Genomic DNA, 144,179 nt, shown 5'->3' on the forward strand with positions numbered 1-144,179 from the left:
GCTAGCGTTCACACTTAGGGGGTTGGGGGCCCACTGGAACAAAAGAGGAAGGGAGAAAAACAGTCACTCAACAGGGGCAAAACACATGAGGTTTCATGTGGGTGCGCAGTAGAGACACACACGGCCTCAAGCCCCTCCTGGGAAGACACCTGAGCGGCCTTAGGCTGGAGCGCTAGCTAGCTTCGCACTTAGGGGTTGGAGGCCCACAGGGCTGGGGAGTCGGGAGTGGCATGCGCCGGCCCGTGCCTTGCCGTGAGCCCCTACTCCAAACTGCAAAGCCGCTGGGTGATGCGGGGGGGGTTGCGTGATTCATATTCAACAAAAAAAATTGCCTGAGCCTCGGACGTATACCGTCCCGCGGGCAATGAGTACATGAGGTTTCATGTGGGTGCGCAGTCTCGTGACACATGGGACCTCGATGGAGGAGCCTTTTGAACCTGACGGGCCTCTGACCCACACTTGGACAAGCTTATCCGGGGTGGGGTGGGCGGTGGCGGGGGCGCGGGGAGGAGTTTTGCGAGACGGGTGGGGGTAGGGAGGGAGGGGGGAGGATGAGGCCCGGATAGGGGGACAGGCACCACGGATACTCTAGGGGGTCGTTTACCTTCCACTAATATACACCCCGCTCTCTTCTCATCCTTTGTTTTCCCCTTGCGGCGCACCGCCTAGATTGACCACTAACATGACTGAACGAGAGGCAAAGACGGGGTTTTCGGCGCTGGTACGAGCCATGTTTGGCCTGCTGCGCTCCCACCACCACTTGGGTTTTGTGAATAGGGCCTCCAGAGCAGGAGCGGTCCCAGCTCATTTAGCTAGGATTAGGAATCTCCTGGCCACCACCCTGTTCCCCTCAGACCCCAACGCCACCACTACGTTAATGATTCAGGGCAATGCCGAAAACTGGCTTCACACTAGCCTGATCATCCTGGGGGACCATTATAACACGGCCATTCAGGACCACATGGCCAGGATTACACCACTGTGCCACCTGGACTGGCAGAGGGCGTGGGTGGTGGCCCGGAAATGGCTGACCAAGAAGGTTCGGCACCTGGACCCAGAGGTCATTCGGAGGACAGCGGAGGACCTGGCTCAGCTGGGGATCAAGGTCCACAGCCCGGGACTCAACAACAACCCCCGGGACCGGTCATCAGCGGCAGCAACCATCAGGGCCCGGTGCAACGGCCGCCCCAACGCCGGACCACAACAACCCACCAGGGCCCAGCGATCCAGGGACCATGGCGGAGGGGGCAGCCGGGGAGACACTGGCGTTAACACCACCCAGGATGGCCAGTGTAGCCACCGGGCACAAGACCCCGAACCAGGTGAAGGAGGGATCCTTGAGTTCCCCGGGCTCATCTAGGGTTTCCCTATCCCCAACTCCCCCGAGGAAAAACACACGCGGCACCACCGCAAGGGATTGGTCGGACGGGCCCAATAAAACAGCAGAATTAAGAAAAGGGACCAGCTGGGGCGACTATATGGACCAGCACTACCCCCTGGACCGGTCATCGGCGGCATCATCCACCTTGGACCGGGGACAGCAACTACCAGGGCCCGGTTCAACGGTCGCACCGACGCCGGACCACACCAGGCAACCGGGACCCGGGGAGCCAGGGACCACGGTGGAGACAACAGCGGAGGCAGGCCAGTCGGACACGGCGGTCGTGACGGAGGGTTCACCACAGCCAACTCACCCATACATTCAAAGTTTTGTACGGTTGCCTCAGGTAGGGGTTAGACGAGAACAGGAGGGTAGAGAAGAGAGAGGAGGGGGGAAGGGGACCACTACACAGGCACAAGCAACACTGAAGGAGGGGGTGGTTCTGACTAGGGAGGCAACCAAGGGGGTACTGGGGGTGTTTCCGGGGGAGGGTTCAACAACACAGAAAAGAAAAGCACCTATGACAGGCAGAGGAGCCACCAGACATAAGAACCCGAACCAGGATAAGGAAAAATCCGTCAAAACCCTGGGCTCATTCAGAGGGTTGCGGTCCCCAACTCCCCCGAGCAAGAACGCACGGGGCACCACCGCATTGACTTTGTCAGACGGGCCCCAGAGCACCCGGGCGGGGCAAGCACCACGGGAGATGGAGGTGGCAGGGAAAGCGGGGACAGGGGGAGGTAAAATTGGGGGCACACGGGGATCACCCGGGCTTGCGGTGTTGGGGGCACACATCACTCCTGGAGGTTAGCACCTCTGGCGACCCGTTTGGGGCCTCTGCGGCCATCACCAAAAGGCACCAGGGTCCAGAGGACCCCGGACCGGGGGGAGCCAGGGCCGTCGGAGGCAGTGAGATTGGCAGACTTCTTCCTTCCTCCATCCCCTCCTCCTCCTCCCCAAACGGCTAGGTTTCTCAGAGATCAGAGCAAGCGGTTGAGGACGACGGATTGGTCGTTGGACCCGACTAGAGCTATTTTGGTCCTAGGGGCTTCCAATTTGAGCAACCTGCCCTTGATTCGGGATGACAGGGTACAGGTGGATAGCTACCCGGGAGCCAGATTGGCGGACGCCACCCGCCTGTTGAAATATAAAACCAAAACTACCGCTACTGTCCGAAGGAGAGCAGGATAAGCCGGCCTTATTGACAGGGGTCAGCAGAACCCGGCCACTCTCAAGCTGGACCTGGAACTGATGTGGAACACCGCTAGGGACACTTTTCCCACGGCCGTCATCTTAATCCCAATGGTCAATTTTTCCACCCAGCTGGGGGACAGGGAGAGGGACAATCTGAACATCCTGAATGCTCTCATTAGGAGGCTCCCGAACTACATTCCTGCCCTGGACAAGCTCTCCTTCGTCACACTCGGGGATGGGATCCACTGGTCAAAGGACACGGCCGTCTGGATGTGGACCCACTGGAGCGCCTATTTGGACCGGCACTACCCCCTGGGCTAGCCCAAACAGGGCATGATGGGGCACTAGGGGCACGGGGGTAATATATGGAAAAATACAAAATAAGTAATAATAATTATTAAAAAAATATATGTTTAAAACTAAAAAACAAAGTGGTGTGAAAATAATGTTTCCTAATAAAATTCCTACGGGTTGGGAAGACAGATATGCGTATGACTCTTACTTCTTAAAACAGAGGGAACTGGGCAGAGCACGGAGCTTTTTCCCTATTTTGGCTCCACCTACTGGCCAGGAGAAGCATCACAGCCTTACCCCACGGGCAGTCTGGTTTGGCTCCATCTACTGGCTGAAGGAAACCTATACAGTCTGGCACCGCTTTTCCCAGAATGCTGGCTGACAAAAAAGCCAGTACCACGACCCAGGGAATGATCTCCAGGAGACACCTCCAGGGGTGGGGAGATCCACCAGGTTAGGCTTTTGTTGCGATTGTTTCGTTGGTGAGTACCTACAGCATGCTTGAACCTTTTGTGTACATGGGAAAAAGTTTTATTTTGTACAGCATATCCCTGGGGTCGTGCGTTGTATGGGGCACAGGGAATGCGAGGGGGGTACACAAGGGTAGGAGGCTTGTGTAGCTGGACTTTTGCGGAGACCTCTTTGCTCACTACCTGGGAGGACAGACAGGTTTTTAGGGTAGCATTTCCCTGGAGTCGTGCGTTGTATGGGGCACGGGGAATGTTACTAAGGTGGAAATAGGGCTAACGAGCTAACTAGGACCAGGCGGTCTGGTACTCTGGGAAAACGGACATTGGCTACCAGACGGTAATACACTTTGTAAGGTTGAAATATTTACTGGAGGAAGCAACACTGAACCTAAACTGCTCTGAGGTCAAAATTGTACTGCTATACATTACCACTAGACCCTAAACTTAACCACTAGGGGTGCTGGTACTGAAACTGTAAACTGGTTATGAGGTTAAAGTTTTAAAAAAACAGTTTCTATACTAAGAACACAAACTTAACATCTCTGAAGTCCAGGTTAAAAGCCTTACTTGACCACTAGGGGTGCTAGCATTGAAGCTAATTACTGGCAATAAAGTTAAAGTTTAAACAGTTTCTGTATTAGGAACACAACTTAACATCTCTCGAGTTAAGGTTGAACCCTTTACTTGACCACTAGGGTTGCTAGCACTGGAGCTAAAAACTGGCAATGAGGTTAAAGTTTAAACGGGTTCTGTACTAGGAACACAAGTCAAGGTTGAACCCTTTTACTTGACCACTGAACCCTAAACTTAACCACTAGGGGGGCTAGCATTGAAGCCAAAACTTGCGATAAAATTAAAGTTGAAACTGTTTTCTGTACTAGGAACACTAAACTTAACATCTCTGAAGTCAAGTTGAAACTCCCTGCTGGACCACAAACCTTAAAAAAGGCAATAAAGTTAAAGTTTAACGGTTTCTGTCCTAGGAACACTAAACTTAACACCTCCAAAAAGTCAAAGTTGAACTCCTGACTTGACCACTAAACCCTAAAAACTTTAACCCCTAGGGGGCCCGCGTTGAAGCTAGGGTTTAGGATCGGTTCTGAACTATTAAACACTAAAAAATCCCTAAACCCTAGGGTTAAAACCTGGTACTGGGCCACGAACCCTACTGCTAACCACTGGGGACTGCGTAAAACCACAAATACACAGGTTCACCTGGAAAAAGTTCTAAAAAAACGTTCATCAAACCGGAGCATTTTGGATTCTAGACCCACGCTGGGGAACTGATCATCCCTGGCGGGCCACCTCGGGGGAGAGCGTCTAGTGATAATGGGCCGAAACGTTCGATGATCCTGAGGACCACTACTGACGATGTGTCGACTAAAAAGTCCCTATGGACAAACTAATGGCTGCATGGAATTTGAAATAAAGTCTAAAAATGCCTGTAAAAAAACGATAGGATTAACGCCTCTAGGGGTCAATTTCCAGCCGCTCGTATGGCGGCAGCAATTTGCGATAAGGTCGAAAAATAAGGCCTATAAAAAACGCTAGGGAAAAGGCCTATAGGGTTCAATTTCCGGCCGCTCGTGGTGATAAATGGGCCCTTACGCTCAAATGATCCAGAGGACCATTTTTGACAATGTGTCGACTAAAAGTCCCTGTGGGAAAAATAAGGGCGGTGTAAATTTGCAGTACGGTCTATAAAATTCCTATAGAAAACACTAGGAAAAACGCCTATAGGGTTTAACTTTTGGCCGTTCGGGGTCACCGGCTGGGACCTGGGGTCTGCGACAAACTCGAGGGGCACAAACTCTGATGCATAGACTCTTGGGAATATACCACAGGTACCTCCTGCGCCTTTTTAGATTCTTTTGCACTGTTTATCTGGTCAGAGGCCTACAGGGCTGGGGAGCTTGGAGTGACATGCGCCGGCCCGTGCCTTGCCGTGAACCTCTACTCCAAACTGCAAAGCCGTTGGGTGATGCCGGGGGGTTTGCGTGAACACTTTTCTTACCCCAAACCAGCCTGAGCCTCGGACAAACTGTTCCCTCGGGCTCCTCATGAGGCTTCATGTGGGTGCGCAGTCTCGTGACACATGGGACCTCATGAATGAGCTTTGAACCTAACGGACCTCTGACCTGCTTGTAGTACCTGCTTTCACTTGATCATCAATTAGATCCTCCAAAAAGGAGCAGAACTTTCAACCACTGTAGGGGTTGATGTAGACCGACCAACGGGCCCCATAAGTTGGTGGTAACCTCTCTTTTCTCCTCTTGCCACCCTCTCCCTCTCAACTCCTCCTCGGCTTTCCCAGAGGGAGTTGGGAAGGGACGCAGCTGCGCTTAGACAAGCGGGGGAGGGAGTTGGTGTAGACACATCTCCCCTCCTTATAACTGCCGACCTGACCACTCCCGCCTTCATACCTCTCTTCTTACTGGCTTCCTTGCCACTTGGACACACACGCACAGCCAGCCAGACTCAGGGTTGTTAGAAAACAACAGATAGGGGGAGCCCCTCCGGGGAAACATGAGGACACCTCGGCTTTAGGCCAGGGTCCGAGCTAGCGTTCACACTTAGGGGGTTGGGGGCCCACTGGAACAAAAGAGGAAGGGAGAAAAACAGTCCCTCAACAGGGGCAAAACACATGAGGTTTCATGTGGGTGTGCAGTAGAGACACACACAGCCTCAAGCCCCTCCTGGGAAGACACCTGAGCGGCCTTAGGCTGGAGCGCTAGCTAGCTTCGCACTTAGGGGTTGGAGGCCCACAGGGCTGGGGAGCCGGGAGTGACATGCGCCGGCCCGTGCCTTGCCGTGAGCCCCTACTCCAAACTGCAAAGCCGTTGGGTGATGCGGGGGGGTTTGCGTATTTCATTCAACAAAAAAAATTGCCAGAGCCTCGGAAGTATACCGTCCCTCGGGCAATTAGTACATGAGGTTTCATGTGGGTGCGCACTCTCGTGACACATGGGACCTCATGGATGAGCCTTGAACCTGACGGGCCTCTGACCCACACTTGGGTGGGCGGTGGCGGGGGGGAGGAGTATCCTTGTGTGGTTCTGGGTGTATAGGTATGTATATACTGTATATATATATGTATGTATATATTTCAGGTGTTTCTCTCTTCTCCTTTCTGTCATCCTCTACATAGATTTCCGCTGCTAGGTTAAAGAGAGATACGTAATAGGATTTGAGTAATATGACTAACTTCCCTAGGCTCGCTCGAGCCATGTTCAGCATGCTAAAATCGCACTACCAGTTGGGTAACATGCTCAGGATTACGGAGGAGGGAATGACCACCAGGAACATCATCCAGATGAAGGAGTATCTGTCGGTGATGGTGGACGCCCCTGATCCGATGACCCAGACTAGGGGAATGACCCCCGCGGATGGGGCTCAGTGTTTCCAGACCGGTATTAAAGGTGTTGGAAACCCATTACAAGGACTCCATCCAGGAACAAGGCAGAATCATTGCAGCACTGTCTCCACCAGATCTCCAGGAGGGGCAATGGGCGTGGGATACGGCTTACAAGTGGCTCAGGAGGAGCGGCCATCCGGTCTATACCAACGATCTCCAGGGGGCGGCGACGGACTTGGCGCACCTGGGCATAAAAGTATCGATCACAGACCAGACGGACCAAGCTTCGGTTGCCTGGACTACCGACAGGGCGGTCTACAGCCCTACAGGAGGATCTCAGGGGGGGAAAGGTGCAACGGAGCCCTCTGACCTAACCCCCGATGGAGGGGCGACACTACGGGGGAGACCTGGGTCCCCGGATTCATCGTCTCGTCGGTCGGATCCTCCCAGACTGTCCGTTGCCATAGACTCTGCCCCATCTGTCTCTGTGGTTGCTAGCTCTCCCTTACAAACTCACCAGTACCTACGGCACCCGGTGAAGGGCCATAAGGGTCCCGCATGGTCCCTTCTCCCGACCAGATTGTCTCTGACTCTGGGAGACTCCAACGTAGATACTCTGCCACCAATTTCTGATATACGGGTGCAGGTTGAATGTTACCCAAAGGCCAAGTTGTCGGATGTGGCTTTCCTCCTCAGGAACTGCACCCCTAGGTCCCCTCTTGTTAACCTAGTGATCCTGGCATTTGGGATTGGGGATAGGCTTCAGGGCAACACTACCCTTTTGCACAGGTATCTGATAAATATGAGGAAAGCTGCGAGAACTACCTTCCCTAATGCAACCATATACATCACGGTACTCTACTTCTCCAACAAACTGTCCGAGCGTATCAAATCAAACCTGAGGGTACTCAATGGATTGATCAAGGCTCTCCCCAACTCCATCCCCCGCCTGGGGGGGGGGCCCTCCTTCAGACAGAAAGTGATCAGATCAGCTGGACAGGGGAGACAGCAAACAGGATGTGGGCACATTGGAGGGACCAATTAGGTTTAGGCCTGTCGACCCGCCGGGAAAGCCCCTTAACAGTCCCCATAGTGGTCAAACTATCTGCTATGATCCACCTAAAGGCGCAGCACTGGTCATTGCTTAATAAAGGACTCTCTTTTATCCCGTCACCAGCCACCTCCAGGGACCCCAGAGGGGCTCTGTCCTCCGATCTGTCAGATTACCACCGCAGACTTAAACTAGCTGCGCACTTTGGAGCAGAGGGGACAGGGGCACCACCACCCCCTTCCAACCACGGTCACTCTGGGAACCGGTTCCTTCTAGCTTACCCCCTGAACTTCTGGGGTTGATTAGGACCGACCAGGAAGCCATCCGGGTGCTCCGACCAGGGTCTGTCCCAGACAATCTAACGCCACTGGAACGCCAGGCACTGGCAGACCTGGGCAGGAACACTTCCATTATAATTAAAGAGGCAGACAAAGGGGGCTCGGTGGTACTGATGGACCGGAGTTGCTACGTTTTGGAGGCAAACCGGCAGCTGTACAACCCCCAACATTATCGCCAGCTGCCTGCCCCGATATACCAGGCAACAGCGGGCCTGCTTAAGGAAGTGCTTGTTAGGCTGCTACGAAAGAAAGCAATCACCACCAAACAATACTCCTACCTCCTGGCTCCGAATCCACACCGCAGAAGGCCGTTCTATCTCCTACCCAAAATCCACAAACCCCCAGAGTCATGGACAATTCCCCAGAGGATGCCTCCATGACAACCCATTGTCTCGGACTGTGGCAGTGAGAGTTATCAGGTAGCAGAATTTCTGGACTATCATCTTAAACCCCTGTCCAACCGCCATGCCAGCTACCTGAAAGACACGTGTGACTTCCTCCAGAAAGTCCGGGGCATCACCCAGCGGGGCACAGATCCTATTCTTTTTACAATGGACGTAGAGAGTCTATACACCAACATCGACACCACAAAGGGGATGGAAGCAGTGCGGAAAATACTTAGGAAATACCCGGACCTGGCCCGCCCGGACAAAGAAATCCTGGAACTAAGTCTGACAAGGAATAACTTTGAGTTCGACGGACGATTCTACCTACAAATCAAAGGAACAGCGATGGGGAAGAGGTTTGCCCCAGCCTATGCCATTTATATGGCCATATGGGAGGAGTCCGTGCTCCCTCTATGCTCCAAGATCCCAATTCAGTATATTCGGTACCTGGATGACATATGGGGGATTTGGCCGCACTCAAGAGAGGAGTTTGATGTCTTCCTCGATACACTCAACTCACATCACCCATCCTTCCATCAAGCTCACTGCCGTCACGGACCTGCTGGAGGTCAACTTCCTGGACGTCTGTACTTTTAAAGGGCCCAGTTTTGGGGTGGATGGGACCCTGGACACCAAAGTGTTCTGTAAACCCACGGACTCCCACGCACTGCTACACTACACCAGCTTTCACCCGAAACATAAGTTTTCTGGGATCGTCAAATCCCAGCTGCTAAGGTACAAACGGATCTGAAACGGACCCTCCTGAGGAAGATAAGGAGAGAGGTCAAGGACGCATCTCCGGCTGGGAACCTGCTCCGCCGCCCTCCCAGAAGGAGGGAGGGTTTGGTGGTTGCTTTCATCACCTCCTATAGTCCCCACACAGCACGAGTGGCCAGGGTGATTAGGAGGAACTTCGTCGACCTTTTGGGATCAACATCGCTGCTGCCTCCTTTGGACATTGTCACCGCGCACAGGAGAAACCCAAACCTACAGGATACGTTGGTCCACACCAAACTACCTCCTACGGGAACACAACCTCGCCCACAGGAATTGCGGATAAACGCTAGGAATCCGAGGACAAAGCGCACCTACACGCTCCCCAACAACATCTCCCTCAGACACACCAACTGCGTCTATTTAATTCGATGTAGGAGATGTGGAATCCAATATGTGGGGGAAACTGGAAACAGCCTCAGGGAACGGCTGACCAACCATCGATACAATGTCCAGACGGGGAGGAAAAGTTCGACCCACCTGGTGGCACACTTCTCCGACCACGGACTACAAAACCTCTTTCTCCGGGGGTTGGCCCACAACCCAAACTGGTCCATGACACAGAGAAGGAAGATGGAGCGTCGGTGGAGCTATAACTTGGGCTCAACACACCCCCATGGGTTGAACGGGGGCTATTACAATTAACCGGGCGGTTAGGGGAGGACCCCGATAATGCCTGAACCACTTCAAAACATTGCTCCCGCTTTTGTGGTCCTGGGGCCTCTTATGGATATAGGGTTGTTGTTATTATTATTATCTTTATTACGTTTGTTTATTAATTTCTGATTTTGATATATATTAGATATATGTATGTAGTTTGTTTATACAGTATATACATATATATGTATGGGTGGATTTCTTGGTTGTGGTTGGTTTTCATTGGACTTATGTTTATTATTGATTTATTTGGAGTACTTTTCTTGTTTGTACTTACGTCTGTACGTATGGATTCCTATGGACGGGTTTCCATGCTAGCCCTACCTGGTCGCCCCACACCACCTGACAAAGGAACCAATAAAGTTTCCTCCGAAGAGAGGGCAAGGCCAATACTGACTCTTTCTTGTGGCCACGTATACGCACAAGGACGTTCCTCTTCCTAGGGTACACCGACATCCTATGCCTGTTATACACCCTAGGGTTAAAACCTGGTACTGGGCCACGAACCCTACTGCTAACCACTGGGGACTGCGTAAAACCACAAATAAACGGGTTCTACTGGAAAAAGTTGTAAAAAAACGTTCATCAAACCGGAGCATTTTGGATTCTAGACACACGCTGGGGAACTGATCATCCCTGGCGGGCCACCTCGGGGGAGAACGTCTAGTGATAATGGGCCGAAACGTTCGATGATCCTGAGGACCACTACTGACGATGTGTCAACTAAAAGTCCCTGTGGGAAAATTAAGGGCTGTGTAAATTTGCAATACGGTCTAAAAAATGCCTATAAAAAAACACTAGGAAAAACGCCTAAAGGGTTTAACTTTCGGCCTTTCGGGGTCACCAACTGGGACCTGGGGTCTGCGACAAACTCTGATGCATAGACTCTTGGGAATAAACCACAGGTACCTTCTGCGCCTTTTTAGATTCTTTGCACTGTTTATCTGGTCAGAGGCCTACAGGGCTGGGGAGCTTTGAGTGACATGCGCCGGCCCGTGCCTTGCAGTGAGCCTCTACTCCAAACTGCAAAGCCGTTGGGTGATGTAGGGGGGTTTGCGTGATTCATTCAACAAAAAAAATTGCCAGAGCCTCGGATGTACACCGTCCCTCGGGCAATTAGTACATGAGTACTACTTAGTAGTACAACACATTAGTACCTAGGTGTGTTGTACTACTTAGTACCTATGTTTTACCAGATTTTACTTTGTTTAAGTGTGTTTTTCTGCCTCTGTGACACTCTGAGATCTGTGGATGAAGAGTGCGTTTTAATTAAAATGTATTGTTATTATTACTTGTATATCTCTTCATGGTTGTGTGTAATTGTGTGTAGATCCTGAAGAAGCAGCACCAAGCTATGTGTTTCCTGTGCTGTCGGCTGGTCTGGTTTCTGGAGTTTTACTGATTATTCTCCTGCTGCTGTTTCTGTGTTGCTACAGAATGTCAGATGGTGAGATCTTTTCCTCCTGATATGAGACCGATTTCACTCAAATGAGTCACAGATATTATTACACACACTACTTAATGATCAATGTGAAACCTTTTTCTGCAGCTTCAAGCCTCAGCAGGTTCGTACAAGCCTCTCTTCTCTCACTCTGAACATGACAGCAGGACTTTACATGTTCCTCATTAATTCCTCTGTATTTACTTCATGTTTTGAACCCACAAGGTCTCAGAGAACCAATCGGAGCCCAGCTACAAACCACACGATCAACCTGGGTGAAACTCAAGACGGACATTACGCTTTTATTCTTCATGGTCAGCTTTAATCCCCATTTATTTAATAATGTTTTCTGAATGTTGATGTTAACATCTCCATTTCTGGTTATCTGTTTGAGAAGATTATATAATTCATACAAAGTGGTTCAAATGATTGATGTGACCTCGTCTTTATCCTCACTGCTCTGCAGGTGATTCTTGTCTCTATGAAACACTCGGAGGCTCTGAAGAACCTGAACATGGTGCAGTACATCCTGTGTGTTCATCACACAGCTGTTAAATACTAGAATCACATGATCAAGTGACTGGTTGACCATCCTTTGAATTAAAGACTATGTGTATCGATGTCACAGATTCTGTGTTTGAGCTAAAAGAAATTAGCTAATGTGAACACTTCTATAAGTGAACAACCTGCAGTAGTTGAGATGCTTTTGGAGGCCAGCAGAGCTTTAATAAAGGAGAATAAAGTGTCTCTTCATGCATTCATCTGATCCTTCTAACAGGGACGAATGATGAACCAGAGGAGAACATTTACCAAAATGTGAGGATGGAACCAGCTGCAGGTACTTCAAGTACAACAGACTATGTAGTACAATGAGTGTACTTATGTATTACTACCAGCAGTCAGCAAAGGTCAAACACAACACTTACACCTGTTACTCTTAAATAACCTTTAACATCTAAAAAAGGACAGAAAAACACATCTTGGTCTTTTTGAGTAATTATTGAGTAAACTTTCATGAGACCGTATTTTGTAGTTAACCCATGAACAGAGCATTTAAAGGAAATACATATTTCTTTAAAAGTTTTATTTGTTGAGTCATTACTGTAGATATCATTTTATCTCCTGTCACTTTGTCTTAAGCTTTTGTCGAAAATTTTGAATGGAGGCTTGTTTGAAAAGTTGTTTGACGTCTTTGAGCTTCAGTACGTTTGTGATAATTTTCAATATGAAGCCATCTTGTTTATTATTTCAGTTTAAAAAAAGAACTTTTACAAAAGCATTTATTACAAATTTGATCAGTTGTTGGACAACATATTTCTTTGTCTTTTTAAAAGTTTAAAAAATGTTTAATCTTTTTATGCATCAATAAACAGCTCCAAGTGTCAAATGGCTGGTGCAGGTAGAGGCAGGACTCGAGACGCAAAGTTCCCAAAACAAGGCAATAATTTAAAAAAAAAGGCAAAAAAAAAACCACCAACAGGGACCAGGGACATTCACCAATGCCATATTGCAAACAATGACGCGACTAGGGACACAAGATACGCAGGGCTTAAATACAGGGGACAAGGGAGGTGCAGGTGATTGGACACAGGTGGAAACAATTATGGAGACTGCAGACAATCACAGGGGAAGACAGGACAAGGCAGGAAGTGAAGTTACCCCAGGGAGACAAGAGACTACAAAATAAAGACATGAACCCAAACTGTGACACTAAGCAGTGTTTCCTACAGTCAATTCTTTAATTAAATAAATGTTGAGATTACAGGGAACGTATGTCCACATTCTCCTCCTGCATCACATTAGTAACATTCATTTAGAAACAAATTAAAAGTAGTCACTTCAGTGTCTTTTACTTTCCACATATTGTCTTTGATAAAAACAAAAATTGTGATTTATTTGACCTTTTCATGTTTTTATCCAATTAAGCAGGAATAGATCAAAGCAATGTAAATACAATATTACTTCCTTTTTAAAATGAAATTCAACTCGTTTTTCAAATTTCTTTTCTTTTTCCTAGTTTATTAATTTACTTTCATGTGGTATAGTGGTGGGTTTACGTTTGTTTTGGGGAAGTTTGTTTTGTTTATGGGGTGTTTTTCCTGTTGGTATCTTGCCGGTAAATGGAGAAAATCTGTCCCACCTCACGCGAAAGCACTGTATTAAAATCAGCGCCGGCTTACCGTGCAGCGTGGTGGACATCAGGCTAGCTGTGGGGGAAGTACTCGGACACAGCAGCGTTAAATCGGCCGCTTGGATGAACAGGGCCGTGGTCGTTTTCTTGGAATGGGTGGAGGGGGTGAACCGGGTTGTCATGGCGGGCCTCGCGGTAAAAGGAGCCTTTCTGCAGGTGTTGCCGCTAAGGGAACTCTGGCTGGAGGCATGGACTGGGAGATGGCAGAGGGAAGTGAGTCAGGCGAGATGGAATTAGTTGGCGGGAAAGATAGAGAGTGGGAGACCGTGCTGACAGAGAAGAAGCGATGAATACAAGGTAATCGTTAAATTGACGCAAGAAGGGGCTTCTTTTGGTGAGTGGAATCCAATCTGGCTCACTAGATCTATACTTAAGGAAATTGGAGAGATAAAGAGTGCTGAGAAATGGATCATTGCTGATAATGTGCAGGGATGGAGGACAACAAGGCAGAGCATTTAGGATGAATACAATAAATAGCAAGAAAGTGTAATGTTCCATGGCTGGTGACAAAAAACTAGTCAGGGGAGTCATCTCAGGAATCCCAGTCAATGTATCCGAGGACGATGTTAAAACAAACGCAACTAATGCGAAATTAATTAAGGTCAAAGGGATTAAATCGAACAGAAATGGGATTAAAAGTGAGAGCCTTTCAGTCTTGATCACTTTTGGGGAGGGGAAACTACCGGAAAAAATCTGAATTTGATACTTGTGTTATGAGGTCAGGCCGTACATCCCCCCTCCACTCAAATGTTACGACCCTCAGGTGGAGCTAATTGTCTTCATTACTCATCAGAGACTCCGCCCTCCCGTTATCTCCTACAGCTGGTTCCTGTTTTCCCATCCTCCAATCGCATCGTCCCATCAGCTGTATTTATGTGTTCCTGGATGTTCAGTCGAGGGCCCTTTCTCAATATGCGTTCTTGTGTGGACTTTTGTTCTCGTGGACTCGTGAAACGTCGTCAGTCGCAGCCCTGAGTACTGTTCCAATTCTAAAGTCCGCATCTGGCCGAGAACGGTCATAATACCCGGATGTGACTCGCCCCGCCCATTTTACCGGGCATGCATCGGAGCAGGCTCGTCTGTTCTTGTGAGAGCCAAATATCCCAGAATGCATTTAACCTCAGCAACAGGCAACAATGACAGAGGAAAATAAACACAACTTTATGTCGAAGTTTATAAATACTACTTTATTTAAGTAACGTTTGACTGAAGTTACACAAGTATACATGAGATTTATAACTATCTATAACGAGTCTTCATAAGTTTTAATGTGGTGTCAGAGACTGATGTTGTTCACCGGTTACGTCTGTTTGAGGACAGAGTTTAGATTCATAACGTCATGTTTAAATGTAACTTTAACGTAGTGTGCAGCTTGTTTATTGTCCATCATTGTGCATTAAAACTAAGGATGTTTTAATTAAAGGACATGAGGAGACCGTCATCGAGACTCTAAATCGGCAGCAGAACTTCAGCTTCAAAGAAACTCTGAATTATAATAATAATAATAAATAAAATAATTCCACACATGAATTATTGTATAGTTCTCTGTAAGATCTTTGTGTGGTCAGCAGCTTGCTGTACGAGGACCACTACACTGATTATCAGCCTCTTGATGTTTGAGTAACAAGACAAACGGTGTGTGTGCATTCAAATATTTTAGTATAATTTATTTTTTGTTACTGTATCCAACCTCCTCCTCCCAAAATGATAAAGCTAATTATTTTATGACTGATTATATATATATATATATATATTGTTCAATATTATATATACCATTTCTAATTTTAAATGAAAATGAGACAAAAGCTTTTTAATAGTAAAATATTTAAGTCAAAAACTAAATTAAAACGTATTAGCAAGACCATCTGACGTGGTGACGTCATCAAGTCAGCTGCTGTTCAAATTGCGGACATGACCGTTCTCCGTTCTCCCGAACCTGCGAGTTAGGACTCCCGAGTCTATTCTCGCGGGAACGCAAGTTCTCGCCGTCTTAGGTATTGAGAAAGGGCCGTAATCTGTTCCTTACCAACGAGTTCCTCAGCAGAGAAAGAGCTCTCCAGACACGGAAAGGTGGCGTCACCGATCAAAAAGATCTTGTCTGGATGCAGGTCTCAGTTGCTGAATCACTTAGCGTCTCACTGCTGGCACCTCTTTATAATCATTTTAATATCTGGAATGTGGAGCTCAACCTCCGCTTCCACGTTAAGACGATTACGAGTACATGATTTTTGCAACATTTTTATAACATTTTGGGTGGAGGTGGCTGCGGTGTCCGGGCGCCGTGTCGCAGTTGTGTCTGATTTACACAGGGTCAGTATGAGTGATGTGCATGGTGTGAGAACGGGGCTTTGGGTAAGGTACACTGTAAAAAAAAAATACTATTTCTACGGAAAATACATTTTAGGGTATTTTACTTTTTTCTTAAATTGCATTCAAATCATGTAAAGTAAAGGTCAAATGAAGCAGCGGCTGCCAAACGAAAACCGTAAAATTAAGGTAAAATAACCTAATTTGAATGAAGTGCGGGAACCATAAGTTTAAAGGAATTTTCCTTAACAGTTTTACAGAGAAACATTTCATAGATTTTTCCTGTGTCCCCGCTGTGTAAAATACACCTTTTTACGCCATGAAAAAAAGAGTAAACGCCTCCCCTCAAGAGATTTCAAGTTCAACATCGCAGTTTTGCTAGAAATCACATAATAATTCTTAATGTCTGCACCTCCATTTGCTATTTAAAAAAATAAACTACTTAACCCTCCTGTTACCTTCAAATTTACAATTTAAAACACCTTTTACTATTGGGGTCAATTTAACCCCAGCTATTTAAACACCCAGAAAATTATTATAATTATATTTTTTCCCCAGGTTTATGTATTAGGAAATTTGTGCTAGTTAGTGTGTTCTCAGCTCGGGAAGTTTATTCTGCAGGTATGTTTATAAAATTGTTAAGTCTGCTATCTTGCATGCTTATGAACTGGCACCTGAAGCATACCGCCAGAAATTTAGAAGTCACTATAGGGCTGAAAACTGTTCATATCTTGAGTTGGCTAGAGAGAAGGAGAATTTGTTTGACCGCTGGTGTTCCTCAGCAAAAGTGACCACCAAGGACCAGCTTCGAGACTTGATTCACTTAGAGGAATTCAAAAACTGTATTCCAAATGCTGTTGCGATGTGTAGAGACAATTTACCATCTTGTCACTAGTGAGAGGTGTTTGTAGGGCTATCTGACGCGTGGTTCCAAACAAATCCACTTCCAGTCCAATACTGCATTTATCTTCTTTATTTTGGCTCTGTTCCGATGCTCAAACACATTGCAATCAATAGTTATGGTCCACCATGATTCTTGATCCTCACGGTCAAAAACTGTTTGCTTCCCCATAACACCTGGCCTCCCTTGCTCTCTGATTATCTAAATACCTTAAACCCATACTCCACCCAGTGTTCTCCAGTGGAACTACAACAGCCATTTGAGAGCATAATGGCTCTTACACGATGTATCTCAATGAGTATAAAGTGAGCAAAATGTCAGAGGCTGCTCTGATGGCAGATGAATTTGTTCTTACACATCAACTTGCAGTTAATCATTTCGATAACTCCAGCAGATCAAAGTGGAGCAATACTAGTAAACCTAAAAGGATGGTTTCACAACCAAGTACTGTGTCAAATGCTCCCGATAATACCTCAGGTACGAAAGGGGTGATGGTCTGTTTTTACTGTAAGAAGCCAGGACATAAAATCTCAGATTGTATTACTCTCAAAAAGAAAAAGAAAGGTGTTAAACCTGTAGGTTTAATTTCTACATCGAAGATGAATCATACTCGAGTTAACGGAAAAAACGTACGGATACAGGAACACAGGTACTGGTCAGAGGACTTGAGATGGGGTTCATGGAAGTTCCTCTACACCGCATTCATCTTGATTCTAAACTCGAGAAAAAATATTCAGCCGCAAAAACACCAACATCCGGGACACTAAGGTAGAGCAATCGATTCTAGAAGAGTTAAAGCCCCGTTATTACTGGACATGGCTACAATCCGAAGGTGCTCGCTCCTTTAGCTTGACGCACGCTCCTGATCTTGAATCTAGAATCGATTGCTTTTCCTTAGTTTCCCGGTTGAATATTTTTTCAGTGTTTTAATGTTGAAAAACATTCATACATTGTCACGGTTTGGGTCCTCTTTGTGTCTTATTTTGTAGTTTTCATGTCTCTTGTGTCCCTGGGTAACTTCACTTCCTGCCTTGTCCTGTGATTGCCTGATTGTTTCCACCTGTGTCCAATCACCCGCACCTCCCTTGTGTATTTAAGCCCCGTGTGCCTGTTGTCCCTTGTCGCGTCATTGTCTAATGTCACTCGTTGTTGGAGCACGTCTCGAGTTCGTTTGGAAAACTCTGCGTTTGGGTCCTCCCTGCAGCCTGCACCAGCACCCGACCCCGACCCTGACATACATGACGTCATGAGCGATGCGAAAAATAATCACTTTGATTGATATAGCACCTTTCAAAACAAAATTACGAAGTGCTTAACAATACACACAGGAGTTTTACAAAATACAGGCTCTGTTGATTAGCCCGACTGCTGATGGAAGAAACTGTTAGTGTGGCTGGAGGGCTTAGTACTGATGGATCTCATCCTCCTGCCCGATGGAAGGAGCACAAACAGTTTATGTCTGGGGTGAGAGGGGTCCGCTACAATCTTACTAGCCCGTTAAGAGTCCTGGAGAGACGGCAGATTGCAGCCAATCACCCGCTCTGCAGAGCGGATGACACGCTGCAACCTGCCCTTGTCCTTGGCTGTGGCTGTGGCTGAAGCGTACCACACGGTGATAGACTCGGTGATGGCCTTGTACGAGTGTACCATCGTCTTTGGCAGGTTACATTTTTTCAGCTGCCTCTGGAAGAACAACCTCTGCTGAGCCTTTTTGGTGATGGAGCTGATGTTCAGCTCCCACTTGAGGTCCTGGGTGATGATGGAGCCCAGGAAACATTAAGGAGTCCACGGTGGTGATGGGGGAGTCACACAGGGTGAGGGGGGAAGGTGGGGCTGCGTACTTCCGGAAGTCCACAACCATCTCCACTGTCTTTAGCACGTTGAGCTCCATGTTGTTCTGGTTACACCACGTCACCAGATGGTCAGACTCCCACCTGTAGGCAGACTCATCCCCACAAGAGATAAGTCCAATGAGGGTGGTGTCTTCCGCAAACTTCAGGAGCTTGACGGACTGGTGACTGGAGGTGCAGATGTTGGTATACAGGGAGAAGAGAAAGAATGTAGCTGTCAGACAGGAAGTCAGTGATGCACTTGCAGCTGGAGCTTGTCCTGGAGCAGAGACGGGATGATAGTGTTGAAGGCAGAGCTGAAGTCCACAAACAGGATCCTGGCATAGGTTCCTGGGGAGTCCAGATGCTGGAGGATGAAGTGGAGGGCCATGTTGAAGCAGGCAGGAACGTGGCATGTCTCCAAGGAGGTGTTGAAGATGGCAGTGAACACAGGAGACAGCTGGTCAGCACAATGCTTCAGAGTGTGGGGCGATACTGAGTTCGGACCGGCTGCTTTGCGGGGATTGTGTCTTTTAAATATCCGGTTAACGTCTCTCTCCAGAACAGAGGGGGTGGGGGAGGGTAATACAGAGGTGTGAGGCAGGGATGGAGTAAGGACATTGACTTTCCAATCTGCAGTAGAACTCATTCAGCTTGTATGCCAGGCGGAGGTCATTCATGGAATGGGGTTTTTTCGGCTTGTAGTTTGTGAGGTGTTTAAAGCCTCTCCAAACCGAAGCAGAGTCATTAGCTGAGAACTGTTGAAGTTTCTCGGAGAGAAACAGTCGTTTCGCTTCTCTCACCGCCTTGCTCTGTATTTTGACTCTTTGACTCTGTGTACAAGTCTTTGTCCCCACTCATAAATGCCTGGTCCTTGTGCAATTGTAGTTTCTGTGAAGTCATCCAGATTTTCAGAAGCAGTCCAAACACGCCCAAAGATCCTATAGCGCCTCGCTGATCCACTTCTTGGATTCCCTCACCACAGGTCTGCAGAGCTTTAGTTCCTGTCTGTATGCAGGAATCAGGTGGACCATGACGTGGTCGGAGTGTCCCAGCGCAGCACGAGGGACAGCATGATAAGCCCTGCTTACTGTGGCGTAGTAGTGATCCAGCGGGTTCTCCTCTCTGGTTGGGCATTTAATAAACTATTTGAATTTAGGAACGTACGTTGCCCCCCCGGTGGCATGTAAACATCGACCAGGATGAATAAAGCGAACTCACGGGGGGAGCTGTGATCAAGAAGAATTAAAACAGAGTACAGGCCGGTGTCGGATGCAAGCAGCAGGCAGTGGCACGGCCACTCTGTACCTTGCAGGTGTTCAAATAAAAGTGTTAATGAATTTTTTAACCTGTGTATTGTTTGAGTAGCTTACATTGAATGCACAATAGCATTACTAGGCACTAGGCCCAGTAAAATATGAACACAATTTGTAGGGGGTATCACTACACACGAGACCATGCTTCGTACTGCCGGATTTTTTCCATCCATTTGTAAACGTTGGTATCCACCGTCGAACTAAAAAATGCGTGCCACATGTTGACCGGCTTTTAGCGGACATCATAAGAACATATCAAACACCTCACTGGCTGCACACATCCAAGAGGGAACGAGCAAACTATGAACCACCACCACTATGGGAGCTACATGAAAATGACAATCCTATTGCTGAGCTCCATCGCGACTGGCCTCACAGCTTTGTAACACCAAAACATGTCCCCCCCCGAAACCAACCAAACAAACAAATATACCTGTGCATCAATATACAATACAAATGACGTGAATTACATTCATGACAGCCAAAGATGCCTTGACTGATCCTAATCCTGTTCCATTGACTGGCCGCCATTAAGGAAGGTCAAAGCCGTCGCTTTACGACATCAGGGTTTTTACCTTACTTTCCTCAACACATGTCCCTCTTCGAAGGCTATAAAACTCCTGTTCTTCTTTTCTCTTAGTCAGATCTTCCCCTTTTCAGCTGAATTGAGTAATTGGGCTTGTGTTGATCATTTATGCATTCTAGTTAGTAATAAATACTTTAAGATACTTTTGATTCCCCACAAGGCTTCAATTCACAAATTTCTACCACACCAGCCTGCTTCAAGGCCTCTACCATCATCCCTGTTCCTAAGAAGCCCAGGATCACAGGACTTAATGACTACAGGCCCATCTCTTCTGACCTCTGTAGTTATGAAGACTTTTGAACGGCTATTCCTGTCACACCTGAAAACCCTCACCAAAACCTTCCTGCATTTTGGTTACAGAGCCAAGACGTCTGTAGGCGATGCTGTCAACACGCCCTTCACTTCATCCTCCAGCATTTGGACTCCCCAGGAACCTACGCCATGATCCTCTTTGTGAATTTCAGCTCTGCTTTCAACACAATCATGCCGTCTCTGTCACAGACACGTGAAGCTGGGAAAACATGTTTTAGGCTCTCAGACCATCGGCACCGATTCCCCCCAAGGCCGTGCTATTTCCCCTCTGCAAATTAAAATTCCTTGTCTGACTCCTGATTCCACAACAGATCAACCAGTCACCCCACCACAACAATCAAGCCCACCTACTACATCATTTGCAGACCTCTGTTATGGATAAGCAGGATGCTACTTTCCTCATCCAACTGACCGAACACAGAATATCCAATGTGACATTCAAAGAAGATTTTACATCCGCACATGCCCAGCGGGTTTGACCTTTAATCCGGCACTCAGGATCTGTACTTTTACAATTGTTGTCTTATAATTCAAGATCTATCTAAATCAGTCAGGTTTGTCTCTTGTTTTTCCACTGCCATAAATACTTATCATAGATTTTATATATAAACATGGTTCTTGCATACTACTTTACTATGTTTATCAAACATTGTATGGGTTTGTTCTTAATTAAATTTTTATTTAATGATTTAGCCACAAGATTAATCCACCATGATGAAACAGATGTTGGTTTAGTTAGTTACTCTTGTAACACACCTTTATACAACCAATGTCATTGAGTATAATATCAATGTTATTTTCTGTGGAAAAAAGTACATTGCTGCCATCAGACAATCAAGATTTTTTCATTTTTAGTACCTAATAATTGTTCATGCTACGGCTCACAACAATCACAGGAAAATACAATTTTACCCACATAGACTCTTGGCCATTATTGTTGATAAAAACAAGATCTGAGCTGAGAGGACTATAGCATGAAACCAGGATAAGGAAGTTATCCTGATTGAATTTAGCTTTGACTTGGTTGAGCAGGTTGAATTAATTCCAGCATGTAACAATGGCGATTTATTCTTTGCAGTTAGCTAGCTCCAGGGCAGGCTAACAGCTGCCGCTCTGATCCGAAACAAACATGTCACTCCGTTGTCTTCTGAATGTGTTCTGATTCAATTTTATTATTATGCTTTACTAGTCACTATTGCTGTCACGAGTTTGACAGATCAGACCCACAGCGCGAAGCCAAAGTCACACTAAGTCAAGCTGTGCCTTTTCAGTTATCCTGGGTTTCTATAATCTACTTTTGTGTAATGGCCCCCTGTGCAGAGGAAATCATCCATGTGTCAAACAGACTGGGGGTGAGTAGCCACTTAAAGCACAGCTATGCTAAGGTAGGCCGGTTATGCTATGCTACGGCTGGCCGGTGGATCACTTGCGAAACCCCCCCACTGCTGTTCTGTCTGGATTCGTTTTGTGAATTCATCTTTTCTTTTTTGTTTGTGTGTGTGGGCCCCGTGGCCGATTATTTTTTGTTTATTAATGGTTTTCTTTCTTTGTTTAAGGAACAGGAGCTGCTTGGGCCGCTGGTAAGAGTGGTTGGCTGAGCCTGGTGGTGGCGGCCGTCCCCTTCGTTCTCAGCAGTCATCTCTGCCAGCGAGCCCGTAGTCTTCTGTCCCCGCTTCCTGGTTTGATTTATTTCTTTTAACATGGATGACTTTTAAGCATATTTGGTTGTTTTGGTTTAATCGTGCATCAATTTATAGATCCTATCAATCATCGAGACTATTTATAATCACATCATTCTTAAAATACAAAGTGTAAATTTGTTTGAGGAATCACGTCTAGTGCCGGTGTTGTCCGAACCTGTGTCCTGTTGACCCTAAATAAGTGCTCCATGTTATTAATTCCTGGGGTGAAATTCCCACAGGTGGCGTTGCTAGCATATTAATATAGATTAGCTGGTCGTCCTCTTGACATTGCTACACTAAGAAATATAATTTTACCCAGATATCAATAGGAGAGGGGCAGGAAATACGTAGAATTTCCTCTAATGATGCTGATTTAGTTGCCTTCACGTATGTACTATGCTAGATGTTTGGTGGGTATTTTTGCCTTGGTTTTGGTAAGGTTTGTCTGAGAGAAATGGTTTATCCTGTTGTGCTTTTTTTCTCTTACCACAGTGCTTTGCTGAGAAATGTTGCACAGCCATGTGCAGATTTCTGGAGTAATTTGCAAACTTGTTACGAGTTGTGTAGTAAATTGTAGCCAAGACGAATGTTTCAAACAATGTGAAGCATTTGTATATTGTGATAATTCAACATGATAATGTCAGGGTTGTTATGAGGCAGAACCCCAACGCAGAACGAAAAGACAGGGCAGTCAGATAGTGAGCGAACAATGTCTGTTTTATTGAATGATACGATGCTAGATGAGGCAGGTGTGGGCGTGAGGAGTGCAGGTGAATCCCAGTTGGTGTACGGTGTCCAGTGACAATCCAACATGCAGGAACAGAGGAGGCAAAACGAGAAGTAACGGGACACTGACTGACATGAAACAAAACAACAAACTGCTCTCTGCTTGACTCGATGACGCTCCTCTGAGACTTGCCAACGACTGAGGGTGCCATCGGTAACGATCCGACGTCTGCTGGTTGTCAGGCTCTCCCTCTTATACCCTGGTGATTGTAGATCCGGTGCAGGTGTGTGATTACGGGAACAGAGACAGGTGCGTGCAAATGCCAACCTCTCCCAGATCCACCAGAGGGAGACCTAACCCAGCCTTTACCCGGATCATGAGGGGGGAACTCCAGATAATCCTGTTCTGGCTCAATTTGTACAATATACAGAGACCTTCAACTGCAAGGGAAAAAAGCTTTTAGACGTAAATCGAATACCTTAGAAAATATGATAAATTAGTATTTTAAAAGAATACATTACTATAAATGAACACTATGATTCTGTTCTGACTCTCTTCTGGCTCAGCCCTGTGAGGTGGGGACTTAAGTGAAATTTAACTTTTTAAATTCTATTTTAACTTAACACAAATTAAAGTAGATGACACGTGCACCTAATTAGGGGAATCTAGGTCTCCATAAAAACACCAGTTCCCTATCAGGGAACTCGAGCTGCGTAAAGACGCTGTGGGAACGCCCCTGCGTGACCGCGTCATGAAGCACGTGTGAAATTCAACCAATGGCGAGCTGGTACGTCATAGCGGGGACGCCGGACCAGGGCGCTAAAAAGGGACCCTTCATCTCTGTGCCTTCATCGAGTGCGTGTGAAGTTTCATACTTAGATAGAAATGGCTGAGCGGTTTGTCCAGTGTGTTCCCCCTTGCACCCGATTTATCACGGGCAGAGACTCACACGATCTGTGTGTTGTCTGCTTAGGCTTGGAGCACGCCCAGCTAGCCCTTGAGGAGGCTAGCTGTGCAGACTGTGAGCATTTGCCTTGGCAATCTCGCGTCGCTCGCCGAGCTCTCTTCAATGAGGACGGCTCGACGAAGCGTGCTCCCCGCGGCTCCGCTTCGGCTTGTGCCGAGGTGGAGCCCCGATTGCCTTCCTGGGGATCACAAATGGATCTCACGGAGGCTTCCGGGACAGCTGACGCCTTTTCCCGGCCCTTCACCGTGGGATCCAGGCGCTCGTTTCCGGAGGCGGAGGCACGCTCCGCGGCTTCCTCCACCCCGGACGAGACGCCGCTCTCACGTTTTTCCGGCTCCGAGGAGCTGGACGTGGACATGGCATGGCTACGGAAGGATGCTGGCTGCCGAGGGGGCCCTGGCGAGCCATGTTTCCCCCGCGGCCGTGTCGTTGAGGACACCGGTATTGCCCACGAGGACTACCTCGGTTCTGGTGGGCAGGGCTTACTCTGCGGCGGGGCAAGCGGCGTGCTGCCTGCACACGATGGCGCTTATCCAAGCGTATCAGGCAGAGCTGCTGGCCGACGTGGCCGAGGGGACGGAGCTAACGCACACGGCTGACCTCGCGTTACGAGCCACCAAAGAGACAGTGAAGTCTGTCGGCCGCTCCATGGCAGCTACGGAGCGGCACCGAGCGCCCAGCGGCCCAACACCGTGATGTTGTTCTCGCCCATATCAACCGTCTGGGGCTGAGACTCAACACCAGGAAAAGCGTGCTGTCCCAAGCACGTAGGACCACCTTCCTAGGTGTAATTTGGGATTCGACCACGATGCGGGCACACCTGTCTCCCGCTCGGGTAGTTTCGATCCTCTGCTGTTCAGCAGGCTAGACTAGGCCAGCCACTCACTGTGAAACAGTTTCAGAGACTGTTAGGTCTCCTGGCAGCGGCATCCAATGTGATCCCCCGAGGCCTGTTACACTTGAGACTGTTGCAGTGGTGGCGCAAGACCGAGGGATTCTCCCCAAGGGGGAACCAGCACCGCCTGATCAAGTCACTCGGCGCTGCCTGAGGGCCTTGGTCATATGGAGGCACCCTGGGCTTCTAGCCCAAGGGCCCGGTTTAGGGGCGATCTGTCGCCGGGTCATCCACACGACAGACGCTTCCCTCACGGGCTGGGGTGCGATCATGCAGACACCCTGTCGAGGCAAGGGACTGGAGACTCCACCCAGAGGCGGTGGAGTGCCTGTGTGGTCACTTCGGCCGCGCCGATGTGGACCTATTTGCTTCCGCAGAGACAACTCATTGTCCTCGGTGGTTCTCGCTCACGCACCCCGCCCCTTTCGGCTTGGATGCTTTGGGACAGGCATGGCCAAAAAAAGCATGCGCTTGTACGCTTTCCCCCCGGTTGCTCTGCTCCCAGGGGTTCTGGATGGGGTCCGTCAGGACGGAGTCAGCCTACTGTTAGTAGCCCCGTTCTGGCCGGCCCGAGTATGGTTTGCGGACCTAATATCGCTTCTCGCAGGCCCCCCGGTGGAGATCCCCATCAGGTCGGACCTGCTGTCTCAGGCGTCGGGGTCCATAGTTCACCCCCGCCCGGAGCTTTGGAAGCTATGGGCGTGGCCCTTAAGGGGGCCCACCCTTTAAGGTCCGGTCTCTCGACTGAGGTCGTAGAGACCACCTGCTACTCCAGAGCCCCGCCACTAGGAGGGCGTATGCCGTAGATTGTGCCACCTGCTGTAGAAACAACTGCGGACCCAGTTAACTGCCCGGGGGGTTCAGTACTGGAGGTCCTGCTATGTTTCCACAGGTCTTCCCGTCTGCCTTTGGGGCATCTCTCTTCCTTTGTTCCTGACGTCGGACCAGGCGTATAACAGAGCCGCAGCAAGTGAATGGTTATTGCCATGACACTTGCTTATGAATCGGCCGGTCAGCCCGCATCTTTGCTGTCCGGGCCCATTCTACTTGGGGTATGGCGGCTGCAGAAGCCCTCCTGTCGGGGACCTTACCCTCGCCTTATGCACAGGTGCTCTCGTCGAGTGTGCGTTTTGAAAACTTCACACACCGGTCACCCGCTCATATGGTGAGTGGGTATAAACGTTCCCACAGCGTCTTTACGCAGCTCGAGTTCCCTGATAGGGAACGAGACGCTGCGTAAAGCGTTCTGCCATACTCCCGGCCGGGGAGCGCCCTGGTCCGGCGTCCCCGCTCGCCATTGGTTGAATTTCACACGTGCTTCATGACGCGGTCACGCAGGGGCGTTCCCACAGCGTCTCGTTCCCTTCAGGAACGAGGTTACATACGTAACCGAGAGACGTTCTTTTAAGGGTTAGAGATGCAATGATCACAAGATATAATTTAGAGGGTAAACAATGGTTTTATTTGTAAGCTAAAACCCATAAAACAACTGCACTTATATTCAAATATGTGTGTGTATATATATAATATTTATAGAAAAATGTAAAATAATCAAACAAGTGAAAAGTCGAACACCACAAGGTTTAGTTGGTGTCCAGCTGTGTTCCTCTTGTCTGCAATGTACTTCAATGAGGTTAAAATAAGGTCCAACATAGGCCTGGTAAAAGTTATAAATATATATTTTTAAAAATGCTAAAAACAATGATTTACAGCAACAAAGGAATCTACACATCAAAATGTTCTAATCTCCTGTCTCTTACAGCAGAACTCTTCATGTTTCACCGAATGGCTTTCCTTTCCAAGAGCACTGATACTTCTTTTCTTGTTATTAAATAGCTGCAACATCCTAAAGCAGCTAAAAAATATATATATGTGGAAAGGGTGGCCAGCAGACGATACATTTTGTGCAACCTTCCTTGTCAAATTTCTGAGAAAAGGAACAGTAGCAAGGGAAGAGTGTCACAATGATCGGTGCTGGTGCGGGCGGAAGCAGGCAGGACTCAGATGCAGGGGTGCTCGATCAAGGTGCTCTTTATTCAAAAGACAAACCAATAACGTGCTCCAACGGCGAGGGACAGGAAACAGGAAACGTGAAACAGACTAGACTTGACTTGCATGAACACTGACATGTAGACAATGACGCGACAAAGGACAACTGGCACACAGGGCTTAAATACACAAGGGAGGTGCAGGTGATTGGACACAGGTGGAAACACTCAGGCAATCACGGGACAAGGCAGGAAGTGAAGTTACCCAGGAACACAAGAGACATGAAAACTACAAAATAAAACAGGAAGAGGACCCAAACCGTGACAAAGAGAGTATTTTTTTGGTTTAGTTTGAGCGCTATCATCATATTGTCATATCAGTAAATCAAGGAAAGAAAGTAACACAGTAACGAGGCTCACGCATTAAACCTTGCATTTAAGGAGTCTGCTGTCGTTTAATGCATCATGCTCTTACCAAAGAATAAAATACTGTATGTTTGACTACCGGTGTGTAAAAAAAGAAAGCTGATCAAAGGATTTGTAGCCATCATGTCATGGTGTGGATTTGTTTCGTACCTCTCGTGACCCTGGATTAAGTTCACTTCCTGCGCTGGTGTTCTCTCTGTTGGGTGATTGTTTGCCGTGTCTCGAATTGTTTCCGCCTGTGTCCAATGCACCTTCCCAGTGTATTTAAACTATGTGTGTCATTTCATTGAGTTTCCTGTGTCACTAGATAAAGTGTCTTTTGTGCTTAACGCATCTTAACTCTGCGTTTGGTATTCTGTGCAGACACTAGATTGCTAAAGTCATAGTACAAATGTATGTAATATCAATGCTGTCACACAAAAACGCCAAGACAACAATGATTGGGTCTAGCTTGATACTCTGAGGTGATTTGTTTTTGACTGTATTCTTTTCTTCCAGTTAATACTGACACAATCATGGCACTGGTTTTATATCTTTATTGTCACTAATGGCCGATAGGCAAAGAGTAATCAATACAGAACAACCAAACTTAAAACAAAACCCTTAACATGCCAATATGAATCATTTCTACACAGAACACACATATATGCCATAATGAGGGTTCAATCAATCCACCAATGGCTACACATAAACCAAAGAGAGCACCCCGTAGGATTAGATACACCGACAATGTAAAACTACCTCATACATGACAGCATTTAAGCGCTTAATATTAGATTACACCCCCAATAGATTTTCAAATGATCCGGAAGCTGATAGTTTATCAATAGTCGCAAGCCCTTATGGAATGTTTATACACCAGCTTTCCTGGGCATGATTGCAGGGTGCCTTTTCCCCAATCACAGTTGTAAAACGTATGTGGATCAGCAGGGTTGGGGAAAAGCCCATTTTTTCCGTAACAGTGGTTTATAGGGGCAATAGTACTGGTTTTTGTTGTTTCTGACGTGGTGGGAGGGTGGGTTGTAGTATGTACTCCATAAGGGAGGTTTTTATAGTCACACGCCTTAATGTAATCATTATACACCAGATTTCCTGGGCATGATTGGAGAGTGCCTTTTCCCCAATCACAGTTGTAAAACGTATGTGGATCAGCAGGGTTGGGGAAAAGCCCATTTTTTCCGTAACAGTGGTTTATAGGGGCAATAGTACTGGTTTTTGTTGTTTGTGACGTGGTGGGAGGGTGGGTTGTAGTATGTACTCCATAAGGGAGGTTTTTATAGTCACACGCCTTAATGTAATCATTATACACCAGATTTCCTGGGCATGATTGGAGAGTGCCTTTTCCCCAATCACAGTTGTAAAACGTATGTGGATCAGCAGGATTGGGGAAAAGCCCATTTTGTCCTCCACAGGGTGTTGATGCTTGGTAAGCTAGAAGATTTCTTGCAAGGCCAGGTACACCTAGAAGAATCATTGTCAGAAATGTATTAATTGCTGGTTAACCATTGAAAATTTCCACTTGAAATTACACCCATTTTAAAATGTAATCAAATGGGATTCCATTAAAGATGATGGCATTGAATCATATACATACTTAAAACTACTAATCAACTACTCAACTTAATTAAAGACATAATTGATTAAACAGCAAGTCTGTCGAATTTGTTTTTTAAATGTTGTAATCTTACCCAAGCTGGCAATGATCAAACAGAGAGCTGGAAAAAGACACTTGTTTAGTATTGGGTTCAAAAGAACATTAACAGAAGCTGTACCACAAAGCATTTCAACATACCCAGGGTATAAGTAACTACAATCTAATCAATTTATTTCGGTGTGAAATGGACTGGGAGCAAATCAAAAACAATTTCCTTTTATCTATTCTAATCACCTAGAGGGTACATAACAGTAACGTGATAAAAGAAACACACTGCATCCAACGTGTGGCTTTAAAACATGACTACAACATGCCCAACTAAAACACACGGTTTTAGAAGCTGAACTCCAAAAGTGAATATCTGATGAATATATGATGAGAGGATATCTATTTTGGTTTGCTTTCTACTCTGCTTGCGTTACAGCTGACAGAATAAGGCTACATGGGTCACACTTGCCTTAAGAATACAACCACAACATATCATTTTTACATTATTGACATAGAATTATAGTCAGATCTATTATGCCCTAGATGAAGCAGTAAATCAGTTCATTTACACTCGCCAAGTTCTGGGGTTTCTTTTATGCACATGTCTGTTTCAACTAGATTAATTTTAGCCTGACTTATGACTCTAACTTCTTCCTAATTGTATAATATATATACAATATATATATATATATATTAATTTACCATAGCAATATAAGCTTGGATTGGTCAGGATGCATTGAGTGGAGGTCTCTAATATAACTTGTTCTGATGTACGTAAGGTGTTCGGCATACGTAACCGTGGCAATCTATCCCGGTAAGAAGACAACTTCTGTCATATAACTGAAAGCTCAGAATGAACAATGAAGGGAACTTGCAAACCCCAAATTCTGCTTCATTCTACAGACCTTAGTCCAAGACTTGAAGAGCATATAATATAATTAGATTCTCACTTTTTTCTGGTCTGGTTTCTGTTTGTATTTGTGCAGGTTATTATAATATTACGGTCAGATTTCTAGTCACCAAGTTACATTGGAATTCAATGGGATTTTGTCTATGTCTAACATTAAGAAATAAATAGGGCCGGGACTTTAGCGCGTTAATTACGATTAATTAATTACACAGAAATTAACACCTTAAACATTTTTTACACCGCGGGACGTTTCTCACTGGATGAGTTTCGGGGGACCGATTATACTGGAGCACCAACTAGCGTTCATGACTTCAGACAACAACAAACCACAGTGAACATGAACGAAGAAGCTGACGAGACCGTGTCGAGTGGCCCTGTGAATGGGAAATCTTATTATAATAAACACACGGATGGAAGCGTCGATAAGAGCATGGTTGTGTGCAAGCTATGCAACAAGGAATTCACATCGAGCCTCAAGTATCACCTCAACGCAAAACAATTAGCAGCTAGCGTGGAAGTTAGCCCGACTCCGAGTACAAGGACCCACACTGCACCAGATGACTGGTTTAAGGACCAGGGTAACTAAGTCCACGTCTGAAAAAATAACCAATGTTCTGAATGTACTTTAAAGTATTGGTCTACTTAAAAAAACATAGTTTACAGAAGGTCTACTTACCTATAGGCTACCTGAATTTCTGAAAGTACTATATTTCTAAATATGCTATTGCTACACTTGTCTGCTGGAATTGGTTGAACAAAAATAAAAATCCATGTGAAAAAAATTACTTCACTGTTCTCAGGTCAAATATTTATGCAATTAAAATGCGATTCATTTCAATTAATTAATTACAAAGCCTCTAATTAATTAGATTTATATTTTTAATCGAGTCCCGGCCCTAGAAATAAATGTTATCTACATTAATGATCGATTAACACTGTTTTGTGTATCATGAAGAGTACAGTAAATATTTCATTCAAACTAAACTTTTGGGTAAGATCAGGCAAAGGAGATGGATATTTAATATTCTCTGAGGCTGATCATGCAACTGCTTGGTAAGATTTACCTCAACTTCAGTGATATCTTACCAATGTTTAGTAATTTGCTTAAACTGACTCTTTAATTAAAGAATTGAATTGATCAGCATGCTTTACCTGTAGTTAGATTGAGCTTGCCCATTTTGCCACCGTCCGGATGATCTGAAATAGAAGCTTGCAATTAATATACAGCGGAATAAATGTAAACACATGTATTAATTTGACGTCCTCACACTGAGCTATTAATTATGAATGGGTCCCATGAAAACCACAATTAAGCCTGAGAAGCTTACAGCAACATACAGAGCAGGAAAATAAATAAGTAAGTTATACTTACAAATGTTCAAAGAAGCATACACTGTCTCTCCAGTGACTAGTGAATGACAGGTCTCGATGGTGATGCTTTAAATACAGTTCACTGGGTGTGACAGTTCCAAAATTAAAAGTGGACACTTAATTAGTTATGAGGAAATTGGCACTGGTGGCATCTGATTACGCGACCTGCCAGATACTTCCCTTTTGTCCACTGCATATTTTACGCTATGAGATTGATAAAAAACAAAACCTCAAACAAGACTGTTAGGAATTGGCAGATCCTGTACATCAAGGTCTACGTGATGTTTGAGTGCCAGGAAAAGAGTTTGATAATGTGTTAATGACTGCATTGTTTTCTTCAGTCTGAAACTATATCCCAATGGTTACAGCTCTGACTAATTATGAGTCATTTTAATTTTAGTAAAGTCCTACAGTTGTGCTGGTAAGATTGGTAATCCAACGCTGCCAATAGTGTTTTCTTTCTGGAGAATTTTGAACCACAGCGTCATTTTCCTCACCTCAACGAGGAAATTATCCTTCCTGTAATGTCCTTTTTAATTAGACACACCATAGTCATAACATAATGTGACCTTGCACATAATCTGATGAGCAGAATGGACCATTAACAATGTGTTCTCGGCCAGGCATGTTCCGGTTATTATTTGGACATGCTGGGCAAACCTCAAAAGGGAGGAGTTTTTATTAGATACCAAATCTCGCCAGCTGGCCCGCAGAGCTACCTGAGCCAATTTCCTCATTAACTTAAGTGCACAATTAAATTGTAATAGTGTGACCTGCATATTTCCCACACCTTGTCATCTTCTTGACCCTTTAAAGAATTGCTCCTAGTCATCTTCACAGACACAGCGGAGACAGTGTATCTTCTTTAATTTGATCCTGACCATCCACATTTAATTAATATCCTTTTTGTGCTGCCTATATTTCTATACCTGTATGAAAAGAAGGGATGATCGGGATTGTGCTGAGCACCAGTCTCTCCTTCCTACTTTAAAGGTATACCTTTGGTGTTTCACAGTTGTACATTGCAGTGTTCATTTTGAAAGCTATTTCTGATTTAGTCTAGTTTTTGTCGACGAAAACTAATTTCATCTTAGTTTCTTCTCTGATCAGGAGCAGGGACCCCCTGTGTTGTGTCTACAACTTTATAATAGTCTAGCTTGTAGTACTTAGTTTGTCCATTAGATATCCCTCCTAGGATAGGTCTATAGGGGTGGGCAAACTTTTTGAATCGCGGGCCACAATGGGTTCTAAAATTTGACAGAGGGGCCAGGAACAAATGGATGAAGTGTTTGTGTGAGCTAATATAAATGACATGTGAAAAATCATTACATAAAAGGCTTTGGCTTTTAACAAGTAGCAAAGCATTAATTTGCAAGGGTGTAAAGCTTCGCTAACTTTATGAGGACAAGGGACCTAAACGCAACACGTTGTTGTGTTGTCTGTTCACTTGCAATGCTTTTGACATGGCCCTTTATTGTTTCAACTATGAAATAGCTAATCCTAAAAGACACCCCTTTACGTCCTACAATGCTTCTCCTCAAATGTCCAAGCCCACTCTAACTGCAGTTTAGCACACTTAAGTAAATGTTTGAATTAATCAAGAGCATTTAGTGTCAAACATACAAGGAATTAGACAATGTAAGTGAAAGTGTGACCTGAGTGACCGCAGAAAAAGTGGGATGTCAGAGTCGGTCAGAAGCAGAATAATTTGCTGAGAGTTGTTGTTGCAGTTTCTCAGAGTACATTAGTTTAGCATCTTTCACCGCCTTACTGAACCTGTTTTTTGACTTTGTGTACAAGTCTTTGTCTCCTTTCTTATCTCCTCCTGATGGCATTTTGTGCACTCTTTAGAAAGAGTGATCAAAGTTGAAAGCTTGGTTTGGGGATATTTGCAAGGATTCAGCCAAACAACCTATTTCGTTTAGCTCGTCTTAGCTTTTTGTTTGCAAAAGCATTAAGCAATTCTATTTTGAAACGCAGCCCTTTTTATTTAGTTTTTGAGATAACATTATTCACATTTGCAGTTATACAGTTCTTTGTTACATGACGATAAACTAATGTCGAAGAGTTTTTGTACTTAATTTAACTTTAGTACTATAATTGATTAAATTCACACGTTGATCTCTATCCCTCTATTTAATGACACTAAATGGTTACATTATGATCTTCCGGACCTTTGATTCTAGAAATTTTCTCTAACGGGACCTCTTTACAATTTATTTGAATACCCCCGATCTATACACTTCCTGCCGTCTTTGCGCGTCTTGTTAGGATATTCCTTATCCACCCGAGTTGGTTGATAGAAGAATCCACTACAGGAAATTAGTTAAAAAGTTTAACATTTATTTAGAAGAGAAAAAGTTGTACATGAGCAATTCGCCGCAGATATATCTGGAGACAATGAAATACGCATCGCAAGCAAATCCCTTCCAAAGTCCGCCTGCCTTCTGACACTGACCTGTTTTAATCCCTCTGGTGCCCTTGAACGTTGGTTCAACCCAGTTCATCCTTCTGTAACAAATGCCTTCCCCGAACAATGAGTGTCTGGTACTCTCTCCTGCAGCCTTCGGCCTTGCCCTGAAAATGGGTTCAAACTGGCTCTCCCTTCGGTCGCAGGTGTGTTATCTCAGATAATATTTTATCTTCATTTTTCCTGTGCTCTCTCTTCCACCATTCACATTGTCTGCCTTATAAGGACCGATCCGGTCACGCCATCTGTCCTACAAGCGGACATCTATTCTACAAGCTAAAAAGTAAATACAAGAAGACACACACAGAGAACCCCACATCCCACAGTCTCCTGCAGACTGCATTGCACTACTATTAAGACTCTCGAGTAGAGAATGAACACCGAAGATGAACCTCTGTCTCTTTACTTCAGTATCACAGGACCAAATCTATAATGATGTCATAACATTCTCTTGTCCAGCTCCCTTGCAAGAGACACAAGCTAAAATAACCAGATGTATGTACAGTGTCTGTCCATTTCACCCTGAATTAGATGATTTGTGTGACACTTTTGGTGAGTTGTTTTTTTTTTTTTTTGTGCTTGAGTCCTATTTTCGCCACCCCGCTGTGTTGCAATCTGTGCCCCATCTTTCCGAGAAGGACTTCTGAATTGACTTCCAATGGTCACTTCCACATCACAAAGAGAGCATTGTTGTCCATGTTTGGAAAAGATAACTGAGTGTAGGATTAAAGGTCAAACCCGCTGGGCATGTGCAGATGTGGAATCTTCTTAAAATGTCACATTGGATATACCGTGTTCAGTCAGTTGGATGAGGATGGTAGCGTCCTGCATATCCATCACATCGATGCAAACGATGTAGTAGGTGGTACTGGGTTGGCGGTAGTGGGCATGATTGTAGTTGTCGTAGGGAGTTGTGGTGGGGTGACTGATTGAACCAGACCTAGGCAAGTTTCCTTTTAAAATGTTGTCAAGCATGTCAAGCATCTAATGACACAGTGATTAAAAATTCTCCAAGAACACAACCACTTTACACCTAATTCCGCTGCATGTGGCCTAGTTGACTGACACAGTTGAAAAACATTCTCTGGGCTGCAGGGTTGGCATGGAGCGTGTTATTTCCAAATTAGGGCTTTTTATGAGTTTTTACCCCTTTTTGACTCTTTCCCATTTTGTACTGTTAAAAACAGTAGAGTAAATGGAGTTTAAACACAACAGGCGCAGTACTAAAGGTGCAAAATACATGGAAATGTTCATCAATTCTCCTTAGGGGAATCTAGGTCTCCGTAAAAACACCAGTTCTTTTGTTTAAGGGTTAGAGAAGCAATGATAACTAAGATATAATTTAGAGAGTAAACAATGCTTTTATTTGTAAGCTAAAACCCATAAAACAACTGCACTTGTATTCAAATATATGTGTGTGTATATTGTGACACAAGGTCTGAGCCCTCGTCAGCGTCGCCCTGGAAACAGAGCAGGCACACCTGCACCTGCTCGTCACGGGCTGAGCGGCCACACCTGCGTGCCATCAGGCGCACACACCGTGGAGGTGGAAGATGTCCCGCAGGACCCGAGTAACGTGTGGCTTGTGTTATCTCCCCCCCCAGAGAGCAGTGGGTGACCGCCATCCCTCCGTCCCCTTGGACTCCACGGACGCCCGCAGCACCGCGCACCGGGAAGAAGACCGAGAGAGAGAGGAGCGAGCACCAGGGGAAAACCCTCATGCAACCTAATAAAATCCGCCCTTCGGGGCACTCACCGTGACCCTCGTGCCGTGTGTTTCTAATAAAACAAGTGAAAAGTCGAACACCACAAGGTTTAGTTGGTGTCCAGCTGTGTTCCTCTTGTCTGCAATGTACTTCAATGAGGTTAAAATAGGGTCCAACATAGGCCTGGTAAAAGTTATAAAAATATATATTTTTTAAAATGCTAAAACCAATTAATGAACCTGCTAAACGTATAAAAACAATGATTTACAGCAACAAAGGAATCTAAATCTACACATCAAAATGTTCTAATCTCCTGTCCCTTACTGCAGAACTCTTCACGTTTCACCGAATGGCTTTCCTTTCCAAGAGCACTGATACTTCTTTTCTTGTTATTAAATAGCTGCAACATCCTAAAGCAGCTAAAAAATATATATGTGGAAAGGGTGGCAAGCAGATGACACCACTAGGGCGGTTGACGATGCATTTTGTGCAACCTTCCTTGTCAAATTTCTGAGAAAAGGAACCGTAGCAAGGGAAGAGAGTATTTTTTTGGTTTAGTTTGAGCGCTATCATCATATTGTCATATCGTAAGAACAGTAACGCATTTAACCTTGCATTTAAGGAGTCTGCTGTCGTTGTTTAATGCATCATGCCCTTACCAAAGAATTAAATACTGTATGTTTGACAACCGGTGTGTAAAAAAAGTTATTTAGTGTAGGTACTTCAGAGAACAAACAAATATACCTGTGCATCAATATACAATACAAATGACGTGAATTACATTCATGACAGCCAAAGGGGGTCCCTGCTCCATCTCGCCATCAGTTTAGTTGAATGTAGTTCATGTAGAAGTTTTTATTTGTCCATTGCAAAATAAAAAAAGACAAACAACCCAAAACAGAATACAACATGTTTTTTTACTTTAATTTACACGTCTCAGGCTGCAGTTCAGTTGTGATGAAAGAGGCGTCCCAGAATGCACCACTTCCTCCTGCTGCTGTGTTTTGCTGTTAGAGTTGAATGTGGTTTTGATGCACGAAAAGGAACCTCATGATTGATTAAATAAAATGTCTCACTTACTACATTTAAGTCTAATTAAAAGATGGTGGATTCATTTTGGTCTGTTTCAGCGAGCTTCTGTGATTCACTTCTCTTTACCTCACAGGGTTTTTATATCAGTCATTCTGAAATGATGCAACACCTTTCTCTGGGTCACTGGATATGTTTTAAATAAAATGTGCTGCTTTAGTATAAAGAATGGATCATGAACAGAAGCAGAAGTCAGAGGAAACCTCACATCTGATGTTCATCTGTTGTTTCTGAATTTCCACATTTCTCCGGATGTTTCACACCTTTCAATCTGTCTCTTGACTCGAAGCAGAAGTGTTTCTCACAAGCAGAGAGTCAGAGTGGACGTGAGGATGGGACACACTTTGTTTGCTGTGTTGGGGCTTTTCTGTGAGTACTTTCTCTCTTTAAATCATAGTTTTCATAGATTCAACTTTTTAAAGGCCAGAAGTTAATAGTTTCTGTCAGTTTGATGATGCATGATGATGTTTCTCACTTTATTTTAGTGCTGAATATTCTCCTCTACTGTGGACACGCTCAAGGTTTTTATACAACTTTCTTTATTCTGATACATTCACTCAAGACGATTCAACACCTTCTGTCTCTATTTTACATTTAATATTTCTGTTCTTTAGTTTGATTATGATGAATACAAGAAAGAAGATAAGATTCATTCTTTGCATGTTGTGTTTGTTTCTAGATGCTTTGCTGCATATTGAGCCAAACTGGTCCCCTTTATTTACTGGAGAGGAAGTTACCTTCATATGTGACTCAAGGGAAGGAAACGACACTGACTGGAATTACTCATTCAGTAGGAATGATCATTTCTTTACCACAAACAGAACGCTAAATAGATATACCGGTACACCATAATTTCTAGAATTACCACTAACTAGAAGAAATGGTGGTGATTATTGATAACACAAATAGATCAAACACATCAGCAGAGTCTGGCGCCGCCTTCAGGTGAAATGTAGTCATTACACAGTGAACCTTTTATTATTCATTACAGGGAGACTGACGTTGATGTCTTCTTCTGTCTGTAACTTTAATTATAATTATGTCAGAAACATAAATCCCTGATATGTTGTATCATTGATCATTTAGTAAAGCAAAGAACTAAGTGTTCCACAGACAAAGATGTGATCCTTTACCTCCTGCGTCCTCCTTTTATGAAGCAGAATCAGTGACTCTTCACTGTAGACATGGAGACCAGAGAAAGGAGAAGAATGCTGACTTCTACAAAGACAAAACACACATGAAATCACCATTTCTCTGATGTCTGATGGGAGCTGTTACAAGTGCAGATTTAAGGACAAAGAATCTGAAATAGAATATTTGAAATGTAAGATTAGTGACTATGTTAAAGACATGGTCCCCAAACACCTGTTTAACACAGTTGAAGACAGATAAAAAGATGGAGGACATCAGCAGTGAAAGTAATCCACCAAGGACTCATCATAACACGTCTTTATTCTGTGAAACCTCTTTCCAACAGATGTCCCTCGTCCTGTCCTCACAGTGTCTCCATCATGGCAGGATATAAGTGCAGAGCTGGTAGAGGAAATCCTGTGTTTTACACTCAGTATAGTTTTCCTAAGTTTGTCTGGTGTGGATGTGAGTTTGTTTCGACTTTTACATTGTTCGTATTTTCAATCCTCCCGAGTTGGTTGATGAGACGAATCCGGCACTTCAAGTCAAAAAGTTAACATTTATTTAGAAGAGAATTAGATACATTGAGCAATTCTCTGCAGGTGCACCTGGAGATTCTATACACGTATCAGCAAGCGATCCATCCAAGAGTCGGCCTGCTGTCCGACTCTGACCCTTTTTATAATCTTCTAATGTCCTTGAACACTAGTTTAGGCTGATTTAGTCTCAGACGGCTGTTGCCCAGGATGTTTAGGTGTTCCCTCCTCTGTACCATTCTGTGCAAGGAGTACTGCGTCAGATAATGATTTTTCTTCACGCTCCCTGTACCCCTTTCCTCTGTCAGTTCCTTTGTGTGCCTGATATGGGCACAGCGTTATCTTCTGCATTTTCAAAACATCTGCTCACTGAGAGAAAAAATGTAAAAATCACACAAACAGGAACATACATCTCACAATTTCCTTTCACACGGGAATAAATGTACTTTCTGTGTTGTGTAGCATTAGACATTCCTGCACAGTCACCAAAGTGGTTAGCTAGTACCTTCTAGTAGCTTATATTCACGGGAGAAAAAAGACAGAGCACCATCGTCTCTTCGGTCTGAGAACTCACTGAGCGTTTATTCTGCGCATGCTCACAATAGCATCCCAGTGCACGCAGGCAAACATGTTCTAATGTGACATCACTGCAAAGGCTATTTAACATGGCTTTGATACTCATATTATCAAATATGTTCAACATGTTGACATTGTTTGTCCTGTGTGTGTGTCTCCTAATGATGTGAATCCAGCAGCGTCTCTCACAGTGAGTCCTCACAGACTGCAGCACTTCAGCACAGAGTCACTGTCACTGAGCTGTGAGGGAAACTCTACTGAGTGGAGAGTGATGAGGGCTGATGAAGATGGCCGTGTGTCATTCTGTTCTAACTGGGGAGAAATGACTGGTTACACATGCAACACCAGCACTAGAGCGAGTAGTGTAGTGTAGTGATGTGTCTGCCTAAACGAAACGGCTCTGAGGGCCGGCTCTTTGACGGGGAGCCGCTTTGTCTCTCTCTCTCAAGCCGCATTTGATTGGTCAATATATGTGGCGGCGTCTCTGTGCCTGCGCTGAGCACAAGGGGGAGGGGCAGCACACAAACAGGAGATACGGAGGCGAGTCACAAGAGAGAAAGAGAGCAACGGACTAGAGGTAAAAAAAAGTTAAGAAAATGAGTGTAAACAGGAAATGCAGCAAAATCTGGACACATTTCAATTACATTGACCTATCTAAGGTACAATGTAGAGTCTTCAAGACTAAAATCTCCTATTGAGCTGGCTCCACAAACAACCTGCACAGGCACATGAGAACTGTCCATCCTTTAGTGCAATAGGAAGACAAAAGACAAGCAAGTGAACCTGATAGTAATGAAGGTGCCAGTATGTCTACTGCAACTGCAGTGTCCACGGCATCGTCCAATACACCACCACAACCACGTAAAAATACAACCCAGAGCTCTATGAGCCATTTTTTGCAAAAGTCTATGACCACAGCAAGACAGAAGACAATTGAGGAAGAACTGGCCAAAATGATTGCATGTGATTTCTAAGTATTAAAAAAGTTTAAAATAGTTAAAAGTTAAGTTAATTTGTACATTTTTTCCCATCACTAGTGGAGTGTACTGGTGTGAGTCTGAACTTTCCGTTTTTTGGTTGTCATAAATTTCAGTGCTAATAAGCAGAGTTCCTTATCGAACCAGGAACTGCTGCTGTGCCATTTATTTGTCATTGAATTGTGCGGAAGGTTTGCTGTGAAATCCTGTGCTGTAGACTCGACGTGTTGCGCACTTTGGGGGTGGTTACTTACCGCCATGGTGATGGATGTGGGAGGGTACAGGCCAACCCAGTGACGTCTCCTGCCTAGAGGTCAATGCTCTCCTCTTTTTCACTAAAAGTTTATTGTAATAAAAGTTTTTTCCAATTCCTTCAGTCTGGTGATTGTACTCCCCGGAGATCCGAAATTAAAGGGCCAAGTTCGGAGCCTCTCACGACACTGGTCGAATTTGTAGAACAGTAACACTTTAAATTCTCAGTCTGTCTGCCTGTATCCCTCCCTCTTCATTTAACATCGACAAGGCTTTGAAATCACTGATTTTCGAGTTTAGTTTTAGGAAACGTCGGACCAGTTGTGCCGTAATGTTCTCCGCGGCGCTATAGTAGTTAATTTATCACCAAACACTGTCATCACCCGTTTGGCGTTCAGCACGAGCACCAAGCAGAGCAGGAAGGGGTCGGGCTTGTGAGCGTGACAGGCCGAAATTCTCACAAGAACTGAAATAAATTCCCCGTCAACACACATTTGGGGGGGGAATTGATGACAGAGTACTTTTTAGTCTTAAAAATTTACGGATAAAGAACAACTGTCCTCCATCAGAAGGGGAACTTTTCTCATCCAGGGAAAAAGGGGCAGGTGCTGGAGCACCACTAGGGGTCTAACTTTGTACGTGCCTACCACCCTTGTAGCTTGGACATCTTTTGTAGAAGATGATAGAGATGTCTCTCTTGCAAGCGATGCCCAGGCCGTGCCTCTCTCCTCTCCAACGGGACTGCCAAAGTTCATCATTACTACTTCACTGCTCATACTATTATTTAGGTACTAAATTATCTGCCAACAAAAATAGTAAAAGCACATGTAGACAGGATTTAAACTGTCCAGTGCTGCACTCGGATGATAGTTGATTATATTAAAAGGTGGTAAATATAGCATCAGCCTACTAGCAAAATAAGGCTCAAACCTACACCGGATATTGCACATTCTATATAGGGGAAGGGAGGCCAGGTATTCAGGTATGAAACAGGAGGCAGTAATTATATGACAAGAGTCCTTTTAATAACACAAATAACGGGAGCCTCCTGTGCTTGGTTCCTCCCTCTTACCAATACAGATTCCTAAGCAGGCGGTTTATGTGTTAATCATATTGCGCTGGAGTTTATTAAGTGTCACCTCAAGTAGTTACATCGTCCTACACTATGTCAGGCCCAGGAGCAAAAGAGGAAGCAGGTGCAGGGTTATTAGGTAGGGAAGGGGGTCTTTATTGGTGCAAAACAAAAGGGCTTTTAAATTGATCAAAATAACAACCGCACTCTATGGACGGAGGCAACGTCTCAAAAAACAAAAAAAGGTCCTTAATCTAATCAAAATAACAAATGCGCTCTATGGACGGAGGCAACGTCAAAAAAACGTAATCACTCCTTCCGGGGAAAAAACTGAGAACTATAAAAATCAACAACACATCTAACATCGGCATACAAAACTGTAGCAAAACCAAAAAACCTGCGTGGCGGCGAAGGCACTGGGCCCAGCAAGGATCCCGAAGGATGGCAAAAGAAACCTGTGGCGTGGCAGAACCTGGGAGAAACCACGGGAAAAGATGAACACACTGGCACAGGACAAAGGGAGACGCAGGCTATTAATACACATGGAGGGGAATGGGGAACAGGTGGACACAATCAGACTGGTGACACATGAGGAAGGGTAAGTGACCTGAAACGAGAGGAGTTATTATTTCAAAATAAAACCGTAAATGACAAGACAACAACAGACAATTTCACCGCGGTGTGACACACTAAGTGTCAAGAGGTTTATAATTGTATTTCTATTTATTATAAGTGTAATTGCTTTTGTGTGTTCTACCATTTAGTAATAATATGTATATATAACAATTCGCTTTTTAAAATTATATATAAATATATAATTAGTAAATGTGAATTGTTTTCTCTCAACACGTTGTTGCAAATGAGGAACTAAAGAGGAAATTCATATCTCCATTTACTCCATTTTGTCTTATGCAATGAGGTGGATTGTGAAAGACTTAACTGTTTCCTCATTTAATGGGTTTTAAAGGATTTACTGCTGATTTATATCCTTCTTTAAATGTATAATTAAATGAGATGAAAATGAAAAGAAAAGAAAATGAACAGAAAATAAACACAATGTTATTTTGACTCAAATTTACAGGCTACAGTTCAGTTGTGATGAAAGAGGCTTCCCAGAATGCATCACATCAGCAGAAGCAGAAGTCAGAGAAAACCTCACATCTGATGTTCATCTGTTGTTACTGAATTTCCACATTTCTCCGGATGTTTCACATCATTCAAACTGTCTATTGACTCGAGGCAGAAGTGTTTCTCACAAGCAGAGAGTCAGAGTGTCAGAGTGGACGTGAGGATGGGACACACTTTGTTTGCTGTGTTGGGGCTTTTCTGTGAGTACTTTCTCTCTTTAAATCATAGTTTTCATAGATTCAACTTTTTAAAGGCCAGAAGTTAATAGTTTCTGTCAGTTTGATGATGCATGATGATGTTTCTCACTTTATTTTAGTGCTGAATATTCTCCTCTACTGTGGACACGCTGAAGGTTTTTATACAACTTTCTTTATTCTGATACATTCACTCAAGACGATTCAACACCTTCTGTCTCTATTTTACATTTAATATTTCTGTTCTCTTTAGTTCATTATGATGAATACAAGAAAGAAGATAAGATTCATTCTTTACATGTTGTATTTGTTTCTAAATGCTTTGCTGCATATTGAGCCAAACTGGTCCCCTTTATTTACTGGAGAGGAAGTTACCTTCATATGTGACATATGTGAATTTTGTCAATTTATTAAAATAGGCGTTTACTTTTTTAAATACAAAGATTTAAAACAGATGAAGGAGGATGAAGATGCTGCCCATCGCATGAATATCAACCACCTGCTCAGGGCCTCATCACATGCACTAATGCACAGGTCCACTACATTAGTTCAAATTATTCGTTTTTGCAGTTTTGGAACTTGTTAAAATTAAAACTTCTTTTATGTTCAAAGGGAAACAATAATTATAATAGTTATTCTGAAAATATTGAGCCAAACTGGTCCCCTTTATTTACTGGAGAGGAAGTTAGCTTCATATGTGACTCAAGGGAAGGAAACGACACTGACTGGAATTACTCATTCAGTAGAAATGATCATTTCTTTACCACCAACAGAACAGTAAATAGATATAAATCATCAGGTGAAATGTTCTCATTACTCAGTGAACCTTTTATTATTTATTACAGGGAGACTGACTTTGACGTCTTCTTCTGTCTGAAAACTTTGTTAAATTATAATTATGTTGGAAACATAAATCCCTGATATATTGTATCATTGTTCATTTAATAAAGTGATTTATTAAAGCAAAGAACTAAGTGTTCCACAGACAAAGATATGATCCTTAAACTCCCGCGTCCTCCTTGTATGAAGGAGAATCAGTGACTCTTCACTGTAGACATGGAGACCAGAGAAAGGAGAAGAATGCTGACTTCTACAAAGACAAAACACTTATTGAGATGGACACAAACCATCAAAACACTCATGAAATCACCATTTCTCTGATGTCTGATGGGAGCTCTTACAAGTGCAGATTTAAGGACAAAGGATCTGAAATAGAATATTTGAAATGTAAGATTAGTGACTATGTTTAAAGACATTGTCCCCAAACGCCTGTTTAACACAGTTGAAGACAGATAAAAAGATGAAGGACATCAGCAGTGAAAGTAATCCACCAGGGACTCATCATAACAAGTCTTTATCCTGTGAAACCTTTCCAACAGATGTTCCTCAGTCTGTCCTCACAGTGTCTCCATCATGGCCGAGTCCTGGAGACTCAGTGACTCTGACCTGCAGTGTTGAACCTCCGTCTGCAGGATGGAGGTTCTTCTGGTATAAGGCTACTCCCGAAATGTATTTCTTCTTCTATACCTCCTCCTACATTTCTGAGCTTCTACCTGGTAACACCACTGGGACTGAACAGGGTTCCTACATTCTTCATGGACAGACACATACAGCAGGATATAAGTGCAGAGCTAGAAGAGGAGAGCCTGTCATTTACACTCAGTATAGTGATGTGAAGTTTGTCTGGTCTGGAGGTGAGTTTGTTCAGACTTTTATATTCTCGCACAAGGGAATAAATGTCCTTTTTGTGTTTACATTGTTTGTCCTGTGTGTGTCTCCTAATGATGTGTCTTCAGGTGTGAATCCAGCAGCGTCTCTCACAGTGAGTCCTCACAGACTGCAGCACTTCAGCAGAGAGTCACTGTCACTGAGCTGTGAGGGAAACTCTACTAAGTGGAGAGTGATGAGGGCTGATGAATCTGGCTTCATGTCACCCTGTTCTATCTGGGGTAAAATTACTGGATCCACATGCAACATCAACACTAGAGCGAGTAGTGGAGTGTACTGGTGTGAGTCTGAAACACAGTACAGCAATGCAGCCAACATCACTATACACAGTGAGTTTATATTCATTTAAAGGTTTTTATATCTATCAAGTATTTACACATCTTATTACAGAGTGCTGACATTTTAAGTTTAAATCAATATTTATTTTAACAAACGACTCAACACTCTTAGTTTGTTGCAGTATCATTTCTCTGTATTATCCAACATGTCTTTGTGGTTTACTTTCCTCTTTATGACCATAGACATCCACCATTGACTTTAAACCAGGACAAGCTGTAGAGTTATCTGCCTCAGTTTGTCCCTTTTAGACCATTCTGTAGCTCACTGCCACTAAGTGGACATTTGTCTCCCACATATTGAGCATTAATTAAAGATGTAACTGTGAGCATGTACGTCACCAAAGGGCCGTCTCTTTCATCCATGAAATGCAGCTATTCACTCAGCTGCTGTATGAATGTGAATAACAAATGTAAACTATAAATGTCTTCTGGTCATTGGACATCAGCTTGTTTGACTTCCTGTCCCCTGGTCTCTTTACAGGTGGTGATGTCATCCTGGTGAGTCCTGTCCGTCCTGTGACTGAGGGACATTTGGTCACTCTTGGCTGCAAGTTGAGGAAAGAAAACCTTCTTTATAATGTGGATTTCTATAAAAATGACAAACTCGTCCCAAATGCTGTCAGAGGGGAGCTGCTTATCTCTGCAGTTACTAAGTCAGATGAAGGCTTTTATAAATGTAGAGGATGGAAATCACCTCAAGGTTTGGAGACTTTGACCTCAGCAGAGAGCTGGTTGTCAGTGAAATGTGAGTATGAGTTTAGTAACATGTGTTACAGTCTGAGTTAGAAAAGGTATCACTAAATTAGAAGTTATGTTAAAATAAACATGTTTTAAAAATGTTTATGTTCAGTAAAAACACATATTAAAATGTAACATGAGCAGCAATGAAAGGTGAATAGTATGTGATAAATGGTTCATGTTTGTGGGTTTGGGTCTATGTGTTACTATATATATATAATTATTACTTGTGTTTCTCTTCATGGTTGGTCTGTACTTGTGTGTAGATCCTGAAGAAGCAGCACCACGCTCTGTGTTTCTCGTGCTGTTGGTTGTTGGTCTGGTTTCTGGAGTTTTACTGATTATTCTCCTGCTGCTGTTTCTGTGTCGCTACAGAAAGTCAAAAGGTGAGATCTTTTCCTTCTGATATGAGACTGATTTCACTGAAATAAGTCAAAGTCACAGATATTATTACACACACTAATTAATGATCAATGTGAAACCTTTTTCTTCAGCTTCAAGCCTCAGCAGGTTGGTACAAGCCTCTCTTCTCACTCTGAACATGGCAGCAGGACTTTACATGTTCCTCATTCAATCCTCTGTATTTACTTCATGTTTTGGATCCGCAAGGTCTCAGAGCACCAATCAGAGCCCAGCTACAGACCACATGATCAACCTGGGTGAATCTCAAGCCAGACATTACGCTTCTCTTCATCCTGGTCAGCTTTAATCCATTTTTATTTAATAATAAGTTCTTAACTTTAATGCTAACATTTTCATTTCTGGTTATCTATTTGTATGAATTATATAATCTTCTCAAAGTGGTTCAAATGATTGATGTGACCTCGTCTTTATCCTCACTGCTCTGCAGGTGATTCTTCTGTCTATGAAACACTCAGAGGCTCTGAAGAACCTGAACATGGTACAGTACATCCTGTGTGTTCATCACACAGCTGTTGAATACTAGAATCACATGATCAAGTGACTGGTTGACCATCCTTTGAATTAAAGACAATGTGTATCGATGATGTCACAGATTCTGTGTTTGAGCTAAAAGAAATTAGCTAATGTGAACACTTCTATAAGTGAACAACCTGCAGTAGTTGAGATGCTTTTGGAGGCCAGCAGAGCTTTAATAAAGGAAAATAAAGTGTCTCTTCATGCATTCATCTGATCCTTCTAACAGGGACGAATGATGAACCAGAGGAGAGAGATTACCAAAATGTGACGATGTAACCAGCTGCAGGTACTTCAAGTACAACAGACCATGTAGTACAATCTGAGTGTACTTGTGTATTACTACCAGCAGTCAGCAAAGGTCAAACACAACACTTACACCTGTTACTCTTAAATAACCTTTAATCTCTTTTCATTCTCTTTTTTTCAGATGAACAAAACACCTGCATGGATGACGACATGAAAAACCACATCTTTGTCTTTTGAGTAATCATTGAATGAACTTCTTTCCTGGTATGAGAAAGTATTTTGTAGTTATAATACATATACATCATATGTCTTAAAAAAGTTTAGTGGGTGAAAATAGTTGATTATTACATATACTCATTCAAATGTTGATTGTGCACTGTACATGTTTTCTGCTCTGTCACTTTTTTTTAATGGAGGCTTGTTTGAAAAGCAAGTTTTTGAGCTTCAGTACGTTGGTGATATTATTCAATATATCTTTTTTTATTTCTGATTCATTTATTAAACATTTGAGCTTATCTTTTTAACAGTTTTAACAGGGGCTATTTGTGTTTTATCTTCACCTGTTTGTATTTAACACATTTTCTAATGTTTAATCTTTTTATGCAACAATAAACTTGCAGCTCTAAGCAGTGTTTCTAATAAATTACAGGGAACATATATGTCCACATGTTCCTCTTGCATTCATCTAGAAACAAATTAAAATGTCTGTTAAAGTAGTTACTAGTTAAATATCTTAAAGCTGAATTCTTTAACTTTCTACATATTGTGTTTGATAAAAAGTTGTATGTGAAGTATTTGACCTGCTCATGTTTTTATTGGAATCTTTAACAGGAATAGATCACAGCAATGTAAATAAGATATTACTTCATTCTTAAAGGAAATGGTAAGATATAACCGCTATAGACGCACCCTTGTTTTAATCATAAAGCCATTTAAAATATTTGTATTTGCCTGTTTTTGATTTCATCTGCATTAGTGATGCTCTCACATGTTCTCACAGCTCTCACAGTGCTTCCTGTGATGTGCATTCATCACCTGATTCCTCATACTCTCTCTCTGCATCTCATACAACAACTTAGAGCTACGTCCTTCACTCAACCCTGTCATGTTCAGTGTGTTGTTTAGTGCACAATGGTCCAACCTTAAACTTGTCATCCATGTTTCTTCTCTCCTATTCCTACTGGCTACACTCTAGACAGTTTCCCTGTAATTGTAATTCATCGTATTTCTGTGTTACATTCTAACCAATTTCACCGTAATTTAACGGTACCTTAGTGGCTTCGGATGCCAGTAACTTACTTTTTCTTGGTAGTTTTATGGTATGTTACTGTATACTGTATAGTATTACAATATGTTACTCTAGTATAACAATTTTTGTTTGGTAACACTACTATATATGCCAAAATGACCGTTTATTTACAAAAGTGTACAAACCTTTTTCATTTGATTCGACACAAATACAACCATGTGCATCTAATCACTGCCACCCAGTGTCCAAAATACTAATATAAATATATCCAAACAAAATAAAATATCATGCCAACAATAAACATAAATGCTGCAGATTCGAAAGACAATGTCCTGACTCCATCCCCTACAGCTCCACCACTCCCTCCCTCAGCCCATCAGGGGCTCACGCCACTGGATCACCTTCCCCTCCCCCACCCCCCTCACCAGCAACGACCATCTCTATTCTCGAGAGAGACATTAACAGGCTTTTTAAAATAAAGCAGCCATTCCCAACTCCACCTCCCCCTGCACCCTGAAGCATATGGGGCGTCGTTTGTAAAATGTTGCACGTTCTAAAATTCTGCGCAGTTTTGGTACATCTAGCATTATCATATGAAAAAAAAGCATGACAATATTCATAGGATTTTAGAACGTGCGACATTTTACAACCGGCACCCAATAAGAAAATGATCCATTTATAGGGTTCATAAAAGGAGAACATATAGTTTACATATTTTCTGCTGTATTTTGGGGGGGACAGATTGGTACTTTCTCAATATTGGGGGGACACACGACCCCCCCAATGAATGTGTGGCTACGCCTATCAGCGAGGTAATTATGTATAGGTGACGAGGATATCGCAGTTTTTACAGCTACCTAAGATGCACAGCGAGATAAGGAACTGAATGCATATACAGTATATCCATCCATCTTCAACCGCTTATACGGGGTCGGGTCGCGGGGGCAACAGCTCCAGCAGGGGACCCCAAGCTTCCCTTTCCCGGGCCACATCTACCAGCTCTGACTGGGGGATGCCAAGGCATTCCCAGGCCTGTCAGGACTTTGTATGTGACCCAGCACGCAGAGATCCCACACAGGACACCAACTGGTGATTCAAGTGGTTTAATGATCAGCTTAAATGTACAGGTCAGGCAACTCGGTGCGAAGTCCAAAAGGAGACGTCAGACTGGTTGGGGGGGCAGGCAGCACAGCAGGGAAGGACCAGGTGGGTAGTTGAATCTGTAGTGGAAGAACAGAGATCAGACAATAGATCGATAGAGCAACTGGGGTGGTCTCTGTAGTGCGAGCAGTCGTATGACGCCAACGTTACCACGTAGTGGAATTCAACGATCTGGCGAGAGGTGAGCAGCCCAGGTCTAAATGCTGTCGGGGTGATTGCAGGATGAGGTTCAGCTGTGGAGCATAGACAGAAACAGGGGAAAGGGGAGATGAAAACACGCAGGATGGGGGAAAAAGGCAGCTGACCCACAACAGTACGCCCCCCCTCAACGGACGCCTCCTGGCGTCCCACCAGGCTTGTCTGGATGCTGTCTATGAAAGTCCTTCACCAACTGTGGGACACAGGGAACTGAAAGGTGGGGTGGATCTTCATCGCCGAAGGCAATCTCAGCCGAACGGCAGCAGGGTTCACAATGGACTCTATGACAAACGGTCCCAGATACCGGGGGGAGAGCTTGCGGGACTCCGTACATAGGGGGATGTTTCTGGAGGATAACCAGACCTCCTGGTCCGGGCGGTACAGAGGGGCAGGGGTTCTGCGTCTATCCGCCACCTCCTTATTGCGCGCTGTGGTCCGCAGCAGTGTTTCTCGGGCATCGCGCCAGACCCGGTGGCAGCGGCGAAGATGTTCTTGCACGGAGGGCATGGCCAGTTCCTTTTCCTGGGCAGGAAACAACGGGGGTTGGTATCCTAGGGCTACCTCAAAGGGGGAGAGGACGATGGCGAAGGCGAGTTATGAGCGTACTCAATCCAAGGGAGGTGTTTAGCCCAGGAGGAGGGATGCTGAGCGGCCACACAACGGAGGGATGCTTCCAGATCCTGTATCCACAGGTATCCCATGGGGACAGAATACATGTTGGACTAGGAGGTCCACTGTCTCAATAGCAGTGGGTCATTTAGGTAATGCTATATAGTGAACCGATTTAGAGAACCGGTCCACAATGGTAAGTATAGTATCATTACCTTCAGACGTGGGTAGGCCAGTGACAAAGTCCAATGCCACGTGAGACCAGGGGCGACTAGGGACTGGAAGAGGTTGCAGAAGTCCAGAGTGTGGTTGGTGGGTGGCTTTACCCCGAGCACAGATTGGGCAAGCCGCCACATAGGCTCGGACCTCCGCTTCCACCGAAGGCCACCAGAAGTGTCGTTTTAATAATGTAAGGGTGCGACGCACCCCCGGGTGACAAGCGAAAGTGAGGTGTGGACCCACTGCAACACCTGAGAGCGCAACGACCTTGGAACGAAGAGCCGGTTTGGGGGGCCCTCCCCAGGTCCGGGATCCGAAACTTGGGCTGCCTTCACAAGCGACTCAATCTCCCAACGAACAGCGGACACCACACAGGAGGAAGGCAGAACAGCTTCAGGTTTGTTTGAGTCCTCTGTGTCTGTGAACTGACGGGACAGAGCAACATTCCGATAGCCAGTCCGGTAAGTCAATTGAAAGTTAAACCTGGTGAAGAATAGGGACCATCTGGCAAGGAGAGAGAGAGAGAGAGTCTCTTGATGAAGGCCAGGTTTTTATGGTCAGTCCACACCACAAATGGTTGATCAGCCCCCTTGAGCCAGTGCCGCCATTCCTCCAGCGCCAGCTTCACGCCAAAAACTCCTGATTCCCCACATCGTAGTTCTTCTCTGCTAGTGACAATCTTTTAGACAGATAGGCACAGGGATGGAGTTTCTGATCGGAGGGGGAGCGTTGGGAGAGCACTGCTCCCACCCCAGAGTCAGATGCGTCCACCTCTACAACAAACTGCAACGACGAGTCAGGGTGGGTCAACACAGGTGGAGAGGAGAACAGTCTCTGTAACCGCTCCATAGCCAGTTTAGACTCGGGGGACCAGTGGAAGGGGAACTTTGGGGGAATGTAAGTTTCGTAAGGGGAGCTACCACACAACTAAAGTCCTTTATAAACCTCCGGTAAAAATTTGCAAACCCCAGGAAAAGCTGTAATTGTTTGCGAGTAGTGGGTGTGGGCCAGTCCATAACCACCTTGGTCTTTTCCGGGTCTGCGGACACCTGTCCACTCTCAATAATGAACTCGAGGAAGGGGACCGAACTCTGATGGATGTCACACTTCTCTGCTTTGACATACAGTTTATTCTCCAAAAGGCGCTGGAGGAACTGGCGGACGTGGAATACATGTTCCTCAAGGGACGTAGAGAAATGAGAGAAATGAGGATGTCGTCGAGATAAACAAAAACGTTCAAAAAATCCCTCAACACGTCATTAACCATCGCCTGAAAGGCTGCTGGGGCATCCGTGAGGCCAAATGGCATGACCAGGTATTCAAATTGGCCCATGGGGCTGTTGAAGGCCGTTTTCCACTCGTCACCATGACAAATTCGAACGAGGCGATAGGCGTTACGGAGGTCCAGTTTAGAGAAAACGGTGGCGGCCTGAAGCGGTTCAAAAGCAGAGTTAATGAGCGGCAGACTTATTTTTCACTTATGTTATTGAGCCCCCGAAAGTCAATGCATGGCCGTAATTGTCAGGCGTAGGAGGAGGACTCGGACGCAGAGAGAGGGTTCAGCTGATAATGCTTTTATTAATAACAGGCAAAAACTCAAAATCTCTCTTAACGAGGAAACAAAGGTCGCAATCAAAGTTCAAAAGGCAAAAACTCAATCTCTCTTAACAAGGAAACAAAGGTCGTGATCAAAATTCAAAAAGGCAAAAACTCAAAATCTCCCTTAACGAGGAAATATAACAGGAATCAAAAGGACGTGACAAATGTTATCGGACTTGACTCGTGACGTGAGGGCTGGTGTGCAGGGCAAAACAACAAGACACACTGGCATAGGACAAGGGGCGACGCAGACTATGGCCCTTTCTCAATATGCGTTCTTGTGTGGACTTTTGTTCTCGTGGACTCGTGAAACGTCATCAGTCTCAGCCCGAGTACTGTTCCAATTCTAAAGTCCGCATCTGGCCGAGAACGGTCATAATACCCGGATGTGACTCGCCCCGCCCATTTTACCGGGCATGCATCGGAGCAGGCTCGTCTGTTCTTGTGAGAGCCAAATATCCCAGAATGCATTTCACCTCAGCAACAGGCAACAATGACAGAGGAAAATAAACACAACTTTATGTCGAAGTTTATAAATACTACTTTTTTAAAGTAACGTAATGTAATTTTCTGACTGAATAGTAAAATATTTAAGTCAAAAACTAAAATAAAAACGTATTAGCAAGACCAGCTGACGTGGTAACGTCATCAAGTCAGCTGCTGTTCCAATTGCGGAAATGACCGTTCTCCGTTCTCCCGAACCTGCGAGTCAGGACTCCCGAGTCTCTCTCCCGAGTCTATTCTCGCGGGAACGCGAGTCCGTTCTCGCCGTCTTAGGTATTGAGAAACGGCCTATAAGTACACATGAGGGAGTAGTGGGAACAGGTGGACACAATCAGGAATCAGGGGAGACAATCAGAATGGTGACACATGAGGAAGGGCAAGGGACCTGAAACGAGAGGGAGTTAGTTTCCAAAATAAAGCAGGAAGTCAAAAAACAACTGTGGAGACAGGACAAAAACGCAACTTGACATACAGGTGTGACAGTAATGTCTTGTCTTTCTTTTCAACAAAAAAGAAACCTGCCCCGACTGGGGATGACGAAGGACGGATGATGCCAGCAGCCAGAGAGTCGCCAATGTACTTCTAAATTGCCTCCCTTTCTGGCCGGGACAGATTGTACAGCCAACTTGAAGGGAGCAGGGCACCCTGCTCAATAGAGCAGTCGTACGGCCTATGGGGAGGTTGTGACAATGCTTTATCTTTGCTGAAGACCTCCAAAAGGTCATGGTAATCCACCGGCACCGAGGATAAATCGGATGGAGTCTCAATGGCTACAGGAGGCGTATCGGCTGGAGGGACAGCCGATCCCAGGCATTCAGAATGACAGAGGTTACTCCAACTATGAATAGCTTGACGCTGCCAATCAATACGGGGGTTGTGTAAGCCACGGAAGCCGAAGATTAGAGGGGTGGCAGAGGCCGACATGACCTTAAAATTGACGGTCTCCCGATGGTTTCCAGACAAGATCAACGTAATAGGGACAGTTTGGTGAGTAATCTTTACTAGGGGATGACCATTCATAGCAGTAACACAGAGAGGGCCAGATATAGTCTCCATTTGGAACCCGGCTTGAGTGACGGGGTTGATATCGAGGAAGTTATCCTCCGCGCCGGAATTGATGAGGGCTGAGAGGGGCAGGGACAGATTATTATATGGCAAAGTGGCTGGGATTTGTAGACGGGGTGCTGTGTGAGATGCCGGGCTCGCTAGAAGGCCCACCTTTACCAGCGAGCCTTGTCTTTTGGCCGGGAGGGACATCTCGCAATATAGTGAACTAGGTCACCGCAGTACGGGAGGTCGGTGGTGTGGAAACCCGACCAGTGGAGTATAGCCGACCGCTTCCTCTCCCGCAACCTGATGTCTATCTTGATAGCAAGGGACACAAGACTTTTTAAATTGGTGGGTTCATCACGGACAGCTAGTTCATCTTTCACTGCTTCGTTCAAACCATTGCGGAACGCTCCTTGCAGTGCCTCCTCGCTCCATTTAGAGTCCGCCGCCAGCGTCCAGAATCCAACAGAGAAATCCGCCACGCTGTCTGCACCCTGCTTCAGGTTCATCAGGCATTTTGACGCACTCCCAGCATAGTCGGGATGATTCAATTCAATTCATTTTATTTTGTAAAGCCCAAAATCGCAAATTTGCCTCAGAGGGCTTTACAGTCTGTACACATGCAACATCCTCTGTCCCGAAATCTTCACATCGGCACAGGAAAAACTCCCCAAAATATGAAAAAACCCTTTAATGGGGAAAAAAAGAGAAGAAACCTTAGGGAGAACGTCAGAGGAGGGATCCCTCTCCCGGGATGGACAGACTGCAATGGATGTCATGTGTACAGAATCAACAATGTAAAAGATGTACAATACATTCAATTTCTCTAACAGAAATGATACAAGTAATTGCAAGTAGCAGAACAGGTGTACGGCAGGACCACTGGAGGGACAACCACCATCAGGTCGAACCACCATCCACAGAGGCTTCTGTGGGGAGGGAGAGCAGAAAGATGTTGCTTTATGATGACAGTAATATGAATCATATATAAAGTAATGATGATGGCAGCAGCAGGTGTCAGCAGAGCCATGCCAGGAGTCAGAACCGGGGTCTGCACGAAACTATGATCCACGGAGACCTGCTAGGCGAGAATGCACAAAAAACTCCCGGAACAAAGCTTAATTAGTGATGTACATTAATAAAACATGGATGATTGTGGAAGGAGAGAGTGAGAGTGTGTGAGAGAGAGGCTCGGTGTATCCTAAGAAGTCCCCCGGCAGTCTAAGCCTAGAGCAGCTTAACTAAGGGCTGGTCCAGGCTAACCCTAACTATAAGCAATATCAAAGAGGAACGTTTTAAGCTTTATCTTAAATGAACTGACCGAGTCTGCCCCCCGGGCTGAAAGTGGAAGCTGGTTCCACAAAAGAGGAGCTTGATAACTGAAGGCTCTGGCCCCCATCCTACTTTTTAAAACTCTAGGAACCACAAGTAGCCCAGCATCTACGGAGCGCAGATGCCTTGTAGGGCAATACGGTGTAACAAGCTCTTTAAGATAAGACGGTGCCTCACCAGCAAGTGCCTTGTAGGTGAGGAGAAGTACCTTAAATTATATTCTTGATTTAACAGGAAGCCAGTGCAGAGAAGTTAATACAGGAGTTATATGATCCCATTTCTTAGTTCTTGGTAATATACGTGCTGCAGCAGAATCAGCTGGAGAGGTTTAAGCGATTTACAAGAGCAGCCTGATAAAAGAATTACAGTAATCCAGTCTAGAAGTAACAATGGCATGAACTAGTTCTTTTGCATCACTTTGAGACAGGAAGTTCCTGATTTTCGATATATTACGTAGATGAAAAAAGAAAGTCCTTGAAGTCTTCTTTATATGAGAGTTGATGGTCATATCCTGGTCGAAGAGAACTCCAAGATTTCTGACGGTGCTGTTGGATACCAGAGCAATTCCATCCATAGAGACTGTATCACGTGACAGCTGACTTCGAAGGCGCTCTGGGCCTATCATGATAACTTCCGTTTTTTCCGAGTTTAACATCAGGAAGTTGCAGGTCATCCAAGTTTTGATGTCTCCAAGACAATCCTGAAGTCTAACAAGCTGGTTGGTGTCTTCTGGCTTGATCGATAGATACAGTTGAGTATCGTCTGCATAACAATGGAAGTTTATGCTGTGTTTTCTGATAACGTCGCCCAAAGAAAGCATGTACAGGGTAAATAGAATCGGTCCAAGCACAAAACCTTGTGGGACTCCGTGACCAACATTGGTGGTCCTCGATGATTCACCGTTCACAAACACAAACTGGGATCCAGTTCCTTTGATGCCAATCAAGTGTTCCAGTCTCTGCAGCAGGATACAGTGATCGATGGTGTCAAATGCAGCACTGAGGTCCAGCAATACAAGAAAAGAGACAAGTCCTTGGTCCGATGCGAAGTAGAAGATTATTTGTAATTTTCACCAGTGCCGTTTCTGTGCTATGATGCACTCGAAATCCTGATTGGAAATCCTCGAACAAAGCATTGTTTTGTAGAAAGTCACATAATTGATTAGTGACAGATTTCTCAAGGATCTTAGAAAGGAAGGCAAGATTAGAGATGAGTCTGTAGTTAGCCAACACCTCTGGCGCTAGAGTAGGTTTCATAAGAAGAGGTTTAATGACAGCTACCTTGAAGGACTGTGGTACATGTCCTGTCAACAAAGACAGATTCATAATTGTGGTGGCGGGCGTGGTTTTGGCTCGGGGAACAGTGCCAGGTGGGAACACTTGACAACCAGCTGGGGGGAATTAACGTGTCTCCCCTCGCCCCTATAATAACAGTGAGGCGGGCGAGCGAGGAGGTGCCACCCCGAACGAGTGAGCGGGATAGCCTGCTTATATGTTTTAACGCTGTCTTGCTAGCCTAGATCCTTCTGATTTGGTGGAACGCCATAACCGCTCAAGTTTCCGCACAGTTTGCTTTAAGTTCCGGGTTTGAGAGTTATACCAAGGGGCAAACTTCCTTCTTGTTGCCATTCTTCTTCTGAGGGGAGCAATACCGTCCAGTGCCATTCTCAAAGAGCCTGTGGCAGTATCTGTCACGTTCAAGTTCGGGCTGGTGCAGGGCGAAGGCAGGCAGGCAGGCAGGACTCAAACGCAGGGTACAAGAAGGTGCTATTTATTCCACCAAAACAAATCAAACCGAAGCCAAAGAACAGACGTGCACAAACCAGGACTGACATGGACAATGACGCGACAAGGGACAACAGGCACACAGGGCTTAAATACACAAGGGAGGTGCAGGTGATTGGACACAGGTGGAAGCAATCAGGCAATCACAGGACAGGACAGGAAGTGAAGCTCACCCAGAGACACGAGAGACAAGAAAACTACAAAATAAGACAGGAAGAGGACCCAAACCGTGACAGAAGCCCCCCCTCAAGGACCGAATTCCAGACGGTCCTAAAGGGGAGCAGAACCGGAGAAAATCAGACAAGGGGAGGGAGGGTGGGGACCCGACGATCCTGGACCGCGCGGGGAACTCCGGGTGATGGCGGCCATGTGTCGGGTCCTTCGGGGGGCCGGCCGGGCCTCAGGGTCTCGGGGGGTCTGGCGGGGCGGCGGCCGGGCCTCAGGGTCTCGGGGGGTCTGGCGGGGCGGCGGCCGGGCCTCAGGGTCTCGGGGGGTCTGCCGGGGCGGCGGCCGGGCCTCAGGGTCTCGGGGGGGTCTGCCGGGGCGGCGGCCGGGCCTCAGGGTCTCGGGGGGGTCTGCCGGGGCGGCGGCCGGGCCTCAGGGTCTCGGGGGGGTCTGCCGGGTCAAGGACTTCCAGGCGGTCCCCGGAGGGTGGGAGGGAGGGGTCATGGTCAGGCGCCGCGGGGCCGGGACCGGGGGCGTGGTTCTCGGGGCAGGAACGGGCGCTGACGGGGTTCTCGGGGCAGGAACGGGCGCTGACGGGCGTCTCAGCGCCGGAACGGGCGCTGACGGGCGTCTCAGCGCCGGAACGGGCGCCGGAACGGGCGTCTCGGCGCAGGAAAGGGCGCTAACGGACGTCTCGGCGCAGGAACGGGCGCTGACGGGCGTCGTGGATGGTGTTGCTGCCGCCGACCTCGGAGGTCCAGGATGTGGGGATCGTACCTGGCCTGGAGGAGGGCGGCCAGCTCCAGCACCTGCTTCCCGCGTTCGCTGAGGACTGGAGGCTGGGCGCTGGCCTCCCACTGCGAGTCCCAAGCGGTGTCTGGACAGCGGCGAGGGCGTCGACCGGAACGCCGCCCGGAGCCTGCTGGCGAGCCGGGGTCGGCGTTACGCCTGGCAGCCTGCTGCACGCTGCGGGGACCGCCGAGGGCCAGACGGGTTCCCAAAAACGGGTTCCCAAAATTGAATCCCGCTGAGTCCTTCCATGGTCGCGTCATTGTCTACATGTCAGTGTTCAAGTCAAGTCAAGTCAGGTCTGTTTTGTGTTTTCAAGTCAAGTCCCTGTTTTTGTCGGTTTTGTTTTCTCCTCCTTCCTCCCCTTTTTTTCGGTTGGAGCGATTTTGATTTTTTTGAGTTTTGACAATTAGTCTTTTATTTTTCAACTCCGCGTCTGGGTCCTCCCTCCTTGCCCTCGACCTAGTCCTCCCTCGTGACAGTATCGACAAGATGGTTGATTTGTGACGGACTGAAGTTTTCACAGGAGTCTTCTGATATCTTGAGACAAGACACTGAACTTAGAGCAGAGGGAATGGCTTCTTTAAATGAGGCTACAGCGGTATCCGATAAACATCGACTGTAGAAACCCTTGGCAGGAGGAGGAGATTCTGGCAGTAGAAATTCAAAGTTTATCAGACTATGGTCCAATAGGAGAGGGTTCTGTGGAAAGATTGTTAAGTGTTCTATCACAATACCATACACAAGAACCAAGTCGAGCGTGTGGTTAAAACAATGAGTTTGTTTATTTAGAGTCTGACAGAAACCAATTGATTCCAGCAAAGAGAGAAATTAAGTACCAAGGTTGTCGTTATCGACATCCACATGAATGTTAAAATCACCCACTATAATTACCTTGTCCGTTTTAAGGACCAAACTCGTTAAGAACTGTGAAAATTCACATAAAATTTCAGAACAAGGACCTGGGGCCCTGTACACTATTTTAAAGAGAACCGGCTGGATTATTTTCCAGGTTGGTTGTGAAAGATTGAAAGTCAGACTTTCAAATGAGTTACAATCCAGTTTAGGTTTAAGGTTTATTAAAAGGCAGGAGTCATAAATAGCTGCCACTCCACCCCCTCGGCCTGTGCCTCGGGGGATATGAGTATTAACATGACTTGGAGGAGTCGCTTCGTTTAAGCTAAAGTACTCCCTATCCGATAGCCATGTTTCAGTAAGACAGAAAATATCAACATGGTTGTCAGATATTAGTTAATTTACTAAAACAGCTTTAGAGCACAGAGATCTAATATTCAAAAGTCCCCCTTTAATTCTCCTAGTTTGTTGCACTGTTGTATTGTTACATTTAACTTTGATTAAGTTATTGAATATAACTCCTCGGTTGTTTACCTTTAACTTAAATAACGGTGTCCGTGGGGCAGAAACAGTTTCTACAGAGTTAATTACGCCGAGTGACTGTTCGGAAGGAAGCGCAGAGAAGTGTGTAAGACTGCGACTCTGCTTCCTGGTCTGAACTCTGGGTCATGGATTAAGTCCATTAAGAAACTGGTTCAGGTTCTTAGCAATGAGTTGATCTCCATCCAAAGTTGGATGGATCAAAAACACATTTCAGTTTAGAAGAAAATTCATTGAATGTTAATCCAGGCAACAATTGATTGGTACATATGGCTTCCGCCCAAGCCAGTGCTCTGCCTCTGAGCAACCCCAGGGCATAGTGTACCTTAGATGACTCTGTAGGGAAGGATTGTGGCTGTTGTTGGAAGATTAGCCCGCACTGTAGAAGAAATCCACGGCATTTATCCAACTCCCCAGCGAAGGGCTCAGGTGAGTTGATGGGAGGCTCGTGGTGAGACGGAGCGGACGCCATGGCTGGGGAAACAGGTGGTGAGACTGAAGGAGTAGAGCGAGGGTGTGGATCAGGGACAGACAGGTTATCTACTTGGGCAGTTAACCTGGTGACCTGATCAATTAGCTGTTGGTTGTTTTCCAGAAGGGTGCGGATTAGTTGGTCATGTTGGCCTAGCAAAATTCCTTGGGAATTGAGAGCCCATTGGGTGCCATCCGCCTGAACAGCCTGTGGGATCTCTGCAGGGTCCATGGCCAGATCGTTCTGTTATGACTTTATATGTCACCCAGCACGCAGAGATCCCACACAGGACACCAACTGGTGATTCAAGTAGTTTAATGATCAGCTTAAATGTACAGGTCAGGCAACTCGGTGCGAAGTCCAAATAGAGACATCAGGCTGGTTGGGGGGGCAGGCAGCACAGCAGGGAAGGACTAGGTGGGTAGTTGGATCTGTAGTGGAAGAACAGAGATCAGACAAAAGATCGATAGAGCAACTGGGGTGGTCTTGGTAGTGCGAGCCGTCCTATGGGGCTAACGTTACCACGTAGTGGAATTCAACGATCTGGCGCTGGAGAGGTGAGCAGCCCGGGTCTAAATGCTGTCGGGGTGATTGCAGGATGAGGTTCAGCTGTGCAGCCTGAAAGGCCACCCCTCTTGCAGGTGGAGCATAGACAGACACAGGGGAAAGGGGAGATGGAAACACGCAGGATGGTGGAAAATGGCAGCTAACCCACAACAAGGCCAGTGCAGAGATATAATCTCTCCACCTAGTCCTGGGTCTTCCCCGGGACCTCTTCCCAGCTAGACGTGCCTGGAACACATCCCAAGGGAGGCGTCCAGGGGGCATCCTTACCAGAAGCCCAAACCACCTCAACTGGCTCCTTTCAACGCAAAGGACAAATGGATCTACTCCGAGCTCCTCGCAAATGGCTGAGCTTCTCACCCTATCTCTAAGGGAGACGCCAGCCACTCCCCTTGAGGAAACGCAATTCGGCCGTTTGTACCCGTGACCTAGTTCTTTCGGTCATGACCCATCCTTCATGACCATAGGTGAGGGTAGGAATGAAGATTGATGGGTAGATTGAGAGCTTTGCCTTTTGGCTCAGCTCTTTTTTCGTCACAACGGTGCGGTAAAGCGAGTGCAATACCGACACTCCATCTTACCCTCACTTGTGAACAAGACCCAGAGGTACTTGAACTCCTTTACTTGCGGTAAGGACACATTCCCTAGCCGGAGCAGGCAATCCATCGGTGGCAGATGCCATCAGGACTACATCTTCTGCAAAAAGCAGCGATGAAATCTGCAGCCCCCCGAACTGTAGACCCTCCTCCCCCCGACTACGCCTCGATATCCTGTCCATGAAAACCACAAACAAGATTGGTGATAAGGCGGAGCCCCGGCGAAGGCCAACCCCCACCGGAAACGACTCTGACTTACTGCCGCAGCACCTCCCACATTTTCTCTCGGGGGACCCGGTCATACGCCGTCTCCAAATCCACAAAACACATGTAGACTGGATGAGCATACTCATAGAATTAGTTAAAGTAAATGTTTTACTTTTTTAAATACAAAGAACAGATGAAGGAGGATGAAGATGCTGCCCATCGACTGAATATCAACCACCTGCTCAGGGCCTCATCACGTGCACTAATGCACAGGTCTACTACATTAGTTCAAATTATTTGTTTTTGCAGTTTTGGAACATCTTAGAATTAAAACATGATGTCAAATATCACACAACCAACAGCAACACATCTTTTATGTTTAAAGGGAAACAATAATTATAAAAGTTATTCTGAGAAGCCTTGTGGTTCTTTTCCTCAGACTCTGGGTGCAGTTTTCCTTAAAGCACAATTTATCAAAACAATTATTTAATTCCCCCTTTTTGTTTTGTTAGATTTTTTATTTAGCTTCTCTTTTTTTTCCAATCAGCGTCACAAGAACCGATTCTTTTGTGAAAACATTCAGCTGTGAGGTGTTTTTTTGGAGTTTGAACCTAAAATCCAAAAGGCCACATAAAAGTCACTGTTGATAAAATATGTCAATGTCACGACTACCAGAACAAACAGGATTAAATTAGTCAGTATATGAAATGTTTGTTGTTTATTTTTTGTCAACCCGGGAGAAGGGAGGCCAGCTATTCAGGTATGAAACAGGAGGCAGTATATATATGACAAAAAGGGTCCTTTTAATAACACGGTCAAATAACGGGCGCCTCCTGTGCTTGGTTTCCCCCTCTTGATTGCCGCAATACAGATTCACAAGCAGGCGGTTTATGTGTTAATCATATTGCACTGGAGTTTATTAAGTGTCACCTCAAGTAGTTACATCATCCTACACTAAGTGTCAAGAGGTGTGTAATTGCTTTTGTATGTTGTACCATTTAGTTATAATATGTATATATAACAATCCACTTTTACTAATTATATATATATATAATTAGTAAAAGTGAATTGTTTTCTCTCAACACGTTGTTGCAAATGAGGAACTAAAGAGTTGGTGGAAATTCACATCTCCATTTCGTCTTATGCAATGAGGATTGTGAGAGACTTAACAGTCTTCTTTTAATGTGTTTTAATCGTTTTACTGCCGATTTATATCCTTCTCTAAATGTATAATTGAATGAGTTTTTATTTTTCTATTGCAAAATACAAGTAAGAGAAAAAACCCATAAGAAAATGAATACAAAATGTTATTTTGACTCAAATTTACATTCTACAGTTCAGTTGTGATGAAAGAGGCTTCCCAGAATGCCTCACATCAGCAAAAGCAGAAGTTAGAGAATACCTCTCATCTGTTCTCTCTTCATTTCCACATTTCTCTGGATGATTCACACCTTTCAATCTGTCTCTTGACTCAAAGCAGAAGTGTTTCTCACAAGCAGAGAGTCAGAGTGTCAGAGTGGACGTGAGGATGGGACGCACTTTGTTTGCTGTGTTGGGGCTTTTCTGTGAGTACTTTCTCTCTTTAAATCATAGTTTTCATAGATACAACTTTTTAAAGGCCAGAAGTTAATAGTTTCTGTCAGTTTGATGATGCTTGATGATGTTTCTCACTTTATTTTAGCGCTGAATATTCTCCTCTACTGTGGACACGCTCAAGGTTTTTATACAACTTTCTTTATTCTGATAAATTCACTCAAGACGATTCAACACTTTCTGCCTCTATTTTACATTAAATATTTATTTTCTCTTTAATGAATTTATGATTAATACAAGAAAGAAGACAAGATTTATTCTTTGCATGTTGTGTTTATTTCTGAATGCTTTGCTGCATATTGAGCCAAACTGGTCCACGTTATTTACTTGAGAGGAAGTTACCTTCATATGTGACTCAAGGGAAGGAAACGACACTGACTGAAATTACTCACTTAGTAGATCATTTCTTTATCACCAACAGAACAGTAAATAGATCATAAATCATCATCTCTAACTAGAGGAGATAGTGGTGAATATCAGTTTGTTGCTCATCAAAAGATCTGTCCAGATGTTACAAGAGAAAGTAATAAAGTCTCCCTAACTGTATCAGGTATGTGATCAAAGTTTTACCATCACGACAAGTTCGTTAGCACTTTTCTATTAATGAGACGTGTTGATTTAATAAACCTGGTTGATGGACTGCTAATGTACGGTGGCCGAGAAGGTTTAGACAAATACAAAAGCCACAATACAACCAACTTGCGGTTGTGTTGTGGCTTTTGTATTTGTCTGAACCTTCTCGGCCACCGTACTAATGTAATATATTGTGGAGAGAAAGTAGACACTGATGCTGTTTAATTAGCCAATCTTGTTTAAATGTATCAATTATCAGATAATATTGATAATTTCAAAGAAAAGAAAGATGGACAGAGTTAAGACAAACCATCCCATATTCTTTTGCTATTGACAAATTATGAAACACATGAGCAGAGTGTGGCGCCTCCTTTAGGTGAAAGTGAAAGTAGTCATTACTCAGTGAATCTTTTATTAAAGCAATAAGGTACTTGAGGCTGTACTTTATTGTCCAATACAGTTCGGGGGTTGCCGGCACTTAGCTGCGCGTCGGGACTAACTACAATTTCAAATTGTTACATTATTGAAGATAAAGTACAGCCTCAAGTAGCTTATTGCTTTTATAACACGGTTACCGGCGAAATTATAAATAGTAAGTAAATAGCTGCTTTTCAGCACAAATAGTTGTAGCCACTAAACGTTTTGTCTCACATTTCATCAGTCTAGAGGAAAAATAGTCCCCGTACGAACATGTAAACAGCATTGTGTCCCGCACCATCTCGTTCATTCATGATGTCCACACATCCAGTTGCGAAAGCTCGCATTGCCTCAAAACGATCATTTTTATGGGGGGTTTCCGGCGATCGCTACCGAGCTAAAAAGCTCAAATGTCAACTAACGGTCGCATCTAATCTGTTACTGTGAGTGCGCAGTGATGTGGAACGCTTGGGTCAATGTGAACAGAAACTGTACATTATCGCTGAATAATGCATCCCTGTGACTCCGCTCTCAACCAATCAGAACGCGGGATTTCATCTGCCTGTGTTTTAATAAAGCAATAAGGTACGAGAGGCTGTACTTTATCGTTCAATAATGTAACAGTTCGAGGGTGTATTTAGGCCCAACGCGCAGCCCTCGAACAGTTACATTATTGAAGATAAAGCAGTGCCTCGAGTACCTTATTGCTTTTATAACACTGCTACCAGCGAAATTATAAATGGTAAGTAAATAGCTGCCTTTCAGCACAAAACAGTAGCAATTGTTGGGATTCACGATCCCCCTCCCCCCCCCGAGTTGGTTAATGAGAAGAATCCGACATGTCAATCAATTAAAGTTAAAAAAAAGTTAACATTCATTTAGAAGACAAAGATACGTGAGCAATTCGCTCAGGAGACCGTCAGAGAGTCTTTCTGCTGTCAAACTGTGACCTCTTTTATATTTTCCCACTCCCTCAGCCCCCTGCAAATGTTCCAAAGAAGGTTTTTAAAAAACCATAGCAACAATGATTCTACCTTATATGGTCGTACTGTGACAGTCTGTCGAGATCCGTTTTATTGTTTTTGGTTTGGTTAATTGTTTCTGGGGTGCCAGCCAGGTCTCTCTCCTGACATATAAGATAAGGTGTCGGAACTAAGGCTAAGTTGTAGTTTAGTTGTAGGGATCTCCGTCAAAACTCCCACAAGCGCGTACATTTAAAATGTACGCCCTCAAACCATTGAACAATCACACAAATAACACCAACAAAGTACAACACATAGCCCAAGATTTCGTTCAATAGTTCGTATATTTACACAAAAAGAAAGAACAAGCAAGTATAACGAAGAAAAACGCACGGTCCACTCTCCAAAAAGAGGAGGAATCCAAAAAGGGAAAACCTTTCAATAGTTCATATATTTACACAAAAAGAAAAAACAAGCAAGGCATAACAAAAAAACGCACTGTCCACCTTCCAAAAAGAGGAGAAATCCAAAAAGGGAAAAACCTTTCAATAGTTCATATATTTGCAAAAATATCCACGGAACCGAAAAAGAAAAACTTTATAGACTCACACGGTGACGCGAGTCAGCCAGTCTATGAATCCGGTCCGGGTTTTGCTGGGGTTTGGACGCCGCTCGGGACACGCCGTCGGCTAATCCGGTCCGGGTTTTTGCTCCTCTGTCCCCGGCGTGACCTGGCTGCAGCAGGCTGAGCTCCTCCAGTCTCCCAGGAAACGAGCCGCTCTCCTTCGGTCCGGCCCCGGGGTGCGAGTCCGTTCAGTGCGTCGACGGAGCCGTGAATGAAAGCCCCTACGTCCCTCTGCGTGTCCTTCCCTCCAGTACACTCCACTGATTGTCTTCTGAACACCAGGAAGTGCTTCCCCTTTGTACCCCGGGCCACGTAAGCTCATTATCCCAAAAAAAAGGAGGCGGGTCCACCGCACCAGAACAGCTGTTTTGAAGCTGGTGATCACTTTCAAGTTGTCACAGTACGGACTACTTCCCCTGTACCCTGAAACCTTGTTTGAATTGCTACACAGGATGTCTCTGTGGTTTCGTTTCGGGCGGTGTGGAGGCCATTAGTTTTTGTATTCTCACTTGTACCTTTTCATTCCTTAGTTGACATTTTGCCTTATATAGCGTTATTTCTTGCATCAATACTGCATTTGTTTTACTAGAAAAAGAATAAAAATAAAAAATAAAAATGAAAACACAAATTGGGACACAAATTTCACACCATCAAACGTTTTGTATCGTATTTCATCAGTCTTTGTTGCGAAAGCTCGCATTGCCTCAAAACGATAACTTTTATGGGGGGTTTCCGGCGATTGCAACCGCGCTAAAAGCTAAAATGTCAGCTAACCGTCCCGCAAAATCTAACCTGTTACTTTAAGTGCGGAGTGATATGGAACGCTCGGGTCAATGTGAACAGAAACTGAACATTATCGTTCAATAGTGAACCCCTCGTGACTCACTCTCAACCAATCAGAGCGCTGGAGTTCATCGACCCGTCTTATATTATTTATTATTATTAAGACATCTTCTGTCTGCAACTTTATGCTAAATTATAACTATGTAGGACACAAATCCCTGATATATTGTATCAGTGTTCATTTATTTAAACTGATTTTGTAAAGCAAAGAACTAATTATTACCCAGACAAAGATGTGATTCTTTAACTCCTGTGTCCTCCTTGTATAAGGGAGAATCAGTGACTCTTCACTGTAGACATGGAGACCAGAGAAAGGAGAAGAATGCTGACTTCTACAAAGACAAAACACTTATTGAGATGGACACAAACCATCAAAACACACATGAAATCACCATTTCTCTGATGTCTGATGGGAGCTGTTACAAGTGCAGATTTAAGGACAAATAATCTAAAATAGAATATTTGAAATGTAAGATTAGTGACTATGTTTAAAGACATTGTCCCCAAACACCTGTTTAACACAGTTGAAGACAGATAAAAAGATGGAGGAACTCAGCAGTGAAAGTAATCCACCAAGGACTCATCATAACACGTCTTTATTCTGTGAAACCTCTTTCCAACAGGTGTCCCTCAGCCTGTCCTCACAGTGTTTCCATCATGGCCGAGTCCTGGAGACTCAGTGACTCTGACCTGCATTGTTGGACCTCCATCTGCAGGATGGAGGTTCTTCTGGTATAAAGCTGTTCCAGAGCAGCCATTCGTCTCCTATTACTACACCTATGATCTTCTTCCTGGTAGCACCACTGGGACTGAACTGGGTTCCTACATTCTTCATGGACAGACACAGACAGCAGGATATGTGTGCAGAGCTGGAAGAGGAGATCCTGTCATTTACACTCTGTATAGTGATGTGAAGTTCGTCTGGTCTGGAGGTGAGTTTGTTCTGACTTTTATATTCTTGCACATGGGAATAAATGTCCTTTTTGTGTTGACATTGTTTGTCCTGTGTGTGTCTCCTAATGATGTGTCTTCAGGTGTGAATCCAGCAGCGTCTCTCACAGTGAGTCCTCACAGACTGCAGCACTTCAGCAATGAGTCACTGTCACTGAGCTGTGAGGGAACCTCTACTGAGTGGAGAGTGATGAGGGCTGATGAAGATGGCCGCGTGTTTCCCTGTTATATCAGAGGGAAAATGACTGGATCCACATGCAACACCGACGCTATAGCGAGTAGTGGAGTGTACTGGTGTGAGTCTGGAACAGAGTTTAGCAATGCAGCCAACATCACTATACACGGTGAGTTTATATCCATTTAAAGGTTTTTATATCTGAAGTATTTACTTATGTTATTATAAAGTGGGACTGTTTCAAAGAGCTCACAAGCTCTTCTACAGAGAGGCCAAAATGTTTGTCATTAGAACTACACTGTGAATCAGTAAAAGCACTGCATGATCGAGGAATAGAGAGAGCAGTCAACGGGCGGAAGCAAATCATTTTGCGGAGTTTGAGCCCAAGAGAGAGGATTTGGACCTGGAAAAACACTGCCTTGTGATCAGAGACTGCAAAATCACAAAGAATCACGTTTTCCACACAAAAGAGCACAAGGTCTAATGTGTGTTTCTTGTTGTTGCTTGGTTGATTCACAAATTGGGTGATATTAAAATAGTCTAAGAGTTTGTTGAACTCTGAAACAAGCAAGGAAGTGGGAGAGAAGAAATGGATTTTTAAATGACCAAGAATAAGAACTCAATCATAAGGAACCATAATGAAGGAAAAGAGGTCTGATAATTCCTGAAGAAAAACCAGAATTAAGATTTGGAGGTCTATAGATTAGGACGCATAGAATGGCCTGCTTGTTCTTAAGAATTGAACTCAGATGTTGATGAGGAATGAGGAAAAACTGCCAAGCAAGACCAGGAAATGACTAAAAATCTGTTTATGAATGACAGCCAGAAGTGATCAGAGACGTGAGGTGGAGTTACAGTAAAGTTAGTGGTAGAACAGTTTCTAGTGAAGATGTAGTCAAGGTGATTGCCAGCTTTGTGAGTAGGAGGAAAGGGACTGAGTGAGAGTGCAAAAGAAGAAATCACCATTTCTCTGATGTCTGATGGGAGCTCTTACAAGTGCAGATTTAAGGACAAGGGATCTCAAATAGAATATTTGAAATGTAAGATTAGTGACTATGTTTAAAGACATTGTCCCCAAACACCTGTTTAACACAATTGAAGACGGATAAAAAGATGGAGGACATCAGCAGTGAAAGTAATCCACCAAGGACTCATCATAACACGTCTTTATTCTGTGAAACCTCTTTCCAACAGGTGTCCCTCAGCCTGTCCTCACAGTGTTTCCATCATGGACGAGTCCTGGAGACTCAGTGACTCTGACCTGCATTGTTGGACCTCCGTCTGCAGGATGGAGGTTCTTCTGGTATAAAGCTGTTCCAGAGCAGCCATTCGTCTCCTATTACTACACCGATGAGCTTCTCCCTGGTAGCACCAATGGGACTGAACAGGGTTCCTACATTCTTCATGGACAGACACAGACAGCAGGATATGTGTGCAGAGCTGGAAGAGGAGATCCTGTGTTTTACACTCCGTATAGTGATGTGAAGTTTGTCTGGTCTGGAGGTGAGTTTGTTCAGACTTTTATATTCTTGCACAAGGGAATAAATGTCCTTTTTGTGTTGACATTGTTTGTCCTGTGTGTGTCTCCTAATGATGTGTCTTCAGGTGTGAATCCAGCAGCGTCTCTCACAGTGAGTCCTCACAGACTGCAGCACTTCAGGACAGAGTCACTGTCACTGAGCTGTGAGGGAAACTCTATTGAGTGGAGAGTGATGAGGGCTAATGAAGATGGCTTTGTGTTTCCCTGTTATATCATGGGGAAAATGACTGGATCCACATGCAACACCGACGCTATAGCGAGTAGTGGAGTGTACTGGTGTGAGTCTGGAACAGAGTTCAGCAATGCAGCCAACATCACTATACACAGTGAGTTTATATGCATTTAAAGGTTAAAGTATTTACACATCTTATTACAGAGTGCTGACATTTTTAAGGTGACTTCATGATGTGTTTAACTCAGTATTTATTTTAACAAAGGATTCAACACTCTTAGGTTGTTGCAGTATCTTTTCTCTGTATTATGCAAAATGTCTTTGTGGTTTGCTTTCCTCTTTACATCATTTCATCCAAAGCAACTTACAACAAGTGTATTCAAACCATAGGGATACAAAGGAAGAACAAGAAAGTGCAATTTCATCAAATAAGCAGTTTTACAGCTTGTTATAGATAAGCCATTATAAGTACAATTCAAGCTCAATTTGTTGAATGTGTTTTTAGTCAAAGTATAGTCTGAAAAGGTGTGTCTTTAGTGTGAAGATGTGAAGGCTCTCTGCAGTCCTGATGTCATCAGAGAGCTCCTTCCATTATTTAGGAGCCAGGACAGCAAAGAGTTGTGATCTCGCCGAGTGCTTTTCTCTCAGAGAGGGAGGAACAAGCAGCTTGGCAGTAGTAGAGCTGGAGTGTGTGGGTTGTGATGTAGGGTTTCACCATGTCCTGGAGGTAGACTGGACCTCATCCATTCACAGCATGGTACGTGAGAACCAATGTTTTGAACTGGATGCGGGCAGCCACTGGTAACCAGTGAAGAAGTGGAGTAGTGTGGAAGAATTTAGCAAGGGTTAAAGACCAGTCGAGCTGCTGCATTCTGAACGAGCTGAAGTGGTTGAATTGCGGTAGCAAGGAGAGCTGCCAGGAGAGATTTACAATAGTCAATGCGGGAGAAGACAAGAGCCTGAATCAGTACATGTGCCACCGTGATGGGACTCAAGGAGAGTTGGCTGTCAAGTGTCACAACGAGGTTCCTAGCAGTCAAAGATAACCGTCAGGTCCTGGGTAGGAGAATATTTTCCAAACAGTGGGGTGGAGGATGACAAAGGGTGAAGAGAAAAGATCCATTTGGACAAAATGAGTAAACCTGTGCCACCACCCCTGTCAGAGGGTCTGGGTATGTGGCTGAAGGAGAAGGCAGAGGAGAGAGCACCTGGGGTGGATGTGTTGTCCGGTGTGATTCAGGTCTCAGTAAGAGCGAGGAAGTCGAGCGACTGCTGGAAAGCAAAGCCGTAGATGAAGTCTGCCTTGCGAGTAGCTGACTGGCAGTTCCAGGGGCCTCCTGTGACGAGCTGTTGGACATGTGTGGAGCGGGTGGGGTAGGTAAGAGAGGAGAAGTTACGATAAAGCGCAGACCTTGACCCCGGGCGGTAGTGTCTGCGGGAAGAGATTCGGACAGGTACAGGGGTAAAACACATTCAAAATTTGCATGAAAAGGGGGCGCACTTGCCGCCACAAAGGCTCCCACGAAAGTCTCCCTTGTCTTTGTCCTGCTCATTTTCGACGCTTCACCCAAACTCTAGTTGAATACTCCCTCGTTAGTGCGGCTGCGCTGACCACTCACCCCATTGTAAGGAAACAACAGGTTGATTGTTTCAAAGAAAAGATACATAGTCAAATCTCATCTATATCTGAAGGTCTAGTAGTCGACCATAGACATCCACCATTGACTTTAAACCAGCGGACCTGTAGAGTTATCTGCCTCAGTTTGTCCCCTTTAGACCATTCTGTAGCTGACTGCCACTAAGTGGACATTTGTCTCCTTAAATATTGAGCATTAATTAAAGATGTAACTGTGAGCATGTACGTCACCAAAGGGCCGTCTCTTTCATCCATGAAATGCAGCTATTCACTCAGCTGCTGTATGAATGTGAATAACAAATGTAAACTATAAATGTCTTCTGGTCATTGGACATCAGCTTGTTTGACTTCCTGTCCTCTGGTCTCTTTACAGGTGGTGATGTCATCCTGGTGAGTCCTGTCCGTCCTGTGACTGAGGGACATTCGGTCACTCTTGGCTGCAAGTTGAGGACAGAAAACCTTCTTTATAATGTGGATTTCTATAAAAATGACAAACTCGTCCCAAATTCTGTCAGAGGGGAGCTGCTTATCTCTGCAGTTACTAAGTCAGATGAAGGCTTTTATAAATGTAGAGGAAGGAAATCACCTCGAGGTTTGGAGACTTTGACCTCAGCAGAGAGCTGGTTGTCAGTGAAATGTGAGTATGAGTTTAGTAACATGTGTTACAGTCTGAGTTAGAAAAGGTTTTACTGTATTAGAAGTTATCTTAAAATCAACTATTTGTTTGTGTGAGACAATATAGTTTTAGAAATGTTTATGTTCAGTAAAAACACATAATATTAAAATGTAACATGAGCAGCAGTGAAAGGTGAATAGTATGTGATCAAGGTTTCATGTTTGTGTGTTTGAGTGTGTACATTAGTACCTATGTTTTTACCTGCTATTACTTTGTTTAACTATGTTTTTCTGGCTCTGTGACACTCTGAGATCTTTTGATGAGGAGTGTGTTAAAAATAAAATGTCATTATTATTATTACTTGTGTATCTCTTCATGGTTGTTGTGTAATTGTGTGTAGATCCTGAAGAACCAGCACCACTTTCTGTGTTTCCCGTGCTGTTGGTTGTTGGTCTGGTTTCTGGAGTTTTACTGATTATTCTCCTGCTGCTGTTTCTGTGTCGCTACAGAAAGTCAAAAGGTGAGATCTTTTCCTTCTGATATGAGACTGATTTCACTGAAATAAGTCAAAGTCACAGATATTATTACACACACTAATTAATGATCAATGTGAAACCTTTTTCTTCAGCTTCAAGCCTCAGCAGGTTGGTACAAGCCTCTCTTCTCTCACTCTGAACATGGCAGCAGGACTTTACATGTTCCTCATTAAATCCTCTGTATTTACTTCATGTTTTGGACCCACAAGGTCTCAGAGGACCAATCAGAGCCCAGCTACAGACCACATGATCAACCAGGGTGAAACTCAAGATGGGCATTACGCTTTTCTTCTTCCTGGTCAGCTTTAATCCTTTTTTATTTAATAATAAGTTCTTCCTAACATTTCCATTTCTGGTTATCTGTTGGACAAGATTATATAATTCATACAACGTGGTTCAACAGATTGATATGACCTTGTCTTTATCCTCACTGCTCTGCAGGTGGTTCTTGTGTCTATGAAACACTCAGAGGCTCTGAAGAACCTGAACATGGTGCAGTACATCCTGTGTGTTCATCACACAGCTGTTAAATACTAGAATCAAATGATCAAGTGACTGGTTTACCAACCTTTAAATTAAAGACAAAGTGTATCGATGATGTCACAGAAATTGATAGCTAATGTGAACACTTCTATAAGGGAACAACCTGCAGTAGTTGAGATACTTTTGGAGGCCAGCAGAGCTTTAATAAAGGAGAATAAAGTGTCTCTTCATGCATTCATCTGATCCTTCTAACAGGGACGAATGATGAACCAGAGGAGAGAGATTACCAAAATGTGGATGTAACCAGCTGCAGGTACTTTAAGTACAACAGACAATGTAGTACAATCTGAGAGTACTTGCGTATTACTACAAGCAGTCAGCAAAGGTCAAACACAACACTTACACCTGTTACTCTTAAATAACATTTAATCTATTTTCCTTCTCTCTTTAATCAGATGAATAAAACATCTGCATGAACAGAACCAGGGGAACGGATGACGACATGAATAACCACATCTTTGTTTTTTTGAGTAATTATTGAGTGAACTTCTTCTTTTACTATTATTATGAGAAAGTATTTTGCAGTTAACCCATGAGCAGATATTTTACATTACATTACATGTCATTTAGCTGACGCTTTTATCCAAAGCGACTTACAATAAGTGCATTTCCACATAGAGATACAAACTCAGAAGAACAAGTAACAAGAAAGTACAATTTTCATCAAATAAGCAGTTTCAAAACATGTTATAGATAAATTGTACTTTTAATGGCACTTAAGTGCTACCATTTGTTAGTGCTTCAGTTTGTTAGTGTTTTATTCAAGGTAGAGTCTAAAGAGGTGTGTCTTGAGTTTTTGGCAGAAGATGTAGAGGCTCTCTGCGGTCCTGGTGTCGTCAGAGAGCTCATTCCACCATTTAGGAGCCAGGACAGCAAAGAGTTGTGATCTTGCTGAGTGCTTTTCTCTCAGTGAGGGAGGTACAAGCAGCTCAGCAGATGCAGAGCGGAGTGTGCGGGTTGGTTTGTAGGATTTCACCATGTCCTGGATGTAGACTGGACCCAATCCATTGGTACGTGAGTACCAATGTTTTGAACTGGATGCGGGCAGCCACTGGTAACCAGTGAAGAGAACGGAGAAGTGGTGTGGGAGTATTTCGGAAGGTTAAAGACCAGTCGAGCTGCTGCATTCTGGATAAGCTGCAGTGGTCGAAAGGCGGTAGCAGGGAGACCTGCCAGGAGAGTTACAGTAGTCAAGGCAGGAGAAGACAAGAGCCTGAATCAGTACCTCCGCCGCCTTCTGAGTGAGAAGGGCTCGTATCCTCCTGATGTTGTAGAGCGTGTATCTACAGGATGGTGTTGTCGCTGTGATATTAACAGTCAGGTCCTGAGTGGGAGAGTTTTTTCCGGGGAAGAAAAGAGTTGGTTAAAGATAGCTCGTTCAATAGTTTTGGACAGAAAGGGAAGATGAGATAGCGGCCTGTAGTTGTTTTCTTCAGAAGGGTTGAGGGGGGGTTTCTTCAGGAGTGGGTTAACTCTCTCCTCCTTCAGAGAGTTGGGAAAACAGCCATTTAACATAATTTAAAGGAAATAACATATGTCTTGTTTTACTTGGTAAAAAAGGTTGATTTACTACTTCGACTCTACTTATTCGAATGTTGGTGTTGAGTGTTGTTTTTTTACGGTGGCCCTGAAGTGCAAAGCAACATTACAAAGAATGAAAAAAGATTGAAAAGCAAAAAAAAAAAGTTTCTTTTAGCTTCAGTACATTGGTGATATGATTCAATATAAAGTCATCTTATTTTATTTCTGATTAAAAATGGTTCTGCGCATTTATTAGACATTTAATCTGTTATTGGACAACATATTTCTTTAACATTTAAGTTTATCTTCAAGAGTTTTAACAGGTGCTGTTTTTATTTTTTCTTCAGCTGTTTGTGTTGAATACATTTTGTAATGTTTAATCTTTTCACCCATCAATAAACTTTCAGCTCTAAGCAGTGTCGTATGTCATTGGCTGCACATTTGAGCCCAGCTCCTCCCTCGTGAATTCCTTTCTGCTCCAAAGCATCACATGACTCCCTCCTGGCTCCATCTGATGGTGGAATCTGAAATCCCTCACTGACCTGACCGATCCCTGTTCAGGAAACGTTTATTGCCATTATATGTTAGACATACATGGAATTCGACTTGGCGGTTGGTGCATGATGGAAGACAGTACAATAATGACAACGTAGTGCAGCAATAAGATGAAAGTGAAATAAAAGTATAATACAATATATGCGAAGGGTTAGTAAGTTGAGAAAGAAAGTAAAAAAAAAAAGAAAAAAGATTAAGGGCACCAGCTAAACAAAGTGACAAGTAACAAGTGACAAAGTGAATGTACATGGGAGTGAGAGTCAGTCAGGGGGGACCCGGGCTCTGTTGATGAGCCTGACGGCCGAAGGGAAGAAACTGTTCGTGTGGCGAGAGGTCTTAGTCCTGATGGACCTCAGCCTCCTGCCGGATGGAAGGGGCACAAACAGTTCATGTCCGGGGTGGGAGGGGTCGGCTACAATCTTTCTGCCCCGCTTCAAAGTCCTGGAAGCGAACAAGTCCTGAAGAGATGGCAAATTGCAGAGTACCAGATGGTGATGGAGGAGCAGAGGATGGACTCGATGATGGCCGTGTAGAAGTGCACCATCATCGTCTTTGGCAGGTTGAACTTCTTCAGCTGCCTCAGGAAGAACATCCTCTGCTGAGCCTATGTTCAGCTCCCACTTGAGGTCCTGGGTGATGATGGAGCCCAGGAAACGGAAGGAATCCACAGTGGTTACAGGTTCCTGAAGTCCACGACCATCTCCACTGTCTTCAGGGCGTTGAGCTCCAGGTTGTTCTGGCTGCACCACGTCACCAGGTGGTCAGACTCCCATCTGTAGGCGGACTCGTCCCCACCATTGCCTCCGAACTTTTGACGGAACCAAATCCCACCTGTGGGTTCACGCCTTAGAACTCAAACACCAGGTGAGCATTAAAAAAAACGTTATTTGCAGGATGAATGTCAAACACAGAGGAATTAATTATCTACTTGATGATTGAGTAACAGGCATGATTACAAAATTTAACTGTGAGTGTCTCCCCTCAATCACAGTTCATTTACTGCCTCTCTGAAAACGACACAATCTACAACATTTAGATAACACAATGATTACGAGTCGCCGGGGGAGGGACTGTGAACTCCAATTGTGGCACAGCCTTGAACAGAGAGGGATGGTTATCTGTGTTTCATGAAAGAAGGGAGGAAAAATGGATAATATAATACTTTATATATATTTTAATTAGGGTCGGGACTTTAGCGCGTTAATTAAGATTAATTAATTACACAAAAAATAACACATTAAACATTTTTTACGCATTTTTACACTTATTTTTTGCACCGCGGAACGTTTCTCACTGGATGAGTTTCGGCGGACCGATTATACTGGAGCACCAACTAGCGTCCATGACTTCAGACAACAACAAACCACAGTGAACATGAACGAAGAAGCTGACAAGACCGTGTCGGGTGGCCCCATGAATGGGAAATTTTATTATAATAAACACACGGATGGAAGCGTCGATAAGAGCATGGTTGTGTGCAAGCTATGCAACAAGGAATTCACATATCAGCGCAGCAAATCGAGCCTCAAGTATCACCTCAACGCAAAAAAATTAGCAGCTAGCGTGGACGTTAGCCCGACTCCGAGTACAAGGACCCACACCCAACCCACACTGCCCCAGATGACTGGTTTAAGGACCAGGGTAACTAAGTCCACGTCTGAAAAAATAACTAATGTTCTGAATGTACTTGAAAGTATTGGTCTACTTAAAAAAACCTAGTTTACAGAAGGTCTACTTACCTATAGGCTACCTGAATTTCTGAAAATGCTATAGCTACACTGGAATTGGTGGAATAAAAATCCCTGTTAAAATAATAACTTACATACTCACTCACTGTTCTCAGGTCAAATATTTGTATGTATAATATATGCGATTAATTTCGATTAATTAATTACAAAGCCTCTAATTAATTAGATCAATATTTTTAATATTAATCTAATTCCGTAATCTAAATCAGTCCCGGCCCTAATTTTAATGAAGATGAACAAATAATGAACTCAACACTATAAAGCAAAAGACAACCATGTCCATGAACTAAGCTGCTTTTGAACATCCTTGTTTTCCCTTTATGTTCTGTGTTGACTGAGCCACAACCCAGAAGCAGAAAGTTCTACTTACTTTTATTACCTCTTCATAACTTGTAGTTATCCGGCCAAATGTCTCATGTTTAACCTAAAGTCGTCTTGCCTTAGAGTCCAAGAGTTAACCTGTTGTTATTGTCATGCAATTTACTCCAAAAAGCTTAAATGTTCACCTTGTTACTTATTACGTTACTTACTACTACAACTTCATTGAATTCAAGAGAAAGTTGTGTTTAAGTGATTAAGTCAACAATCATTTGTAAGTATCAAATGATCAGTTTGGACTTTGGTTATAATACATTCAAGGTAATCCAACAATAATCATTTTCACATCTGATTCAGTTAACTCTAAATGATCAAATCAATACCGGTTTATGACGCGGCTGCACAGGCCTCTAAACATCAGAACAAAACTGCAGTGTAGTATTCTTCATCTTCCGTGGGTAGTCCTCATCGAACTTCTCCTCCTGGACAAAAGTGAAGTGATTCCTCCAGTCACCGACCTTCCCTTGTTATGTGGAATGATGGAGAACCAGGAGCGAGATGCAGTAGAGAGTCTTTTAATGATCAACAAAGGGAAACAGTCCTCGATAACGAACAAACTCAAAGTCCTCTGGCGTTAGCCGGAAACTTAACAGAAGCAGACAGGAGAAACCTGGAACATAGGGATAACTCCCATGAAGATAGTGTTCGGGGATCCCGGGGTGCTGTTTACCAGCCGGGTCAAGCAGAGAGGTGGAAGCAGATGAGCTGCCGGGGGCGCGCGCCGGTCGGGCACTCTGTGGAAAGACACAGTCACTAACACGCGGACGGTGCAGGACAGGACGAGACGAGACGAGAGTGCTGACGCGTGTGTCTACGTTCATGGAATAATCCGACAACAAGACAAGGCTAGAGGGAGGGAATAAGAAGCAGGTGGAAGAGGTTTCAGGTGAGACAATGATGAGGACGAGAGGGCAATCAGCTGTGAGGGATAATGAGGGGAGAGAGAGAGCAAGGGCAGGGGGTGTTTGCCTGAGAGTACCACAAGAGGGAGACAGGGGACAAGGAGGGAAGAGGAAGCCAGGGTCATGACATCCCTGGAGACATTCATTCAGTCAATTGATTTAGGAAAAGAGAAATAAGCAGATTTAGCCGCAAACAGAAATAATATTCCCAAGAAACGTCTTTCTCTGTAGACATTTTCCAACGTACCCTTTCTCATGAAAGGAGACAACTTTTGGTTTAAACTTTGGATGGTGGAATAATTCACCATCTGGTTTTATTTCATGTTGTCAAACCTCACTCCAGTTGTCACTCTCTTTCTCCTCAGCAGAAGGAGACAAATCAAGGAAGCAACAGAGTTTATCGAACTCTTGTCCAGTGTCCTGCGGAGAGAGAAAGAGTCTCAGCTTTGTTAAACGTCAAGTTCTCAAGATACCTTTATTATTAGGCACATTTCAATGAAATTGTACTACATGTACCAAATCTCTACCTAAGAAAACAAAAAACAGGACTGCTACCTGGAGATTTCTGGTGATAGTTTTCCTAACTCTTAAACCTAACTGCTCCTAGTTGTTTCTTCTTAACCTAAAAAAATGCTTTCGTCTCATTGAACATGATTGCACGTCCCTTGTTTCCTGCCTGCAGAAATCCACCGCCTTGGAAATATATCACTGAATTCTCCCTGCTGCTGCTTCCTTGTCTCTCTCCATCCGTGTGTCAACCTGAAAAGCTCACTGCAGCACGTGTGATAAGTTATTTGATTGATCCTGACTAATCAAACAACAAATGATGATTATGTTGCTGTTCCTCACTGGTTGTTCTCACAGGCCCTTCTCTTTAAAACTCCTTAAGACTCCTACTCGAGTCTCAGGGGAGTCAAACGTTGGGGGGGTCCTGTGTGCCCCGCCGGACGGCTTTGCTAAGTGTAAAAATGACATAAAGACATTTCTCTAAAGGTAGTTGCTATTTATAAAAAGCAACTAGTCACACGTGTATGACAAACAGGACCGTTTGTAGGGCTATCACATACAAACACACCTTAGCTCACCTGAATCAGATCTTCATAGAACACATGGTGAATATTTGGATACGTGAGTTTCTTCTCCCACCAGCCCTTCACATGGTCATGCCAGGATCCATACACCACTGAAGTCATGTCATTACATGTATAAGGTGGTAATACGGGAATTGATCAGATCTGGTGCATCGCGTCCACTTGAACTACTATTAAACTCACCCTATCCTTCCATGAAGTTCTGTAGAAAGGTGCTCCAGTCTCCAGGTTCGGGCATGCCTTTGCTCATGCGGCAAAAATGGTAGTAGGACACCGCACTGTCCTTTGCATTACGAAACACGTTGATTATCTACAGGAGGAAGCAACATTGTGTAATAATCATACGTGCGGTTTGTAACTATATTGCACATTGGTATGTTTTTTTACCCTGACGTTCTGCTCCCAGAAAGACTTTGGCACAGACTGAGGTGGACTGAGGTGGATGATTTTGTTTAAATCAAAGTTGTCCACTCACCCTGCTGGGAGTGAAGTCAGTTTGATGCCTCCCGCGTGAAATGCAGGTATTACCCTGAGATCAGGACCTTTGCTCCTGCTTCTCTATTGGCTGAGAGCTCATAAGCTCAACTCCCTCATTGTGATCGAGGGATCGAGTCATTGTCATCATGGTTGACATCTGGGGTCCTTTTTAAGTAGGAGGATCAACAAACTCTGAGTCAAACCCTAAACTTTGAGTAGAATATAGAAAAATGATAAAGATTACAAAAATCATCAACACAAGTACAACACAACACAAGCTACTACAATTAAGCTGAAAAGAGAGATTGTTCCTTCTCCCTCAGAGGAGCAGGAAGATCTGACAAAGAGGAAAGGGGAGAGCAGGAGCTTTATACACCTTGAAGAGGGACCCGTGTTGTCTCAGCAGAAACCCCCCCAGGACCAAGGAATGTAAGGGAAACCCCAGATGTCGTAAAGCTGACCCTCCCTTAATGGCGGCAATCAATCATTAATCCAAAACAGATAACAAAACAGGATATGGATCAGCGCCTCTCCAGCGCCCTTCTTGGTGGTGTAATGTCAGGCAGAGCAAGCAAACTTCTGCATGTCGGCGAAGTAGTCCTCCAGCCTCACTGCCCTCTCATTTTTGGTGGCCAGCAGGAACTCCCTCACCCCGTACCTGATGGTGACCCTCCCACCTGAGGAGATGCTGGTGGCAGAGTGACCGACCAGCTGGGCCTCACCCATCCCCAAACTTACCGCCTCCAACAATCCCCACCCCCTCACCCAACTTCTCACCCATCCCCTCCTCCTTTGTGGAGGAGTTCTTCACCGGACAAACCCTCGCCAGGTGTCCCTCTCTATCACAATGGAAACACCCAGCAGATAACCCACTGATAACCAAAGCCCAGCAGAGGTTGTTACGCTAAGTGGTACGCTGCAGCCACAGCCAAGGACAAGGGCAGGCTGCAGTGTGACATCCGCACTGCAGAGAGGGTGATTGGCTGCAATCTGCCATCTCTCCAGGACAACACTTTTACATGTTTGCTGGTGCACTTTACTTTATTTTTAATTTAATTTTTCAACTTGTGTAACTCTTATTCCTTTATTTTTAAACTAACCCATAGCTTTAGATACTAAATGTCTGTTATGCACCAACCGCCAAGTCAAATTCCTTGTATGTCTGACATATTACGGCAATATATGTCCTGATTCCAGAGAAGGTTGCTCTGTCCCCTTAGATCCTGGTGAACTTCTACCGCTGCACCATGGAGAGCATCCTCACCACCTGCATCACGCTGTGGTACGGCAGCTGCTCTGCTGCGGACCGGAAGTCAGTCCAGAGGGTGACAAACTGTGCAGCGCATCACTGCCTCCTCACTCCCCACCATCAAGACTGTCAAGCACAAAAGATGTCTGCGGAGGGCGCAGCATCGTGAAGGACAACTCTCACCCCAGCCACAGACTGTTTGCCCTCCTCCCCTCTGGGAGGCGCTACAGGGCTGTCACCCTGCTGAACTCTGCACCCCGGTGACAGGCCCCAGCCCCTCCACACCTCCACAATGTCCTTACTCCCCCCTCCACCCTGGCAGTGTTGGGAAAGTTCACTTTCTACATGAACTAGTTCATATTTCAGTTCACAAATTTTAAAATGAACTAGTTCAGTTCATAGTTCAAACTTAAATATTTGATGTTCATATTTGAAGTTCACAGTTTCAACTAGTTCAGTTCTTTTTTTCCATATGTTGCTGCAAGCTATTTTTCAAAATTATTGCCACAGCCCATATAGAACCAGACAGCAATTATTTTATCAGTTTTAACACTGAAGCTATGCATCAGATTTAATCTTCACATCCAATTTTGAATCCTTATCCAACCAGGGTTTACATTAGCATTGAGGGGACATTGTTGCTTTAATGTTGCTGTCCATTCACTCCACACTAGCAGCAGCTGCAGCGTTCACCCCTACAGTACATTGTCAAACACATGCTGCTTGAATGGTCTTGTTTAAATAAGGAATAAAAACACGACAGTTATCATTAAGGTGCAAATGTTTGCAAAGAAAGGTCAGATTCCTCCCATCCTCACCGACCTTGTCAGTAACTTCATAAAACTCATTTAAATTACTATACGGCGCCTCTTTGCTACATGCATTTCTTTTTTTTGATGACGCATGCGCAGTGTGACACTGGAGGCTGGTGTTGCCAGATTGGGTGTTTTTTCCGCTACTTATTAAGGCGCGTTTACGGTGTGTTTGCGATAGAAATCTGGCACCCCATTGAACGATGTTAACCTGAAAGAACGTGCCGTTCATAGACATCAGAATGAACGAGTTCACATCGGGCATTAATACAGTACGTTCAGTTCACGTTCGCCTAAAATATGAACGAGTTCATAAACGTTCAATAAACGCGTTCAGGGACAACACTGCACCCTGGTCCTTCCAGCCAACATTTTGCACTTCAATTATCTGCTTTCTTGCACTTTCTGGTTAGACGCTAAACTGCATTTCGTTGTCTCAGTACCTGTACTCTGTGCAATGACAATACAGTTGAATCTAATCTAGTCACCACCATACATTCCACAAGTACACACATGAAAAAACCCGTTTTAAAGTATAACAGAGTTTATTAACTCACAGAAACACTAATCAAGTGTGTGTGTGTGTGTGTGTGTGTGTGTGTGTGTGTGTGTGTGTGATTGCAAGAGAGGGAGGATGCTCTGGAACTAAGAAAAAACACTTGAGGGATAACTGTGGTACCGCCTGCTCACTAGGGGTGAGTGAGGGCAGTATTACAACTCAAAAAGGGAGAGTTGCTATGGCAACGCCATCAGTGCCTGCAAGCTAGGGTGAAGAAGAGGTACTTAGTTAGTAACTTAGTGATGGTATATGATTGATCCTCATGGACTCTGTGCTTGCATCAAACTAAATCCAACCCGCCATAGCTAGAAGATTTCAGCTTATTTTTATATGAAAAAAGCCTTAAATAACCTTCATCAAGCATGTGAGAAATGTGGCTTCTTTGCTCAGTAAGTTTAATAAATAACTTTATTACTTATAATCCGTGCGTTGTTCAGTATTAATGCATTCTAGTATAACGAGATTAACAGATACGGAGAGTAGGCCGCACCCAGTTACACAGATACACGCAGACACACACACACACAATAGAGGGAGAGACACAACAGTAGCTGGAGTCGCAGCATAGCCATGACACAGATGTTTTGGTTATGAGGGGCCGTTTAGGACTTAACTACTGAGACACTCTCACACACACTACTGAGACACTCAACACTCACACACACTACTGAGACACTCTCACACACTCTACTGAGACACTCAACACTCACACACACTACTAAGACACACTCACACACACTACTGAGACACTCTCACACACACTACTGAGACACTCTCACACACACTATTGAGACACTCTCATACACACTATTGAGACACTCAGACAGCATCTCACTATACAACATGAGAGCATCTCACTATACAATGTGAGAGAATCTCAGTATACAGTGTGAGAGCATCTCAGTATACAGTGTGAGAGCATCTCAGTTACACCGGAAGGCATCTCAGTTACACCGGAAGGCGGAAGCAAAGAGCGCTGATTTTGAACAGCGCAATGCGCCAATCATACGCCCTTCCTTCATATGCCTTGAAGTCCGAGCTTGCCCGTCCAAATTTATAAATACTACCATGATCAAGGGACGGAATGTCATTTTAGGACGTTTTCAGGCGAGAAATTAGGTGTTTAAGCAACATTTCGGCGGTCGGTTTGTTAACATTCAGCCATCGTAAAAAATTCCATGGAGGAAGTCGGAGACGTGAGGCGTAGTTAACGGGACCATCTGATGCCCTCAGCACCGGGCGGTCAGCCTCATCTCACGCCGCAGACAGCAGCCTGTTCTCGGCCAGACTTCTGTGAAATTGACTACTTGTATTAGGGGGATGTTGGACCGTCCTGATTTGCAATGCCCTGACGCGTATTTGTCCTCCTTTTTTTGGAGTTGCGCTGGAAAAACTATCGCACCCCCCCCCCCTCTCTGGCCGTAACGTCCACGCCACCCCCGCTAACCTGAAACGACTTTGACACCCCTGATTTAGAGCCTCACGAAATATTGTCCTTTTTTATGGTGTTATGGATATGGTCACCCTACATTGTATCTACTTTTCCGTAGCGGAGACACGAGTGGATCTTACAATAGAAATATTCATTAATTAATATTTGGATTTTAATGTATTATTTAATCGATTATTATTAGGGCTGTCAAAAATAGCGCGTTAACGGCGTTAATCAGCTGTTTGTTGTTAATTACGTCAATTTTTTTGACGCATTTCACTCATGCGCAGTGTGACAAATTATTCAGGTCAGTAAAGTGCCTCTTCCTCTAGGGAATGCACTTCATCCTATACAACACATTACTGCCACCTGCAGGCATACGTCAGGACGTCAGGTTCAGCAAGTCGTTTGCGCCAGAGACCCGCACCCCCCCCCCCTCCCCGTTCTCGCGCAGCAAAACAGAGAAAAAAAGCTCCGCCCAGCAGAGCTTGGCTAAGAGCAGCGCTGAGGTAGAGGACCATCGGAGAGACCCGTAATACTGTTCTGAAACATGCGGAGGAAGGGAAGCCAATGCGATCTAAATCCTCCCAGGTATGGGGATATTTCACACTGAAATGGGGGGTGGTAGCGGATTTCTTTGCAGCGCCAGTCGTTCTAATCGCCGCGCTCGACTTCAAGGTGTAACCTTTATTATTGTTCGGTCTGAAACGGCGCGCCCAGTGACGGGTGGTGCAGCAATATTGTTGTTCGGGTGGAAATCGGGAGAAAGGTCGGTCCGGGAGATTTTCGGGAGGGGCTTTGAAACATCGGGAGGGTTGACATGTCTGGTCATGTCTGGTCATCGCAGCCCTGAACCATCAGGAGCACAAACTCACAGCAGAGTGGGATAAACTGCAGAGGCTCGAGACCCTTCTAGAGCCATTCAGGGAAATCAGTCTGTGACTTATCAAATAACATTGCTTTGATTATTTTCTGAAATAAATTAAAAAATCAAATATCAATAACATGTATTTATGTAAAAAATAATAATGATGATAATAATGATAATTATGTATCTGTGTCCTGTTATTTATCTTTAGTATGCATTTCAGAAAGAAAAAATGGTTAGGATTCAGGTGTGATTAATCATGATTAATCCACTGAAAATTCTGATTAATTTGATTAAAATTTTTAATCATTTGACAGCCCTAATTATTATCCTTCGCTTTGAAGCTGATGCCCTGCTGCCGGTTTCCATGACGGTCTCCCCACAAGACCTTTAATAAAGACACGATTAGTTTTATTCCACAATGATAGACAGTACAATAAGCGCGCACACTATGGATACAATCTAGTTTACGTATAGTTTATTAAGGTTATGAATTTAAACTCTGCTCGCAAAATAGACATTAAACAAACACCAGTCTCAGATTAGAGGTTATGAACACTCATCCTAGTATTACTATCGTATATATAACCGCTACGGAAAAGTGGATCAAAGCGAAGCATTTCACGGATGTCTGGCCGAGAACAGGCTGCTGTCTGCGGCGTGAGATGAGGCTGACCGCCCCGTGCTGAGGGCATCAGGTGGTCCCGTTAACTACGCCTGACGTCTCCAACGTCCTCCATGGATATTTTTACGATGGCTGAATGTTAACAAACCGACCGCAGAAATGTTGCTTAAACACCTTTCTTGCCTGAAAACGTCCTAAAATGACATTCCGTCCCTTGAATATGGTAGTATTTATAAACTTGGACGGGCGACCGCAGACTTCAAGGCATATGAAGGAAGGGCGCGTATGATTGGCGCATTGCGCTGTTCAGAATCAGCGCTCTTTGCTTCCGCCTTCCGGTGTAACTGAGATACCTTCCGGTGTAACTGAGATTCTCTCACACTGTATACTGAGATTCTCTCACATTGTATACTGAGATGCTCTCACACTGTATACTGAGATTCTCTCACATTGTATAGTGAGATGCTCTCATGTTGTATAGTGAGATTCTGTCTGAGTGTCTCAATAGTGTGTATGAGAGTGTCTCAGTAGTGTGTGTGAGAGTGTCTCAATAGTGTGTATGAGAGTGTCTCAATAGTGTGTGTGAGAGTGTCTCAATAGTGTGTGTGAGAGTGTCTCAGTAGTGTGTGTGAGAGTGTCTCAGTAGTGTGTGTGAGAGTGTCTCAGTAGTGAGTGTGAGAGTGTCTCAGTAGTTAAGTCCTAAACGGCCCCTCAAATTTGGTTGACTCCTCTGGGTCCACCGTATGCATAGGTCACGTACGGGTGTGGGAACAATTGTAAATGTAATTGCCGTGTGTGCGAGGGGCAAATGTAAACGTAAAAGAGCCAGAAAAGACTGCATAGGATTGACTCTGGGTTGGACAGCTGTGAGCCAAAAGGTTGGGACCTCGATTGGTCAATGAGTCCTTAGAACCGAGAACGAGACGTGTAACGAGGACGCGGATCTTTCGAGACCAAAGACCTGAAACCGAGTTTACATGGCCTATAAAGGGACGTAATTATACGGAGCCTAGAGCACGACAGGTGCGCGGTATTGAAAGTTCTTTCCCTCTCTGGTTCGGTAGATCGCAGCTGGCGAGGAGCGGGCGGGAAACCGGACACGCCGACAAGTGGTCGTGGCCGGACCGCTGCGGAGGACGGAGCGGACGGAAGGCGGGATTCCTGTAATCCTCACGGATTTTTTTCGGTCAGTGAGAGCGGGATGCCGACCGACGGACATTTCTTTTCTTGTATTTACCGGAGACGTTGACCGGCAGGGGGACACGCGATGGGGCGGTCCCTCCTCAAACTCCCACCTTCCTCACGACTGTGGAACTGTTTGCTGTGCGGTCCGTGATGAACTTTCCGTTATTTGGTTGTCACGAATTTCAGTGCTAATAAGCAGAGTTACTTATCGAACCAGGAACTGCTGCTGTGCCATTTATTTGTCATTGAATTGTGCGGAAGGTTTGCTGTGAAAATTCTGTGCTGTAGACTCGACATGTTGCGCACTTTGGGGGTGGTTACTTACCGCCATGGTGATGGATGTGGGAGGGTACAGGCCAACCCAGTGACCTCTCCTGCCTAGAGGTTAATGGTCTCCTCTTTTTTACTAAAAGTTTATTGTAATAAAAGTGTTTTTCCAATTCCTTCAGTCTGGTGATTGTACTCCCCGGAGAGTATTTAAATTAAACTAGGCTTTCCAAAAAATGTGGTTAATAAAGTTAAATCAAGATACCGGGAAGTGGACGACTTCTTTTTCACTGTATATTCAGTTTTGGGCCACCCGCTTATGTTATTAACTCTGTTGTGGAAAAACGTGTTTGCATGTCTTTCCAGGCTTGATAAATCCTAAAGAGACATCGGGCCCTCCTCGCAGCCAAAGGGCTCCTTTCCACCGAATACAGTCTGCATCATGTGAGTCACATGACCACAGTATGTGACTCTCCAGATGCTCTCAACTCTGACCTTACTTCAGGATGTGAAATAGAGTGTCTGTGTAACATGAGGAGACGTCTCGATTGTGGGTTTGTACGGTACATTGTTGCAAACCGCGTTGTCCCCAGGCGGAGACACCTGCTGCTCAAATAGCACGAAGCCAGCAGGCGGAGGCCTTAAAACACTATATCATGCACCACAGAGTATGACACTTCTGTAGAAGCGGTTGAGCCCTGGTGTGAATGTGGTCATGTGACAACACGTCTTTTGTGTGTGTGAAAGGAAACGATAAAAGATAGTGTGAGAAGCCTTGTGGCTCTTCATCTCACATTCTGTGCTTTAAAAGGTAACTCTGCAGCTGCAAACGTTTTATTTCATTTCACCATTTTATATTTATTTTATTTAGCCTTTTTCTTTTTTAAATCAGCGTCACGAGAACTGATAACTGACATCATTCAGCTGTGAGGTGCTTGTTGGAGCTTGAGCCTTAAATGCAAAAGGTCACATTAAAGTCACTATTATTAAAATAAGTCAAAGACCTTCTTTAAATGTATTGTTTTTATTTTTCAATTGCAAAATAAAAAAAAGAAACATTTAAGTCTCATTAAAGATGGTAGATTTATTTTGGTCTGTTTCAGCGAGCTTCTGTGATTCACTTTCTCACACTTTCTCAGTCATTCTGAAATGCTAGAACACCTTTGGGTCACTGGATTTAAAAAAAATAAAATGTGCTGCTGTAGTATGAAGAATGGTTCATGAAAAGTAGTCAGAGGAAACCTCATATCAGATATTCATCTGTTGTTTCTGCATTTCCACATTTCTCCGGATGTTTCACATCTTTCAAACTGTCTCTTGACTCGAAGCAGAAGTTTCTCACAAGCAGAGTCAGAGTGGACGTGAGGATGGGACACACTTTGTTTGCTGTGTTGGGGCTTTTCTGTGAGTACTTTCTCTCTTTAAATCATAGTTTTCATAGATTCAACTTTTTAAAGGCCAGAAGTTAATAGTTTCTGTCAGTTTGATGATGCATGATGATGTTTCTCACTTTATTTTAGTGCTGAATATTCTCCTCTACTGTGGACACGCTCAAGGTTTTTATACAACTTTCTTTATTCTGATGCATTCACTCAAGACGATTCAACACCTTCTGTCTCTATTTTACATTTAATATTTCTGTTCTCTTTAGTTTGATTATTATGAATACAAGAAGACAATATTTATTCTTTGCATGTTGTGTTTATTTCTGAATGCTTTGCTGCATGTTGAACCAAACTGGTCCCCTTTATTTACTGGAGAGGAAGTTAGCTTCATATGTGACTCAAGGGAAGGAAACAACACTGACTGGAATTACTCATTCAGTAGGAATGATCATTTCTTTACCACCAACAGAACAGTAAATAGATATAAATCATTATCTCTAACTAGAGGAGATAGTGGTGAATATCAGTGTGTTGCTCATCACAAGATCCGTCCTGATGTTACAAGAGAAAGTAATAAAGTCTCTCTAACTGTATCAGGTATGTGATCAAAGTTTTACCATCACGACGAGTTCATTAAAGGACTTATATATTAATGAGACATGTTGGATTAATTATCAAAATAGTATTTATCATTTCAAATAAAATGAATGAAAGATGGACAAAGTTAAGACAAAACATCATTTATTTTATTCCTATTGACAAATGATGAATGAGTTATTGAATTATCATTGATAACACAAATGGATCAAACACATCAGCAGAGTGTGGCGCCACCTTCAGGTGAAGTTTTCTCATTACTCAGTGAACCTTTTATTATTTATTACAGGGAGACTGACTTTGACGTCTTCTGTCTGAAAACTTTATAATTATGTTGGAAACATAAATCCCTGATATATTGTATCATTGTTCATATATATATATATATAAACTGATTTAGTAAAGAAAAGAACTAAGTGTTTCACAAAGATGTGATCCTTTAACTCCTGCGTCCTCCTTGTATGAAGCAGAATCAGTGACTCTTCACTGTAGACATGGAGACCAGAGAAAGGAGAAGAATGCTGACTTCTACAAAGACAAAACACTTATTGAGATGGACACAAACCATCAAAACACACATGAAATCACCATTTCTCTGATGTCTGATGGGAGCTCTTACAAGTGCAGATTTAAGGACAAAGAATCTGAAATAGAATATTTGAAATGTAAGATTAGTGACTATGTTTAAAGACATTGTCCCCAAACACCTGTTTAACACAATTGAAGACGGATAAAAAGGTGAAGGACATCAGCAGTGAAAGTAATCCACCAAGGACTCATCATAACACGTCTTTATTCTGTGAAACCTCTTTCCAACAGGTGTCCCTCAGCCTGTCCTCACAGTGTTTCCATCATGGCCGAGTCCTGGAGACTCAGTGACTCTGACCTGCAGTGTTGAACCTCCGTCTGCAGGATGGAGGTTCTTCTGGTATAAGGCTGTTCCACAACCGTTATTTTACTCCTTCACCTATGAGCTTCTACCTGGTAGCACCACTGGGACTGAACAGGGTTCCTACATTCTTCATGGACAGACACACACAGCAGGATATGTGTGCAGAGCTGGAAGAGGAGATCCTGTGTTTTACACTCTGTATAGTTATGCAAAGTATATCTGGTCTGGAGGTGAGTTTGTTCAGACTTTTATAATCTTGCACAAGGGAATAAATGTCCTTTTTGTGTTGACATTGTTTGTCCTGTGTGTGTCTCCTAATGATGTGTCTTCAGGTGTGAATCCAGCAGCGTCTCTCACAGTGAGTCCTCACAGACTGCAGCACTTCAGCAGAGAGTCACTGTCACTGAGCTGTGAAGGAACCTCTACTGAGTGGAGAGTGATGAGGGCTGATGACGATGGCCGCGTGTTTCCCTGTTCTTACTGGGGAGAAATGACTGGATCCACATGCAACACCAGCACTAGAGCGAGTAGTGGAGTGTACTGGTGTGAGTCTGAAACACAGTTCAGCAATGCAGCCAACATCACTATACACAGTGAGTTTATATTCATTTAAAGGTTTTCAAATCTAAAGTTTACAGATTTACAGATCTTGTTATAGAGGGCTGACATTTTTAAGGTGACTTTATGATGAGTTTAAATTAATATTTATTTTAACAAACGATTCAACACTCTTAGTTTGTGCAGTATCATTTCTCTGTATTATCCAACATGTCTTTGTGGTTTACTTTCCTCTTTATGACCATAGACGTCCACCATTGACTTTAAACCAGCGGACCTGTAGAGTTATCTGCCTCAGTTTGTCCCTTTTAGACCATTCTGTAGCTCACTGCCACTAAGTGGACATTTGTCTCCCTAAATATTGAGCATTAATTAAAGATGTAACTGTGAGCATGTCTGTCTCCAAAGGGCCGTCTCTTTCATCCATGAAATGCAGCTATTCACTCAGCTGCTGTATGAATGTGAATAACAAATGTAAACTATAAATGTCTTCTGGTCATTGGACATCAGCTTGTTTGACTTCCTGTCCTCTGGTCTCTTTACAGGAGGTGATGTCATCCTGGTGAGTCCTGTCCGTCCTGTGACTGAGGGACATTCGGTCACTCTTGGCTGCAAGTTGAGGACAGAAAACCTTCTTTATGATGTGGATTTCTATAAAAATGACAAACTCCTCCCAAACGCTGTCAGAGGGGAGCTGCTTATCTCTGCAGTTACTAAGTCAGATGAAGGCTTTTATAAATGTAGAGGAAGGAAATCACCTAAAGGTTTGGAGACTTTGACCTCAGCAGAGAGCTGGTTGTCAGTGAAATGTGAGTATGAGTTTAGTAACATGTGTTACAGTCTGAGTTAGAAAAGGTTTCACTGTATTAGAAGTTATCTTAAAATCAACTATTGTTTGTGTGAAACAATATAGTTTTAGAAATGTTTATGTTCAGTAAAAACACATAATATTAAGATGTAACATGAGCAGCAGTGAAAGGTGAATAGTATGTGATCAAGGGTTCATATTTGTGTGTTTGAGTGTATGTGTTGTAGTACTTGTTTGGTACTACAACACATTAGTACCTATGTTTTTACCAGCTTTTACTTTGTTTTTCTGGCTCTGTGACACTAAGATCTGTTTATGAAGAGTGATTTATAAATAACTTTTGAGGCCTTTAACATAAAGTGAATCATGGCATGCAAATGCGCCTAACTCGATTTTTCGCCATTTTGCATGTTGTGAAAAGACGCTGGGTCCAATTTTTACGAAATGAGGGAATGAATATTTGCTTAATGCCTTAAAGCTTGTGGATATCTCATTTTCTATCAAAATGTTTGGACCACTGAAGTTAAGTTAGTAAGGGGTGTGGCCTATAGAACTATAACTTCAAAAGTTATTGGCTTTTCCTCACGAAATCTCTAGGAGCTTCACATCGAGTCTTTGAGCATACCCTAACTTTCTCCGAATATTTGAACATTACGGGGCACTGCAGTCATTTGCTGAATTTTTGGTTGTTTTTTTTCAACATCCGTAGTATTTTTGATCCATAAATGAACTAACTCGATTTCAAGTTCGGCAAATTGATCCTGACACCTGTGTTGTCAAAATATCATCAAAATCAGTTTTCGTGCAACTACCTTGAATGGCCTTGCATCCATTTTGGGCGATTTTGGTTATTTTTCTTGAAAATGTAAAATGCTCTAACTTCAAGGAACATTTTTCATTTAGGCCAAAATCTCTTAGTCATGATGCTAGTGTAAGTCCAATGCAGTGATTTTCAAAAAATGATAGCGCCACCTATTGGCATAGGCAAATGCAAACGTTTTATACTTTGATGAGTTACTCTTAGCTCTATTATTTGTCTAATAAACTTAGAATTTGGACAGATAAGGCTCAAAACTTTTATGATTGTTCAATGCGAATATTGGGAGTTTTGGAAAAACTTTGTTGCTGTGAGACTACAATCTTTCGCATTAAAGTTCAAGCAAATATTTGGGTCTTAAAGTCAGGAAGTTCAGGTTGTTGTTGTTGTTGTAATCGCTAGAGCTGAGAGTAACATGTCTGCAGCGTCTTGTCGCATTTACCAATAAAAGGATTATTGCCCCGTAACCGACTCGTCTTCGCGTGCTGAGTGAGCCACCGTAACCCCGACGTTACAATATGTAAAACAGGGGGCCTTAAAATAAAGTCTCCATACTCTAAATTAAAGAAGTCAGTTATAATCTTTTTGTGTGAATATTCCCTCTATTTTTTGCACTTTTTAGATGCTAAACTTTGACTAACTTCTGCCTGGGACTTTGTCACAGCCACTTCAAATTTTGACAAAACAATCCCAAGCCGTTAGCGATTAAGATGTTTTGAGGGACTTACTATTCTCCATTTTTTCCTAAACTTTGAAAACACATTTACAGTTAAAGATGTAGTTACTTTATATGATTTCAATGCTTCCAAATTGCATTTTGGCTCAATAGCGCCCCCTGAACTTATTAAATGAAGCAGCCCAGTATTTTCGCGACTATAAGGCGCACTTAAAATCATTTTTTTTTCTCATAAAACAACGTGCGCCTTATAATCCGGAGCGCCGTATATATGGATCAATTGGTTGATCCATACTGGTTAACGAGGATCAATTCGAGGGAAAGTCTGGTGCCAGCAGCCGCGGTAGTTTCAGCTCCAACAGCGTATATTAAAGCTCGTAGTTGGATGTCGGGATCGAGCTGACGGTCCGCCGCGAGGCGCCACCGTCTGTTCCAGCGCTGCCTCTCGGCGCAAGATGCACAAAAGCATTTGCCAAGAATGTTTTCATTAATCAAGAACGAAAGTTGGAGGTTCAGAGATATTGTTAATATCCACATTAACGTTTGAACAACGTTACCATTGGAGCGAACGCTTAATAACGTTTGATTTAGCACAGCCCGATCTAGTGGATGCATAACGCAACCCCAGTCAAACGCTTTACTGCAGTATCTTCTATTCTATGCGCATTATAATCTGATGCGCCCTATATAGGAAAATAGTTCTAAAATCGGCGATTCATTGAAGGTGCGCCTTATAATTTTGTGCGCCTTATAGTCGCGAAAATACGGTACATGTAAGACATTTTTTGGATGTATGTATAACTTCAAATAAAGTCTCTTGGGCCAATGCTCTAAAGTAATAGTTAGTCAGTAATAGTTTTTTTTGTGAATTTTTCCTCTATTTCAGTTACTTCATATTATTCCAATTCTTCCCAATAGCATTTTGGCTCGATAGCATCCCCTAGGTGTGCACATTTCTCACCTGGAGGCCACAGCTTTGATCGAGCTGTGCACATTTCTCTTCCATCGCAGCAAAGTAGGCTTGAGAATAATGAATCAAGTTGGTCAAGTTGGCTAAACATATTTAAAGGCTGGTGTTCTGTAGAGACACATTGTTCAGTTTGCATAATATATCTGCCATGAGTTAATACTTCTTGGTGGAGCAGGAGTGGTGTGATTAGCTCCCATTCTTTGCCTTGACTGAATGGAGGTGATCCAACATGTTTTATTTACTTTTTTGGTAGGCCCTTGTACAGAAAGACAAGTAGCCTAGTGGAAACTACAGACTTGGGATAAATCCCAACCTGACATTAATTTTTTTGTCTTATTTTTGCCATTTTGACCGTGGGTCCGGCTGACCGCTGCCCCCCCGACAAAGGGAGGCAAAGGCCAGTCCATTGCTGCTTTCAGCTCTAGTTATCATTATTACTTGTGTAACTCTTCATGGTTGTGTGTACTTGTGTGTAGATCCTGAAGAAGCAGCACCACGCTCTGTGTTTCTCGTGCTGTTGGTTGTTGGTCTGGTTTCTGGAGTTTTACTGATTATTCTCCTGCTGCTGTTTCTGTGTTGCTACAGAAAGTCAAAAGGTGAGATCTTTTCCTTCTGATATGAGACTGATTTCACTGAAATAAGTCAAAGTCACAGATATTATTACACACACTACTTAATGATCAATGTGAAACCTTTTTCTTCAGCTTCAAGCCTCAGCAGGTTGGTACAAGCCTCTCTTCTCTCACTCTGAACATGGCAGCAGGACTTTACATGTTCCTCATTCAATCCTCTGTTTTTACTTCACGTTTTGGACCCACAAGGTCTCAGAAGACCAATCAGAACCCAGCTACAGACCACATGATCAACCAGGGTGAAGCTCAAGACAGACATTACGCTTCTCTTCTTCCTGGTCAGCTTTAATCTTGATTTATTTAATAATATGTTCTTTAATGCTAACATTTCCATTTCTGATTATCTGTTTGTATGAATTATATAATCTTCTCAAAGTTGTTCAAATGATTGATGTGACCTAGTCTTTATCCTCACTGCTCTGCAGGTGGTTCTTGTCTTGAATATTTTGTATTATATCCTGTGTGTTCATCACACAGCTGTTAGAAATACTAGAATCAGATGAATCAAATTCAATTCAAAATCTCTTGAATTAAACAAGAAATTGTCATTTCAGATGAATCCAGCTTCACATATTCTGTGATTGAGCTCAAAAACTTTAAAAAGAAGGGTAGGTGATTTACTTAATTTAGTTAATTACCTTTGACAGTATAAATGATTTTGTTCTTCTCAACAAAGTTCTTTGTGTTGCACGATGAACCAGACGAGAGCCTCATTTGCTCGGATGTGAGGATTGCATCGGCTGCAGGTACAGTCAACGGCAACAGAGCTTTCTACACTGTAAAAAAAAAAGGTCAAACTACTGGCAGCAGCAGCTGCCAAACAAAAACCGTAAAATAACTTAATGAAGTGCGACAAACTATAGATTTACAGCAATTTTCCATAACAATTTTACAGAGAAACACATTTATTTTATAGATTTTTCCTGTAGTATTACAATGAAACCCTTTTAATAAAGGGATTCCACTAAATATTCTGTAGCATAACAAAAATAGATTATGGATTTTCTCTGTATTATTTCAATCAAACACCTTCACTAAAGTGTACAACATGAAGATACAACGCGAAAAATCTATAAAATAAATGTGTTTCTCTGTAAAAATGTTAAGAAACATTCCTTTAAATATATGGTTCTCGCACTTCATTTGAACCAAGTTATTTTACCTTGATTTTACAGTTTTTGTTTGTCAGCCGATGCTTCAAGTGATTTGCCTGTTATTTTATATAATTTGAATGTCATTTAAGATAACAGTAAAATACTCTAGAATAGTTTTTCTTCCATAAAAAAATGAGAAAAACATTTAACTTGTCGTTATTAGCAAAACACTTAAATTTACAGTTGGACTGTTAATTTACTGATAATTTTTTTACAGAATTTTGCACATAATTTAAAAAAACAGAAAAATCACTGTTAAAATGTAAAGCTATTTTCTCTAAAAATAGGCTCTTTAATAAGTATCTAACAGGTGCTACCTGCTTTAATTTAGTATGTTCATACCGTCATACATGGCCAATGTCAACAATATACATACATCCTACATACAAGCACATAACTGGAAAAATATACATTATGCACAGATATCCAATATTGACTATTTGTAAAATGTGTTTTAATATAATATATTTTTTTTATTGTGGCTCAAGGTGGGGCCTCCCCCCATGGTCCTCTATGGACCAGCCGCCACTGAAAATAGGCATGCAAATCAAGTTAGTCAAATGTCCCTCTTTGACCGACACAACTAGACCTCTGTCCACATCCTCACTGGAGAGAAATGATCCACTTGATGAAAGCAGAGGTTTTTGCAGTCACTTGACCACAGCTCTGCTCTCTACAGGGAGCCACCCACAGTCTCCTACATGATTAAATGCTGGTGTTCTGCAGAGACACTTTCAATGTGTTAAGTTCGCAAAATAAATCTGCCAGACTTCTTGGTGGAGCAGAGGTGGTATGCTTAGCTCCAATTCTTTGCCTTGACTGAATGGAGGTGATCCTACATATTTTACTGATGTTTTGAATGCTTTGGTATAGCAAAGGCCAGTAGTAGTGGTGAGGTATTACGTTTACAAAGCCACAGACTCAGCTTCTAATCCCACATGCACCATTGTCTTTCGCCTTTTATTGTGTTTTTGACGGCGTGTCCGGCTGACTGCTGTCCCCCCCGACATGCAAAGGGAGGCAAAGGCCCGTTCATCACGGCTTGCAGCTTTAATTTAAATTCTTTTTTACTTAGAAATGATAACAATACTATGCAGTCATGAATCAAACATAAGGGGGATGCCACCTTTTATTTATTTATATTTATCCATCCATCAATATTCAACTGAAAATGTGTCTTGTGTTCTTAGATGACATTATGACGTATGCCCAGGTTCACCCCCCCACTGAAAAGAAGAACAATGAAGGTAAATAAAGTCCACATCAGGTATTGACTCCTTGTGAAGTGAGTTGTTTTCATCCAAAACAAACACCTTTTAAAAGTTAGAAAATGGTAGTTTGTTATTGTTAAAATATTCTTAAATATCAGTCTATTCCTGCTCCAAATATTATTATAACATATTCTGCTTAATGTTAGAATCGTCTTTTGTGTTTTTTTGTTTTACAATTCTGATTACAACGTATATCAGTACGTTATTCGTTTTATTTAAGGCATTACTGGCAAACATACAAAAATAAAATATTTTAATTGGTAGGAAAATCCAGATGTGTAGCAGAAGAAGAATCTGTTTATTCTGAAGTCAAACCAAGAACATCTAGTAATGACGTCATTTATAAAGCACTTTATTTCACATAGTTAAATGTCATAAAGCACTTTTAATTTAAATAATTTAATTTAATAATTGTTCTGTCACGGTTTGGTTCTCCTTCCTGTTTTATTTTGTAGTTTTCTTGTCTCTCGTGTCTCTGGGTGAACTTCACTTCCTGCCTTGTCCTGTGATTGCCTGATTGCTTCCACCTGTGTCCAATCACCTGCACCTCCCTAGTGTATTTAAGCCCTGTGTGCCTGTTGTCCCTTGTCGCGTTATTGTCTACGTCAGTCGTTGTTGGAGCACGTCTCAGTTTTGTCAGAGAATAAAGAGCACCGTTTTTTGAGAATCCTTCTTCCTTCCGTCTGCACCAGCACCCACCCTGACATGTTCTTATTCTTTTTTTTTATCTTCCAGATCAATAAGATCCTTAATCAGCTCCCGAGCAGACAGCTTGGTGTACTAAGGAATAGTGATGGCAAAGTGAAGCTTTCTGAACCAGTGAAGCTTTCCAGCAAATTGTATCGGAAAAAGGTTCATTCATTCAATGCATCGCAAACTCTGATGACCTCTGCTGTTGGATACGTGTAGTGCATGTTTCAAATACACTACCAGTATATTTTGGCCCAGTCTCTGTGGGTTGAACATGATTATGAAAGGTTGAACCAATAAATCATTAATAAATACATGGTTTCCTATATGAATACAACTATTGTTATTCAGGTTTGAATTGTGTCCTTGTTTGTGTTTTTCAATTCTTTGTACATTGGGAAGAAGTGGAACAAACACTTATTTGTGTCTTTCTGCACCTTTGTGCATGTATGTTTGTGATCATACTAGCAGTAGAATTAATAGAAGATATATATATATAGTATAGTTATATGTAAGCAATATAATTTAAAATACCAGCAAGTGCTTCCTACTGCATGTGCACTTCATGGCAGTCATAGGGACTTATCTGGAATGTGGGAATTGATTTACAGAGGAAAGCTCAGTGGGGCAGTGATTGTACAGGTTTGTTATGACTGGACATTGAGGTGCTTGTGGACACATGGGATGGGGCATGAAATTATTGATTTTTATTGAGATATAATAAACATCCATAACTGATTAATAATCACACAATACAAAAGGACAGACTTGGCCTTCTTATTGCTAACCTTGTAAGAGGAAATCAAAGTGCTCCCACATCTCGGAGAGACCTCTCTTTGCCAAAAGGTTCCATTGTAAATTTGCTCTTTGCTACTCACAACAACACTGACTTTGACTATCAGACAGCCAAGCCCGATACCTGTTTCGTATGGGGCGCCGTTTGTAAAATGTAGCACGTTCTAAAATCCTGCACCATTTTCATACATTTAGCATCATCATATGTATAAAAAAAAGCAGGACAATATTCACATGTCGCTTTTTCAAACATTTGGAGTCAAAATCATGTAAATACATAAAATATGTAAAGCATTTTACAAACGGCGCCCCATAGTTTTGCACCCATTTGAATCAAATCGAAGCGGTCACGTGACTGTGCGCCGGAACGAAGCTTCAGACGTCACTGATCACGTGATCAGCTGCGAACGAACCAAGCACCGATACATTTGCTTCACCTTGCACTGGTTCATATTTCGACACAAGCTTCGAAGCAGGAGAGTCGGAGGTAACAACACTACTAAGGAAGCTTCTTCCCTTGTTCTAGTCTGCTTGGCTAGATGAGGTTCTGTTTTAAAAGGATGATTTGATCTTTGCAGGTTTCTTCATTGTATCCAGAGAGGTAGAGTTAAAAAAAAAAGAGCGTTGATCTTTCTTTCCCCGATACGTCAGCGTAACATAGAGCCATGATGCTTCCCCCTGGGGACACTAGAACCTTCATCTTATGGAGACATTTCATCATCTGCACAAACAGTTTTAGGTTTTTGATGCCCAGAGACACAGATCAAAGTAAAGTGCTGCATATCTCCTGCTAAAATGAAGCATTATCAAATAGAGACTCATCTAAATGGGAGCTGATGCTGCTCTGTGGACACATAACTACAGTCTCCTGAGTGCTACTGAGATTATTTTAAAATGTTAGATTGAAGTACCATAAACTCTTCTGCTTGAACCCTTACATCCCTCTAAAACCTTTTAGCCAGTCAAAGTGAATAAATACAATGTCACAGGGTGTACATTTTGTATATTGATTGTATATATTTTTTCCTGCATACTTACCAACGTCTCGAGATGTCAGAAGACATTTAGTGTTGCAAAAGAAATCGGTCAATTCAATTTCATTCCATTTAGCAACTGATCATCAAAAGATTTAAGACTCAGCAAACTCCTGCCAGCTTTCTTTATCGTACTGAGTGATCTAAAATATATTCTATTTGTTAGTGAACACAGCTTTGTTATGGAGATCTGAACTGAAAACATTGAATTTCCATTAAGGGATTTTATCCAAAAAAATACGCACTTTGCAATGTGCTTTTTAACATGGGGGCTATTTCTACATGTGATTACTTGAGAGGTGCCTCTAGATTCTGATCTGACTGGAGCTGTTTGTAAATCTCCTTTATGTGTATGTTTTAACGGTTTTATGTGATGCACATCGAAATGCCTTGTTGAAATGTGCTATACAAATAAAATGGCCTTGCCTCGATTGATAAATAAGTCCCATTCTGCACTTTCCTGACTTTGAGAGAAATGTGACTCAGTTAAGAAGCTGGATGCATTAGAGATGCAGCGTCTGCAGCCACCACTGGGGGGCAGTGATGCACTAAAAGCCTGAACAATGCATCTCCTATGTTTGCCCAGCTGTAGCTCTTCTGCCATCATCGCCCCCCCTTTATTCTGATCTGAGCATAGAGTTAAACGAGGATGGATAACAACCAGCATTTCTCTGAACAGATACCAAAGAAGAGGCCAATATCGTTTATATATGTAAAATCTTTTGCTGCAGCTCGGCTCATTATATTACATGTTATTTAGCTGACGCTTCCAAAGCGACTTACATTGCATTTTAACCCATGCATTACATTTTTGCCTGGGGAGCAATTATGGGTCAGGTGTCTTGCCCAGGGACACTTCGACATGGGGCAGCCGAGATTTGAACCACCAACCTTGCAACTACGCAACCATTAAACACTTACTCCAAATGAATGTGTGGGCAAAAAAGACACAAACACACACACAGATTCAAGAGGACAAAATAATATCATCCATTCTGCTGAGTTCTCTCCAGGAGTCATGAATGGTTTTAATGAGGACGAGCTGCCACTGATACAACTGATGTGTGTGAAATGGAATTAGGTGGCTCAGGATGACGAGGAGAATCTTTCAAAATCAATACTCATCGCTCACCGTGGCGTGTAAATTACGCTTTTTTTTGTCTTGTCTGTGGTGAACGAGTAACGCCCACGGCGCACATTTTCAACTTCTCATCGATATACAATCAATTTAACTGATATAGTCGTCCATATAATCATTGGCACCTTCTCATCACAAGTTATAAACAGATGTGGTGACCCCTGATGTGACGTTAGCACAGGTGAGTACAGATAATGGTTTGTGCATTAAACTTTGTGCTGAAACCATGCAGCTCTTTTCATTGTTGTAATCTTTTTTACTGTAACATGTACACCTATTCCTTTACGTGTGTCTGCTCTGCCTTTCTGATATTATTATGGTGCAGATTCAATAAGAATTGTCAGGTGATTCAGAGTGTGTGGCTTAATAACCCTGGTTTTCGCACGGGCCACGGTGTCCATAATTGTATTTACGACGGCCATTCCTGCGTAATTGTGAGCGGTATCTCATTTGTGTCCTCTCGTGAGGATACTCGGAGGTATAATTAATAATCAGTTATGTTTACAGGCTGCAGATTGCAGTCTGTAAGACAAAAAATAAATGGTTTCTCTACGAGCGGATGTGTATCGCTGACATGTTAATGCATCTAGTTTGAAGCCCAAATCTGTTATTTAATTTATCATCATATATTCTTTTTCATCTTTCCCCGTCTTGTTAAATAGAATGTAATTCACCTTACTTTGCCTCATAGAGGATCTTTACACTTCTTCCATCATGTTTATATATCTGCGGGTCATCTGATCAGTTGAATCGTCCCTGTAGGCACACGTGTTTCCTTCTCCGATGCACTCACATGATCACACACACACACACACACACAGACTCGTATCAACAGGACTTCTAACAATCGATCAGAGCTGCTGACGCTCCCCTTTTCAGTGCCTCATGTTGGTCTCAGAGCAATTAGCCTGTCTGCATCGCCATGAGTACACAGCAGTTTGCGGCTAATCTTCCTCCCTTTTCACCTTGTTTCTTTCCCTTTTATTGATTTTGATTTATTTTTTTTTATCTTCTATTGGACATGTTTCCTTTTCTTTTTCCTCAGAGTTTGACTGTGTGACACTCATAACCGATGTCTGTTTGTGGAGTGTGTGGTGTGTATTTTCCGGTGTCAAAGACAGGGCTGGACTGGTAATCTGGCAAATTCCCGGGGGGGGGGGCGACGCACTTGGGGGCCCATAAAGCAGAGACAGCGGCCCATTGGTTCATTTTCCATACTGACACTGGGCTGGCCCAATCATCTCTTAGCAGGCTCCACCCCTCTATCTTCGTGTGTTAGTCAGTGGCTCAGAGCTAGAAAGAAATCTGTGGATTAGGATGTAGAAAGTGTGGGCGCCCGGTCTTCCGAGAGGGGCCTGTGGCTTCAGGTGGGATAAAAGGTTCAGCCGAGACCCAAGGATTGCAGCAAAATCAAACGGAAATTTTATTTATTATAACCTGAGGGGAGGAGGCATAAACAAACTCAAAACGCCGGGTTCACCGAGATCGCCGGAGGCATCGGGTAGCTCAGCTGGACTCGTCCTGGAGTGAGAAGGGCAGAGGGATTAGTGTCGATCCGCTTCTTTTCTTTCCCTCTCGCAATGTCGTCTCACCCTCCCTTTTACAGGTTCCTGATTGAGGTTCTGATTCAGAACACCTGGGAGGTGCACTTAGGGCCACCTGCTGTAGTACCGCCCATCCACTACCACGCCTCTTGGTGGCCGTTGCCTGGCTACCCCAAGCCATGTGGGGCGCTGCTCACCAGCTGGGCCATCACAAAACAAAAACGTAAGAGCAAGGGGGGTGCGGAGAAATTGCGGGCCAAAAAAATAAATAATCTAGAGGTTGATGCCCCAACATGTTAAGTGCTGTACCTTCAGTTTCCAAAACTACTACAGTACCTGACGACATGTTGCAGAAACAGCAGGTGAACATAGCACATGGAGGAGGAGAGGTGGACTATATGTTTTGCCAAACGTCCCGTATTACCCGGGACATCCCGAATTATGGGCAATTTTGATTTGTCCCGGACGGGACAGCTACAGTCCCGATTTCCAATCACAGCCTGCTAGGTCAATGACGCGCGAAAAACTCCCGGTTGTTGTGAAGTTGTGACGTATCTGTTAAAATGAGCAGTGAGGCTGGCGCTGGATTGTGCAAGCCCGGCCGCCGACCGCTGGTCGAAAGTGTCCCTGATTTGGGGTTTGGAGAGTTGGTAGCCATAGCGATAGCGGTGCTTGCGGCTCGCAGTGAAGTCAAGGAGGGGCAGAGTGAGCAGGAGAGTGTCATTGAAACGGTAAGCAAGCAGGTAGCTACATGAACAGGGAGGGAGTGTTAATCAGGGCGGGTGCATGAGGATAGTGTGTGTGGGCCTGGCTGGGCCACAACCAAGATGATGCCGATTTAACAATTGCCTTATTATAATATTCATTAATTGAGGTAACAAACGTAATCGTTGTCGGTTGTTGCTATTATAAAGTCTGAGTGTCAGGTTGTCATTTGTCAAATTGTCACTTAAAAGTTACTGCAATGGCCACTCAGTTAGCTAAAGTCAAGTTTTTGTAGCCAGCAGAGCTGAGAGTTCACTTATTCTATTGCAACTTGGGATATTCTAATGTAACCTTTTAAAACTCATAACGTCGACGGCCCTTCTTCTCTAGAAAAAAACGTAAATGATGCCATTTGATTATTACTCGCCCACAACGAGTTACACGTTAGAACAGGTACCTAACGTATGTTATTTGGGGGTTAAAAACCCGCTTTGCATTTTGAAAGCTGTATATTATATATATCATCAATATGCAATATTACGGCAAGTGAATAGTTTAAATATTATATATATATATGTAATTTGTTTGTATAGGTTTTTCATGGGAAGTATCTCAACAATTAGAGGTAAATGTTGTTTGGTGTCATATTAAAGAGGGGTTTGTGCTCTTAAAAGGGATAGTTCACCCAAAAATGAAAATTGTGTCATAATTTACTTACCAAGTTGTTTCAAACCTGTATGAATTTCTATATTCTGCTAAACAAAGTCAGTCAAGAGAGAGTGAGTACACTGGTCCATGGCACTTACAGTAGTTCTCAGCTTTGTATGGGTTTTTGGGAACGGAACAGTAGATATGCATATCTACAGGGACCGCAAGGATAGTGTACTGGTTGGTGGTTGTGTCCGACCAATTGTGGTGGGCCGGTCAGCAAAAATGCCAGGGCCCTTTTTTTGTCCCAGTCCAGCCCTGCACAAAGATGTTTCTATTACAACGCTGTCGTGAAAATAAAAAACATTACTGTATAGTTATATAAAATACATACAGAATGTAAACATTTAAAAAGTTTCAGTTCATTGCAATCTTTGAACTCACCACTAGATGCTGCCAAATCCTACATTTTATGTTGAGGATTTTGCCGCGTTTCTCAGATTTGAACCCATACATTAGTTTTTTTGGACTAAAATTAAAAGTATTACACTCAGGATGCAAAACATCAGCCCATATTTGGACAACTATAAGCACATTGTCAACCTCACACCTGTTGCAAAACTACACACAAAAATCTATCATGAAGTGCAATACCAAAGCACTGACTGTCAAATGAACACAGTGATCAGGTGTGCAAACACCAGTTTGCTTAATTGTAGAGTAAGAATGTGCTCAAAGACTGAATCTGACAAATGAGATCCGTGCAACACTGGTTGACCACGTTGTCAACCACGCCCTGATGCGGAGGGAGGCTGGACAGCGGCAAGTGTGATGAGAACATTTCGACTGGAAAATAGGTATTGTAAAAATATCATATCAAAAACATCTGCACGGTTTCAGTAACTGCTTACAGTACTGTATTCTATGCACTATCAGCACTTCTGTTACCTTTTCTTGTGAAATTATTGTACTATTGTATACTATTTTTTTTTCTACATAGGATTGAGGGTCAGGGACGACAAGGGGGAAGACCTCCTATGTTCCCAGAACAGCAAGAGAGGGAGATAGTAAATTATGGTTTTGGCCAACAATGCTATAATGGCGCGTTTCCACCGAGCAGTACGGTACGGGTCGGTTCTGTTAACCATGATTTGGCGAGCGTTTCCACCGCCAACAGTACCCTTACTTGATAGGCGTGGTATTGGACGGAAAGTAGATTGACGTCATTCGATCGCGCGAAAACTAACCGCAAACAACAATGGAGGACATACAGCCGATCCTGTTCTTGCTTCTCGATATGTGGCACGTTAAAGTAATGCTGCGCGGCGACATTGTTGCGACGGTGTTGTAGTTTAAAAATGGCGCTTTGTGTGTTGTCTTTCCCCTTGCGACACCCGCAAATGACGACACTCTTTCAACCAATCAACGTTCTGCAGTGAGTCTAGCTCCACCCTGTAGTACCAAACAACTGTGCCAGGTACCCCAACGGAAGGGTACCCAAAAAGTGGTACGGTGCGGATCTTTGGTACTTTTCTCAGTGGAGACACAAATAAAAGGGTACCGACCCGTACCGTACCGCACCGCTCGGTGGAATCGCACCATAACACTCAAGCAGCTCCAAGCTAACCTTGTCAATAACCACGATATCCATCAGGTCTCAACATCAACACTAGCACGCATTCTAAAAAAACATTCAAATGAAGCAAATTTATTGAGTGCCTTTCGAGCGCAATTCCGCAAGAGTGAAACGAGCGCGGCATGATTATGCAGAGGTATGTATTCACTTTAGCAGTGTGATCATGCACACTATCTCATAATCTTTTACTGTAATATGTCTACTAAATCTACACTGATCAACACCGTTTCGCCTGACACTGTTTTTTAGAGAGTTTTACAAATGGATGGAGAGGAGATCCAGCATCAGTTCATTTACGTAGATGAGGCTGGGTTCAACCTGACGAGAGCACGAAGGAGGGGAAGAAACATCATTGGCCCCAGGGCTATAGTCAATGTCCCAGGGCAACGTGGGGGTAATATAACACTCTGTGCAGCCATTACACAAAATGGGGTCCTCCACCGCCATGCCCATATGGGCCCTTACAACACAGCATTCATTCTTGGACCAATTGCACAACATAACAGCATCAAATCAAATCGATCATATGCAATACATTGTTGTCTGGGACAATGTGTCTTTCCACCGCTCTGCTCTGGTTCAGAACTGGTTTCAGCAACATCCACAGTTCACCGTCCTATATCTTCCACCATACACTCCATTCCTCAACCCTATAGAAGAGTTTTTCTCTGCATGGCGGTGGAAGGTATATGATCTCCGTCTCCAGGCTGACGTACCCCTCATCCAAGCCATGGAGGAGGCCTGTCACCAGATGGAGGTAGCAGCAATGCAAGGATGGATTTGTCATTCAAGACGTTTCTTTCCAAGGTGTCTTGCTAATGACAACATTGCCTGAGATGTTGATGAAATTCTCTGGCCAGATCCAGCTAGGCGAAGAGACAATATCTAGTTTTTTTTTATATACAATACGTAAAGTGACGCTTGGTTACAGTATTATGGCCTTGTTGAGAAATAAATGAGTATCTTCAGTCAGCAACATTGGTCTTGTGTAGTGTTTGGTGAATTTACATTATATTTGTACTTTGTTGATGTAGTAGCCTACTCTAATCATAGGAAAGTAGAAGTGCTAAGTGTTTTAGGTTTATCTCAGTAGTGTGTAACTCGTGCAAACCGAGTATAGTAATATGAAACGTGTGTGTTTCATATGGTAACACAGCTACTAACATATGGTAAGTGTATAGTTTTGCTAATTGGGTGTGTGGCTGTGCTAATTGTGTGAAGTGTTTTGAAAATTGTGCTTTAGCAATCCAAAAAAAACTAACTATGTTTTGGTTTTGAAATTCAAAGCAAACATTACTTTGCCCTCTTGGACATTGCAACATTTTTCTTCTAACTAAAATAGTTCATTTTTCATACCACTATGGATAAACTATCAACTCTTCAAAATAAATAAACGAGGCTCAGCAGGGGTATTGTCTTTCTTCATTTAGTTTTTGTTAAACGTGAACATGGCGGCGGAGGACCCCGGTCGCGCCACCCAGCCCACCATTCCATTTGTTTAGAGACACAATATGGCCGTCGTGGCTGTGTGCCTGAATAGTCCCACGGGGGGTAGGGGGTGCCCGCCAGCTGACTTTCTCTTGTCGCTTGTTTTGCTCTTATTTTTCAGGGAGCGTTTGAAGAAGGAAATGTGCTTTCATGGAAGATTCAAAGCTGTGATCAAACATGCAACGTTCTATGAAATAATTCAACATTTTGACGCTTTCATTGTCTCCTGCTTGATTCATGCCTCACAATAAAGCCGTGTTGCCCCCCCCATAATACACATTATTAAACTTCTAACAAATAAACCTGTTTGAGTTATTCCTGTTTTGATAATAGCTATTATCTTTGTTGATATCAGGAGCCTGATCTGTCCTCCTTCTCCTCACTGCAACAATGGCCGCTGGCAGCGACTGTCAGAAGAGCCTAACTCTGGTAATAATGTGTTAATGTGATCATTTACCTTCTTCAAACCCTTCACTGTTTGAGAGCTTTCCGCTGCACAGAAACCGGGATGAAAGGGAAACATTAAGGCACTCACGATTAGTCAGCGTGGGGCCAAGTGCAGATAGAGGTCGTTTGGAATTTTTGTTGTTGTAAAAAATCTTAATAAAATTTGAAAATAAATAAGTCGTATTGTTCCAAATAATGAAAATGGATTGAGTCTAGTTCTCAATAAAGGAACTTTCCCCTTGTACAACAGTTTAAATCCGTAACAATTCTCTATCTTTGAAGTTAGGGACGCGTTTGATGTTGTTTTCTCTGTTCAAAAACATTTGTAGAAAATTTTTGATTTCTTCAAAAGATTTTTTTTAAAAGCCAGAGTGTGTTGAACAGCAAGACGAGAAAATACAAATCTCACAAAACCAATTACATTTTGTTGAAGCTAAAAAAAAATAGGCGCATGTATATGTTTGTCACCTAATTAACCACGAGGGCACGATGTCATGACTCTTACGACGCGGAAGCAGGTATGCGAGTGAACACAAAGTTTATTAGGTCAGTGACAGTAACCACAGTCCCGAACTCCCACGATGATCCTCCTGGTGGTGGGTGACACGTCGATTGGTGAGGGTGGTGACGACGAATCCCGAGGCAGTGCAGACAAACTCGGTGCACATAGATAGGAACCATATATCAGGCACGATACTGGAACGCCGGCAGGAACACGACACAACACGGGTGACATCAAACAGCGATCTGACAATGAGAGGAAGGACATGGTGAGAATATATAGGGTGGCGAAATGGGCTACAGCTGGCACACAAAGTGTGATCAGCTGCTGATTACGAGGGATTGCTGACTCCGCCCACTTCACACACCCACACATGACACACAAGACAAGGGAAGGGCAGTGGATTCATGAACCGTGACACACGATTGTTCAGTCCGGAAGTGTTTTGTTCTGATGAAACTTATTAAAGTGCTATAGTTTTCCATCTGTCAGGCTATGACATCGGGGGGGTAAATATTCAATCCCAATCTGGAAGAAAACTTTCTATCCACTCGGAGTGCGTTTTTTCCGCAGAGCAAAAAGGCAGAGGCCACAAAACGACCGCGGACCCCCTCCAGTGGATCACGGGGCGGTGTCGATGTCGACAGACCTGACCCCTACATGAGGGAACCACGCAGCTCCCGTGTTCTCTCTCTGGTTTCAAAACGCCGCGCTGCCGGAGTGGCTTTAACAGAGATCATTGCGCCGTTATATCATTGTGGCGAGTCGGGGTAATGGGGCGCAGCCGATCAATACAACAGAGAAGCCGGCTCCTTCGTTGGGTACGCGGCCATGGTCCCCCGTCTCTGCTTCCCCTCCTGCGCAGCTCATCGCAATCTGACTTCATTTATTTGTTTGCACTCATGTCTTGTTCATCTTTTAATGGTATGATTAAAATGTCACGCTCGCTCTCTCTCTCTCTCCCGTCGTCTTGGCTGCGAGATTTGAAAGTCTTCCCCCTGTAATGGGCTCACCATTGAACACTCACTGGTAATTGAACGCTAATGAACTGCTCCGTGACCTGTGGTGTGTGAGTAATTGATTCCGAAAGTGGTGTTTGTAGACAACGTGTGTGTCTGCACGGGGCGAGCAGGCACTGTGTAAAAGGCAGCTGCGGCCGCGGAGGCTGCCGCTGCAGCTGCGGGCCTTTAGATGGTGATGCTGCGCTTCCTGTCGATCGGCAGACACGGCACCAGCCCTCTCGACTCCCCGGCTCCGGGTGATCAAACCTCCCAAAGACGGGTAACGGTTTGATTTGTTGTGTTTTGTGATTATTACGTCTCCATTCAGTTCATTCAGACGTCATCTTCTGGCGGAGTCTCGTTGGATCTCCTGCAGGGCTCCTACCCATTTCCTGACGTTGGGCAGAGTTTAAGTTGCGTTTGCTCAACATCTGCTCAATTGTTCAACCTAGGCAATCCGAAGCAGGCTCGGCAGGCCCTCGGACAAGTTGAATCTCATGGTGCTGTAGTGAGACGGGGGTTCTCTCTTTAGGAGCTTTCAAGAGTGTGAATTTAACCTCGCGTTCTCCCGCTCTAATGTAAGATAGTAGCATTAGCATGCCGGGGTTACTAGCTTACCACTTTTTTCTAGCTAACTGCTTTACGTAGTTCCAGGTTACAAAACAAACTCCAGAGATGCTGTAATACTCTCTATTTGATTTGAGGACGTTTTTCCACTGCAGCAACTTCAGCTAAACTCGGGTTGGATAAGATTACGTCTGCCAAACGCCACGGTTATTGCTTTATTTCTGTGCCTCCCGATCACCCTGCAGTTTTGCGACAGATTGCTTTATTCTTTTTCCCTCCCCCGGGCGCTCGTCTCTTTTCTCGGGCCCTCTCGCCGCGCAGCCACGGCGCGCTGCCTCGAGCACAGATGGTGAACAACGGGGAAACTGCTGGGACAGTGCGGGCGTATGGCCAACTGCTGCTCTTTGTGTGAGCAGGTAAACCGCTTGGAGAGAGACGTACAGCGACGGTCGGATCTGTGTTTTGTTTTTTTTTAATCGCCCCTTGCGGAAAAATGTTTCAGAAAGTCACAAAGCAAAACAAGAGCAAGGCCTAACTGGCAAGAGAGCGTGTGATTCCAGCAGTAGCCGCGTCGTTCCGCCATCTTCATCGAGACATGGACTTGATTGCTTGTGCTTTTGGTAATCATCAAATTCAACACACATTCTGCCGGGTTAAAGTCATCGTGACCGTCAGTTTCCTTTTTATTTTGTTCTCTCCGTGGGAACACCGGGACATATTGTAGTGCATCTGGACCCTGTTTGGATGCCTCCGTGATTGCAGCTCCACTAAGTGTCAGTGGAACCCTGAAAACCTGCTCTTCACTGTCAAAGCTGAGTCAAGGAAGTCGAAATAGAGAGTGACGGATCGATATTGAAAATGAACGGCGGGTGCCCTCCGAGGGGGGTTTTCTGTAGAAGTATTTTGTGGTATAAAACAGTGAGGGACTGAAGTGAAAGTGGTTTGTGAAGAAGATCTCTCCACAAACAGAGAGATTTATGTCTAAACTGTAGAGAGCAGCCAACCTCCCCAGCACTTAATGAATGCTTGACTGAGTGGAGCAATTACAGGGATGGCTCCATTAAGCCATTTACATTTGCTCAAAGTTAGATTGCCTTTAATTTGCTCTATTTGGAAAGCTCGAGAAAAATAAAAGTACGTTTATTGCTGAATGCACATGTACAGAAAAATGGTGGTAATATGTTGGCTGTGCCCAACATCACTCGGTGAACAGGCCAATGTTTGACTGACTTGAATAGTTGCCGTGGCAACAGTTGAACCCCATTAAAAGCTTTAATCCCCTAGATATAAAGCTTTATTTAAAATGTTACGAACCAGCAAAAGGCTCTTATGGATATAGCTGTTTTCTTTGGGGATGTTTTCCTTCTTGCGAGGAAAACTGTTGATGATGAGTTTTTTGGATGATCCTCAATAATCAGGATGTTGCTTCAATAACAGTTGAGTTTTTCAAATTGAAGTGTTTGTTGCGCTTTTTGAGCAGCAAAAAGGAAAAGTCCGTCCACCTCCACCACATTGAGGTCACAGCAGAAGTTTCAGCAGAACACATGGGAAACCCTCAGTGGATTCAACTAAAACCATCTGCCCGGGTTGAACCAACCGTGATGCATTATGTTCATGTGCACCGCACAAATAGAAAAAAAAGAAATACCTGGATTTCTTCCAGGACAGGAGCCAGTACCGAAGGAAATTCATTGATTTCAATGCAGAACAGAGGAAGACACATTTGCACCAGTGAATGGAACTCTGACCTCCGATCAAAGCATTAGTCTCACATTTAAATCTACTTTAACGGTTAAAATTGACACGCGTAAGCGTCATGAAAGTTTTACGTTGGCACACCGTGGCACAGAAAGGTGTCGGTGTGAGTTAAGAAGCTCCCGCACTGCAAATCCATCACTTCCGTACACTATTTCTAAGTAGTTCATAAAATTAAAATCTCATCTTTTGGAACAAACGGTGGTGAAAAAAGTCCTGCTGTCAATTTTATTCTCAAATACCCGAATCTGCCGGCCAGACGTCAGAAAATTATCTATAGTTTAACTTTTAGCTTTCTGTTCTTCTGAAGGTAGAGTTCAAATACCAACCACATTTCATCATTCGCTGTATTGAAGGCAGTGGTTGAAATGATTGTGTTGGCATATGAAGTCATTGATATTTGCAGAACAAAAAAAAGGCAGCAGAAAGTAAACGAGACGAGCCCAACGTGCTGCGGAAGCGACTACAGGCACGTTTGTGGCATAAACAACACAGACACTGGGAGAAGAACTTGGGATGAAGCATTAAATTGGATTCAATTGAAAGACTTCCTCTTGAAAAAAGATGGCGCTGCACCCCCTGCAGACTTTTAATGCTGTGCCCGTCATCCTCAGGTTTTTGTCTTTGTCAAACCTCGTCATGGCGACGGAAGCTAGGGACGCTCACGTGTAACATGTAGCATAGCGAGACCAGTGGATGTGACTGGATGCCTTGATGTGCTACCTAAACGCTTTCCCGGGCAGAAGGTATTACGATGGTCAAAGGTAGAGAACTGCTGACGGCGTGAGGGGGAGACTCACGGCACCCAGCCAGCTCCCGGGATTGTGTCTTTTGCCGTTTGTGCGACTGTGCACAACCCCGCTTACGTGATCCCGTCGAGAGCGACCGCAAAGTGCTGCCGCGTTAAAAAGTCTCAAAATGGAACTTTTCATGCGATTTTTTTTTTTTTTCTTTTCATAGGGAGGATCAAAAATATTTGCAGTGGCAGGCTGTTCGCCACTCCAGGGTAGGTGCAGCACAATTGTCCCTCAAGTTCCGTTGTGCATAGTTACACTTGAGTCACTGGTTTAAAACCGCTCCAAAATGCCGTCTAATTGGATGAAATCTCAAAATGCAATCTGAGCCGTTTGATTTATGCGGCAAACGAAAAAAAATGCTGTGTACCTCACAGACAGAGATGGGCAAATTTATTCAGTGCTTTCTGGAACATGATGTTCAGTGCTGATATGGGCTGGCGGACTATATTCCGCTCAGCAGAGGTGATTAAAAGCCCTTTTCATGAGAATTACTGCTTATGCCTCTCAGCATCAGCCGAGAAAATTATCCACCTCGTCTCTTTTTTTTCCCTCCATCCCTCTTCCCTTTACTTATGCACTTAGGTTTGTTTCTCTTCTGCTTTTCAGTAATCTCTCAGGCACTCCCCTTGTTTAAATTCTCCCCGAATTCACCGTCTATTCTTTTTCTGTCCTGGCCATTAGGGAGAGACGCATCCGACTGCGCGGGCTTTAGACCGAAGGAGGGGATAGAAGCAGACGGAGGAGGGTGCATTAAAGACTTTAGTAAGTGCTTGGGATAAATAATCATATTTCTGTGCACCCACGATGCTGGAAAAGCACCATCTGGGACAGGCCATGGATTTGCATTACAATATAAATGGGAAGTTGCTGAAGCTGAAAGGGTGATGCGAAGTCATTCAGCCGCCCCCACCCCCCTGACAGGTCGCATCTCTCCCTTCCACACACCGGGCACTTTGCCGCCGGTATACGCCGACGTGCTTTTGTCACTCGGCCTAAAGACCCCCCCCCACCACCCCCAAACCCCTCCTCGACCTCGTCTTTTTTTAACAAGCGAGCTCCTTCCTTCTTCCTTCTTCTCAAATGCCACATCTCCACACGCGTGAAGCAGCCCGATGGCTTCCCTTTCAGTACGTGATCTTCGGTGATCCCTCGGAGCTCTCTTCGCATACAAGGAGGCGCACGGGAGACGGGCGGTGTGCGTGTGTGTGTGTGGTGTGTGTGAGAGGGTGTCGCTGGTGCCATATTGGTGCTGCTTTATCCCCTTTTATGTTCTATTTAATTCAGCCGGAAAGGTCCCATTGAGATGCAAGAGGCATAAGCAGCACTTTAAATGTGCCCACTCTGCTCAAACGCATTATGGACCTTGTTTGTTTATTAAAAAAGATAATTTGACTCTTCATCTAACGGGCGGAATTGCCTCCAAAACACACGTGCAAATGCTTTTTTCACAAATTAGATTTTAAAAGCTGAAGGCCACAGGTGATGTATGCATGTTTTATTGCAGCTCTGTTTTATTTAATTTTGTATTTTGTTCTTTTACAGCCCACTGTTTAATTTCCATTTTTGAAAATAAAAAAAAATAAAAAAAGTCTTTACACAACCGAACCCCACAGGTCGAGGCTCCCGCGTCGGCCGGGGTACAAACACATTTTGAATTCTTTGTAAAAGTTGGCAGCGCCTCACATGGCGACGCTGGCAGCAGAGAGCTGTGGATGCGACTCGTGTTCAAATGACCCGTTCTGCTGTAGTTTGACTTTGAGGACGCACTGAGCCTGCTGGAATAGTCTCTAAGTGGCGTCCTGTGGTTACCGGGGCCCGAAAGAGCCCAAATGAGCTTGTTGGATTTTTGACATATAACAGCTTTTTTTTTTCTGCTTGTCTGATCCCAATCGATTCAAGCGGGGCGGGGGCAATAAAACTTGAATCCTCGCGCTTGCTGCAGCACGGCAAGACCCTTCTATCTCATGTATTCACGTCGCTTCCAAAATATAAAAAATCCCCAACGGTAAAAGCACATGGCGTGACAGGAAGAACACAATGTCGACGACAACAACGTTGCGCGAAAAGTGTCCCGGACGGATTGAGCAAAAACTCAAGGGATTGAAAGTCTTTGCAGCTCGCTGTTGATTCCTATACTTGTGAATTTCACCGCCGAAAGTGACGCACGGAGGAGATAAAAGTGCATGCGAGTCAATAAGTAGATAAACATGAAGCTCAGCAGAAGCTTGTGAAACGTTTGGGTTCCTTTCACTGAGACACAGGAGACCTTGTTGCTTTTCTTGAGGGGAATCTCTCACATGTAGGAAAGGAGAACCAAAGCCGACATGAACAACAACCTTCATTCATTGAATTTTACTAGAATTCTTTTTAAAAGGTTGACTCCCGTTCACTAAATTGGAGTCCACAGAGTCCATGAACCGGGTCTCAGACCGGCGGGTCCGATCCCCACGGCGTGGCCCCGGGCCTCAGGGGACGTGTCACGGTTTGGGTCTGCTTCTTGTCTCTTGTGTTCCTGGGTAACTTCACTTCTTGCCTTGTCCTGTCTTCCCCTGTGATTGTCTGCTGTGCCTGATCGTTTCCACCTGTGTCCAATCACCTGCACCTCCTTTGTGCCTTGTGAGTCTCTTGTCTTGTGTGGCGTCAACGTTCATGTCAAGTAAGTCAATTTGTGTGTTCAAGTCCAGGTCCCTGTTTTTGCCTCCTTCCTCCCCCTTTTTGGTTGGAGTGATTTTGAGTTTGAGTTTTTTGATTCTTAAAATCCTTTTATTTTCCAATACTCCGCGACTGAGTCCTCCCTCCTTGCCCTCACGGAGGTGACAGCGGGGGACTTTTTCCATTGCGTCCGTCCGCTTTGTCCGCCTGCAGCTGCGTGGACCTTTCAGTCCACCGCCCCCGTGTTTTCGGATCCCACAAAGTTCTCCCATCAAAAAAAAGAAAAAGCAGATGTAAAAAGCAAAAGACTGGCTAATAGTGGCCTTTGTTGAAATGTGGCTTTGAAATATCACACATTAATGGATGCCGTTTAAAGAGTGCTGCTGCTGTTTAAGTTTGAATAAAATGTGATTAACCCTCGCATGGAGAGATAAGTCATTAAAACGCACACGCTCTGCACTGGAGGGGTTGAAAACATGCATTCAAGATTCCACCAAACGGAAAAAGAGAGAAAAACTGTGCAGAAGATTCAAAATACAAAAGCACAATTATAGTTTCATCTTTCAGCACATAATAAGATTTGATCCGCCTCGCTTTGTCCCTCGTCTCTGTTCTGTCTATTTTTCCATATTGTCTTCACTGATTGCAGAATTGCTGACAACTCGGGCGGCTTTTTTTTAAACATTTTTTACCCTCCATCTATCACAGGTACACACAGCACGAGATTCGAACACCACGTTCACTTTGGAATTATTTGTGCTTGATCAAAAGGATGAAACGAGCAGAAATCACAGACAGCAGTGAAACAAGCTGTTGTTTGAGGTGTGATTGTGTGACTGAGCGTGTGTGTGTGTGTGCGAGAGAGTTGTTTAGCAAACAATTCATCTGCAAAGACTGTACTGAAAAGACAACATGTTGAGAATAATGAACGATTAAAATGATACAAAGACGTGATGAATGAGCACGTCGTGTCCGTATTGACCTATTGGACAATGTCCATGAGACAGATTAATGATCAGAGAAGACGCTCCCATTCTTCTCTCTTCCCTCACAAAGTTTTCATGTTAATCTGGACAACTGCTCTTTACTGAGCTTTGGATTTCTGTGTCAGCTCAGCCGATGCTTTTCTCAGAGCTGTATTAATTGTTAGCCTCGCTCTTTGATTTGCCTCATTTGAAAGGTCTTTGGTTAATTTAACGGATCGCGGAGTTAGCTTTCCAAAGTACTGCTGGCTTTAAAAAAAAAAAAAATCCCAGACCGTAATCACACATCATTAATCTAAAAATACTTGCTTTTCTTTAACATGGTTCTGCTCGATGGTGACTTCTGCACACGGTCCAAGGTCACTAATTTCTCCTGTTCCAACCTGAGTGCTCAATTATTAATCCAAGACACTCCCATTGCTTTATTTCCACCATTTTAACAGACCAGGTGAGCCGGTTTGGTTTTGCTGTGCAGGAGCAACAGTCTAGTTCTCTAAAACACAAGAATCGAGCCATTTCAATGAAAAAGGAAGTTGTGAGAGTTTGCTATCCTCCTTTTTAGCGAATATGGAAAATCGTTTCCCTCTATTCTAGAGAATTATCATAACACCTCTTTATTTCTAACCTTTCTGTTAATCCTGTAAAGTGTAGTGTCCCCAGTAGGCCTCTCACAACTGGCCACAAAGAAAAACCTTTTGAATATTTGTTCAAGAAAAACAATAAAATATCCACAATTCAAATATCTCTTCCTAACTGGAACTGGAAAAATCAATTCTCGTACTCTAAAGTGTAGAGCTTATCAACTCCTTTTAGGTGAATAACCTCTTTAAAATACCTACATGCTAAATAAATTGTTTACTGTTTTCATGCCGATGAGCTGCAGCCCACACGTTTGACCTCCTGGGGTTGAAACTATTTGCAAAGCAGCAAACGGCCTCCCGCGGTACTTTAATTGAGTCACGAGCTCCGTCGCGGCGCATCTCTTTGGTTCCCGTTCTCATTTGTGTCAGACGGCAAATAAACACGGCGCCAGCGAAACAACCTCCTCACCCTCGGCGTTCATTAAAACGGATAACGGCACAGTGTCGATAAAACAACAACTCGTAGCTGTCTTCACAAAAGCGGGCTTCGTTGACTTCCTCGCTGTTTTGTGTGCTGCTGGGCCCGCAAAGGATGGTTCTTCCCACAAACGAACCCCGTGGCTTCCAGGAGGAAGGTGACCGAGGAATGAACAATACCTAACATATACCGCCCAAAGGTGTGCTGTCTAGAGGTAAAGTGGGCCAGACGTCCAAGGCAAGAATGCACTCGGTGGTTTAACTGCACTGTGATTTTGTGCGTGTGTGTTCTGAGACCTGCTGCGGGTTCACACTCATAAATCAATGTCGTGTTTTATTTAGAGACATGGCCGGCCCTCTGCCAGTGAGCCCCCTGGATCTCTCCTCGTCGGCGGGTAACCGCGGGGCACGCGGCAACAACACCAGCCGCCGCTTTCGTTATCAGCCCAAAACATCACAGGAGCCGCTACAATTTCCTCACCCGGGCCCCTCCCGACCCCCCCCAAACTCGTCATTCTCTCACTCTTCTGCCATCCGAACGCGGCATCGCGCTCTATTACCTTCAGCTGTGACATTTACTCACTCTTTCGTGATGAATTCATAAAATAACGACCATGATAGCACACTGAGAGCGCTTTATAGAAACTCATTATAGAGTATCCATCTCTGCCCGTCTCCCTCTCTGTCTCTCTGTGTGTCACGCACACACACAGACACACACACACACACACACATTTTCTGTCTTCCCAGTGAACACGAAAAAAAACAGAGGCACCACACTGATGTGAAAAGTTTGTCTGTGAGCTGTGTGTGGAGCGCTCTGATAAGGGTATCGACGCTTGGCTGCCTGCTGCACTCGCTGAGGCTGCAGTCGTTGTTGTTTTCTTCTTCTTCTCTGAAATCCCCTTTTCAGATCAGTCGGAGCGTCTCTTTGCCACATTAAGCTGTTTGTTAAAAAGAAGAGAAAGTGGCCGGCAATGACTCCGCCTTTCCTAAATGATCCAGATGTTTTAATTTTCCTTTAAAGTGAGGAGCGGTCTCCTCTCTCGGGAAGGAGGAGCGCTATCGCTCTTTTGATATCCAGCGGCATTATTCTTGCTTTGATGGGGACCCGCGCTATTGTTTGACACGTCTTTTCTCTGAGAGAATTTAATTTAGAAAAAAATGTCATGCATTTACCGAACGTGTCACGCTGAACATTTCAGAAGACTTCATTCCCCCGACAGGAAATTAGAAAATCCTCACAAGTCTGGACGGTATCTAATTCCCTGAGAAGAAAAAAAAACGGCATTCAAGGCAGCAACGTGAGAAATATTCCTTTCTCGCTTAGTTTGCACTTTGCACCTTTGCAATTCTTCAGCTCCTTACATCACCATCTCAGGCCTTGTGTAACCTCAGCGACCCCCCCGTAGCAACCGTATTACCATGCTCTCCGGTTTAATGAGAAAACTGCGTCCATTACGACCCGAAGGCTGAGTTTCCATTTCCAACCGGAGCCGTAACTCAGGGCTGCACGCGTTGCTGCAGCACTCTCCCTTTTGTTGGAGCAGAGACAGGTAAGACCCTGTAGCGCCAGGTGAGCTCACCAACAGCAACAAGTACATCATCAGAGGAGGGAGGGAGGAGGGGCTACAGTTAAAAATAGCATATGGCACAAACGTACTGCACCGACGTTGCCACGGATTGGGCTTATGTTCACTTTGTTCGATTGTGGGCGAACTGGCTGAACCGGCCATGTGATTAAGACCTTTAAAAAGTTCTCGTTGTAACGATGCACCATGCTCCTGTGACCTCAGGTGGAGCGGGACACCCGATGCCCGAGCCTAATGTGCTGCTCCGCTGTGTGGCTGTATGGTTTAACATCGGGCTGAGTTCACTAAAAGCCAATGGGGTTCATCTTCTGGACACCATGAATGTACCAAAGTCACATTGCAATCCAACCAGACGCTGCAACCCTCAAAGCGCGTATGACTAAAAGGTTTTGATCACGCCTTAGCTCCTAAGAGCAGATATTGCATAAGGAAGAGACGTTTTTATGCAGGACTGTTGCTGTTTAAGCTGATAATGCTGACTTGTAATAGTTGTAAATGCTTGAATTACGTCCAGACAGTGTGCTTTATTTTTACATGTACTAGAAGTAGCGGACCTTCTGGAGACTCATCCCAGACGGAACAATCTCCATGCATGGAGATGATGAAAGACCCGGCCACAGCACTGAAACGTCCTCCAGGTGGTTGAAGGAGGCTTTCAAGAGTTGCCGCATGCGACCATCAGAAAGGCTTCTGGGTGATCGCTGGAGAACACAAAGTAACGGTTTCATCATTTCCCATCAGCAGGCCGTTCATGACACAGCTCTCCTCCTGCGTTGATACCAGCTTTCTGAGAGGGTTCCAACAGCTTGGTAGGAAGTGAGTTTAGTGCTGATGGACAGTTTCCAGGTCGCGGTTGCCTCCTTCAGATCTGCGCTGCCGGGGGAGATGACTTATTGTTGAAGGAGTCAGTGGAGATACAGATCCATACAAAATGCAAGACGAGGTGCGATTGGTGGTTTGGTTTTGTTCGGGAAACAAAAGCCCTTTGGTCAAGGTTACTTAGTTAAATGTTAAACTTGTTTCTTTAACTTTAAAGGGCTTCAAGCACCTTAACATAATCCCTCAACTGCTTGAAACAAGACTGTCCTCCAAAAAAGTTTCCTTACAAAAATAATTGGCCAACTTAATATACATTTAAAATGTTCTAAATGAGGGAAATAGTTAAGGTGGAGCTGGACTACAATCTACCCAAATCAAATATTGTTGTAGTCTTTAGTGTTGGTGAACATTGAACCCTCTGAGGGGGAATTCTGTCAATTTCAAAACTCAATGCATTAGAATAAAGAGATGTGAATCATGGAATATGTTAAAAAATCTTCTCCGTCGGATCAAATCTGAGACCATAACCTGGCAGCGCAGAGTGCTAGATAACGCTAAATAACGAAACTTGGAAGTGTCCGTAACTCCGTCCGCTCCATTCGTGTGATCGCAAGACCTCAGCAACAGAGTTGATTTGAGTCTCATGGGCTAAATCAATGAAGTTAAAACAGGGGGGACGTGACTGTAACGTGATTGGTGGATGGAGGCCTTCAGCCGCGGTGCTAAATCTATTTGCACATTCGAGCTCACGTGTTTTAATGCCGTGTTGTTGCCATGTTCAATTATGGTATGACTCTTATATGTGAGCTTGAATACAGACATATATGGGGACGTGCATAAACATATACGCCCACACACACACACATATACATGGAGCCAAAAAGACAAAGCCCATAAATAGTAGCACTTGCATGAACGAGATAGTGGGTAAAAGTATGGGTGGGAGTGATGGGATGCCGTGGCAGGGGGCTGAATCTGAATATAGCACACCTACAACAAGCAACACGGGGGGACAGCGGCGCAGGAGCCAGTGCCGCATTAAGTGGGATTAGAGACACTTTTAAGAAAAGTCGAGAAATGATCACTAATCCCTCCCCGCCACGCATCCTTTTGATTTAAAAGAAAGGAAACGCGTCGTTCAGAGGAATCAGGGAAGAGTTTGTGTACATTCTTCTTCTTCCACGTCGGAGTAATGAGTATGAGGTGCAGGGAAAAAAAGAGAATTGAAAGGTCTGGAGTGGGTCTCGCCGAACGAACAGACCCTCGTGCTGCAGCCTCGCCACACGGCCCCCGGATGAAAGGGAGCCACGCCGGTGAAAAGAGGGCAATTTTCTGCCCGCGGTGTGTGTGGAACAGAAAGTTCCGACGCGGTTCCAGTTCTGTCTTTTTTTCCGATGAGGTATACGAGCAAAGTGTCCGATGGAGATGACACCAGGGCCGCGCACACCGTGAAATACATGTGGGCTGTAATGGAGGGAGATTGAGCGGACAGGAAGGAGGGGGGGGGGACTGGTCTGCATCACCGGGGCCGCATTCACTTCTTTATTTCGTGGTCCGTCTGTTTTGCTTTTCTTAATTTCTTCGTGTTCGCGTGTTCACTTACTGGCATTTGTTTCATGTTTTTTTTCTTTCAGGATGAAAAAGACTTAAGGCAATAGAGGATTTACACGACATGAAATAGACATGAACATCCCACAGTAACTGTGTTCGAAAGAGTCTCAGCAGGCGAAGAGGCTTCCGGATGGGAGGAAGAATGAGAGGAAGAACATAATCAGTCCGACGGTGATAATTCTGTTTGTGTGCGCGTCTGCACGCGTCTCGTCGTTATTCAAGCTCCAGTCCAACAGTGAAGGAAATTGTATTTCATCTATGAACTTTTTTAGTTTTTTTGCCAATTGATTGATGTTTTAGTTGTGATCATCCATTAAGGTGTCTATAATCTCGGCATTCGGGTGACTCTTCAGATCTTACTAAGCGTGACTGAATATGAATTAATACAAGTCATTCCATTAGTGTCTGTTTACAATCTTACTCAGTAAATAAGTCAAACCCATTTCTATATAAAGGAAACAAGCAGTGATCTCGTTAAATTGATTTCCTTTTCTTAGTTTTATGAGATATTTGTTTTAGTTCACAGCATGCTTATTGTTGGTTTACAGGGAAACAAAAAGACAAAATGTCTTCTGGTTTTTCCTCCGGTTACACGCAGCTAAATAACCTTCTCTACACACTTTTTATTAGAAGTGTGTCACAGTGAGTCACGTTGTTACATTTGGTCTGAGAGACGTGTGGGCAGAACACCAAACTCCACTATCACAGTATTCTCAGAGTAAGCCTTAAATAAGTCGTCTAATTCCAGGGAAAAGGGGTAAATGAAAATGCATAAGAGCACACTTCTCCGGCGACTTCAAAGGCAAATTCCTCCGATGTGTATTTGAAAATGTAAAGTGTCAGTGGAACGGAAAGTGTATCGGGAGGTTTATTTTTATCTGCTACATTTTTTGAAGTCATAGCATTACCAATTTCTCTTTTTTTTCTCCATCTACTCGAAAGCTGCTTCTGAGAGATTTCTCTCTCATTTTCTCTTAATATTTTGGCTTAAATGCGGTAAACTCAAAAGACCCCATTTTGACACACACATCAACATTGACCACTTACGTATACGATCTCCCCTAAAACTAAAATACATTGAATTCACTCCTCCATCTCGCCCACTGCTGAACAGTGTTGCCATAAAATATATCATTCACTGATTCTGCATTCACTTCATGCACTCAGTAATTAGTTGAGTAGTTTAATAAGCATTTCATGTACAAAGAAGGTGTGTACCTAGGAAAAATAATGCCCACAATAAATGTTTTGTGTGTTCAGCTATCAACTGAATCTCGAAGGTTGCTCACTGATTGTGGGACATCATTGCTGCTCTAAGCAGACAATGCTGTTCAGTTTGACTCCGTGCACTCCACCCGTCTACTGTGTGATTGTTTAAGCGCGTGGAACAGACTCGATGTGATGCTACTCGCCGGATGAATTAATTGCGTTATCTCTCCATTCAAAAGGGAATTTCCTGCCTCTCTTCTCATTCTTCTGAATCTCCCATTTTCTAGGTCTTCATCTAATGATGAGCCCTTGACATTCATCCTATCTTTTGCTCATCAGCTTATTGTGTTGCTTTAATTAAAGTGAAAAATCCAGTTGCTATGGAGACGATACATCTAGCATGCAGTGAAAGATAAATATTTGCACTGTGATCTTTTGCCAAAATCACCCAAAGTCCACAAAACACGGACGGCAGGTGAAATCCTTTGGCGGGTAGACCATCAATGACCCTGTTCATGTCTGAACAACAGGAATGGACCTTACGATGAAGCTTACACCTGTCACCTTACCTCTTATTATCAGTTATCAGTTGCTATGGCGTTGCTAAGGAGCTCTCCGTAGTCACCTTTGTGACGGGAAAACCGCAGACTCTATTTTCTCTCTCTCCGATAATTGCTTCTATGGACACTGGACATAAAAGCTTATTTCCAATAGGAGGGAGCTCTGGTGCATTTTCTCACATTCTCCTCTTCGGCACTGTGCACTGCGAGCATCTCAGAGTTTCCCCCCGCCCCCGAATGACGAACACATCCACATGCGGAAATACAACAATTATGAATGAGGGCCAATAGCTTTCTGCGTGTTTTCACTGGGCCATTTGAACAGATTCACTCAAACCTCTGGTGGCTTTTTCAGTGGGTCAAATAACGCTCCACTGCAAACGTGCGGTGAAGCGTTTCAACCCAAAAAAACACATCGACTCTGGTTTACATCGGTGGGACATATGATGGGAGAATGTGACGAGAAATGCACTATAGCCAAAGACGCCATTGAGGGTGAAAGTAGGAGGCGACGGAGGGACGCAACTAATAGAAATGAACAGATATAATAAACTTTAATAAAGAAAAGTGGGTTGCTGCTGTTCGATCCCAGTGCAATTAAGATTTATGAAGACGTTTAATTAGCGGACAAAGAAATGCAACTTTAAGTTCATGAACCTGCAGTGTTTACGGGGGAACATATTTTATCCTTCCCCAAAAGCAATTGATCATATTGAGTCATTTGGCCCATGAGGAAAAGGTTGCAGGTTTTGGAAGTAAGAAAGTCGGTCCCTCGGTCCGGTGGGGGTGTTGGGAGCAGAACTGCAGCTTTAGGAGTCCTGGTACTGGAACCAGTGCAAAGTGAACGCCAATGCTGTTGTGGTGCAGTTCATGCCATTCATTACCCACAATGCATTGTACAAATCTTGAATATATTTGCTCATTATCCTCACTGGCTGGCAATGTTTTTTTTAAATTATCATTGTTGAAGCTTAAGACCATTTCTGGACAATATTTTACGATATGTTGATGGTGATGTTGCCCACACCTGTTTTTTTGTTAGAATTCGGCAGAATTTTTTTAGAAGAATATTCTGCATCAGAGCACAATGGGATTCCTCTGAGATTGGCTTCAACAGTCTCATCCGATTTCCTGTTTTTACATTTAGTGGGAGATAAGCGCGCAGTGTTCTAAACAGCGAAAAGGCCTTTTACAGTAGCCTTTGTACCAGAGAGACGGTCACTGAGGCCGTCCTTGTTGTTCAGGCACTTTCGTTGTGCAATGGGAAGTCGAACCACAATAAGAACCCATTAACCTCTTAAATTGGCCAATCTAAGCTTCGTCAAGCCTGAAATTGTCGTGATTAAAAGCAAAAACTCAATCACGGCGATGCATAATTAATTTTCTATGCATGTTAATTCTATTATGGGCGGACGAGAATGATTTGAATCGATTTTTTTCAGAAAAATCTGGATTTACGAAGAGTAACAGTTTAAAGGATATGGATCATTGTACACAAGCTATCTGAGCCGAGGTAATGTCTGCTATTATGGAAATTCAGGTTAAAAGCCCCTTTCCATCGTCAGGAGGTCCATTGATACCCTTTTTAGGTTATTCCTGTAGCTAAGGACACATCTCATCCACTTTCCCCATCTCATCCTTTCCATACTTTCTTCCTCTGCCTCTTCCCGCCTCCTGGCTTTTTTGACGAAATATTTCATCTCATGCTTTTCATTTCAATGTCAAGCTGTTTGTCCTCAGATTCCGCTCCAGAAAACATTAAGAGAGCTTCGGCAGCCAGCGGTTTTCATCGCATTCAGAGATGTGCAGAACAAAAGGGTTTCTATAAATGTCTTTTTCAAACAACTCCAAGAACATTTACATGAGTCCATGTACCTTAAATACTGTACACAAGAAGAGGACATAGTAACTAATGTTTGAAGCCTCGAGGCATTTTCGCATTCCGGTTTTTTTTTTTTTAGGAGACCAATAATTTAACAATTAACCTTTTAAGAACTGAAAACATATGTACATATACACGTATAGACATACACATGTTCACCTGCACAGATCTGGACAAAGCTAATGCAGAAATGATGCCTTTCCTCCTCTGTTGCATATTCACTGATCCATGTGCACCAAACTGCAATTATCCACCATTAGATGATGATTACAGTTATCTGAAAATATGACTAAAACGACCTGGTTATATATACATGATTTTTGTCTGGATTGGTTAATTGGTTAATTAGTCTTAGTCTTAAATTATATTTGATTTAAAGTTTAACCGTAAAATTAATCCCAATTAATATTATTATAAGTATTCCTTCTGTGTTTAAACCCTTTAACAACTTGGTTTCGTGATGTGTGATGACAGCCGCAGGTTGTCAGGTGGAAAACACAGCTGTGGACCTTTAGAAACAATAGATGTAGAAACCAACAAGGAAAGTAACCTGGAATAAATTCATGCATAAGTTGAACTTGTAGAAATGATGATAGTAATTCTACTCCTGTAAAGACACAAATCCAAATATAGGTAATGCGCACACACACACACCTACACACACTCACATACAAAAGGATTCATGTGCTGACACACACCTCCGTGTCCCAGAGGCCTCATTAACACTGCCGGGCGGTACGAGGGCTCACTGTAGCCTAAGATACTGAAACACTGTTCACTGTACAAACAAAAGCTTCAAAGTGGGCCTACGCGGACACAGGCGCACACACACACACACATATTTGCAAAAACACAATCGAGAAATGTGAAATTTCCAGCCGTGTGCAGCGTACTCAGATCTTGAGTTTTTTTAAGGTCAAAGCTCGTTGCGTTGCGCGTTGTGCTGTTGAGTGAAGACGATGCTGCACACTGCTCAGTTTGAGCCGGCATCTGTCCATTAGCTCTCATTTGATCCCGTCCCGTAGCTGCAGTTGTGCCACTGTGAACCGCAATTTTGTATTAATACGTTGCGGAAAATATCACATAATTACAGTTCAAGATATCATATCTATTATGCTGGTATGTCTAAAAGGGTTTAGACCAATTTCCTTGTGGTGATTGCTGCGCCCGCTGCACCAATTGTAATGCATTAATGCGGAATAACAACACACTGAGACAATCTGCAAGACCATTTTCCCCACAGCATGGAAATCGTCTAATGAAAAGGCACTAAAATAATTATTACTTAGCCTTTTAATATACAATGGAGATGTGTGAGACTTTGGAGACTAAGAGGGGCGATGGTGAAAGAGTGCGTTGCGTTTAGAGGGAAAAGGAGACGAGAGAAGAATACAAAATGGAATGGGCGCATATCGGCTGCACATCGTTATTTCCGCGGCGAGCATCCGACATCCATCTGAATGCCCGCTTTCTGCTTCTCTCAAGGCCGGCCAGCTTAAATAATGATGATTCCGCCTCGGGGACCGCTCGCTAAAGGAATGTGTTTTCTAATTAGATAAAGCCACTTTCCCAATTTGCTGGCTTCTTAACCGTAAAGCATGGCAGCGAGAGAAGCCTCGCGGCCATCTTGAGATGCTGCCAATCCCCATCCCTGCACACCCAACGCTCGGAATCTCATCACCGGGGAGACAATACATTTTGTTTGTGCATCCCTCTGAGTGTGCTGATAGGATTTTTTTTTTTTTGTGCGCATTCCAGAAACAATTGATGGTGAAACAATTTTGATCCATGGCCAAAGCATTAGAACTTGGCATTGCCTCTGCCGTTACCTTGGAGAACATGCGTTTTTGTTAATCACAGATAAATACACAGATTGATGACAACAAATGTCCTTTGTTCGCAATTTTCTTTTTTTTTTTCAAGCTATCGGCTTCACAAACGAAAACGTGAAGATGCAGATCGGGATTAAGCGGCCATTGATGCAGAAATATGAATGCGTGTTGCGTGTGCTGACACTCGCCCCCCCCCCCCCCCATCCAACTCCTGCGGGTCACGGCGGCGCAGGAAGATCTCAGGTGATGAATATTTGACTTCTTGAGTTGTTACAAAAGAATTCGCAGTGAAACAGAGCAGACAGCAGTGCTCCAAATACTGTTCACAGCTGTACACCTGCACCGACAATTTAGCTTTGCTAAAAAAAAAAACCTGCATATGGTGCAACCAAATTTAAAGTGGGGGACAAACTCTTTTCCACTGCTTGTGCAGATGGATTTGGGCATTTCATCACCGTGAAACAATGCGACAACAATTGCGACCCTGTCGGGTTATAAAATGAAAAACATCACCACGCATGCACTTTAAATAAAGAGTGAGAGGTTCACGCACGCGGTGGATTTAATTTGGCGGTACAGAGGGAGAGAACACGGAAGCTGTGTAAATAGCACAATACCTCAGGCCTAAAGCCAGCTGCACATAATCCAGCCACATTCTTCCTCTTTTGTCTGGTGAGATTAAACGGTACTTACGTGGATAGCGACCTTCAATTTCACTTACCTCTGAGATACGTGATCGAAACAGGTAATGTGTCACTCAGGAGTGGAGAGGTTGTTAATCTCTTTGGAGGAGAGTGGTCTCCTTTGTCTTAAGAGATCTGGCTTAAAATAGATTGTGAAGGACCTGGTACTGGAAGTGGTTGATGTTTCTCCACTTCATTGTCGAAAAGTCCTTGTTGTGATCATTCTTGAGAATGAAATGAGTACATCTATCACAATGATGTGGTAATAACAATCATCATTTGTATTTTGATGATTTTCAGGAATGTCCAAAGAGAGACTCGCTAGGACTCCAAACCAGATGTCAAATGCTCATATTTATGAACGCTGGTCCTCACTAACTTCTTCCATTTGTATTTCTCTGTTGAGGTAATGACGAAACCCAAGGTGTCTGCAAAATATTGGAGGAATCGTAATGGCTGCTGCTCATTGCAGAGGAAAATTTACCACACACGGAGCAAAAAGAGGCAATTTATTTTTCAAAATAGTGAAAAATGTAACAATTGCTTGGAACATAATTGCAACCTGGATTAGGGGCCGTGGGGGTGGTTAGTTTAGCAAAAGTAATGAGGAAAGACGAATAGCTTATACGTCTGTCAGCACCTGGATGATTCTCCACATCCTCCTCTATCCTTCCTTTGTATATGTTTACAACCTATTATTTCCTCACCCAGACTGTTTAAACTGAAATTGTGCGATTTTGTTTTGTTCCGTATGCCCTTTGTTGGGTGTCGGTCATCTTTGTGGCTTCGCCTGAGCCATCTTACAGTTTTTTATGAGATAAAAGTTTTTTGGGAGGTAGTTTTTCCTCATCCACTCTGAGGACGTCTAATGCTGTACAGATGGTGAAACCCCTCGAGTGAAATTTGCAACATGGTTCCATATAAACAATTAACTTTACTTGACTTAACCCACTACTACTCTGGATTAAACAGAAACAATATAATGTGTCAATAAGAGCGCTTCAGAGTATTTTTCTTAACCTTTGGACAAAGTCCGGCTAGCTTTCTCCCGCTAGCAGTATTTATGCTCATGCTAAGCTAAGCTAATCACACAGAAGCACCGAAAATTACAAATGATGTGGCCTCATTTTCGTTTGTGACCCCTTTTCCTGCGGGGCCTGACTCCAAATCTAAGAATCCCATCCAAACCCTGAGCCGCGTGCATTGTTACATTCCCGGCCGGCCCCTGTGATGTCGGGGCCAAAATAACAGATGACCGCGTCGACGAGCCCACTTTCCCGCTCACCTCTGTGGCTGTTGGCACAGCGAACGCACACTTTTCAATCTGCTGACCCCCCCCCCCCCGCCCCCACTCCCCCTTTCACCGACTCAAATTAACAGTTGGACTCACACATAATTATAAGTTATTACCGAAATAGTTCCATTTAGCTCTGTAGTAAATAGTGGCTGCTAATAAAAAGAAGGAAGAAAAAAAAAGTGTCTTCGGGGACTCTAATGAGTTGGATTTCAGCCAAGGATATTTTGACGCTGTTTCAGTAGAGGAGCTTTTAATGAGTGTCATAATTATGCACCCCAAACATAATCTTAAAATGAAGTACAAAAGGTGGGGGTGGATTCGGGGTCCCTTTTTTCCTCTCCCTCTGCAGCTGCTGCAAGTGTGAATGTGAAATCCCAGATCACGATGTTAGGAAAATTAGTCTTCTTTTGGAAAACACTCATTTCACTCCGTCTCGCAACAGTTTAAACTGCAGGACTAATAGCTTCCATTCATTGCTATCATATCATGACACAGTGAGAAGCGATAACGAAATCAAACTTGGATCTCATTAATACATCTGAATAGATTGGCTTCATGCATAAACCATGAATTAGCTAATTAAGACAATCACATTATAAGGTTGGGAAGTGAGACCTGCGCACGTGCTCCGCTGCAGTTGAATCCACAGAAACGGCAGATGAATCGGGACGATGGATGGACGACGAGGACAAAGCGCGTTGCCGTTACTCCTCTCCTCAATAATTTAGGCCCATCACGGAGCCATGTAACCATGCCGAACACTCGAGAGTGTGATGAATGAATGTCAGTGTTATTTCATCGGCTCGCAGACCAGACATCTCCGACTGAACAAACAACCTTGATGCCGTTTGAAATCGTCTGTCCTCCCTTCACTCTCCGGCAGACTGTGGGTAGACTGGAATTTGTTTCGCAAATGACTGCAGTGGATAAAACGTGGACTGCTACCTCGCTAAGCAGCAAGTGGGACGAGTTAAAGTCCCTGAAAGCCAGGAGTCCACGGTTGTCGGCACTAACTGAACTTGAACAAGCCATTTATCTGTGCAATTAATGTAGCCGACATTAATGCAACAAAATATTTAAACATAGTTAACAGACCTTTGTTTACTTCCGGAAGACATATTAGAAAACTTTTGATACAAGTATGAATCTGAAATGCATTATGTTCCTTAAAGCCAAGGACTCAGGGTCCTTATAAAATAATATTCTAAAAAAAAGTTTTTTTCCTCGAGTCAAAGGAAGTTTTACTGGCATTTTTAGTTATTTTAATGTATCGTCTAATCAGTGAAATGTAAACACAACATAAAAAATTTAAAACTCAATAAGTTATTTTGAGTTTAGACTTAAATCTCACCCGCCCTCGGTACTTTGATCCAATTTTATTGACAGTAGCCCGACAACATAAACAAACCGCTCTCAAGCTGTCAGACGGAAAACTAATGCAAAAACCAGAAATCACACTTGTAAAATGACTGACAGAAAGGTGTGTCTCGATGTTTGGCGCCATCACCCATCGTGACATAATGGTTGTGAACATCCCCTTCGAAGCAAAACAAGAAAAGATGGCACAGTTTCGAACTTTGTGGCACACGGAACTTGGAAAACTTCAGTAATGTTATTCCAACAGGAGCTCACTGGTAATTCCTGTAAGATTATTAAAACCAATCCATCCTACACAGACTGGCAATCGCCTTTTAAAATGTTTTTATCTTTGCCAGAGGGGGAGAAAGATAGTTCCAGCTACTAACGTTGCCAAAAATAGCCTCGCTCCATCCCCATGTGTTCCACAAGAGATGGAGAAGTAGCTCCTGCACGACCGACGTGCTCAGAGGTCGACATGATGAGGTACAAGTTGTTGTCCACGATGGTCGGTTTTTAGATGAAAAACAAACCCATGGCTTACAGACTTTGACTTGATATTCTGTGATACATTGATCTGTTTGGTAATTTATTCGACTTCAGTGGGGGGGGGGTGTGTGGAGTCAGATGTTATCTCATTCTCTTTCAAGCACTTGAAGCTCCAAATTGCATTTCTCACCTCTTCCCTGGGAAGAGGTGTTGTTAACGGCGGAGGGGAGACCGGGGTGTCGGTAGCGCCTGCAGCGAGGAGGTGCGTGCGGTATTTATGGAAATGAGAATTATTAATACGACTTCTCCGAGATAATGATGGACATCGGTGTTTGGTGATAGCAAGTCTCCGTGTTGTGTCCAACAGCGACGTACTCGTGCCAAAATAGCGTGAAGGCCAATTTATATCTCAATGATACTTAACACAATAAAGGATTCTCTTTTCTTGATGGTTTAACACATCAATAGTCTTTTATGACATAGATACATTGTAATATTGAACATCTTTGCAAAATGAACATGATTTTCAAGGGAAATTGTAAAAATGTGAGTTGTATACATTTGATTATTTACTGCAGGGTACTGTGTGTATGCAGGTCTGAAAAGATCATTGAAACCACTTAGTGAATGGATTGGAGGGTTTGGAAGGTCACTTGTCACTGCAGTGGTTTCCAAACATTAATAAAACATTGATGCTCATGAGAACAAACGAGTGAAACACCTCCCAATGCGTCAGTGGAGAGGAGGTTCTAACAAAAGTGAAGCACAGCTGATTGATGACGGAGGTGAAAAGTGCACCTGAGAGGTTCTCGCCTGGTGTAAAATCAGACTCCGTCTGACCTTCTGTTGGGAATCTTTGTGATGACGGAGGTGAAAAGTGCACCTGAGAGGTTCTCGCCTGGTGTAAAATCAGACTCCGTCTGACCTTCTGTTGGGAATCTTTGTGTTTTATAAGCAGCACAACGCACGTTTTCCTCGGGCTCTTTCATAATTCAGGTAGAAGCCTTACGTGTACTGTGTCTTCCATTCTCACAGTGTGAATAACATGGACTTCCAGGTGAAAAACAAACCCAGCATTTGGATTTGTGTGGCCACTTTTAGATCACAGTTTAATCCAGTTTACAGGAATCTTTTCCAAGTCTCTACTTATTTGTAGCTCTGACACTTGACAGTCAATTGCTGATATTTTGGGATTCGCTCACATAAATAAACCAAGTTTTTTCAGTCCAAATCTCACAGTTCCATATTCATGATGAAGTAGTAAACACAGGTTGTTTATATCAGAGTATCTATTCCTAAAAATGTAAATAAACTGGCATCCTAATTATAATTCTAACTATTTATGACAGCCGTTCAACCTTAAAGTAACACAGGCGCGTGTGTTGATCCCTCCGTGCACACGCCTGTGTGCAGCCTGGGTTGAAAGTACACACAGTGTCAACTGCGATTGTAATAATTGATGGGTTGAGCAGAAACAGGCAGTTTCGACATCTTAATGTTTAATTCATCACCTAAACTGCCGATGGGGGGGGGGGGGAAATGACACGGATGTGTAAGTACTCGACGGCGTCATCAACACCTCCAAACTTCTCGGGTTGAGCGACGCTCCCCTTGAAAAAAAGGTTCCCGCGAGAAAGAGCGACTGCGTCATTGTTCCACGAGTTGAAGATTGCGTGCGGACGGACAGGTGGAGCGCTGCAGGGTAGAAAGTTTGAACTTTGGAACTTTTTAGGGGCCATTTACATCGCTGTGAATCTGCTTTAATCTCCCAAGAACAGAAAAGGTACGAGAGCTTCCTCATCAACGTGACTCCCAACCAATGTCAGACACAGAATCGGAACGCTGTGCGTACGCAGGAACAGAAATAACCACCCTACACTTTGCATGCTGTGGGTGTAACATTGACATTATCTCTGTGGTAAGTGGGAGACATTCATATTTTCTGCATACAATGAGCCACTCAGGAATCATGTCATCTTATCATATTTTGTGGGAAACTGGACAAGAAACAGATCTATCTAGTTCTTCTGAACCATTGAAGGATCTCCGGATCGGCCCTCACGAGGCTCTCGGGATTGACGCGGTGCAAATTCCACGTCCGACGTTCTCTGGTTGAACTCCACCTCAAATCCGTTCCCCTCTGCGATGGCTCCCTGCCGTTTGAACATTTTCTGTAATTCGCTCCAGCAGATAAAAATGGTTTCAAACGTGTATTTTTTACTTGAGGGTCCATGCTGGTTTCTGTAATCGAGCCTCGCATGGAAGAAAACACATCATTTCTGTGGGATTGGCCATGCAAATTGGACTTGCGCTTATAATTGCCGGTTTGGAACAAAACAAAAGTGGAATGGAATAGGCCGATTGCATATTCAGCGAGGCCAAGAAAACTAAAAGCAAAGGTGCGACGCAGAAAAAAAAAAGAAGCTCGTATCGAACATGTGAGGAATGCCAGGGCAGCACTTGTTACGTTTCAATCAACACTGCCTTAAAAGGTTGTCTGAACAAAACCTACATTTTATCCAGGCAACCCCCCCCCCCCCCTCGAGCTTCAATGCCTATGTTTGTCCGCCGTAGAGAACTGCCGGATAAGTTCTGACTGTGAGGAAAATGTAATTACTTTTCCTCATTAGATGCAAAATTTAAACCAGCAGCCCTTTTGGGGAAGTTTCTTTGTCCCCAAAAGCTAATTCTCCTTGTTGTCTTTTTCTTGTTTTCTCTTCATCTCACAGGGAGGTCTTTCACGCACACGACTGCGAATCATGTGGAAACTGCCAGCGTTTTCTCCTCCGCATCCTTCTTCTCCCGTGGAGTTAACGTCACATCGTTCTCCTGGTGTTTTTCTCCGTTTTCATGGCCCGACTCTCCTCTCTCAAGCGCTGCGGGTCCAAAAATGCGGCTGGCAGGGACCACTCTGTGACGTGAACCCTACAAACGCGTCGGCCGCCACCTTCGCCGAGTCAGAGATCCATAAGGAGTGTGTGTAAGTTTTGTGTTTGCGTGTACGTCACGTCTATATATACACGTTTATACATCATACAATGCCACAGCGGAGCCTGGAAACAGACTAAAAGCAGCACGGGAGGCCAGAAAGTTATATTCACGGACTGCAGATGGAATAAATACCTTCAGATGTTGAAAATAACTCTTCGCTGCAAGTGACTCTACAAAAGGAAGCACAAGCTCATGAGCCTCTGCGCTCTCCCCCAATATTTCTGCCAGACTGTGCAGCTGTTACCCTGATTACTCCGTGTTCAGGGTGGAGACACAACGAGTAGCAGACGGGCAGGAATGGTCCTTCTGGAGCTACTCTATAAAAGCAGCAAGAAGATTTAAGGGATTGCACATTTTGGAGGGGGCCGCGTGAATGTAAAAATGTGTCCGTCTCCAACAGGATGTGGAATTATGCATGAAAATGAAATGTTCCATTAACACGCAAACGTGAGCAGTTACGACGTTACACACAACGGTCTTGTGCTGGTTGCACTAGCCGGCGGATCTGCTCTGTGTAATTACGGCGTGACGGCGTGCAGCGCCAACCCAGTGGAAGACGGCAGCAGGCTCTTTGTGTGCACACATCCAACGTTCGGTTGAATCAAACCAGTGTACTCTGTCCTCAGCGCGCATCACCTCGCTGTCCGAGGCCGGCTGAGGGCCGCTCTTCCTGCCACGCTGGTCTACGCCGCTGACCTTCAGGCTGACAGGAAGGATGACAGGGCAGGGGGGGGGTGACCCCGCGACCGGCCCTGTAACGGCAGGCCACTCGCTGCCACCGGAGCCAATTAAGGTGGCAGGCATGCGGCTGCACACCACAGAGCGCAACTTTCCACGTGGGCGAGCCGCCGCCTCTAATCTCTTAATACCACGGCTGCACCTGCAAAGGTGACCCGGTGGCACCGCAAGACGGGATGCGCTCGCTCACTGCGGGTGAAGGCGCGCATCCGCGGCAGCAGCGAGTGCTGCGGAGGCAGTCGTGTGGATATTGAGGAAAAAGATGACATTGACACGGCCAGTTGATTAACTCACTGCACATTGGGCAGGACGACTTCGTCCTGAGATGAGGAGGATGAGAAGAAAGTTACGAGAGGAAACTTTTCAGGGGAATAAATGTGCCCGGCGTCTCAACGTTGGCGCCTTGATGAAAGTCGCTCCGTCGGAGGAGAAATCCGACTCATAAGACCAGAATGCCTCGTGCATTTAGGGGGGCTTCTGTCACAGATCGTTGGCCGTTGACGGCGAACAATAAAATGAATCTGTCAAAAATGTTTCTCATTTCCCTCGGAATCGTCCTGTTTTCAATGGCGTCTGCCTGATTAACAGCAGCAGATGTGCCGGTGTGAGGGAAGCTTCTCCACTCCAGCGGTCTGCTTTTAGACAAAAACGGATGACTGTCATCAAGTGAAACCTCAGAGGAGGTTACAATGCAAACTCACCGTATGCATCCCATCTCGGTTTCGAGCAATAAGATTGCGTTTCCTATTTTCATGCAGTCTTTCAGAGGGGAAGTGTGTGCTTTGTCAACGATATCACTTTTTGACAAGAGATATGCGGTTGAAGGCTGTTTGCACTCAAGAATAATCGGAGGCTGATAAACAAATCAAGTTTAGGCCTTAAGACAGCCTGAAATGCAATTTCTATTTGGGATATAAAAAATATAAAAAAAACACATCCAGTGCAGTTTAAGAGGGTCCTTGTAAAATAACTGTGATGTGCAGGTTGAGCAGCTGAGTCCCACAAGGAGTTTTTGGGGAAATTGTTATTTTTGTTGTTTCTTTTTATCTGCTGTTTTTATCCGGAACTCCATGGTGGGTTGATCAAATTTGGAAAAAACATCCACTTTCACTGTGTCACGATCGCAGCTGAAGCAGGATGCAGGGAGGACTCAAGCGCAGAGTTTTCAAGCCAAGTGCTCTTTATTTTTAACCAAACCAAAACGTGCTCCAACAACGAGGGACATTTAGACACTGACGCGACAGGGGACAACAGGCACACAGGGCTTAAATACACAAGGGAGGTGCAGGTGATTGGACACAGGTGGAGACAATCACGCAATCACAAGACAAGGCAGGAAGTGAAGTTACCCAGGAACACAAGAGACATGAAACTTCAAACTAAAACAGGAAGAGAGGCCAAACCGTGACACACTGACTGTTGATTTTGCCGAGACATAAAATGCTTGTTTCAGAAATGTCTCATTGGATAGAATGATGACGGGATAACGGTTCGGACATGACTGTAGACTGCAACATGACTAGTACACAACCGCAAGGCACTAATTCCAGTTTTTACTCATGATTAGCTAAATATTCAGCCTGAATCTCTTGGTGGTTTATTATACTTGGTCCGTGTGATTTATTCCGAGAATACATTTGTTTGCCATCTCCGTTGATGCCAAACACAGTGAATAAGAGCAACATTTGGATTACTTTGGATGAATAAGTAGCTTTTCCCCAAACAGGTCTACAAAATGAATGTTAATTACCTAATACATTTCCGGAGCAAAAAAGACACAGTAAAAGGTCATCTCTAATATTCGAAGAGTACAGCAAATGTATTTCTAGAGGTTGTAACATTAATTATTTTTTGGGAGTGCTTATTAACATTTCCCTTTTCTAAGAATCCATTGAACACTACTTGAATTGTGTTTGTCAGCCAGGCTGTGAATGAGTTTATTTTTTGCGGTTTATACCCCTAACAACCGGATATGGATGAATAATATATTCATCCGCCCATTACAGTCTCCTGTCAATCCATAAATAGAAACTGATGAACACCTCTAAACTCCTTTCTTAGTGGCTGATAAAATCATGCCACTGGCTCATGGTAATTAATTACTGGTATCTGGCAGATTGTAAGTGATGTCGATGCCAGCGAGCGTCTCCAGTTTCCGTCATCTCATCCGCCCATTGGCTCCTTCCTCTATTTAGTCTAAAATTTGAAATCCGGCTGCGAGGAAAAGCAACGAGTTCCTGGGATGAAATCTCGCAGGTTTACCGGAAATTTGACTCAACAGATCAAATGCCCCCCAATATGATTTACAGTTAAATTTTCATTACACTTCATTTACATCCTTCTGACAAAATAAAATTAAGTGGTGTAACAGACTGTCGGCTTCTCCATCTTTATGGTTTCCAAATTGGAGTCATAAATACAAAATTGATAAAATTCCGTAACAAATATTCCATCTGGAGATCGGCATTGATGTTTTCTGGTTGTGGATCCCTAATAATGTTATTAAATAAAGAAACTTGAGCCCACAAAAGAATAAAAGTCACCGTCACCAGATGTGAAATTGGTGAAAAGGTCAGTTTGCCTCGGCTTAAATACTCCAGGTTTCTTCATTTGGCAACTGGTGTGACAGCATTGGAAAATTCAGATGTCGGTCAAAGGAATAAAAATAATAGTAAATTATATCGAAACCACTCTGTGGACGTCTGTGCAGTAAATCTAAAGCTTCAGTCGTTTGGCTTAGCTTTGAGTAACTAGCCAGCCACTGACATGTAACACATCCCCTCCAATAACAACCGTAACACATAAAAGAAAGCAAATAACAGCTTGGGCCAAAACGAAGCGGTGTCCAGTGAATAGGCGTCCAGGTCGCCTGCAGCCTCGACGCTGTTCCCTTCTCTTAAGTCTGTGACTAATTCTCCCTGCACCGCCAGATGGATCCTGAAACTTACGCTAACAAAGCGCGCATACTCTGTAACAAATGTTCACTTTAGACATGCCAAGAGAGTCGTTTTGTGGAAACCAAATCACGAGCCAACATTATTAATTGAGTTGATTTGAATGCAGATCTTATAACCTGATATTCATGTTCCATTTGGTAGAGATAAAATACTGAGGTTTTTAAGCGCCCTCAGAGAAATACCTCAGTGTGTCCCAGTATGGTAAATTGAAAAGGGAAGATACGTTTACGACATCATGTAAGGGTAAATAGGGGGGAGAATAATACATGGATGTTGTCACCTTTAGCTCTATGGGTGTTTATTAAAAGGTAGCTGCACACTGCACATGGATCCCAGTCAGCACTGCTCTCACTTGTCACGGAGCCGGGGGCCCAGACGAGCACTCGCTGACATCTTGGGCCAATATCTGCAGAGTAACAATCTCCGATTGCTTGCATTTGATGAGTTTGGGGCCTTTGGAGCTGAATTTTAGAGACTTGAGGGGCTGCGTTTGATGCCTTTTGAAAACCTGAGTCAGTGAACTGAAAGGTCTCCTGAAACCGCGGCTTTGTTAGCGGCTGCTTGTTTCTCGTGCAGGGAGACGTGGATGCGCTATTGTCATGCTAACAGACGGGGGAACTTGGGGGGGGGGGGGGGGGGCGCATCCCAAGTTCCCAGGCTGGATAATGTGAGTGCAAGTTGGCAGCGCGGAGAGATGGGTCTCATTTCCATCCCTAGCCCGTCGGAGCCCACTCAGCGCCAGGTTCAGCCGGAGCTAAATGGCAAGACTCAGAGCAACAGACGGCGAGGGATGCTGGTCACATGGCGCGGGGAGAAAAGCCCAAACCTGAGTCGGGAACATGTCTCGCACGACTTCTGGAGAAGAGCTAGAAGGTTGGAGCTCTGCAATCTGCCGCGTGGGCCGGGTGCCACGTTGTCGATGATTGATTTCATTACACCCAGAGCTATGGTGGAGTCCAGTAAAAAAAAAAAAATCTGCAGATCAGGAGGAAAGTTTTCTCCCGCTTGCAAAATGAAACAACCCTCGTGCCTTCAGGCCGGGAGTCCAGTGCATTCCGGACACCTTCACCGCAGGTCTTTTGGGTCTCATTTGGGCAGCGGGAGGGGCTAGTAGATAACTCGAGGGCAAGCTGGTCCACTTGTGAACTCGCAGGCTTGTGTTTGCTGCATTTTAGAAAACGCTTCAGGAAAAAGCACTTTGAAAATAATCAGAGTTCATTCAAAGCCGCTTTCCATCAACAGATCCAAGCCTTTTTTTTTAAAGCCGGTTGTTTTTTTAAAGCCGGTTGTCTTAGCATAAGAAAAACACAATTTGGGAACCAAGACAGGGAAATAATCACAATGGACTTTGTAGGTGGGGCATTGTGTACACAGCTTACGGGTACACACACAGTGTCTTTGTGGAAACGGTTTGGTGAATGTCGAAAATGTTTATTCACTAGAAATCGAAAGTGCAGGGAGGCCTTTCAGAAACTCACTTCCGCCCAAAGCTCTTTATTGCAATGCAATGTAGCTGAAAGGAAACGTTGCGTTTGAGCTCTAATGTCAAAAAATACAATGATTGTGGAGCAACGCAGGAAAGTAACGCAGGAAAGTAACATCACTTCAAAGCGGATCTTTACGAGACTCCTACTGTCGACTCAAATGATGGTCAGACTGTGACGGCGTGAGCGCTAATCTCCTAAATCTGATCATTAGACCATTCCGATATCACATGAGGAATATGACGCCATCGGACACGATGACAAACTGTTAAATGTCAACAGAATCTCATTCGTAACAAAAACCTGCCGTTTTTCACTGCACAAAAAATCGGTATCTGTCGGCTTCTGGTGTATTCTCCTTTCTGTTGACAAACAATTGTTTGTTATTGTGCGCATGCGGGAAACGTCTAGATTTAAAAAGAAGGAAATAGAACAGCGTCTGCGTTTGTCTGAGCCTTTATGCTCCTTTATGGAACAGTTATCGCTGCAGGGCCCCAATGATCAGTTGTTGTTTTTCGTATCAAGGGCTCGCAGTACGAGTTCCTGCACACGGACAAAGTGCACAGTGTGCGTCGAGAGGGGGGCCCACGGAGTCTCCCAGCATGCACCTGTCCGTCCACGACTCGCACGCAGCGGGGCGGCCGGATGCCGCCTCCGGAGGAAGGCTGAAACGCTTCTCGCTTTTCCTTTCTCTGCGTTCACTTTCTCCTCCAGTTGGAGACGGAGAATAAATTAACACTCCGAGGTCATTCTTCTTTTTGTACGATTTTGCCACATTGTAAAAAGAGGAATAAGACTATCGTTCAGCTGACCTAACAGCCGATCGTTGCCCTTTTCGGGGTTTTTTCGTGAGCCTTCGGTGAAAAAATATGTAAGAAATAAGTCTTTGTCAAATCCGTGTTAATTTGTGGCGCAGCTGACCAATGTCGCTGTTGTTTTTTTTTTTAGAGAGCCGTGGATTATTCTCCTCGTTTAATGTTGACTATCACAAAGTCGTTCTCCACCAATGTAAAAGTACAATGTGTGATCGAGACATGAGTTGAGCTTTATTGGTTGCCGCCTATAATCAGTGTTAATTGGTGAAGGTGGATTCTAACTTCATGTAGTCTCGTTAAATCCGTTCACATCATTTTAATACCAAAATGTTACAAACCATCAATTATGCGACTAATGCCCCCCAAACTATTTAACCATAGGAAATTTCAATATACAGTTGTGTATATCTTATCATTTGAATAAATATTACACAAATAACCACTATAGATGAGAATAAAAAAATAACCCCTTTTTTGTGCTATAGTCCCCTTTTTTTTTATTTGTCGACAGCCCCACATTTTCTTTTTGAACAATTAAGTTTGGCTGCAGAGCCGATGAAACCCCCCCAGCTACTCGCCCGGAGGGCCCCCTTGTTGTTGTTGTTGTTGAACAGGTTGGAGACTTTCCGCCTCACCACCTTCTTCACGGTGTGAATGCCAAAGAGTCGGCGAAGGAATTCTATATTTAATTCTTCTTCCACACAACTTTGTTGGACGGGAAACCCGACTTCACTGCTATTTCGTGCACGTTATGTTCTCTGACTTCTGATCTTCTCTCATATGACGCTGCCTATGCTAATTAGTTAATCAAAGACTGCTGGTGGATTTCGCAAGGTTTTCTGTCGGCGTCTCACCCGGAGCTGACACGCAGCGCCATGTTGAGTGCAGTAAAATGTTGACAGCCAAAGTAGACAATTAAATTAACTGGCCCCTGGCCCTCCGTCGAGAGGCCCCCGGGCAAAAACTGCTTGACAATCCCCGGGGGGGATGTGTAACAAAGCAAGATGATGGCTGCTCGGATTAAAAGGTGTAAGGGTGGATTTGTGTTTCTGTGGTTCGCCTCCACGCGGCGAGCTCAGCCGAGCTCTCAAACGCTGCATCGCCGACGACAGGTCACGTGAACACCTTTAGCACAGCTCAGTGCTTATAATAAACGCTCCGTCAATCATCGAGACCTAAGGGAGGCTCTTTGTTTGGCCTTACGTCTCATTTAACAGTCTCCGAATGCAGCGCGTCTCTCCGAGGCTCCGTGGATTTCGGACCTCAGCGAGTAACTGGGGGGCTGTTTTCCGACTCGGAGGGAGAGCTGTGCCGGCTCCTGGGCGTCGACATTCAATCAGTTATGAGCCTGGGAGTTGAGAGCAACTTAAGGCTGAGTCATGCTTCCTCGTTAACGTAAAAGAATGTTGCATCAAAAAATGTTTACATATGACATTAAGGTTCTTAAATGGTTCTTTTCTACGAAAAACTTCTTAAGCGGTCTAACGCTTCCATGTCCAATTACCTGTGAGGGTTATAGATGAATTGAAGAAAAAAAAAGAGGCGGCTCCATCAGCTCGGACAAATAAATGTGACCCAATTTTAGGTAAACAATTATTGTTGACAAAAGGAATTAGAGGGAAATAGGCTGGACTCAGTCGAGCTGACATTAAAATAATTGGAAGCAAACTCTTCACACAGGAACGTAATGTTTCAACATGGTTATGTTTCATTAGACCGACCTGAAATATCAGATGATCTCATTGTTGAAAGACTCTTCAAACCTAATTCTGAAAAAGTGGATTTGGCTGCGAGGCTCCTTCATCAGTTGAGCAAAAAAAACAGGGCTTACAGCTCCACGGTATCTACTTAAAGCAATGAGGTCCTGTGAGGCCAACTTAAGCCAGGCCATCAAGCATCTGTCAATCAAAGCCAGATGTTGACAAAACAACTTTTGTCCAGAGTGTCGTCCTCTGTTCTTTCGTCAATAAAGAAATGCTCTCCAGTTCTGATTTAAGTGATGCTGCGCTTCAGGGCCCGAAGATTTAAACGCCACCCGGTGACAATGAGGAGGATCTGACTGCCGCTCCCGACGAAATATGCCTGGGAAAGATGTGGACTCTCAGGCCCGAGAGACGCGTTGCTAGTTGGGGAATGTGCACGTTGGAGCTGAAGTGGATGTGAAAATGTGCTTCTCTCCCACGAGCGAACGCCAATTCCATCGAAACGATCCCATCCCACCACAGAAATGTGCTGCTGGCTGCAACTTTAAAACCAACCGACAACCACTTTAAAATCGCTTGGATCAAAACACCCGGGCTGCTGCACGGACACAAAATAACACCACATTTAAAAAAAAAAAAATCACGGGTTTCATCAGAAATGGCTTTTCTCCTCTGAGCCTGGTTGTAAACAGCGTCACGTGACCACGTGTCTTTCGTGGCCGTTTCCTCCCTCAGCGGACCGAGGATCTATGAACACGGCTCATGAGGACAAAACAGAAAGAAAACATCACGTCTCGTCGAGTGCTCAATCTCTTCCTGTCTCTCTTTATTCCCCACTGAGCGCTGCCGTGTGTCTCCAGCTACACGAATCCCTCCACCGCATCCACCCCCCACCCCCTGTGGGCGCTCGATGGACTGCAACAGCCTTCCAGCGAAACCGGCCCGAGAGAAGCCCCCCTCCCTCCCCGCATGTGCACCATGCGATCCTCGTCCCTCCTCTGCCTTAGCTCCCGGCGGCGAGATGACAGGCGAGCGGCGTCGTTAGCCGCTCGCCACGGCCGCAGGCTTGTTGGCCTCTAGGAAGGGAACAGGTAGGCACATTCTGTCCTGTGGTCACCCATGACTGGTTTTGTAGAGGTCAGCAGGCCTGACTTCCCATCGGGATCAGAGATAACGATTCAGTGGCCGACAATTTTGGGTGTTGAGAGCAAGAACGGGATTGGTCCGGGATGTCATTTTGGAAGGGAAGGCCTGGATAGTTCTGAGGGGACATGACACCCCCCCCGTATCCCCCATCCCCTGCCTCTCATCGGGGATTACAGGACGTCAGAGGCGTCGGGCCTGCATACACAGGATTTGATAAACGCTGGATCTCAAACTCAAACCACATCTATATTATTTTAGACATCAAGACATACCGGGAATAAAAAAAAAAGGAGAAAAAGCAGCTTTCAGCGTTTCATGTGTTCTGGCAGTATGAAAAAGGTTTCACAAACACAGTTTGACCGACCGTACAAACTGCCTCTCGGCGAGGACGCAACCCGTCTCCATCAAACGTTCTGAAGGCAACAAGGCAGAGCGCATTTTTCATTTGGTCGATTTGAGCTTTTAAGTGTTCAACATAAACTCCCATCTACGCCCCTTTCCCTTCCGGGAATCATATCTTACCTCCTCCCCTAGGTGGCATTTCCATTACACCTGCAACCATAAATCTAGAAAGAGCTTCCGCCGTGTGTGTGTGTGTGTGTGCATTTCTGGCTGCTGAAGATGTAACATCATTATTTGTAATTGCAATTTGATGTTCACTAAAGCCGGTCTTCAACTACCCGTTGCTTTCGGTAGAATATTCAGTTTACCATAATAATAAAAAAAATCACAAGTATTGTGCATCGCACATAATGGCGTCATTAGGGCAAATATATTATCTAAAAAAAAAAGTATAGTGTATGCAACTTGTAGTTCTGACATAAATAAAGATTAGAGCTAAACTTGGTTTGAAGGATGTTAAGTGGTCCCCCCGCCCCCGATATATCGCATCATCTTTTTATTTGGGTTTAGAGGCGTATCAATGTAACCAGGAGGATCTGGACCTCAGGTTGTGAAAGCTTGAGATGATCTCTAACGTCCTTTGTTCCACTGGATGATCTACTTTGGTAATTTGCCGACTCTGCAAAATGGTCTTACATGCGCAGGGCATACAGCATGCTACATAGCAAATTATCACTGGCTGAATTTTCACATAGCATTGAGCTGTTAGTAATGCATGATTAAAACTAAGAAGGCAAGTGGCAGAATAAGGGAATTCCTTCTTTGATGTTCTGCAACCCTTAAAGCCGAGGTGCAGGATGAGACGCGTGTTACGCTTTAGCGGGGAAGCTAATCTGGGCCGTTGTGCCGCGGAGCAGGCCGTCGTCTGGCTCTCTGCAAAATGTCAACTATATATTTCTCCTGGTGGTGCTACAGATCATTAAAGCCACGGTTCGGAACGGATCAGATCAAATTGAAAGAAGGGAGCAAACGCAACCTTTTAGCAGCCGTTTGATAATGGCAGCTGGTCTATAAGGCTTAAAAGAAATCATTTCAAGTCACTTAAATACGTCAGACTTCGTGTTCTGTGGTGTTTGTTATCTCTTTCATTCAAATGAAAAGGGATTAAAACAGTTCTCATTAATAATACTAATGATTCATCATAATATATTCTAATAGTTCTCCTTTACTGACCCTAGTCAAGTTTCTCACCAATTTATTCCTGAGGATCCACGGGGGGGGGAGAGAACACAGCACAGTGATCTACAGGTGAGATGCTGATGGTCGATCCACCGCAAACGTCTTTCTTCATCCAGAAACACCTTTTTTTTAAAAATAAAAACAAAAAGAAGGAGTTGATGGCAGTGTGCTGCTCTAAAGAATGAGTCAACGTTGATTGACATATCACGTGACATTCAGGGAGATGCAACTTGGTCATTTCTGCTTCTTGTTTCAAATCGTATTTACAGGAATATGTTTTTTTCCACAATCTTACTTTAGTTTTTAAACTGGGATTTTGTTGTGCACCTTCAGGCGAATTATAATTCGGGCTGGCTCATGCCCAATTATTGAGAGTGAACTGTGCTTCATGTGCTGCGGGGAGCAGGTGTATGGGAGTCAGGAGGAGTCAGGAAGCTTTGCTTCGCCTTAAGGGCCTCTCATAATGCATGAGCAGAGCTCTCAGCACCTGATCAACACAACGATGACATTGATGCCCGGGCTCGACCAGCCCCGCTTCCCCGGCTCCTCCTGCATTATTACATGCCCAGATACCATCTTTAATTCTACTTCCTTTAGACAAGGTTGATGTGAGGGTCATTAAACCTCCATTCATGACGTTAATTACCTGATAAGGCTTCCTGAGCTGATGGACAGAGAAGCTTTCAGCAGAGAATAAATCCACATTTGCCTTTCGCTTCTTTTCTCAGTTACACACATTATTTGGACCCTCACTTCATGTAATGGAGGGGTCCTTTTAGTTAGTGGGAAGCATTGGTTACACTTCGACAGCAGCATGTTGGTAGACAGCGCATTGTTAAGGCCTTATTTACATGAACAAAGATTCATCTTTCCGAATTCTCAAAAACCCTTTTGATATATTGTCAATGGCTGATTGTCTGACATTGTCATATAAAGCTGTAAAGCTGCAAATAAACTTACAGAGTACATACAAGCCCCTTGTGCAAGTGAAAGCAATTTGAACCCTCCGCAAGAACGGTGAACCATGGAAAACGACCAGAAAGAGCTTATTACAGAAGGGCAATATGTTCTGAAGGGCTCTTGCGGCAAAGAAACGCTGACCGTAAACAGTATATTAATGGGGGAAATGTGTGCATCCTTCTGTCCCCTTAGAACGCCCAGAGGGTTCACTCTCTGGGGGGGGGGGGGACCGAAACGTAAAGCTAACAGCGCGGGGCCGGACAGGCCTCCTCGCACGTCGAAGGAACGGCCATCTGCTCAAGGGCCCAACAGAGGGCTTCACCCACGGGACGCCTCACTCCAATGAACACACAGCATGGTCCAGGAAGCTCGCGGCGACGGCCCAATCACATCCCAACATCACGGGCCGCGCCCGGTCGCCTCAAACATTGCGTGGAGACGATGCACGGAGTCGACCTGGACATGACCTCGGGCTCTCTCGGTAGAGAGGGAGGGGGGGGCTTCGTGGAGGGAGAGGCTGCGCTGACCCGCGATCCTCGGCTGCTGTGAATAGAGCCAAAACAATTAGGGGGATTTGTTCCGTTCTGCTCGTGTTCATTTTCCGAGACAAATCGGGATACAAAATCCATCTCGCACGCCGACAAGTTCCACCGACAAGTTCGGACCACACTCCGTCCTCGGCGAGCACCCACTCAATCTCCCGCACAGTGTGTGCACGTTGAGGAGAATAGAAAAAGTCCAGGTTGAAAAGGGGCTACAATGCAATCAGTGGCAAATCAGGGGGCGATTTAATTAAATTTGAGTTCTGCAGAGGAAGTGCGGTACACACAATATAGTCGGTGTTCAGATTCCATTATATTGTCACCAGCCATGAATCACAGTGGAAACTGCTTCACAACAGCCTCGATTTTACTCAAATGTTGAGTATAAATTATTTTTCTAACCCCAGGCTATGTTTTAATTATGTAAGCACTTGCTTTGAATCGTCTGGCACAGAGAAATCATTTCATTTTAAGATGAAAAAAATCGGGGAGAGAAAAAAGGGAAATAAATTCAGGGATGTTAAACGAGTTCGCCAGACATGCATTTCTTGACTTAAAACTTTCCTTTTTGCCATTTACATTTGAAATTTCCTGAATTAAATCATCAATTTGGTTTTCCGCGGACAATTATTTCCAACTGGGGAGTCCGAGCCCCGGTGCTTTCACTTACCGCGACACCGTCAGCTATCCCGAAAGACGCCGCTTGTGTGTGAAGATACGCTGTTAAGTGAGGAGACGATATGAGAAAAAAATATTTCAAACACACAGAGTGAAAAGTCCCAGAGGACCATCAGTCAGAAGACTGTGGCACTTAGGAACTAAAATAGAGCCCGGCAGAGAGCATAACTAGGCATTTTAAGTGCTTTACATAATACAGTCAGTCATAATGAAGGCCCGCTGGGATCCAGAGGCTCGGCGGCGATTGTCACTCCGCCGCGGGGGGGGTGGGGGGGGGGGCGTTCATGTGAGGACTGGAGGGATGGAGGCATCAGGGTGAACGGAGATAATAATGCCTAGTAAAGAGCTATAGTAAGGAAATAATATATTTTTTTGAAAATGGGGAAATTGTTAAGTTAACTTAATTACTATATAGAGTTCCTTGGTCCAAATCAATTATTTATGTTTCTTTTACCCGCTCCCCAGAGTGCTGAAGCGCCAACACCATGAGTGATTTTGTTAAATAAATACCAAGGACCGAGCAATGCTGTGCCTCAACTCCCCATCGCTCTCTGGCTGTCATTCTTTTGATGATTTTGAACCACTTGATGGAAGGAAGGAACGTTGTGTTCATCCAAAGGGATGAAACTGAAGGATGAGCGGATACACCAACTTATGCATTCAACTACGACTGTCCTCATTGGGCAGAAAACCCCTTTAAACAAAGGAAGAAACAGTGTTCGTTCCTTTAATAAATCTCAAATCATGTGACTCGTTGCCCCCCAACGCTCAAGGTAAATGGCCGGGACCGTTCATCACA

The 144,179-nt window shown here is 44.0% G+C and overlaps 1 protein-coding gene and 1 pseudogene across 1 annotated transcript; one reads left to right on the plus strand and one right to left on the minus strand.

Annotated features, from left to right (window-relative positions):
- Positions 1 to 42,470: 42,470 nt before the first annotated feature.
- On the plus strand, positions 42,471 to 47,433 carry LOC119222073 (uncharacterized). Its single transcript, XM_062562716.1, has 10 exons — positions 42,471 to 42,528; positions 42,645 to 42,680; positions 43,902 to 44,216; positions 44,319 to 44,579; positions 45,070 to 45,333; positions 45,593 to 45,712; positions 45,821 to 46,024; positions 46,177 to 46,227; positions 46,492 to 46,551; positions 46,693 to 47,433. Exons 1-9 carry the CDS (start codon positions 42,492 to 42,494, stop codon positions 46,539 to 46,541), a joined length of 1,338 nt encoding a protein of 445 aa, XP_062418700.1. The 5' UTR covers positions 42,471 to 42,491; the 3' UTR covers positions 46,542 to 46,551; positions 46,693 to 47,433.
- Positions 47,434 to 76,138: 28,705 nt separating this feature from the next.
- LOC119222064 (cytosolic sulfotransferase 3-like) lies at positions 76,139 to 78,984 on the minus strand (annotated as a pseudogene).
- Positions 78,985 to 144,179: the final 65,195 nt, after the last annotated feature.

Source organism: Pungitius pungitius, chromosome 1 (genome assembly GCF_949316345.1).
Source record: "Pungitius pungitius chromosome 1, fPunPun2.1, whole genome shotgun sequence".
Taxonomy (NCBI): Eukaryota; Metazoa; Chordata; class Actinopteri; order Perciformes; family Gasterosteidae; genus Pungitius; species Pungitius pungitius.

What these genes read in the sequence shown, in the direction of transcription:
- LOC119222073 (XM_062562716.1), top strand. Translation starts at nt 42,492, where the DNA reads ATGGGACACACTTTGTTTGCTGTGTTGGGGCTTTTCT. An exon ending in TCGCTACAGAAAGTCAAAAG is followed by an intron (nt 45,713 to 45,820) that starts GTGAGATCTTTT and finishes CTTTTTCTTCAG; the next exon opens with CTTCAAGCCTCAGCAGGTTG. An exon ending in CTCTGAAGAACCTGAACATG is followed by an intron (nt 46,228 to 46,491) that starts GTACAGTACATC and finishes TCCTTCTAACAG; the next exon opens with GGACGAATGATGAACCAGAG.